This window comes from Oryx dammah, unplaced genomic scaffold (assembly GCF_014754425.2).
Source record: "Oryx dammah isolate SB20612 unplaced genomic scaffold, SCBI_Odam_1.1 HiC_scaffold_2, whole genome shotgun sequence".
Classification (NCBI taxonomy): domain Eukaryota; kingdom Metazoa; phylum Chordata; class Mammalia; order Artiodactyla; family Bovidae; genus Oryx; species Oryx dammah.
In genome coordinates this window covers 54,737,795-54,881,973 of record NW_024070186.1, presented here as the reverse complement: position 1 = coordinate 54,881,973, position 144,179 = coordinate 54,737,795, and the positions used below count along the sequence as shown (strand labels likewise).

At 34.7% G+C, this 144,179-nt stretch overlaps 1 protein-coding gene and 1 pseudogene across 1 annotated transcript; both read left to right on the top strand.

Moving 5' to 3' along the window:
- The first annotated feature begins 5,473 nt into the window (after positions 1 to 5,473).
- On the top strand, positions 5,474 to 6,015 carry LOC120869096 (annotated as a pseudogene).
- A 20,123-nt stretch (positions 6,016 to 26,138) lies between these two features.
- Positions 26,139 to 138,892, top strand: SI (sucrase-isomaltase). Its single transcript, XM_040248185.1, has 47 exons — positions 26,139 to 26,256; positions 27,506 to 27,600; positions 29,451 to 29,568; positions 29,858 to 29,967; positions 30,888 to 31,039; positions 32,200 to 32,371; positions 33,902 to 34,001; positions 35,110 to 35,222; positions 37,701 to 37,826; positions 40,471 to 40,602; positions 40,688 to 40,807; positions 42,666 to 42,779; positions 48,489 to 48,573; positions 54,811 to 54,928; positions 57,665 to 57,836; positions 61,122 to 61,238; positions 63,115 to 63,269; positions 64,215 to 64,299; positions 65,189 to 65,245; positions 65,968 to 66,092; positions 68,259 to 68,347; positions 71,547 to 71,596; positions 72,540 to 72,710; positions 80,482 to 80,637; positions 89,134 to 89,340; positions 91,138 to 91,292; positions 92,723 to 92,891; positions 96,253 to 96,349; positions 96,455 to 96,567; positions 96,656 to 96,781; positions 98,236 to 98,364; positions 99,106 to 99,216; positions 101,566 to 101,628; positions 103,187 to 103,303; positions 104,801 to 104,888; positions 105,849 to 105,987; positions 109,527 to 109,660; positions 110,568 to 110,602; positions 110,685 to 110,801; positions 115,728 to 115,876; positions 120,234 to 120,318; positions 120,401 to 120,457; positions 121,044 to 121,168; positions 124,502 to 124,590; positions 134,980 to 135,029; positions 135,421 to 135,588; positions 138,360 to 138,892. Exons 1-47 carry the CDS (start codon positions 26,139 to 26,141, stop codon positions 138,426 to 138,428), a joined length of 5,442 nt encoding a protein of 1,813 aa, XP_040104119.1. The 3' UTR covers positions 138,429 to 138,892.
- Positions 138,893 to 144,179: the final 5,287 nt, after the last annotated feature.

The window sequence follows — 144,179 nt, the reverse complement described above, 5'->3', positions numbered from 1 at the left end:
CTGTAGTTCACTATAGTGTACTATCTGGGCCTCCCCAGTGGCTCATTTGGTAAAGAATTTGCCTGCAATGCAGGGAGACCCAGGTTCAGCCCCTTGATGAGGAAGATCCCCTGGAGAAGAAAATGGCAACTCATTCCAGTATTCTTGCCTGGAAAATCCCATGGACAGAGGAACCTGTAGGGCTATAGTCCATGGGGTCACAAAGAGTCAGACATGACAGAACAACTAATGAATTAAAAAAAAGAAAAATAGTGTACTAAGACTTTTTCCTACTCTTATCTTTAATAATAATGTTCAATTATGTTTTTTTGTGTATCATTTAGGCTTTCAAACTTTTATTTTATTTTAGCAATTATGGGCATATGGCACAGTCATCTACTTCCTTTAGTTTTCTCTCTTTATTCAAATAAGTTTCTATAATTTGACATTGATTTCTGACTGATGTTTATGTATGTGAAAATATATCTTTTAGATAGAAAGGATGAAGTGTAACTCATCCTGATAAAATAAATTTACTAATTGAATGTGATGGTAGTGGGAAAAATGTCATAACCAAAGGAAACATTTAAACCACAAAACTATTTGATAGCCTTAAATTTAACTTTGGCATTGGATATGTTTTACATTGATGCTCTAAATATGAGTTCTTCAAGATAACCATTTGTATTAATTAGTGTACAGTTTATTAGCCAGATTGACTGTAACTTGTCAGGGTTCTACAGCCAGAATCATGTTTATTATATAGCATTTGTTGTACTGTTTTAATTTGAGAAAACAAATATTAAAATTATTTCAAATATTCCAAAACAAGTTGAATTTAAAGAATGTGAATTTAAAGAATTTGCTGTTAACCAAAGCTAAAGTATATTCAAGTTATTAATACTAATTTCCAGCCTGTGTTGTGCCATTTATGTTTAGTTATCCTGAAACTTACCTCCAAATCCTTCTCTCTCACAAATATCCAGTACAAAAATAAATCTTGCATATTTTAATTTTCAAATTATTTTGCTAAATAATATTTTTTTTCAAAGAGATAGAAAATATGTCATGAATTAATGATATGCTGTTTCAAGCTTTCACTGCTTTTAAGGCAGTTAAATGTTAATAAAAAACTCTGAAGTCAATATATTGTAAATCCCTAAAGTATGTAAGAATCTTCTTAGTTATATAATTAGAACTGTAATATTCATGCTAATCTAGAGCAATTTAAGAAAGTTTATGTGTGTCCTTATCTTTGTATATTGCTATCAAGGACATTTTGTTTGAAAATGTGCCCTACAATGTTATGAATTTGTTGTTGTTTAGTCACTAAGTTGTGTCTGACTCTTTTGTGAGCCCACGGACTGTATGTAGCTCACTAGACTCCTCTGTTATGGGATTTCCCCGGCAGCAATACTGGAGTGGGTTGCCATTGCCTCCTCCATGGGATCTGCCCAACCCAGGAATCAAGCCTGGGTTTCCTGCTTGGCAGGCAGATTCTTTACCAGTGAGCCACCTGGGTAGCCAATGTTGTGAATAGGTTAAAATTAATCAGAAAACAGATGTAGACTTTTCTGTCTGTCACTATCTTACATCTCTGAATAAATCATTTAAACTTTCTGAGCCTCATTGTTTTTACTGCCACCAGTAGGAGATAGATATTATCCTTCATATCAGTTGTGAAAATTAAGTGTAAATGGTTTAAGTCACTTTTCAAGGACCCAAAACAAAGAAATAACAAAGCAAACCCTTAGATTTAGGTTTGTAGCCTCAAAACCCTTGACTTGACTTACTAGGACTCACTGACTTTTATTAAAATAAGGTTTAAACAAAGATTAAAAGTCAGTATGCTTTATACAGAGTGAAGTGAGCCAGAAAGAAAAACACCAATACAGTATACTAACACATATATATGGAATTTAGGAAGATGGCAATGATGACCCTGTATGCAGGACAGCAAAAAAGACACAGATGTGTATAGCGGACTTTTGGACTCAGAGGGAGAGGGAGAGGGTGTGATGATATGGGAGAATGGCATTGAAACATGTATAATATCATGTAAGAATCGAAATGCCAGTCTATGTCTGATGCAGGATATGACACGCTTGGGGCTGATGCACGGGGATGACCCAGAGAGATGTTGTGGGGAGGGGGGTGGGAGGGGGGTTCATGTTTGGGAACACATGTGCACCTGTGGTGGATTCATGTCAATCTATGCCAAAACCAATACAGAATTGTAAAGTAAAAATTAAAAAAAAAAAAAAGTCAGTATGTCCTAGTAAGTCAAGTCAGAGGTTTTGAGGCTACTATGACACATTGATTTTTATAAAAATAAGGTTTTTTAATCTTTGCTTTATACTTGAGGTAAACTGAGACAAAGAGGTTCGAGTACTTACCCAAGATTATATGGTCAGGAAATGTCAAAGGTGAGACTTGTATTCAGAGCTACTAATTCTGATTCTAGTTCTTTCTTCTGGACCAAGCAGCCTTCCAAATGAATGCCTCATAAAGTTCAGCAGGAGTAAAAAGGAAAAGACTCTAGAAATGATACCTGGTATGTGCATATGGGAGGCTGTGTATAGTACATATATGTACCATATATAACATAAGTATAATATATATATGGTTTTAAGTAGAATGCTATTTTTTCAGATTGTAATATATGTTCATGCTGCATATTATGCACACTATTTTGATTCTTGCTTTTTCCCCTCTTATAAATCCTGACATATGAGTCTAATTTTAGAGAAAATGTGAAGTAAAATGCAACATATGGTTTTTCTCCAAATGACTACCCTCTTTTTCTAACATTGTTTATGAAATAATCTTTTATTTCTCCATAGATCTGAAGCAAATATTAAGGTCCAGAATTTTTTAACAGTATTTTATAAACTGTTTAAAGAGCTATCTGCCCTCTGTTAACCAAATTACTAAGCACATATCAGAGACATACTGTAATAATTTCTAAGCCTTTGAGTTACCTAAGAATCTGTAAGGTACTGATTTGACCATATTCAGTTATTGAGTTAAATGTTTATTTTAGCACAGTTTCCATAAGCAAGACTTAGGTAATGATTCAGGGTAAAGAGAAAGGGTAGTCAGCAAAGGGAAGAGCTGTCTATGAAAAATCTTGAATGCTACAGTTTTGAATATCACAATAGTACACTTTTGGTCATTTATTTGGAAGAATTAACCATCAAAGTAAATATTATAGCTGCTATTTGGTATCCATGGAAAATAAATGGAGAAACAATGTAAACAGTAACAGACTTTATTTTCTTGGGTTCCAAAATCACTGCAGATGGTGACTGCAGCCATGAAATTAAAAGACACTTGCTCCTTGGAAGAAAAGCTATGACCTAGACAGCATATTAAAGAGCAGAGACATTACTTTGCCACCAAAGTCTGTCTAGTCAAAGCTATGGTTTTTCCAGTAGTCATGTATGGATGTGAGAGTTGGACTATAAAGAAAGTTGAGAGCTGAAGAATTGATGTTTTTGAACTGTGGTGTTGGAGAAGACTCTTGAGAGTCCCTTGGACTGCAAGGAGATCCAACCAGTCCGTCCTAAAGGAAATCAGTCCTGAATATTCACTGGAAGGACTGATGTTGAAGTTGAAACTCCAATACTTGGGCTACCTGATGCAAATAACTGACTCATTGGAAAAGACCCTGATCCTGGGAAAGATTAAAGGCAGGAGGAGAAGGGGACGACAGAGGATGAGATGGTTGGATGCCATCACTGACTCAATAGAAATGAGTTTGAGCAAGCTCCAGGAGTTGGTGATGGACAGGGAAGCCTGGCGTGCTGCAGTCCATGGGGTCTACAAAAGTCAGACAGGACTGAGCGACTGAACTGAACTGAACTGATTTGGTATCACAGACTTATCTATATGTGGATTATTTTAGAATTTCTGGAGATGGTTAAGGAGTCTTAGATACACTTAAGATTGTACAGACGCCCCTGGACATGGAACAACTTTTATCTTTTATGTACATTTTTCATTATCTACTTAATTCAAAAAATTTTACCACCTTTCCACATTTCCAGTCTCCATGGTTAAGAGAAAAACAAAGTATCCTTGGCAAAGTGCCTCATTGGAAACTAGACACTGCTGCAAGACGTGATTCCTGCATGTACACTCTCACCATCAAGTTAATATCCTTATAAATAAAAATGACCTGATGAACTCTGGGAATTCACCCTGGTGATTCAGATAGTGCTGAGGGGCTTATTCATGACTATATTGGGCGTGAATTGTTATTTACTGTTTAAAATATATGATAGGCTAAACTCCATATATTTATGCTTTCATGTAAAGAACATGGCCTTTGGAGATAGAAATCTCTAGCTCTTTCATGGACTGTCATTGAACCTTGCTTTCCACACCTGTAACTCTAGAGCAGTGTTCATTTTTCAGAGGGAGGGGGTAAAATAAAATAATGAGATAAGAGTAGCAGAGTGTTTTATACCAAGGCTTAGCATATGTGAACTCCCTTCGTTTTCTCTTCTTTACTGGAAACTATTTTTATTTCATAATGCCAGCTGTTTTATCTTCAATTTGCTCCAATAACTCTTCCAAGATGTTATTATAATATTAAAGTGTTTATCTTTGAGGTCATTGTTAGTGGGAACTAGTTTTTAAATAGAAATTCTTTTTTCCTTAAGATCAACCTGAAATATTGGACACAACCTGAAATATTAAAAATATTTCAAGTAATGAATTTTATTTCAATCAGTAAATTATTTTTTATAAAATGCAGCCTAGATTTACATAACATTGTACATTTTCAGTTATTAAATGATTTTTATGATCATATTTCTCTGTTATGAATGCTATTTTTTTCCTGTTACATGACTTTTAGTCATTTTCCTTTGCAGATTTATCTTCTTTTGGTGATTTTTCAAAAATTCATTTTCTGTTATTGGCCTTGAAAGAGAAATGTAGGCTCATGACATTTCAAAAGCAATTCACTTGGGCTTGTTAGCACTAACTTGAATGTTGATGTTGTTGCTAGAGTAGGACAGATATTCTTCAAACAAATAACATGTACTCTCCCCGTTTATTGCATAAAGTGACCAACAGAATACTCAAAATATAATCTAATTTGATTTAATCTCAAACTCTTTATTTCTTGCTGATTGTAGGAAATAAATTTAGATGTTAACTACTAAAACAAAACTTATAAAATGAGATTATTTAAATTTATACCTCCATACATCCAGCTTTACTTTTTGTTTCTTTTCTTTCACTTGTTTGTGTCCTACAGCTGACCCTGAAACCAAGAAAATTATGATTTAAGGAAGTAAATACAATATTTTTGGATAATGGGTTTCCATTCTTGATTTCTGGAATTATACTTTAGGGACAAGAGGTAGTTCTGTGTGATTAAAAATCTGTCATTATAGCTGCAAGGGGAAGACCAGAGGCTGACACCAAAACACTTCAATTAGCTTTAGCAGAAGAGAAATGGAGAATCTATAGAACACTAAGGATGAATTCAGAAAGACCTGAGACCATGGGGAACTTGCCTGCTCGCTACACTGTTTTCCAAGGAGAGGTTGCTAAGTCACAGACTATGGAGCCTTTATCAAAATTCCAGGCTGTCGGAAGCAAGGTCCGGTTGGAACTCACATGTCATCCTATCGCGTGGATAAGCCCTTTGAGATAGATGTTGGAGACAGAGTGTGGATGAAGCTTACTGGCCGAGAGACAAAAAAATGATAGGATAAAATTATCCTTCTCCATGAAGGTTGTGAACTAAGGGACTGGGAAGGACCTTGATCCCAACAACATTATCATTGAGCAAGGAGAGAGGCGGAGGCGGTCCTTCCAGGATAACACTGGGCAGAAGATCACCCTTGAGGCTGTCCTGAACACTTTCTCCAAGAAGTGTTGCTGTAAAGGCCACTTTGCAAAGGATTGTTTCATGCAACCAGGTGGGACCAAGTATTCTCCTATGAGGAAGAGGAGAAGGAAAAGACAGAGTCAACAGAGTTTGAAAAGCCTGATCCCATGAGAAATTCTTCTAGAAAAAGAAAGGATAAAAGCAAACATAGAGACAGGAAGTCATCTGACTCTAACAACTCAGACTCTGAGATTGATACAGGCAAGAGGACAAGGCACACATCAAAGGACAGCAGGTCAGTAAAGAAGAAGACAAAGAAGAAGAAGCACAAGGAGTGAGTGGAGAGTAGAGGGGGTGGTTGAGAGAAGGAGCCAGGAGTCTGTGGCTTGAAGCCCTGGCTCCTAGAAAGACTCAGTAGTGAGAATATGGTCTCCCACCCTCTTCTCTCCCATGGGAGATGGCATTCCTCGCGCCATAGGCAAGTTGGGGAGTTAGGTATCAAAAGCATCTGCCCGAATGAGTTGATTCCTTATCACTCTTGGTCCCTTTGCAAGTGACCCCTGCAGCTCACCCATTCATTCACCCAATTTCATGCAGCAGGAGGTCTTATTATCCTTTCCAGCTGCCACTTCCAGAGCCAGATTCCTGTACGGAAGTCCAGGCTAGAGCCACAGGAACTGCTAAAGGGGTGAGTCTGGCTGTAGTTGAACAAAGTGATTGGCCCCTCCCTGTTGGCCTACCTACCCTGGCCTGATTGGTGTATGGTCTCTGCTACATCCAGCACACAGGCAGAGGGAGACTGGCAGTATGAGGGAGAACATGGTAAGAAGTGGTGCTCACTTTTTCCATTCCCCTAAAATGATTCATGGAAAAAGCAAGAGAGTTCCAGAAAAACATCTATTTCTGCTTTATTGACTATGCCAAAACCTTTGACTGTGTGGATCCCAATAAACTGTGGAAAATTCTGAAAGAGATGGGAATACCAGACCACCTGACCTGCCTCTTGAGAAATCTGTATGCAGCTCAGGAAGCAACAGTTAGAACTAGACATGGAACAACAGACTGGTTCCAAATAGGAAAAGGAGTACATCAAGGCTGTATATTGTCACCCTGCTTATTTAACTTCTAGGCAGAGTACATCATGAGAAATGCTGGGCTGGACAGAGCACAAGCTGGAATCAAGATTGCCGGGAGAAATATCAATAACCTCAGATATGCAGATGACACTACCCTTATGGAAGAAAGTGAAGAGGAACTAAAAAGCCTCTTGATGAAAGTGAAAGAGGAGAGTGAAAAAGTTGGCTTAAAACTCAACATTCAGAAAACTAAGATCATGGCATCTGGTCCCATCTATTTCATGGGAAATAGATGGGGAAACAGTGGAAACAGTGTCAGACTTTTTATTATTTTGGGCTCCAAAATCACTGCAGATGGTGACTGCAGCCATAAATTAAAAGATGCTTATTCCTTGGAAGGAAAGTTATGACCAACTTAGATAGCATATTCAAAAGCAGAGACATTACTTTGCCAACAAAGGTCTGTCTAGTCAAGGCTATGGTTTTTCCTGTGGTCATGTATGGATGTGAGAGTTGGACTGTGAAGAAAGCTGAGCACCAAAGAATTGATACTTTTGAACTGTGGTGTTGGAGAAGACTCCTGAGAGTCCCTTGGACTGCAAGGAGATCCAACCAGTCCATTCTGAAGGAGATCAGCCCTGGGATTTCTTTGGAAGGAATGATGCTAAAGCTGAAACTACAGTACTTTGGCCACCTCATGCGAAGAGTTGACTCATTGGAAAAGACTCTGATGCTGGGAGGGATTGGGGACAGGAGGAGAAGGGGACGACAGAGGATGAGATGGCTGGATGGCATCACTGACTCGATGGATGTGCGTCTGAGTGAACTCCGGGAGTTGGTGATGGACAGGGAGGCCTGACATGCTGTGATTCATGGGGTCGCAAAGAGTTGGACATGACTGAGCAACTGAACTGAACTAAAATGAAAATGATTCTGATATGTTAGAAGTGACAGCTGGTGGTCACAGCCAGGAAATCATTGTTTGCAGTTACTTAGCCTGTTGTGACATTCCGTCAGACCACTGAACCAGAAATCTCAAGCCAAAATCATTGGTTTACTTTGTATTTACTTCAGTGTCAGTTAATTGGTTCCATTTCAGATTTCTGTTTAAATTTCTAGTACTTTAAAGAAAAAAAACAAACTCTCATTATTTGGTCCATGTCAATAGATTTGACTGCTAATATCTCTCCTCAGTATAAGCTGTGCATGCAGTTCTTGTTTCTGTTATCCCAGTCATATCTGACTGATATCAATAGTCTTTCTAATCTATAAAATGCTCAAATAGTAATCCTCTTATTCAATGTCTGTTCCCTTTTGTACATTTCAGTTACTCTAACTGCAAAATTTAATGTAATTAGTAGACATAAGTGGGCATAACAGCAGTAGAATGATAGAACTGAGGTAAAGAAAAGGGGCTAGTGATCCAGAAAGTATATAGGCATCTTTATAAAGAACAGAGATATAAAAACAAACCCTCTTGTCTTGTTGGAGGACTGCTGAGACCCACAGAATGCCAGTAAGACTCTTGGATTCCACTCATAAAGAGCATATGTACACTGGCACCCCAGGAAGGGTAGAGAGAGGTCCCTGTCCAATCACACACCTTAGCTTAAGCCAAGTTAAAGCTCAGGCCCTGCTTACTCCACATCACAGCATGGCACTGTATCTAGGGTAGCCATAATTGGGGCAGAGACTCAACAGTGAACCACAGAGGTAATCCAATGGTAGGACAAAGACTAGGTGGGGTGGCAGACGGCATAGAGGATCCATGCTACCTCACTGAAATCCTCAGCCCATATATGCACCTGATGGTACAGGCAGGGCCTGGGTGCTGAATCCTGCGCTTCAGAGGACTGGGGTTGGCTGCACAGAAACAACCTGAAGTGGCTGGAGTGTGGTATGGTCCACAAGAGGTTAGATGGGGCATGGTGGGGAGGTGTACATGGAGGAAGCACAGCCCCATCACAGAAGCAAAGTGTCCTCACTAAGGCATGCGAGGAGGGAGGGCCAGGGCCCACCATAGCAGCCTCACTTTTGACATGCTTACAGTATAGCAGTCATGTACTGCCATTGAAATCCCACTATTAATGCACAAGCGAGGAAAGAGCTAGATCTACCATAGCCGCCTCTTTCTTGTTGCTGCCTCTACAAGCTCTGCCAGCAAGACAACAGGTACTCCAGTGGCTGGGACGGGTCCAGCCTCAGCATCTGTGGGCTCTGCGGGAACGTGCACACAGAAGCAGGGCCAGGGTCTGGGTTGCTTCCATTGCTCCCACAGCAGGTCCAGGTACTGTGTTCTGGGTTCCTGACTTCTTCAACGGATTGGCACCCAAGGATCCGTGCTGGCAGCTTTGTGAACACAGCAACCTGAGGGACCCCAGAGCAAATTGCCTGCATTACTGCAGTGGAGGTGGGGCCAGTGGCAGCGCCAACAACAGTGTACTTTGTGAGCGCAAACAATCAGCACCACAGAGAACACTCCCAAATGGACAGCTCTGGGAAAGAAATACTCAGAGGCTCCTCTGCTGGTGGGAGAGCTCCAGTCCCACCTATCTCACACTGCAGCTCAGAATGGATCTGAGGGCTGCTATGCTAACAACTAGGAGGCAGATCCTGACCCCTGATACCACGGTGATAACTACAGAGCAAAGAGAATTGCTCAGTATCCAGTTCAGTCTCTCAACACGAGTCACACCTGCTATCAACCACATAACAATCAGTACACATTGAGTAAAGACTGCAGTAGATAATCTTTTATCCTAAATTCAGGGAGTAAAGGAAACATAAGTAAAATGAAGAAGAAGAGGAAACACTCCCAATTAAAAGATCAAGATAATCCCCCTGAAAGAACAAACAATAGAAGGGGGATTTGGGGGAGAAGGGATACATGTATCAGTTCAGTTCAGTTCATTTGCTCAGTCCTGTCTGACTCTTTGCAACCCCATGAACCGCAGCACGCCAGGCCTCCCTGTCTATCATCAGCTGCCAGAGTTCACTCAGACTCACGTCCATCGAGTCCGTGATGCCATCCAGCCATCTTATCCTTGGTAGTCCCCTTCTTCTCCTGCCCCCAATCCCTCCCAGCATCAGGGTCTTTTTGAAGAGTCAACTCTTCACATGAGGTGGCCAAAGTATTGCAGTTTCAGTTTTAGCATCAGTCCTTCCAATGAACACCCAGGACTGATCTCCTTTAGAATGGACTGGTTGGATCTCCTTGCAGTCCAAGGGACTCTCAAGAGTCTTCTCCAACACCACAGTTCAAAAGCATCAATTCTTCAGCGCTCAGCTTTCTTCACAGTCCAACTCTCACATCCATACATGACCACAGGAAAAACCATAGCCTTGACTAGACAGACCTTTGTTGGCAAAGTAATGTCTCTGCTTTTGAATATGCTATCTAGGTTGGTCATAACTTTCCTTCCAAGGAATATGCATCTTTTAATTTCATGGCTGCAGTCACCATCTGCAGTGATTTTGGAGCCCAAAAAACTAAAGTCTGATACTGTTTCCACTGTTTCCCCATCTACTTGCCATGAAGTGATGGGACCAGATGCCATGATCTTTGTTTTCTGAATGTTGAGTTTTAAGCCAACTTTTTCACTCTCCTCTTTCACTTTCTTCAAGAGGCTCTTTAGTTCTTCTTCACTTTCTGCCATAAGGATGGTGTCATCTGCATATCTGAGGTTATTGATATTTCTCCTGGCAATCTTAATTCTAGCTTGTGCTTCATCCAGCCCAGCATTTCTCATGATGTACTCTGCCTAGAAGTTAAATAAAGCAGGGTGACAGTATACAGCCTTGACATACTCCTTTTCCTATTTGGAACCAGTCTGTTGTTCCATGTCCAGTTCTAACTGTTGCTTCCTGACCTGCATATAGGTTTCTCAAGAGGCAAGTCAGGTTATCTGGTATTCCCATCTCTTTCAAGATTTTCCGCAGTTTATTGTGATCCACACAGTCAAAGGCTTTGGCATAGTCAATAAACCTAGATGTTTATTTTGAAATTCTCTTGCTTTTTCCATGATCCAGCGGACGTTGGCAATTTGATCTCTGGTTCGTCTGCCTTTTCTAAAACCAGCTTGAACATATGGAAGTTCACAGTCCACGTATTGCCAAAGTCTGGCTTGGAAAATTTTGAGCATTACTTTACTAGCATGTGAGATGAGTACAATTGTGTGGTAGTTTGAGCATTCTTTGGCTTTGCTTTCTTTGGGATTGGAATGAATGCTGAGTTTTTCCAGTCCTGTGGCCACTACTGAGTTTTCCAAATTTGCAGCACTGAGTTTTCCAATTGAGTGCAGCACTTACACAGCGTCATCTTTCAGGATTTGAAATAGCTCAACTGGAATATCATCAACTCCACTAGCTTTGTTCATAGTGATGCTTTCTAAGGCCCACTTGACTTCACATTCCAGGATGTCTGACTCTACCTGAGTGATCACACCATTGTCATTATCTTGGTCGTGAAGATCTGTTTTTGTACAGTTCTTCTGTGTATTCTTGCTATCTCTTCTTAATATCTTCTGCTTCTGTTAGGTCCATGCCATTTCTGGCCTTTATCGAGCCCATCTTTGCATAAGATGCTCCCTTGGAATCTCTAATTTTCTTGAAGAGATCGCTAGTCTTTCCCTTTTTGTTGTTTTCCTCTATTTCTTTACATTGATTGCTGAGGAAGGCTTTCTTATTTCTCCTTGCTATTCTTTGGAACTCTACATTCAGATGCTTATATCTTTCCTTTTCTCCTTTGTTTTTCGCCTCTCTTCTTTTCACAGCTATTTGTAAGTCCTCCCCAGACAGTCATTTTGCTTTTTTGCACTTCTTTTCCATGGAGATGGTCTTGATCCCTGTCTCCTGTACAATGTCATGAACCTCATTCCATAGTTCATCAGGCACTCTATCTATCATCATCTATCTTAAACCTATTTCTCACTTCCACTGTATAATCATAAGGGATTTGATTTAGGTCATACCTGAATGGTCTAGTGGTTTTCCCTACTTTCTTGAATTTAAGTCTGAATCTGGCAATAAGGAGTTCATGACCTGAGCCACAGTCAGCTCCTGGTCTTGTTTTTGCTGACTGTATAGAGCTTCTCCATCTTTGGCTGCAAAGAATAGAATCAATCTGATTTCGGTGTTGACCATCTGGTGATGGCCATGTGTAGTCTTCTCTTGTGTTGTTGGAAAAGGGTGTTTGCTATGACCAGTGCGTTCTTGGAAAACTGTGTTAGCCTTTGCCCTGCTTTATTCCGTACTCCAAGGCCAAATTTGCCTGTTACTCCAGGTGTTTCTTGACCTCCTACTTTTGCATCCAGTCCCCTGTAATGAAAAGGACTCTTTTTTGGGTGTTAGTTCTTAAAGGTCTTGTACGTCTTCATAGAACCATTCAACTTCGGCTTCTTCAGTGTTACTGGTTGCAGCACAGACTTGGATTATTGTGATATTGAATAGTTTGCCTTGAAAATGAACAGAGATCATTCTGTCATTTTTGAGATTGCATCCAAGTACTGCATTTCAGACTCTTTTGTTGACCATGATGGCTACTCCATTTCTTCTAAGGGATTCCTGACCACAGTAGTAGATACAATGGTCATCTGAGTTAAATTCACCCATTCCAGTCCATTTTAGTTTGCTGATTCCTAGAATGTCGATGTTCCCTCTTGCCATCTCCTGTTTGAACACTTCCAACTTGCCTTGATTCATGGACCTAACATTCCAGGTTCCTATGCAATATTGCTTTTTGCAGCATCAGACCTTGTTTCTATCACCAGTCACATCCACTACTGAGTATTGTTTTTGCTTTGGCTCCATCACTCCATTCTTTCTGGAGTTATTTCTCCACTGATCTCTAGTAGCATATTGGGCCTCTACTGACCTGGGGAGTTCCTCTTTCAGTAATCTATCATTTTGCCTTTTCATACTGTTCATGAGGTTCTCAAGGCAAGAATACTGAAGTGGCTTGCCATTGCCTTCTCCAGTGGACCACATTCTGTCATACCTCTTTACCATGACCCGCCCATCTTGGGTGGCCCCACAGGGCCTTAGTTTCATTGAGTTAGACAAGGTTCTGGTCTATGTGATCAGATTGACTAGTTTTCTGTGATTATGGTTTCAGTGTGTCTGCCCTCTGATGCCCTCTCTCAACACCTACCATCTTACTTGGGTTTCTCTTACCTTGGATGTGGGGTATCTCTTCATGGCTGCTCCAGCAAAGCACAGCTGCTGCTCCTTACATTGGACGAGGGGTATCCCTTCATGGCCACTCCTCCTGACCTTGAACGTGGCTTAGCTCCTCTTGACCCTCCTACGCCGTGCAGCTGCCGCTCCTTGGATGTGGGGTTGTTCCTCCAGGCCACTGCCCCTGACCTCGGATGCATGCTGAGAGGAGCTATGCCACGTCTGACATCAGGGGTGGTGGCCGAGAGGATACATGTATATGCATAGCTAAATCTCTTCACTGTATACCTGAAACTGCCAGAACATTGTTAATCAGTTATATCTTAATGCAAAATTAAAAATTTAAAGTTTGAATAAAAGACAATCCTGACTCTTTATAACTTTCAAAAGAATAAAGAAACAGAACTCTTTAGTCTAATAGATACCAAGTTCAAAAAGGAAATAATGAAAATAAGGAAATAATTAATAAAGGCTATTGATAGAAATGAAAGTTACTATTGAACTAGAAATTATAAAGAGGAACCAACAAATGTTAGAAAACTCACTCACCAATTCAAAAGCTGAGCTAAACGCAGTGAATAGCAGACTGAATCATGCAGAAAAACAAATAAGTCACCTAAATGATAGAATAATGGAAATCACTCAATCAGAACAAGAGACAGAATGCCAAATTACAAAAAAAAGAAGAAAGAAAAGAAAGAAATGGAAGCAATGTAAGCTACTTATGAGATAATAGAAAGCACGCCAATCTACACATAATAGGAATCCTGGAAGGAAAAGAAAGAGAACAGGGGACTGAAAGTGTATTTGAAGAAATTATGAATGGAAACTTCCCAAAGCTAAAGAAGGCAACAGATATCTAGGTACAGGAAGCATTCAGGGTCCCAAACAGATATCTTATACCAGAACCAGACAAAGAAACTACCAAAAAAATCCCAGTCCAAAATCATTGATGAATATAGAAGCAAAAAATTATCAACAAGATATTAGCAAACCAAAGCCAGCAATACATAAAAATGATCATACATCATGACCAGGTTAGATTCATTCCAGTATCACAAGGATGGTTCATCATAGGCAAATCAATCAATGTGATACACCACATCAATAAAAGAAAAGACAAAAACCACATGATTATCTCAAGAGAAGAAGGAAAAGCATTTGATAAAATTCAACATCCATTCATGATGAAAGTGAAAGTGAAAGTCGCTCAGTCATCCCGGACTCTTTGTGATCCCAGGGACTATTCAATCCATGAAATTCTCTAAGCCAGAATACTGGAGTGAGTAGACTTTCCCTTCTCCAAGGGATCTTCCTAACTCAGGAATCAAACCAAGGCTCCTGCATTGCAGGTGTATTCTTTCTTTACCAGCTAAGCCATCAGGGAAGCCACCATTCATGATTTAAAAAGAAAAAAAGCCACTTAATGGAATGGGAACAGTGACAGACTATTTTGGGGGGCTCCAAAATCACTACAGATAGTGACTGCAGCCACAAAATTAAAAGATGCTTGCTCCTTGAAAGAAAAGTTATGCCCAACCTAGAGAGTATATTAAAAAAGCAGAGACGTTACTTTGCCAACAAAGATCCATCTAGTCAAAGGTATGGTTTTTCCTTAAACATCATGTATGGATGTGATAGGTGGACTATAAAGAAAGCTGAGCACTGAAGAACTGATGCTTTTGAACTGTGGTGTTGGAGAAGACTCTTAAGAGTCCCTTGGACTGCAAGGAGATCCAACCAGTCCATTCTAAAGGAAATCAGTCCTGGATATTCATTGGAAGGACTGATGTTGAATCTGAAACTCCAATACTTTGGCCACCTGATGTGAAAAACTGACTCATTCGAAAATACTCTGATGCTTGGAAAGATTGAGAATGGGAGGACAAAGGGATGACAGAGGATGAGATGGTTGGATGGCATCACCGACTCAATGGACATGAATTTGAGTAAACTCCGGAAGGTGGTGATGGACAGGGAGGCCTGGCATTCTGTAGTCCATGCAGTCGCAGAGTTGGACACAACTGAGCTACTGAACTGAACTGAATGTAAGTGGGTATAGAGGGAAAATATTTCAGCATAAGAAAAGTCATTTATTGTCCATCAACCCAGGAATTGATAAAGAAGATGTGGTACATATATACAGTGGGCTATTACTCAGCCATTAAAGAAGAATGAAATAATGCCATTTGCATCAACATGGATAGGCCAGGAGATTGTTATACTAAGTGAAGTAAGTCAGAGAAGGAGAAATATTGTATGATAGCCTTTACATGCATAAACTAAAAAGAAATATAAATGAACTTGTTTATAGAAACAGTCTCACAGACTTAGAGAACTAACTTATGGTTGCTAGGGGGAAAGGATAGGCAGAAGGGATAGATAGGGAGTTTTGGATCAGCATGTTCACATTGCTATACTTAAAATGGATAGCCAACAAGGTTGTGTAGCATAAGGAACTCTACTCAATGTTATGTGGCAGCCTGGATGAGAGGGGACTTTGTAGGAGAATGGATACATGTATACTTGTTACTGAGTCACTTTGCTGTCCACCTGAAACTATTACATTGTTAATCAGCTGTGCTCCAACACAAAATTAAAAGTTTAAAAAAAGGGGGGGACTTAAAAAATGGCCCACATTAAAAAGAATCTTTTAAAAAGAGCCTGTGAATAGGTACAAATATCCCTTGTCTTTGGCTTTCAGGTTTACTCTCATATGAGCCACATTCAACCTCTAGCAATTCAATACAAATTTTAGCTGAATTTTCCTTACTGGCTTGTGTGACGTTGGTGTCCATGTAATTCGGTTAAGCAAATGTGTTCTGTGTCTCCTTGCACTCTTCTAACTTCAATTCCAAGTTATTAATCTTACCTGTTACCACTGAATTCAAGAAAAGTTGTGGTTTTTCAGGTTAACTGATTTTTGTTGTTTTAAAATTGATATTATTATGATCTTTCCAGATTTCTATATTCCAGGCAGAAGTCCACATTCTGAAGTATAAATAAACTTTTTTTTGAGAAATCATATTGTTAAAATTGACCTGTCATAAAATAGAATTCCTTAGCAGCTCAGTGTTCATGGAAGAAGCTGATAAAGTATGTCTTGGTACAAGTTTTCAGTTTTGTGCTGGCAAACTTGTGGCTATCCAAAGCATTACATATTTTGAGTCATTTTCCTGTACTACTTGGGAAAGAGCAGAACAGTTAATCAGATATGTATATTATAGGTAACGTACAACACATGTATTTTTCTTGGATTAGAATTTCTGTTAATATAATTTAAGTAATGTAATGCAAACCTAAAATTAACCCCTACTATTAGTTTGAATTTATACTGTAGGTATAGATTCTCAGACATTCTGGGGGAAATAATTACAGTATTTGTATTGTAAGCTTGTTTTATATATTCTGAAAACATCAGAGAAGTTTGCTAATAATATAAATGTTTTAACTCTGGTTTGTTTTCTCTTTTTAATTAAACAATTTTCCTATTGTGTCATAAACAGTTTCATAACTTAAGACTTTTGTACCTAGTGCAAAGTCTCATATACTTTATGAGGCAGTGAGCATAGAAATGGGAGTACCATTCATCACTTTATTCTCCTTAGTGCAAAGCTGGCATATGGTAATGTATCAATGAATTAAATGGTCATAAAAATCTCAGAATTTAGTGAATGTAAGTATTAGAGCTGGGCAGAATTTCTTAGTTGAATGGTTGCTCATTGTCTTGGAAAACTTATGAGTTAAATGAGCTTTGAGTCTATATTTTCCTCCTAAAACTTACGTTTCATGAAACTATTTCTGATATGGGTGAATACTAAAATGAATATTGGAAAATATCTGATGTAATTTTAACTGAAAGTGTAAAAAGGTTACATCTTGGAGATGATCACTCATAGGGGCTACTTCATTACTTTCAAATAATTTATATTTAAATTTATTTAAAATTCCCTATTAGTAATTGCCAGCTAATAAATATTTTAATAAATATTACATTATGGGTGAAGAAATAAGAAACTGTTTAGTCCATGTGTCATTGAAAACTTACTGTCATTGTTGAAACCTCCACAGAATTAGACATAGAGTTCTAGGCAACTTTACTGATTATTCTTAATGTAGAAATTACTTCAGAAAGGTTTAGAAAGTTGGATTCTAAGAAGGCTTCAGTGTTCTTATTTTATTTGCCAAAGAAAAATGACTTTAAGTCTCTAGTAAATATTTATTTAAAGTGAGTAAATTTTTCAGTGCTAAGGGGATCAGATTCATCTTAGAACATCCTCTAGTCACTTTCTTTCTCTTTTTCTCTACTGTTATGAATGAAACTTCTATTTCAGGAATATATACATTAGTAGCCATTCGAAATAAATCATAGTCTGTTTTACTTAAATAAGAATGAATATTCCATCATCAAAAAGCACTTTTTCCTACCAAAGATTGCCTAGAATCAAAATATGGAAATACGATCAAAAAAGTTATTAATAAGTTGGAAACTTTAGGACAGTTTTCATAATACAAATACTATTTTGATATTTATATAGTTGCAATGATATTTGCCATAAATACAATAATAATTAGATTACTCTCAGACATTCATTTTTATTAGTTGTTCCAGTTTTATGTCAACTGCATAGACTGGTATTACACAGTTCAGTTCAGTTCAGTTCAGTTCAGTCGCTCAGTCGTGTCTGACTCTTTGCGACCCCATGAATCGCAGCATGCCAGGCCTCCCTGTCCATCACCTTCTCCCGGAGTTCACTCAGACTCACTTCCATCGAGTCCGTGATGCCATCCAGCCATCTCATCCTCGGTAGTCCCCTTCTCCTCCTGCCCCTAATCTCTCCCAGCATCAGAGTCTTTTCCAGTGAGTCAACTCTTCACATGAGGTGGCCAAAGTACTGGAGTTTCAGCTTTAGCATCATTCCTTCCAAAGAAATCCCAGGGCTGATCTCCTTCAGAATGGACTGGTTGGATCTCCTTGCAGTCCAAGGGACTCTCAGGAGTCTTCTCCAACACCACAGTTCAAAAGTATCAATTCTTTGGTGCTCAGCCTTCTTCACAGTCCAACTCTCACATCCATACATGACCACTGGAAAAACCATAGCCTTGACTAGACGGACCTTAGTCGGCAAAGTAATATCTCTGCTTTTGAATATACTATCTAGGTTGCTCATAACTTTTCTTCCAAGGAGAAAGCGTCTTTTAATTTCACAGACAAAATATATTTTACATCATATGATTGGAACTTAATAAATAATAATCCATCATGTCAATTTTTTCCAGTGATGATTGACATTTTTTTAAATTTATTTTTAATTTTTTTTGGCTACTCTGGATCTTTGTTGCTACGCATTGGCTTTCTCTTCTTGCGGTGAGTGGGGATACTCTTTGTTGTAGTGTGGAGCATTCTTATTAGGGTGGCCTCTCTTGTGTGTAGCACGGGCTCTACCTGTGTGGGTTTCAGTAGTTGCAGCACACTGGCTCAGTAGTTGCAGTTGTGGAATCTAGAGTTGTGGCACATGAGCTTAGTTGCTCCACATGTTGTGGAATCTTCCTGGACCAGGGATCGAACCCAAGTCCCCTGCATTGCAGGGCAGATTCTTATCCACTGTACCACCAGAAAAGTCCTAAATGACTTATTTTGCAAATTACCTTACTAGTTCTTCAAGAACTTATATTCAAATGACCCAGCCCTTCCCATCCAAATCACTCTTCACATTTCAAGAGTGCAAATTTGATAGAAATAAAATCTTTCCCCCCAAAATAGGAAAGCATGAGTAATAAAGTAATAATTAATTTTTATTTCAGTTTGGCAATCATTTGTAGTGATTCTGTTAGTCCCTTTAATATTTTATTATCTATTAGTTCTAGATATTTATGCATATGTATGCATATAGCTTCCTGATTTGGGAAAATACTTGACAAGCCACACAATTGAAGGCCAAAGGAGGTCACAGATAGTACACATAATCCAACTAGCAATCTTTTGATTTATAGTGGATATTCTTAACATTTTATCATTAGAATTTATAATTCAGTAGCCAATATCTATTCTTACCATATGTATTAGATGTGTATAAAGTGCTCTAATAAAGATGCTCAAATCTTCAGTGATTTAAAGCAGACAGATTATTTTTTTCCCATTTAACATTTTAGAAAAAATTTAATGATCCAGGGTAGATAGGTTCTTCTGGTCCACAAAGTGATCCAGGAGTTTAAATCTCTCCTAACTCCTTGTCTACTGGGGATACATGCTCAAAGTTGGCTTACAGGACCAATATATGTCTGGCTCATAGAAAGAATTAAATAGAGGATATGGGGGGAAGCAGGTTCTTCTTAAAAATATAATGTGAAAGTTGCATGCATGAATTCTGGTCTCATCTCACTATTAATATAATTTAGTTACATCATCAAAATTAACATCTAAGAGATTAGAAAATGTAGTCTGTAGATAGATATGTGTGTACTTTATTAAATTTAGGGGACTCTGCTTTAAAAGAAGAAAACAGAAAAAAGACAAACTGAAAAACTGACTCTGCTGCTGGTAAGACTGATAAACAGTGTTTTTAAGTAGGCCATATTGTTGCAAAAATTGACTTTTGAGTGTATTACCAGTGATGTTCCCCACCTCCATTTTATTCTTTCCACCTCTTGTACCAGGATTAAGATTCTTAATGACTGAATTCTCTTCACTTCTGGACATTATCCAATCTAGGCAGAGTTCCTCCCTCTTCTCTAATTTCTTTTTAATGGCCATTTAATATAAGTCCAGACTTCGCAGATGGTGCTAGTGGGAAAGAAACCACCTGCCAGCACAGGAGATTAAGAGACATGGGTTCAGTTCCCTGAAGGAGGGTAGCAATCCATTCAAGGATTCTGGCCTGGAGAATCCCATAGACAGAGAAGCCTAGTGGGTTAGAGTCCATAGGGTCGCAAAGAGTTGAACATGACTCAAGCAATTTAGTATGCACAATGTAAGTCCAGGTAACCTGTATATATATGTATATATTATATTGGGCCTTCCCAGTGGCTCAGTGGTAAAGAATCTACCTTCAATGCAGGAGCCACAGGAGACATAGGTTCAATCTCTGTGTCTAGAAGATTCCCTGGAGGAGGCCACTGGCAACCCACTCCAATATTCTTGCCTGGAGAATCCCATGGAGAGAGGAGTCTAGTGGGATACAGTCCATAGAGCTGCAAAGAGTCTGACACAACTGAAGCGACTTAGCACGGCATGGCATATATTATATTATATTATATCTTAATAAAAGTCAGTTAATATAAGTCCACTTAATGTAAGTCCCTTAATATAAGGCTTAATATAAGAATCTGCCTGTCAATGCAGGAGACCTGGGTTTAAACCCTGGGTCAATGGAATGAATAAGATTGAACATGCATGCACATACACAGTGTAAGTAGAAATTCTATAAACACTGCCAACTTTGTCTGAGACACCCTGCCCTTCCTTGTTTGAATGCAGTCATGTTACTGATGGTTTTTTGCTGGTGAACTTTGACAAGGGAGGACTGATATAGATATACAATTTACAGTCATTGCTATATCTTGCTCCATAAAATATGTGCAGTGTTGTGAATTAAGTGAAGAAGTCATTGTCCTTGCTAAGCGTGCTCAGTCTCACGTGGGCAATATAATCAAGCATGCTGTGCTGTGTGTGCTTAGTCGTGTCAGACTCCTGTGACCCCATAGACTGTAGCCTGCCAGGCTTCTCTGTCCATGTGATCCTCCAGGCAAAAATGCTAGAGTGGGTGGCATTTTCCTTCTCCAGGGGATTTTCCTGACCCAGGATCAAACCTGGGTCTTCTGCATTGCAGGCTGATTCTTTACTGACTAAACTAGGAGAGAAGCCCCAAGGAAGCAGGGCTTACTGCTATTCTTAGGGTAAGGATAGTGGTAATATATAAGCTAAAGCAGTACCGTAACACAATTGTAAAATACATTGTTATGAAGGGGAATAGGGAGACATTAACTAATGTTCTTGAGGACAACTGATACTAGAAAGATAGATAGAGTTTGCATTGAAGAAGGGCAATACAGATTCTGGACCAAATACGCACAGGTGTGAGAGTGAGAAAGTGGAAGAGCTTAACCGATAGTTATGGCAGGAGAGTGGGTTCACTGAGGATGTCAGATGAAATGGCAAATGCAAAACTTAGAGTGTAAATATAAACTTAAGAAGTTTAGATTTCTATCTCCAGGCAGTAGGTGCTATTGGAATACTGCGCTGGGATTAAAACAAGTTGCATTATTTTGCTGGGGAGTAGCAGATGAATACTTTAGGGAAAGAAAGAGAAAAGCAGACTAACTGGAGTCTGGAAGAGAAGTTAAGCCCCACCTGGGAAGCCCCATTCATTTGTATCTCTCTAAACATGTCTATCTATTTCTATCTACTTGTATATCTGTATTACAGTTTCACTGTCCAATCATTCATTGTTGTTTTATAGGAGCATGATTGACCTTTGTATATCAACCTTTTATCCTGTGATCTTGTTCCACTCACCTCTTGGTTCTAGAAGATTTAAGTTGATTTAATGAGATTTTCCACTTAAATAATTACATGCTTTGTGAATTGAGAGGAAATCACTTTAATCTTATTTCTATATCACTGCTATTTATGTACTAGAAATTCTCCTTTATATCTCCCAAGGTCTTAAGAGTAATCCATGTGTACACTTCTTTTACTGTTTCTGTTTAAACTCATATTCAGGATGCCTCAAGAAACTAGTTACTCTACTCTGTGTGACCACATTGTTTTAATATAAATTCCTTTGAAAATGTAGTGCCCTGACTACATGGAGAACTCATACTAACCATTTCAGAGTCAAATTGTACTCTGTGGTAGCAGAGCTGTAATAATGATAATGGACTATGTGAGCACATATAATTCTTATAATGACCCTATGGGTAAGTGTTTTTATTTCTAATTTGTAGATACAGAGACTGAGGCTTGAAGAAAATTAACAAATGTGCCCAGAGTTTCTCAGACATATGTGTTATAGCTGGTATGTGTATACAGGGTTCTTGTTTCAAGTCCTTTGCTCTTAAACATTATTTTAGCTTAAACCAATAGTGCAATAATTGATATCCTATATTTTTTCTGTATGAAAAGTTAAGTATTTATGCAATAATTTTTGATAATAAAATCAGTGCTATAAGTAATAAATAAAATGTTGATTTTATTTCTGTACTACTTATTTATATATCTATACTTTTACACTTCATTCTTAGGGATTTTGTTAGTTCTTTAACTTTAAGTTTAATAACAAGACACAGGAGATAACTTACTTAATCATTGCCTTTTATGAAATATTATCTGCCAATTGTCATTTCCTAGTGTTTTTCAAATCCTAGCTTACAAGTATGTTTCAACTTTCCAGTGAGAGTTTAAATTTTGCACAATGTATAAAACAGTAAATGAAACAGCATCTATATGGTAAAAGAAATATAATTTTGAAAAGGGAAATAAACACTATAAATAAGTACTTTTATGTTCTTAGGCTACTTCATAGCTTCCAGAAATCAAAGACTATCTGAGAGCACAATTATTAATTAACCTTGATTCCCAGAGAGAGATTTACACAGCAGTTTTCAGGGTTAAGTTTTTTTATGATTGCACATTGAACAGAAGTTTATTAAATACTGATAAGCTGGTGAGAGTGCAATAAAACTTTATGAGTAGCTCAGTTTATAGCTGAGCAGTTTTCCCTGATCATTACTTTGGCAGCCTTATTCAACTCTGGTACAGCAGAGCAGAAAGAACAGACTATGAAATAAGGTAAGTTTACCTATCATATTTCTTTGTTACATTTGAGTTTCCAAATAATTGTGTGTGTGTTCCTTTAATTCATGTTAGCAGTATTCCTGTCTATTTTCAATTGGTTAAAATAGCAATGATAACATATTTTCATTTTCCATATTAAATGTATAGCCCCTTGTACTAAAACAGGAAAAAACATTTCTAAAATGTTTCAAAGATAGAAGAATATTTTCTTTGCCCAGCTATTCATTAAAATTGTCAGACCCAAGTAGAATGATAGAAAGTTTAGCTGAATTGTTCTATATAGATGAAAATAAAGATAAAATATATTTTGAAATTTAGAGAAATACTGTAGGCATGTTAAATATATATTTAAGAAAAATATATGCAGAATGGAATGCTACACTTATAAAACACTTAAATCTTTTCTAGCAAATTTTTTTAAAAAACAGTCATTAGCGATCTTTAAAATTAGTAGTAAGTATTACTCATTTTGAAAATAAATATACAGAGAAAGGGCAGCAGTATATAATTTCTCCAAAAATATTTTGCTTAAAATTACTGCAATCCAAACTACAATTACTGTAATTACCACCTACAGCTTATGAACAACTTTAGTACTAATCATTTATAAGTACTCATATAAATAATTTAATTTGGTACATTTTTGTTCTGATTTATTTAAATTAAAGAGGGTTAGCTTCATGACAATATGCATTTTTTTTAATATTTCCCTTAACAAAAGAAAAGAACAATCATTTTTATTGGCTTCTTGATCTCAAAATGAAATTACTTTGTGTGAGAGTTAAACTTATTTCAAGTTAAACATTAAATTCATTTGTGTTGTTTCTCACATAACTTTGAGCAACTGGGATTCATTTTCTAAACAGCCTTTTAGATCATGTTGCTTTATTTAAATTTAGCTTACATTCATTCAAGTTCTGAAAATTACTGATGCAGTAAACAGCTTATATATCTATAATAGAAAATCATAAGCTAAAACTGAATGCTAATCTTTAAACTTTCAATCATAAGGTATAATTTTAAAATTGAGCTTAAACTAATTTGATGTTAGGATCTGAACTACTTTCATGATTCTTGCTATTAGGAATGTGACAGTACAATGGAGGAAATTAACACGTGCTTAAATAATTGCAATAGATATACTATATACTGTTGTAAAATGGAAAGAGAATAGATTTAACTCTGCTTCTGAAAGTTAGAAAACTTTCACAGATGACATAGTATTTGAACTGGGCGTAAATTGGAACTAGAAGAGCAGGTGTGGAAGAATTGAAGAAAGATTAAACAGCATGTAGTAAGACATGTTATCCAGAAAAAAATATTTCATTGTTGGAGATAAGGGTAAAATTCTGAAACTATTCTGGAAGTAGAATCAACAAGACTGTTGAGTGCTTTATTGTGGTAGAATGATATGGAAGAGAGAAAAAAAGTTTTTAGATCGAGACAACTCGGTATATGAATTGACATAGACAGAGGAGAAAGGGCGAGTATAAGAGTGCAAAAAGAAAAATTGATTTTATTTCTATTTATTTATTTATTTTTGATAATTGAGCTTCTTTATTTTATTCATTAATAAAATTTATATGCTGCTTACTAGGTGCCAAGCATTGTTTTAAGTACTTTATAAATATTAACTCATTTAATTATTATTATTTTTTTTACATTTCAATATAATTTTTTTTTTTTTTTTACTTTACAATACTGTATTGGTTTGCCAAACATCAACATTAATCCGCCACGGGTGTATATAAGTTCCCACTCCTGAACCCCCCTCCCACCTCCCTCCCCATACCATCCCTCTGCGTTATCCCCAGTGCACCAGCCCCAAGCATCCTGTATCCTGCATCGAACCTAGACTGGCGATTCGTTTCTTATATGATATTATGCATGTTTCAATGCCATTCTCCCAAATCATCCTGCCCTCTCCCTCTCCCATAGTGTCAAAAAGTCTGTTCTGTACATCTGCGTCTCTTTTGCTGTCTCGCATACAGGGTTATCGTTACCATCTTTCTAAATTCCATATATATGTGTTAGTATACTGTATTGGTGAAGTAAGCCAGAAAGAAAAACACCAAAAATTGATTTTAAAACCAGCAATTTATAAGAGCACTTACTGTGAAAATTCTCAATTTCTATCTAAATATATTCTATAGAATTAAAACATATAGCAATATAAAATATAGAAAAATCATGGAAGGTGAAAGACAAGGAGAGATAGATTATGATCAAAACTAAGTTAAACAAATAGGCTTTAAGATAATTACAAGAGAAGAGTTCTTCTCTACCTACATTTAGGCACCTCTGGACGGTAACTCAAATACATATCATCTGAAATAAATACATTTTTGATTTGAGAGTCTGGTATATTTTGCTATTTGAGAGTGGAATTTGGCGATCATGTAGTTTAAATGCTTTTTTAAAGCAACAACTCTTAAATGTATAGCACATATATATATGTGTGTGTATGTGTCCTGTATATATGTATTTTCTATACTTTATATTTGTATTCTTTTCTATGTTTATATTTATTTTATTTGCCCCATATTTATATTTATATACTTTTCCATACTTTTTACTTTTAACTTTGAAGCCACGCAGTCATGACTGACTCTTCGTGACCCCGTGGACGGTAGCCCACCAGGCTCCTCCGTCCATGGGATTCTCTAGTACTGGAATGGGTTGCCATTTCCTTCAGGAGATCTTTCCGACCCAGGGATTGAACCCAGGTCTCCCACATTGCAGGCAGACGCTTTAACCTCTGAGCCACCAGGGAAGCCCATATTTTTCCATAATATCCTTATAAGAAAGTAGTGCTGGAATTGCAGAGCAATAGTTATAGTAGGAAGAACTGGGTTTTTTGACTTTGAAAAAATAATATTTTCTCTAAGCCTGAAGTTCATAAAATAACAGTGTCTCCTTCATACAGTTGTGGAATTAAGGAACACAATATAAGTATTAGCTTTCCTTGACTTGAAAAATGCTCTAAAATGAGAGAGCAACTTATCCCTCTTGGAAATTTTTTTCCCTTTATATTTTCATTTCAGTGTACTACTATAATGTTCATTGCTAATTCTGTCTTTTTACTTGAAATTGCATGTATTGTTTACCCTTTTGCAAATGTGCATTATTTTAGATTGTAAACTGTTAGAGCTGTCTGGAGCTCTGCTTGCATTATGCTTAGTAGAAAAATATATGATTTTATGATAATTATGGTCATTTATTGTATATTCTACATTTCAAATGTATATTCTTTTTCTTTCTTTAGATGGCAAAGAAGAAATTTTCTGGATTAGAAATTACTCTGATTGTCCTCTTTGCTATAGTTACAATAATAGCTATTGCCCTTGTTGTTGTTTTAGCAACTAAGACACCTGCTGTTGAAGGTAAATAATATTGAAAATACTTATACATTATAGTGAGGTTGAGATAAAGTTTACTGTATAATAATTATGGATGTTGAGAAGTAATTTATAATCTATATGAGATCTATATGAGATGAAATACTATACTTGAAGAACGATCTCAGGTAAATTACAGTTACTCCAACTTTTTCTAGCCATTATATTACAGATGTTTCAATGAAGTGTCATTGCAATTAAGAAATCCATACGCTTTTGATATTAATGGCCTTGCTTCAGAACTAGCAAATAGGCAAAAGAAACAAAATATGAATAAACAGCACAGTAATCTTCTATAGTTACCAGGGAGGTTCTTCTAACTAGCGGGAAATCTCATTAGTCGTGTTTTGCTCTAGCTTTCATACACTTGCAAGCAGGGTTAGGAAATTTAAGGGGATAACCTCTTTGTCATAGACTTTTTTTTTTTTTTTCAAAGAGTGAGGTCATATGAGAGAAACAGAGAGTAGGTGAAACAGGCTTGAAGTATTTATCATTTTTCCTGAATATTTATATCCTAATTTAGAGTTGATGCATGCTACTTTCATCCACCTGATCTACTTTTTTTTTCTTCATCATTCTCTCCTGATTAAATCAGAAGTGGAAAATGTATTGCAAATTATCTTATACTCTAACAGTAGTTAGTGTTTTCTGCTGCCTCTTGTCTTGTTTTATCATCTTCTAGTAAACTGAAAGCTTGCTACATTATGAAGCAATCAAATTTACCTTCCCCATATCTGGTTGCTAGAAAGTCCCTCTTTAATATATAGAGTTGGGATTTTGCTTTTTTTGCTCTTCTCTTCTTTCTCTTCTGTTTAAGTATCTTCTTCCTCCTAACCTTTTTTTCTTCTCTAATTCTTGTCTCCTTCTTTGCATCCTCTCCCCATATATATTCCCCATACATATTTCTCCATCTTCTTTCTTCATCTCTAAAACGCAGTTTGTGAGTATGGTGCAGGAAACATTTTGCTTCCTTTTGAGTCTATCTTTTAAGACCTTCTGTGAATGTGCTTTGATTCTCTTAAGGAACAGTCAAAGGGCTTTATACAGGTTTAAATATTGTTTGGATCATTTCCTTTCGGTAATTAGGACTTGAATTTGTAGGGTTTTTAAAATTTTCATTATATATATATATATATATATATATTTGTGTGTACTTTCAATGTATTTGTTACTTGAAAATTTGAAAAGCAAATGTAAAACCATGTTTTGTTTTATTGACCTGTTTCTTTCTCAGAAATCAGTGATTCAACCCGAGGCACATGCCCAAGTGTATTGAACGATCCTATCAACCAGAGAATAAACTGCATTCCAGAACGATCTCCCACACAGGTCTGCAACCAAAGTCTTTTATATTTCTATGAGTAGATATATAGTATGATAATTATATTAAGATAATTATTGGATATATTCCATATTTTAAAAAAATATAGCCATTAATTAGGCTGCATTTCGTTTTATTTATGTATGAACAGATGAGAGATAATGGAAATTACTGTTTGCTTTTCTGTACTTCAATTCAAAATAGCAAGTTAATATTTTTCCATACTTAAAAAGCTATTGTTAAATTTACAATTCTTTATGAAATTCTATCCTCTCAAACTACTGCTTAAAAAGTGTGACCTTTGATAAATATAAAACTTTTAAGAAAGAATATCTACACTCTAATAGAGTGTAAAATAGAGTGTAACTATTTAAATAGTTTAAACAGTTTAAATTGTGATGATGACATTAACAAGAAGAATCTGTGGAAAATGAAGTAACATTGATTCTTGTAACTATTTTTTTTTTAATTTTTAAAACCATTTATTTTTTATTATTTGGGGAGAAGGAATTCAACTGGAGAAAATTAAGTGTAAATAAATGGATTCACTTAACTCTAAATTGACTCTTCCTTAGTCATTATAACTTGTATGGGATTAAGAGATCAGTGAGTGAAGGTGTGTATGTGTGTATTCCCATTTTGTGATGTTTATATCAAAAGTCACACACACTCCAGATTCTGTTAGGTAATGACCCTCCAAAATGCTCAGTTCCCATTGAACTATCATTTTTTATAACATGTATGCATGTGTATGTGTATGTGTATGTATGCCCAGTAGCTCAGTCGTGTCTGAGTCTTTGCAACTCCATGGACTGTAGCCTGCTAGGCTCCTCTATCCATGAGATTCTCTAGGCGAGAATACTGGAGTGGGTTTCCTTTTCCTCCTCTAGGGGATCTTCCCAACCCAGGACTGAACCTGAATCTCCTGTGGTTCCTGCATTTACAGGCAGATTCTTTACCATTAAGCCACCTGGGAAGCCCCTGTGTATATGTGTACCTAATGCTACTTTAATTTGATGTTAAAAATGGGAGAGAATTTAACATGTGTACCATTAACTGGTAAACATGGAGATTTAAAATTTTTTTTTCAAGGCAAATAGCCAAGAAAAAGGGCTCACAAGTATTCAAATTACAAAAATATGTTATACTATTAAACTTAAATATTAAATAGATTTTTTATTATACCAATGTTAACACACAGCATCACCATGTGACTCAAATTTTACTATAAACATATATAATTTTTCTTTCCCTTCATGTAACCTTTCCATATAGATCATAATATTGAGGAGAATTTATTATTTTACTTTATACATTAGATGTAATGGCAGCCTCTAGTTGCAACAGCTAGCATATGAACTAGTTTAAATAGTTTAAATCATATCAAACTAATAATTATCTGGAAATAAAGACCTTAAACATTTCACCTAGGCTTAAATTTAGTACCATCTCTTCTTTATAGCCTCACTTGCAACTTGATATATAATTGGTGCACAATAAATATTTTAGTTCTTCTGCACTGACTATATGGTAAAAGAACAGACTATAATTATTTATCTGGAGGGCAGGAATCTTGAAAATAACATGACCTTACAATAATGTATATTCATATGTAAATTTGATAAATCACAACTCAGAGCATCGATCACTGATGTAATTCAATTCATCAAATATTTACATTTCTTCAAAGTGAAAAGAACAAAAGAATAAATGATATTTTAGTACATTACATATTTGAAGAAATAAGTTTTTTAAAATATTCATTCAAACAATTATTGTAATGAGTGAATGTCTATAGAGACCAACATATATAATAACAGTACTAATCCTATGATTCCTTTAATAAATGTTTTATCAGACACTTTGTGCAGCTCGAGGTTGCTGCTGGAGGCCATGGAATGATTCTGTTATTCCTTGGTGCTTCTTCGTAAATAACCACGGCTATAATGCTGAGAAAGTAACATCAACAAATGCTGGTGAGAAGTGTTCTATCCGGGGTGATCCAACATATTTTAAGTTGAATAAAAAAAGTATATTTACATTTTTTCTTTGGAAAAATATCTTAAATCAAATAGGAACATGTACAAAAGAATGTTCAAATTTGGTATGTTAAGAACTTATTTTTTTCACAATTCTATCTTCCAAATTAAAAAAAGAAAAGGTGAGATCTACAATAAAATTAGAAAAATATAAAAATATTTAGTGTTTACTAATCATTATAAATAAAACCATAATTCATACAACTTTTTTTTTTTTTTCTTTAAGGACTTCAGGCCAAATTAAAAAGGAAAGCTTCACCTACACTCTTTGGAAATGACATTAACAGCGTTCTCCTCACAACTCAAAATCAGACACGCAATCGTGTGCGGTTCAAGGTTTGGTTTTTGATTTTCTAAAGAAAAGTTAATACTACAGAGCATGTTATGAATATACCCTCTAACCGACCAAGATATTTTCCCTCTTAATAAATGTCTATTCCAAAGAACTTATTGGACTAGTTACTCCACTTCTCTGAGCCTTCTACTCAGAAAGAACACAAGAACTATTTCCTCTGGCAGTAGTTTTTAAAGAATTTAATAGTATAGTCAGCGTAAAATATTTGATACAGTGTCCTGAGAAGAACTAATGCTCAATAAACTGTAGTAATTTTTGTTATTGAACTACAGACTGTGACAAAAGATTAGTTTAAATTTAATTTAAGGAAACTGTTAATTGTTCCATGTAAGTTTGACACACTCACTAGTTCTTTTTACTGGTGTCACTTCTAGTCATGATTTTAAAGAAACTAATTTCTGCTTTCTTTACCAAATTATTTGCGAGTATGGTCTTTTGGACTGGCAGTAAAAACAATATATCCTTTGTACAATAACTTTTAGCAACAATTTCAAAAAATTGTTTTTTTAAAACAAAATTCAAATTACTTTCAGGACTTGTTAGTGAGTGATCATCAAAATACTGCATGGATAATTGATAATTAAATTCACAAAAATCTATTTAAGAATCAATATTTAATAATAGTTTCAGGATTTTTTCTATTGGTCAATAAAAATTATATTTTATATAGTACCTTTATAATTAACTAATTCTATTAATTCCTTAAGAGTATTTACAATTTGTTTTTTGCATAGCCATTCAACAATGTAAGTTAAGTTTATGACTAGATTAATAACTCATCTATAAAATCATTAGATTTATTGTTTTATATTTGGAACTTGCATTTAATACCTAATTCAGAACTGAAAAATTCAGTAACAGTTTTGAATCAAATAATGCTAATTTTAAAATATCTTTGCAGATCACTGATCCAAATAATAGAAGATATGAAGTTCCTCATCAGTTTGTAAAAGAATTTAGTGGAACTGCAGCTTCTGATCCACTGTATAATGTGGAGGTTATACATGATCCATTTAGCATTAAAATTTCTAGGAAAAGCAATAATAAAATTTTGTAAGTAATTATCTTATATTTATGTAAGTTTAAATAATTGGTCAATTTTATTGTATTATCATAGAACCACAAAAGTATCATTTTCAGGGCATTTTCAGAAAGAATAAATTTCCTTCAAACGAGGATGGGCATACATGTTTTTAAATATTATAATATCAAAGAAGCTTTAATTTCTTATGGATGAAATGTACCAGAATATGAAGTATAGAATGGGCCAACCAAAGTTGAACTGAAGAGAGCCACTAATACAATTTTAGCCTTGCATATATTTTGCATACCTAAAAAACTTTATATGTCTTTTCCTTGTTATCTATCATATTCTCTTTCAATTGGTAGGATCAAATAGTTACTATTCAGAGAGGGACAAATTTCCATAGTATTAGAGGATTTTTCATTATGTGTATGAAATTAATTGAATAAATTTACACATAATAAATTTAAATAGCCATAGATAATAATTTAAACATTATGTGAATACCTTCATTATAAATGTATTTTGAGGGACATTTCTGGTAAAAAAGTTAGTAACTTTCAATATTGCTGCTCTTGAGTTTCCAAGAAAGGTTAATTGGATGATCAGGACTTGATCTCAGCAATTAATTTTCATAAATATATTTTAATAACTTGAAGTTGATTTTATGTTAAATCACAAAAGAAATGCTATTTGACATTTTGTATAATTTATATTTGATATATATAAAACATGAAACCTTTCTTTTTCAGGAAAAATGATTTTCAACTTAATTTTAATACATGTATAGAGGTATAGAAACCAGTATGGTACTATGTTTTAAAACTCTGTAGAAAGTCTGGGTTTGAAATTTGGTTCTGCTGCCTACCAGTTTGTCACCTTGAAAACATGAGTAAATTTATCCAAATTGTGCTGTTTGTGAAATGAAATTTATAATAGTGGTTGTGCTTCAGTATTGTAGTAAAGATAAAAGGAGAGAAATGCATGTGAAGATTCATATTGTTGATGATGAAGCAAATTGTGTCGATAAAATTAAGTTCTGGTTATGGTAAAATTCATGTGTTCATAAGAAGTAATCACAGCTAAAGACTGACCTATTTAAAATCAAATATTCTGGATGATAACATAGATCCATATTTAGTAGAGCATTTTATATATTTTTAGCTCTTTTATTTATTTCATGCTCTAGGTTTGATACCAGCATTGGTCCCCTGGTATACTCTGACCAGTATTTACAGATCTCAGCCAGACTTCCCAATGAATACATTTATGGTCTCGGGGAACATATTCATAAGAGATTTCGTCATGATTTATATTGGAAAACATGGCCAATTTTTACTCGGGATCAACTTCCTGGTGATGTAAGGAACTCTATTTCTTGTTATAAATAAAATAATTATATTTGACAGGAGATAATTCTAGCCTTTTTGTAACCATCATTTTTTGTTGTCAGTGATATATATTCCAGAAACTTCTTTAGTTTAAGGGTGAGGATTCATATCAAAGTCCTAAATTAACTAAATAAGTGAACAACAGATTTTATGAATATTTTAAAAGGTATTTCTAATTTATGAATGTTTTCCTTTGACTTTTCACTTTTATATTTTATCAATCACTTTTCAGTTACTCTTGTACTTACACTATCTAGGACTAGTTATTACATAAGAACACTTCCAAACACTTACCATGTTCAACATGGTTTTGTATACGTGCTGTCTGTCTATCTAGTGGACATCATGTCCACATCTATACCTACTTTTATCTCTTCCATAACTGATAATCTTTCTTAGGTTCACATATTTTCACAAGAAGTTAGTTTTTTATTATTTATACATATCATTGATAGCTCATTTGATCTCATCTCATAAGAAAATTTCCCAAACTCCTCTATGCAGAATTAATCTTTACTTTCTAATACTTTATTCATATTTTGTTATGATGCCATCAGTTATTATTTGTGTATATATATTTCTGAATTTCAAAAGTATGCAGTTTTTTATGACAAATACAATAGCGTTAAAAAACCTTTTAAAATTGATTCATGATTGCTTTGAGTCAAATGTTACTGATTTTTAAAATTCCAGTGCTACTGAAATGAATAAGTCAGTTGTTTTAAAGATCCTCATTTGGTACAAAAATATTAATAAATTTTGCTACTCATCAGCTCTCAACATCTATACTGAAAAAGTTATATGAAATGGACATCATCTTAGAATTCCTGGCAATACCTTGGGGCATACATGAGACATGATATATAAATATTCCATTACCCTATCACAGATAGCTTATTTTTAGTTGAAATACAGTTGATGAATGGCTTATTAAAACTCATTTAATTATCATAAAACATAAAAGAAAGTTAAATAATCTATTAATAGCATAACATATAGTTATATACTTATATCTTAATGGATTAAAAGCAAAATAAGTTCAATGCCTTTTGTGATACAGTGTTTCATATGGTATATAGTAGAAAAAATTATTATAGAATATAAGGAGTAAATTTGGAGAAGGCAATGGCAACCCACTCCAGTATTCTTGCCTGGAAAATCCCATGGACGGGGGAGGAGCCTGGTAGGCTGCAGTCCATGGGTCGCTAAGAGTCGGACACGACTGAGCGACTTCACTTTCACTTTTCACTTTCATGCATTGGAGAAGGAATTGGCAACCCACTCCAGTGTTCTTGCCTGGAGAATCCCAGGGACGGGGGAGCCTGGTGGGCTGCCATCTATGGGGTCGCATAGGGTCGGACATGACTCAAGCGACTTAGCAGTAGCAGTAGCAGCAGAAGTAAATTACAGAAAAAGATAGGAATACATAAAAGCCATTTAAGTATACTTTTTTATTTTAAATGTATTTTAAGTTTTAATTTTCAAATTTATGCCTTATAGAATAATAATAATTTATATGGCCATCAAACATTCTTCATGTGCATTGAGGATACTTCCGGAAAGTCATTTGGTGTTTTCTTAATGAACAGCAATGCAATGGGTAAGAGTAATTTATCTGATAATATGTTTAAATGAGACTTGAAATGTTTTAACTGCTTTATTTATTCCAATCATAGATATATTATAGCAGAGTAAACTTTGTTGTTAGTGATTTAGAATATGAAATTATTATAAGCAGGTTTTATAGTTAGTGAGGGCTTCCTTTGTGTCTCAGGTAAAGAATCTGCCTGCAATGCAAGAGACCTGAGTTTGATCCCTGAGTTGGGAAGATCCCCTGGAGAAGGGAATGGCTACCCACTCCAGTACCCTTTCCTGGAGAATTCCATGGACAGAGGAGCCTGAGATATGGATTTTTGTGTGTCTGTGCTTCTGTTTTGGGGGAAATATGCCATATTATGATATACAGGCTCTTCCTTTTCCCTCCGGAGCAACATCAAATGTATCCATGTAAATGACTATTCCCATTCCCATAGCCTTGATTGTTAAGATAAGTTCATATGCCCTGCAGATTAAAAAAAAAAAAAAAAAGTCTATATGGGGAGAAAAGAGAGAAGAATGAATCATATTTCAGTTTATTATACCTCAAGTAATGTAGAACCTTTTATTTTCTAATGTTGTGAATAATGTAATACCTATATTTGATAGATGAATCAGTGATAATTTTAAAAAAACTACAAAAATAATAATATTCCAGCAAGAGCAGTGCTCCATATGGTTATCCAGACAATTACTATGTTTAACAAGTAGAAAAATTAAAACCTTCATAGTTTTATTTTATAGAAACAACATGTGATATGATCTTTCACAAAATCTTCAATTAAAATAACTAATTGAGATGCAACTTCAAAAAGAAATATTTTTTATTGTAAAAGAACCGATCCTTTATTCCCTGCTAAGCAGTTTCTAGGAGAGCTTTTGCCAATATCTGTAAAAGGAATATCTGGAATAACCTATCATAAACCTCATATATGGTGGCATTCCACTTTTCTCCTGTATTCTTATCTTAAATATCATATTTTATCTTAATAATTAAAAAGGCTCTAAAATTATATGATTAACGTGAAGTACTTTAAGTAGACATTGCAATTATTTTCTTATTATGTACATCTTTACTATATACATATGCTTTTCCAATTTTTGTTTTGTAGAGATTTTCATCCAACCTACTCCAATCGTAACTTACCGAGTTATAGGTGGAATTCTGGACTTTTATATCTTTCTGGGAGACACACCAGAACAAGTGGTTCAACAGTATCAGGAGGTGTGTTGCAAGTCTATTTTAAAATTTTTTTCTACCATAACTTTCTTTCATCTAACATATTGAAATTATTTTAGCTTAGCTATTGGAGTCCCCTTAGCTGAATATATTTTTATACCTTACCATTTTTCAGATATGAGAAGATACTTTTTATTTTTGTTTTTATTGTACAATGACACCTAGGTATATTTAGATGTCTATATTTCTGATAACAAATTGTTTCTTGCTTCCAGGCAGCTGAGTTCAATATTTAACTTTCTTTGAGATGTTTAAAACAAAATGGGACATCTTATCTTCATTTGATAAGAATTCTGGAGGCAACTAAGTTACAAAAAGGGCTAGTGACACTTGCTGTTAACCTACAGTAGGTAAATCCTAGTAAAATTGGCTCTGACACTCAGATTTAGAAGGGCAGATTTTGAAAACATAGTCTGAAGTCTTACATCTTAAACATACTATCTAAACAACTTTCATTTACCTATTAAATAACATACTATTGTATGTGAACCCCGAAAGACTTTAGAAAGGTGAAGAACTCAGGACTTATTTTGAGCCTGATTCTAAATGTTTCTCCCATGTAAATTGTTAGCATATATAAATCTTGGTGTTATGAAAAATAAATAATTTTTGTAGACATAAAATTTAAAAATCATGCCTATTTTAAAAATCTTGTTTTATTAATAAATATTTTGACATACAATTCCCATATCCTAGAATAATCTCAAAAGAGAAGTAATTACTATAAAAAATTTAGTTATGATCTAAAACTCTGAACTAACAGTAGCTATAATTTTACCCAATTGAATAATTTATAAAATCTTTCAATTCCCAAATTGCTGTTCATAAATGTGAATTTCAGAAATGCACACAAAATTTACAGTCTCTATAATATGAAATCATATTTATTGTGTATGGTTGTCACACCATCAAAACAGGGGACAGCACATTTTTGAAAGAGTTTAAGATTTGATTTGTGAAATATTAGTTGGGATAGTTATCTATTACATTCTGAGTAAAGTCTGTGGTCAGCACTACCTGAACTTGAGTTATGTTTGACATGCCAATGCAGCATTCATGCATTAATAATATAGTTATCCACTTGCATACATCATTTTATGGGTAGACTGCAAAATCTTAAATTTAAATAAAAAATGATGTGTAGAATATAGCACTATTTATCAGTGCTGAATTTCAATGGGGGAACAAATTAGATAGAGAATAGGCAAAAGTAACTATTTTTTGTCTGAAGAAGAACAAACTATCCTTTCTGTACAAATTAACTCAATAGTGGTGCCAGGATGTCAGAATTGAAAACTTTAAAGCATTTGAATGACCAGATCATTTTATATGTTTTAAAGATTATATATATATATATATATATAAAGTATAATATGAATAGTACATAAATTAATATAATACATAGCAACACCTATTTTATATACTTTTATGAAAATAAATTATGTGATATGTATAACATATACACACAGAAATTTCAATCACATGTCTAAATCTTTAAAATTTTATGGAACATAATATGTTTATGAATAGTGTAAACATATTGAGTTTTGGCAGAGTTTTATTTGATACCAAGTTTTTTAAAAGATAAATTTAATGCTTAAATTGAAGAGAATACAATGACCCAACATTAGTATTTTAAAAAATGTTTAAATAGTAGTTTTTAGATGTACATGATGAAATCACAGTTCTTTCTCCTAAAATGTATACCTTAACAAGAGAAAAGCCATCATACCATATAAAGTTATTTGTTTTAATATAACCTAATACTTCATTTTTAGTGAAAAAAATAATATCAGTTGCACTTGTATATCCATGTGCAAAATCCTGTACTCTGTTGTTGTGATAAGACACTGGTGGTCTGTTGTGACTGTGCACTGGGCCTGCTTGTGCTACCAGAGAGTGGGAGGAGAAAGGCCCATTTGGTCCTTGGGGGAAGGAAGAAACCAAGGCCCTACATGTGACTATCAAAAGTACCTTATGAAATACTTTGTGGGGAGCCTTGTAGGTATATATTTTATTATTATTTTTGCAAATTAGGAGAGAAATAAGTGCCAAATATAACAAATAGGAATTGTATCATTCATTCATTTTGTTGCTACAGGAAATGGGGAGTGTGGTGGGATAGTTTTCTTGTTCTCTAATATCTTTAATGCTATCCTTTTATTCTTTTTTTAACTTTCCATGCACAGCAAAATACACTTTTATAAATGCTACTTTTTAAAGTGCTATCTTTCTGATGTTTTAACAGAAAATAAAAGATGAATGACTGAACATAAACTTGCTAAGTGTTTCATAACACAATTCTAAGAGAATATCCATTTTAGAATGTAGATACCACAAAATCTTTGTTTAAAATATGTAGTTAAATTCAAATTGGTACTAGAGATACAGCAATTAAAAGCATATTAATATTAGTTTCTAATGTTCATTATTGAAAGTAATTAAATATCCATTTACTTCTAGCTCATTGGACGACCAGCAATGCCAGCTTATTGGAATCTTGGATTCCAGCTGAGTCGCTGGAATTACAAGACACTTGATGTAGTGAAAGAAGTGGTAAAAAGAAATCGGGAAGCTGGCATACCATTTGTAAGTAGGATGAAGGGTTTGTGGGAATATATATAAAGTTAAACATTTTCACATTATAATAAATGCAGGACATTTTCAGGATTACCATATTTGCCAAATATGAGTTTAGTTCAGTTCAGACACTCAGTCGTGACCAACTCTTTGTGACCCCATGGACTGCAGAACGCCAAGCCTCCCTGCCCATCACCAACTCCTGGGGTTTATTCAAACTCATGTCCATTGAGTCAGTTATACCATCCAACCATGTCACCCTCTATTGTCTCCTTCTCCTGTCTTCCATCATCCGTAGCATCAGTTCAGTTCCGTTCAGTTCGTCACTCAGTCATGTCCAACTCTTTGCAACCCCGTGAATCGCAGCATGCCAGGCCTCCCTGTCCATCACCAACTCCCGGAGTTCACTCAGATTCACGTCCATCGAGTCAGTGATGCCACCCAGCCATCTCATCCTCTATCGTCCCTTTCTCCTCCTGCCCCCAATCCCTCCCAGCATCAGAGTCTTTTCCAATGAGTCAACTCTTCGCATGAGGTGGCCAAAGTACTGGAGTTTTAGCTTTAGCATCATTCCTTCCAAAGAAATCCCAGGGCTGATCTCCTTCAGAATGGACTGGTTGAATCTCTTTGCAGCCCAAGGGACTCTCAAGAGTATTCTCCAACACCACAGTTCAAAAGCATCAGTTCTTCAGTGCTCAGCCTTTTTCACAGTCCAACTCTCACATCCATACATGACTACTGGAAAAACCATAGCCTTGACTAGACAGACCTTTGTTGACAAAGTAATGTCTCTGCTTTTTAATAAGCTGTTTCAGTTGGTCATAACTTTTCTTCCAAGGAGCATGCATTTTTTAAATTCATGGCTGCAGTTACCATCTGAAGTGATTTGGAGCCCCCCAAAATAAAGTCTGTCACTGTTTTAAATGTTTCCCCATCTATTAAGTAATGGGACCAGATGCCATGATCTTAGTTTTTTGAATATTGAGTTTTAAACCACCTTGTTCACTCTCCTCTTTCACTTTCATCAAGAGGTCTTTGGTTCTTCTTCACTTTCCGACATAAGGGTGATATTATTTGCATATGTGAAGTTATTGATGTTTCTCCCAGTAATCTTGATTCCAGGTTTTGCTTCATCCAGTCCAGCATTTCTCATGATGTACTCTGCATATAAGTTAAATATGTAGGGTGACAATATACAACCTTGATCTACTTCTTTTCCTATTTGGAACCAGTCTGTTGTTCTCTGTCCAGTTCTAACTGTTGCTTCTTGACCCACATACAGATTTCTCAGGAGGCAGGTCAGGTGGTCTGGTATTCCCATCTCTTGAAGAATTTTCCAGTTTATTGTGATCCACACAGTCAAAGGCTTTGGCATAGTCAATAAAACAGAAATAGATATTTTTCTGGAACTCTCTTGCTTTTGAGATGTTCCAGAAGATGTTGACAATTTGATCTCTGATTCCCCTGCCTTTTCTAAATCCAGCTTGAACATCTGGAAGTTCACATTTCACATACTGTTGAAGCCTGGCTTGGAGAATTTTGAGTGTTATTTTACTACCGTGTGAGATGTGTGCAATAGTTCAGTAGTTTGAGCATTCTTTGGCATTGCCTTTCTTTGAGATAGGAATGAAAACTGACCTTTTCCAGTCTTGTGGCCACTGCTGAGTTTTCCAAATTTGCTGGCATATTGAGTGTAGCACTTTCACAGCATCATCTTTTAGGATTTGGAATAGCTCAACTGGAATTCCATCACCTCCACTAGCTTTGTTCATAGTGATGCTTGCTAATGCCCACTTGACTTTGCATTCTAGGAGAGTGTCCATGATTATCTGGGTTGTGAAGATCTTTTTTGTATAGTTCTTCTGTGTATTCTTGACACCTCTTCCTAATATCTTCTGCTTCAGTTAAGTCCATACCATTTCTGTCCTTTATTGTGCTCATCTTTGCAAGAAACATTCCCTTGGTATCCCTAATTTTCTTGAAGAGATGTCTAGCTTTTCCCATTCTATTGTTTTCCTCTATTTCTTTGCATTGATCACTGAGGTTTTCTTATCTCTCCTTGCTCTTCTTTGGAACTCTGCATTCAAATGGGTATATCTTTCCTTTTCTCCTTTGCCTTTTACTACTCTTCTTTTCATAGCTGTTTGCCAAATATAGATATAGGTTATTAAGCTGCTTATTAATGATGAAGTACAATTTATGTCCATAAACAATGCTCAGGTGTACCTGAATTTTGAGAACTGATCATGAGTTATACTAGAATAGAACACATGTTGAAGTATGAACAAAATTATATTGTTTTTTATATATACTTTTAGAGTTTGTATACTTTTAATGTAATAAAATTTTATGTATTTTATTTAATGTGAAGATTTTTTTTTTATACAATGAGCCCATATATGTACATACATACATACATGTGTTTATAACATAATACATACCGAGTGATCATCACTTAAACAAATGTGAATAATCATTAGACAAACTAGCTTTATTAGCCATATCATTGTGTCTTTAGTGAAATAAAAGAGATCTAAGTTTATTTACCTTTTAATCATTAAATTTATAATAGAAATTCTTTGGACTTTAGGGTTGATGTGATTAGAGGTTTCTTTCAGTACTGTTTATTGAAATATACTCTGCTAATTTTTAGGACACACAAATCACTGATATTGACTATATGGAAGACAAGAAAATCTTTACTTATGATCAAGTTGCATTTAACGGCCTCCCAGAATTTGTTCAAGATTTACATGCCTATGGGCAGAAATATGTCATCATCTTGGTAATAACTGAACATATATATTAATTTTTAGTAGTTACACATTTGAAAATTAATTGATTTTCTAGTTTCTTCTCTCTATTATTAGGACCCTGCAGTTTCCATAGAGAAACGTGTGAATGGGGCAGCATATGAATCCTATGATAGGGGAACTGCCCAAAAGGTGTGGGTAAATGAGTCAGATGGGACTACAGCAATTATTGGAGAGGTAAATTATGATATTCATTAAATTTGTGTTGCTTGGATTTTCTATTGTACGACAACAAGTGTTTCTGAGTGTGTGTATGTATGTGTGTGTCAGAGAATTTGCTTGCTTTCAAATCTGGATTTGCCATTTTAATTGCATAGAGGTTTTAGGGTAAATATTCCAATTATCTCTATAGCAGTTTTTGTAAGAGGGCAGATAATTTTCAATGATAAGCAATGAAATTAATTATACAAATATGATAAATACCTTGATTACAACAATTCTCATAATTTGATGTAAAATAATTGCATGTATAAATTGAGTACTTACATGTGGGATAATAAGATTTATGTTGTATATTTATGGTGTAATGATTTTATAATAAAATCATTAGATATCTATGATTATAGTTATTTTTAATACTTTACATTTGAAAAAAAGCCAATTTGAGATGGCTTTAATGTTTAAATTTCCTTTTCCAATTTTAACTTTCCTCATATCACGGAACTAATAAAGAGCAGTGTGAAGAAAATGCCTAGCTCCCAAAGGCATAATTTTTAATCAAGATAAATATCTTCTAGAGACAGATTTATAAGACATACCAACAACCATAATGTGTAGATACGTTGACCTGTTAATTCCAATTCTGTAGTTTAGTCAAGGCAAATGAAACAGGAGAAAATATTAACTTATAGAAATATATTTATTATGGCTTTATTTACAACAATAAAGACTAAATAAGACAATAAGACTAAATAAATTTATTTACAACAATAAAGACTATACTAACCATCACTTTTTATTTAATCACATTCACCAAAGTTAAAATTTCTGATGAAAATTTTCTTAATTATGAGCTCCATCAGGAAACAATATTCCTTCCCTAATGTCATTAATATCTTAAAAAATATATTTTGTTAAGACCTGTACCAGGGCTTCCCTGGTAGCTAAGTCAGTAAAGAATCTGGCTGCAAAGCAGGAGACTTGGGTTCAATCCCTGGGTCAGGAAGATCCTCTGGAAAAGGAAATGGTAACCCACTCCAGTATTCTTGCCTGGAGCATCCCATTGACAGAGGAGCCTGGAAGGCTACAGTCCATGGGGTTACAAGAGTCAGACGCGACTTAGCGTCTAAACCACTACCAAGACCTGTTCTATTGAATATGGACAGATCTCACACTAATATGCATAATTTGAATATTAAAGCAATATTATTTGTCCCAATACATCTGAAATTGAATTTATCTTGCTGAATGTCATTATTTTACATGGTAAGTAAAATAATATGAAGAAACATAAATCATAAAGAAGCATCTAGTGTTTAACAGCATGGAATATGAGAGTGCCTGGATATGTGATTGGATATGAGGTTCCTTCTATACTACTTATTAGCAAGTGACTTTGAAAAGCTCCTCTATTTATCACTTTTTTCATCAGCAAAATGGGTTTAATTATACTCCTTAATTCATCTATAAAGTGATGATAAAAATAGTACTTAGTTCCTAAAGTTCTAGTGAAGATTTAATGAAATAATAACTAAAAGCAGTTGAAGTAGTCCCCAAAACTTCATAACTGAGTGACTAAGCACACATACAAATATAAATAAACACACAAAGAACCTTTTAGCTTAAATTTTTTGAGAATATATGCCTTTGGAAATGCACTAATATAATTCATCTTATCAAAAAATTAATATGTCTGTACTTTCAAGTAGACCTAAGATTATTGTAAATATAGGTGGTGCAGGGATCACATATACCTAAAGAAGTACAATGTCATAACTTTAAAAAATTTTTTACTCTTCTTCTTCACTCAATCTGAATTTGCATTATTTATGTTTTATTTTACATTTGTATATATGGGAATACTTTGTTCTTCCAGGTATGGCCAGGATTAACAGTATACCCTGATTTCACAAATCCAAGTTGCATAGAATGGTGGGCAAATGAATGCTACCTTTTTCATCAACAAGTAAATTATGATGGACTTTGGATTGTAAGTAGTTATTTTAGACTTGTGATTTTGGACAATGAATGTATAATTATTTTTCCATAAAATAAATATAAGTTCAACAAGATGTACTTTATAATGTATTAAGCATAAAATAATGTTATAATTTTCCTAGAATATATAAATATCATACCTGACATATTCATGGGTCAGAAAATACAAACTAAAAACTATTAATTGAGATTTTTATCATCTAATAATATTCTTTATAGAATAAAGTTTATTTCTATAACTAAGAGGTTATATTTTTATGGCTAATAATTTAAGTTGAAAATATTTAACAAAATTTGTAGTGCAACTTTAAAAACTTTTACTAACAGATGCAGTAGTAGCAACATGGTCTTGAACAAGTTCTTATCCTTTAGAAACTTTCTTTTAATAAGTTATAAGTAGAACAAAACAATGTTGGCAATAAGTTAAGTGTTTTATCTCAAGACAGATGACAACAATAAACAGACAAAATTGTATGTTTACTGGTAAAGTTATTAAAGGAAAACACTAATGTTTAAAAGTTTCTTTGGATAAAATTTTTATATCTGTAGCTATTGATGCCTGCTGGTAGGTTTATGATTTAAAATAATAGTGATTATAGTCAATGATTTAGTGTCTTTTGTTTAAGATACTTGGCTTCCATGGTGGCTCAGTGGTAAAGACACTGGCTGCAATGCAGGAGACACAGGTCTGATTCCAGGGTTGGGAAGATTCCCTAGAGAAAGAAATGGCAACCCACTCCAGTGTTCTTGCCTGAATGGACAGAGGAGCCTGGCAGACTATAAAACTATAATAACATTTGGGGAATGAAATTACTTGGTAATCCAAGAACTCTGTATTTCAGGAAAAAAAAATCTAATAATTTTGGACGTAGAACATCAGCCATGTTTTACAAAGTTATTACAGCTGTACAAAATTTTGGAAGGAGAAATAATAGATATCTGAAGATAGCTAAATTTTTTGACCTTTGAGGTCACAGCGTCTCCACTTTCCTGAAATTTTTGCTATTAATTCAGTCATTATTAAATTATTCATCTAATCATTTATTTACCCAATCAATTACAGGTGTTTATTTTTCACCATCATGAAAACATGGAGTTGACTAAAAGATTAGCATAACCTTCAGAATTCTTATGATGATAACAGAATGAAGATGGAAAGGCATTTAGTTATTTGACAGAAAATTAGTGAGACTGTAATGATGATATCTAGCTGCTGGGATTTTATTTTCATGATTTACTTTCTGTCTTTTTAATAAATTTTCAAATTATCAGATGCTCCACACAAACAGTTAAGTGAGATAACTACAATTTCACCCCAAAACTCATAAGACATATTGTCATCTAGCAATCCTCTCTTTTGTCTTTTTCCCAGTTAAATTTCCATTTATCCTCAGTGAATACTCCATTTTACTAACAGCTCTTATCTATAGAGAGGATCTCTCTTTTTCCTTTATAGAGATAATGGAAGACTATGACATGAACTGTTTCCACTTCCCACCCCAACCCATCAAAAGCCAGCATCCCTCCTCTTTTTCTTCATTTTCAGTTGATGAAGTGGCTCTTACTCCAGTCAGTATCAGTCCTCCCATGTGGATTTTTCTTTCTCTTCTGTGAAGTTTGCCTCCTATATTTTTAAATCTCTTTTGCTAATGATATTTCAGTTTATTCTATTTAAGTCTTCCTTATGATGAAGAAAAAAGCTGGGTAGGGAATTCTTGACCATACTTGTCACCATCAATCCTACCTCATTTCTTTATTTCCTTTTTTAGCAACAATTCTTGATAGAATCAACAACACTCAGTGCTGGTAGAAATGACCAAAAGAAAAAAAAACAAAAAAAAAAAAACAAACAAAAAAAAAGCAATCTTCTCTTGAGTTTTGTTTTCAATTCTAGCTCCAATTTCAATTGCTTTATTTAAATTAGAAGTGCCTTCTTGCCTTCTTGCCTTTCTTTTCCTTTCTTTGTTTCCTTTTTTCCTCTCCCTCTCTCTCTTCCTTCCTTTCTTCCTTCCTTCCTTTCTTTCTTTTTATTGCATATGAAATAATTTGAGTTCATTGCATTAGAGTTACAAGTATAAATGACATTTAGCCATAATGGAAGAGAATTTGACTATGCTATAAAGAGAAAATACTCCAGTTCCCAAGTCTATTGAAGACTGAAATACTTGATTCATATCCAAAGAGAAGAAAGGATGGGCAGAAGAGCATCTGAGCAAATCACAGTAGTTATAACACTAACACAGAAGCATTTTGACTAATTAAAAAAAAAAAAAAACCCAAAACACAACATGATAACCAGTATGATTTCAAAGCTCATTAAATGTCACCAAATTCATATTTACTCTGTTATGCTGAGTTGCTTCAGTCTTGTCCAACTCTTTGCAACCCTATGGACTGTACTCTTCCAAGCTCCTCTGTCCATAGACTTCTCCAGGCAAGACTAATGGAGTGGGTTGCCAAACCCTCCTCCAGAGGTTCCTCCCAACCCAGAGATCAAACCCAGATTTCTTAAGTCTCCTGCATTGACAGGCAGGTTCTTTACTCTTAGCACCACCATACATTTGGTTTATGTGGATATTCTGTTTCTAGCTCTTACCTAAATAAACTGCCAAATTCTAGTGCTAGTTGTTTCTCTACTTTTTTCATTTTATTCAAATTATTTTTTCTGACAATGAATATATAGTAAAGGAGTATTATTTAACTCATGAAAAATTATTTTCATGTCAAATTTTAAAATATTTGTATAATTTTATAATTTGGTAGATTTTTATTTTGATTCAATGCTAATGCTTTTTAATAAGTGTTAAAATCACTTCAAAAAATGTTATGAGCTTAATTGAAGCAGAAAAATAGATTTTTTGCATATAAGAATATATTACAGTTGAATTATCTTTTCTGTATCATTCTTAAGATAATATCATAATATTTTTAGAAATAAGAGTCAACTGCATTTGGTACAATTAAGATTAAAACTGTAATTTTAAAATAAAAGTCAATATTTTTAAAATTCAAAGAACATTTCCATTTTTTTATGAAAAAATAAGCATATTTTCATAATCACATTGTTATTACGGTTTTATTCTTTAAAATCTGAACAACTGAGTTTTCCCATAAAGAAGTCTAATAATTTAATATATAGTGTTGGGAAACTTAAAATTCATCAAGAAAATATATCCAGAGATGTTCAATGTATCCCAAATAACTGAAGGCTTAATTGGATATGTTCTCTCAACATTTCATAAGATTCTTAGAAAAAGTCGATTATTTGAATTTCTTTGAAAATAAGGGCATTTTCATTTAGATTTCTGGAGAAGGAAATGGCAACCCACTCCAGTACTCTTGCCTGGGAAATCCCATGATAGGCTAAAGTCCATGGGGTCACAAAGAGTCAGACATGACTGAGCAATTTCACTTCATTTAGATTTAATTTAAACGTACAGTTATGTAATGTCACCAAATTATTATAAAATTTTCAATGAACTTTATAAAGTACCCGTAAAAATGCCATTGCCAATTTCTACAAATAGTCATTACTAGGCTTGAGATGATTTTAATGATACCTGAAAATCTGTAGGAATAAATCTCACTATCAATTCATTGAGTTCTCTGCCTCAAAACTTACAAAACTTTCAATCTGACTCTAATGTTGAAATGCTAATCAAATTCACTTTTTACATGACATTATATAAATGTAACATCACTTAAATGATTTGAATATGTTAGAGAAAAGTATTTTCAGAATTCTGAAAGAACAAAATTACAAAATACATTGAAAGAAATACAAATCAATTCCTTCAAATTATGAGTAGTGAGTTTAGCTTATTAATAATATAATCTTTCCAAATAGATAAGACATTTTAATTAAAAATAATAAAATATCAAATGCTATCCATTTATTGTAGAATATAGTTAAAATCATGTAAATGATCAAATTTATCTTGTTATTTTGTTATTATACTATATTTATTAAATTATTTTATTTACTCTTAAATTGAATAAGATAAAGTATATTTTGAGTGAATGATGAAATTATTTTGCAAGTTTGCAAATACACAGTTCAAGTAGAATAACATTAAAATCAGAGTTAAATGTGTGCTCTTGCATTTCTTCAGTGATATTATATACAAGTTAGTAAAATATTTTAGAAAAAGACTTAAAATTTAAAATAATACAACTCAGTTCCATTTATGAATTTCAGTACTTGATGCTATGTTTAAATTTAATTCAATTTGTGCAATCAAGAAAAAAAAATATGTTTATCTAAAATTATTGCCTGTTCAACTATAGTATCTCTTTGTATTAATTTTACTGGACATATGACAGCAAAATTGAATATATTAGGTAAATTTCAGTTAAAAAAAACAATGTATGCTTTAGAACAACTATTTAATTGTTTTTCTTTGTGGCTCTTAAGAAAACAAAAATGTGTATCAAAATGAGAAATTATATCTTCTCCCTGAATGCCCTTAATTTCTTGCATTAATTCCATCTGACATCATGTGGATTGAAGAAGGGAAGAGTAATGAAGAGAATATGCTTCCTCTCAGGAAAACCAGATTAACAAAGAATTGATTGAGTTTGATACCTTTGTGAAAGCAGAAACAAAATATTGTAGAGATGAGGGAAATAAGACGCAAAAATATATAGAAGTTTGGTGTATTAACAGAGAAAGAGAAAGACACACATTTCTTGAGCATGTTATAAATGATTTTATATGAATTATCTTTTTTAGTCCAAAGATTTTACTCAACTGTTTGTGGACATAAAACTAGTAAGTAGGAAGAAAATATTGAGGCCTCAGTTTACAAAGCAAGAAAATCCATAGACACAATACCCCACAGCTCTGACTCCAAAAGATATCTAAATCACCGGTTTTTATAATGTGGTCCAGCAGCCCTAGGGTTCCCTGAAACTCTTCCAGGGATTCAATAATGTCATAGCCATTTTTATTAGAATGCTAAAATGCTATTCACCTTTTTTGTATTCTCACTCTCTCATGAAAATGTAGGAGTTGTGTTAGTCACTCAGTAGTGTCTGACTCTTTGCAACCCCATGGACTGTAGCCCATCAGGCTCCTCTGTCCATGGGATTTTCCAGGCAAGACTACTGAAGTGGGTTGCCATTCCCTTCTCCAGGGTATCTTCCTGGCCCAGGAATTGAACCCAGGTCTCCTCCATTGCAGGCAGACTTTTTACCAACTGAGCTATGAAGGAAGCCCATTCTAACACCATACATAAACATAAATGCAAAAATGGATTAAAGACATAAATGTAAGACCAGAAACTATAAAACTCTTAGAGGAAAACATAGGCAGAACATTTATTTTAAAAGACAGTTGCTTAATACATTTACTCTAATATGATTAATGCTTTATATGTATTTTAAACAAAGTAAATCAAATATATTTTGGTTGTTATATAATCCTTTAATTCCATCAAGACACCGCTGTTATCTGGTATATACATTTATGCAAACACAAGTAATATTTTTTCTCACTATAATAACTTGTTCATACTAGAAGTAGAATCAAGTAGTGAGAATAGTTAAACAAGCTTGTTTGTAGGTTGGTAGGTTATATTTGTCTTCTGGGAGAAGAATGTCATGGTCGCACTTGATAAAATATTTACAAATAAATAGACCTTATGCAAATATGATTTACAACTATTTAAAATCTGTTGTTTTATATCTTAAATCCATTCAGGACATGAATGAAGTTTCCAGCTTTGTTCAAGGTTCAAAGAAAGGATGCAGTGCAAACAACCTGAATTACCCACCTTTTACTCCTGGTAAATTTCATTTATTTTCTACAGTTAATTGAGAAAAACTATATTTATTTACTGGTAAATTCAAGCATATCTTTCTAAATTACAGATGTTGACATAATTTTGAGACCCTGAAATAACTGTGGTGTTTATTTTTGTCCAAAATATTTATGCCTAAGTAAAGAGGCACATTTTTAAATTTTGGTGTAGAGTATTTTGTCTTTACCACTGATGAATTGCTTATGATTAAATGATAAATGAAAGAAACAAAATTTGTTTGAAATCATAATTTAAGTGATAACGTTTTTTTCCTTGAACACTATGCTGTAATTCTGTGTCTTTATGCAGTTCAGTCAGTCACTTAATCGCATCCTACTCTTTGCAATTGCATGGATTACAGCACACCAGGCCTCCCTGTTCATCACCAACTCCCTGCGTTTACTCATACTCATATCCACTGAGCCAGTCATGCCATCGAAACATCTATTAATCTTCCGTTGTCCCCTTCTCCTCCTGCCTTCAATCTTTTCCATTGAAGCGTATGGGTCTTTTCAAATGAGTCAGTTCTTTGCATCAGGTGGCCAAAGTATTGGAGTTTCAACTTCAACATCAGTTCTTCCAATGAATATTCAGGACTAATTTCCTTTAGGATGGACAGGTTGGATCTTCTTGCAGTCCAAGGGACTCTCAAGAGTCTTCTCCAACACTACAGTTCAAAAGCATCAATTCTTTGGCACGTAGCTTTCTTTATAGTCCAATTCTCACACCCGTGCATGACTACTGGAAAAACAATAGCTTTGACTAGACGGACCTTTGTTGACAAAATAATGTCTCTGCATTTTACTAAGCTGTCTCGGTTGGTCATAACTTTTCTTACAAGGAGTAAGTGTCTTTTAATTTCATGGCTGCAGTCACCATCTGCAGTGATATTGGAGCCCCCCAAAATAAAGTCTGTCACTGTTTCAACTGTTTCCCCATCTATTTGTCATTAAGTAATGGGACCAGATGCCATGATCTTCCCTGGTGGCTCAGAAGTTAAAGTGTCTGCCTGCAATGCGGGAGACCTGGATTCAATCCCTGGCCTGGGCAGATCCCTTGGAGAAGGAAATGGCAACCCATTCCAGTATTCTTGCCTGGAGAATCCCATGGATGGAGGAGCCTGGTGGGCTAAAGTCCATGGGGTCGCAAAGAGTAAGATTCGACAGAGTGACTTCACTTTCACTTTCACTTAAATGTGACCAGATGCCATGATTTTAGTTTTTTGAATATTGAGTTTTAAGCCAACTTTTTCACTCTCATCTTTCACTTTTCTCAAGAGTTCTTTCATCTTTAGTTCACCTTCATCTTTAGTTCTTCCTCGCTTTCTGCCATGAGGGTGATGTCACCTGTATATGTGAATTTATTGATATTTCTCCCAGAAATCTTGATCCCAGCTTTTGTTTATTCCAGTCCAGCATTTCTCATGGTGTACTCTGCATATAAGTTAAATATGTAGGGTGACAATATACAACCTTGATCTACTTCTTTTCCTATTTGGAACCAGTCTGTTGTTCCATGTCCCGTTCTAACTGTTGCTTCCTGACCTGCATACAGATTTCTCAGGAGACAGCTCAGGTAGTCTGGTATTCCCATCTCTTGAAAAATTTTCCACAGTTTATTATGATCCACACATCAAAGGCTTTGGCATAGTCAATAAAGCAGAAATATATATTTTTCTGGAACTCTCTTGCTTTTGAGATGTTCCAGAAGATGTTGACAATGTGATCTCTGATTCCCCTGCTTTTTCTATATCCAGCTTGAACATCTGGAAGTTCACATTTCACATACTGTTGAAGCCTGGCTTGGAGAATTTTGAGTATTATTTTACTACCGTGTGAGATGAGTATAATCGTTCAGTAGTTTGAGCATTCTTTGGCATTACCTTTCTTTGGGATAGGAATGAAAACTGACCTTTTCCAGTCTACTGGCCACTGCTGAGTTTTCCAAATTTGCTGGCATATTGAGTGTAGCACTTTCACAGCATCATCTTTTAGGATTTGGAGTAGCTCAACTGGAATTCCATCACCTCCACTAGCTTTGTTCATAGTGATGCTTGCTAATGCCCACTTGACTTTGCATTCTAGGAGAGTGTCCATGATTATCTGGGTTGTGAAGATCTTTTTTGTATAGTTCTTCTGTGTATTCTTGACACCTCTTCCTAATATCTTCTGCTTCTGCTGGTCCATACCATTTCTGTCCTTTATTGTGCCCATCTTTGCATGAAACATACCCTTGGTATCTCTAATTTTCTTGAAGAGTACTCTAGTTTTTCCCATTCTAATGTTTTCCTCTATTTCTTTGCATTGATCACTGAAGAAGGTTTTCTATTTCTCCTTGCTCTTCTTTGGAACACTACTGTCAAATGGGTATGTCTTTCTTTTTCTCCTTTGACATCATTCAGTTCGGTTCAGTCGCTCAGTCATGTCTGACTCTTTGTGACCCCATGAATTGCAGCACGCCAGGCCTCCCTGTCCATCACCAACTCCCGGAGTTCACTCAGACTCACGTCCATCAAGTCAGTGATGCCATCCAGCCATCTCATACTCTGTCGTCCCCTTCTCCTCCTGCCCCCAATCCCTCCCAGCATCAGGGTCTTTTTGAAGAGTCAACTCTTCGCATGAGGTGACCAAAGTATTGGAGTTTCAGCTTTAACATCATTCCTTCCAAAGAAATCCTAGGGCTCATCTCCTTCAGAATGGACTGGTTAGATCTTCTTGCAGTCCAAGGGACTCTCAAGAGTCTTCTCCAACACCACGTTTCAAAAGCATCAATTCTTTGGTGCTCAGCCTTCTTCACAGTCCAACTCTCACATCCATACTAGACTACTGGAAAAACCATAGCCTTGACTAGACACACCTTAGTTGGCAAAGTAATATCTGCTTTTGAATATGCTATCTAAGTTGGTCATAACTTTTCTTCCAATGAGTAAGTGTCTTTTAATTTCATGGCTGAAGTCACCATCTGCAGTGATTTTGGAGCCCAATAAAATAAAGTCTGACACTGTTTCCCCATCTATTTCCCATGAAGTGATGGGACCAGATGCCATGATCTTTGATTTCTGAATGTTGAACTTTAAGCCAAATTTCTCAATCTCCTCTTTCACTTTCATCAAGAGGCTTTTTAGTTCCTCTTCACTTTCTGCAATAAAGGTGGTGTCATCTGCATATCTGAGGTTTTTGATATTTCTCCCGGCAATCTTGAGTCCAGCTTGTGTTTCTTCCAGTCCAGCAGTTCTCATGATATACTCTGCATAGAAGTTAAATAAGCAGGGTGACAATATAGAGCCTTGATGGACTCCTTTTCCTATTTGGAACCAGTCTGTTGTTCCATGTCCTGTTCTAACTGTTGCTTCCTGACCTGCATACAGGTTTCTTGAGAGGCAGGTCAGGTGGTCTTGTATTCCCATCTCTTTCAAAATTTTCCACAGTTTATTGTGATCCACACAGTCAAAGGCTTTGGCATAATCGATAAAGCAGAAATAGATATTTTTCTAGAACTCTCTTGCTTTTTCCATGATCCAGTGGATGTTGGCAATTTGATCTCTGGTTCCTCTGCCTTTTCGAAAACCAGCTTGAACATCAGGAAGCTCACAGTTCATGTATTGCTGAAGCCTGGCTTGGAGAATTTTGAGCATTACTTTACTAGCATGTGAGATGAGTGCAATTGTGCGGTAGTTTGAGCATTCTTTAGCATTGCCTTTCTTTGGGATTGGAATGAAAACTGACCTTTCCCAGTCCTGTGGCCACTGCTGAGTTTTCTAAATTTGCTGGCATATTGAGTGTAGCACTTTCACAGCATCATCTTTCAGGATTTCAAATAGCTCCACTGGAATTCCATCACCTCCACTAGCTTTGTTCGTAGTGATGCTTTCTAAGGCCCACTTGACTTCACATTCCAGGATGTCTGGCTCTAGATGAGTGATCACACCATCGTGATTATCCAGGTTGTGAAAATCTTTTTTGTACAGTTCTTCTGTGTATTCTTGCCACCTCTTAATATCTTCTGCTTCTGTTACGTCCATTCCATTTCTGTCCTTTATTGAGCCCATCTTTGCATGAAATTTTCCCTTGTTATCTCTAATTTTCTTGAAGAGATCTCTAGTCTTTCCCATTCTGTTCTTTTCCTCTATTTCTTTGCATTGGTTGCTGAAGAAGGTTTTCTTATCTCTCCTTGCTATTCTTTGAAACTCTGCATTCAGATGCTTATATCTTTCCTTTTCTTTTTTTTTTTTTCCCTCTTCTTTTCATAGCTATTTGTAAGTCCTCTCCAGACAGCCATTTTGCTTTTTTGCATTTCTTTTCCATGAGAATGGTCATGATCTTTATCTCCTGTACAATGTCACGGGCCTCATATCATAGTTCATCAAGCACTCTATCTATCAGATCTAGTCTTTTAAATCTATTTCTCACTTCCACTGTATAATCATAAGGGATTTGATTTACATCATACCTGAATGGTCTAGCGGCTTTCCGTACTTTCTTCAATTTATGTCTGAATTTGGTAATAAGGAGTTCATGATCTGAGCCACAGTTAGTTCCTGGTCTTGTTTTTGTTGACTGTATGGAGCTTCTACATCTTTGGCTGCAGAGAATAGAATCAATCTGATTTCGGTGTTGACCATCTGGTGATGTCCATGTGTAGAGTTTTCTCTTGTGTTGTTGGAAGAGGGTGTTTGCTATGACCAGTGCATTTTCTTGGCAAAACTCTATTAGTCTTTGCCCTGCTTCATTCTGTACCCCAAGGCCAAATTTGCCTGTTACTCCAGGTGTTTCTTGACTTCCTACTTTTGCATTCCAGTCCCCTATAATGAAAAGGACATCTTTTTTGGGTGTTAGTTCTAAAAGGTCTTGGAGGTCTTAGAACCGTTCAGCTTCTTCAGCGTTACTGGTTGGGGCATAGACTTGGATTACCGTGATAGTGAATGGTTTGCCTTGGAGACGAACAGAGATCATTCTGTCGTTTTTGATTTCATCCAAGTACTCCATTTCGGACTCTTTTGTTGACCATGATGGCTACTCCATTTCTTCTGAGGGATTCCTGCCCGCAGTAGTAGATATAATGGTCATCTGAGTTAAATTCACCCATTCCAGTCCATTTTAGTTCGCTGATTCCTAGAATGTCGACGTTCACCCTTGCCATCTCTTGTTTGACCACTTCCAATTTGCCTTGGTTCAAGGACCTGACATTCCAGGTTCCTATGCAATATTGCTCATTACAGCATTAGATCTTGCTTCTATCACTAGTCACATCCACAGCTGGATATTGCTTTTGCTTTGGCTCCATCCGTTCATTCTTTCTGGAGTTATTTCTCCACTGACCTCCAGAGCATATCGGGCACCTACTGACCTGAGGAGTTCCTCTTTCAGTGTCCTATCATTTTGCCTTTTCATACTGTTATCGGGTTCTCAAGGCAAGAATACTGAAGTGGTTTGCCGTTCCCTTCTCCAGTGGACCACATTCTGTCAGACCTCTCCGCCATGTCGCTAATATGAATAGTTGGGCTTCCCTTGGGAGTTGGTGGTAAATCATCCGCCTGGAAATACAGGAGGCACAGATTCAATCCCTGCATTGGAAAGATCCCCTGGAGAAGGAAATAGCAATTCCAGTGAACAGAGAATCCTGGTAGGCTACACTCCATGGAGTTTCAAAAGAGTTAGACATGACTTAGTGACTAAACAACAGCAATAACAAATGTGAATAACTTCTCACCTATTTTAAAAAGCACATTTTCACCATTAAAACTGGTAAAAAATTTAATGTAAAGACAAATAAGTGCTCTTAGGGAAATAGATTTTGATAAGGATATCTGAAGAAAGACAATAAAAACTGAAAAGCAGAGATTTAAATGATTTGCTGTTGTGTAACAAGTCAACATGTTGGAATTAGGTTATATTTTAAAAAAATTATTCAATTTTCAAATCGGAATATAATTATATGATTTACAATACAGATGTATATATTTCTATATACATAAACTCTATTTTTTCCATGAATTTATTTATTATTGAAGCTAAGAAACATAATATGTATCACTTTAAGTGCAAATGTAATGGTCAGTTAATGAGAATAAAGGGTAGAGACCCAATTGGAATTTAGCATAAAGTGATGTCTTTAATTATTTTCTAATTATATATAGTATTACATAGCACATCACTTAAGAATTATGAAACTTAAAATGGCAAAATGTTTCTTACCTAATTATTTCTTATATTTTTTTCTAAGATATTCTTGACAAACTCATGTATTCCAAAACAATTTGCATGGATGCCATGCAATACTGGGGGAAACAGTATGATGTACACAGCCTCTATGGATATAGTATGTCTATAGCCACAGAGAAGTAAGTACAATTTCACTCAGACAACTCTCTAAATTTATTGTCTAGAAATATATTTGGTAATTTACATAGACTGGATAATAACAACTGTAGGAAAGCAAAGAAAGATAATATTTTCATTGTGAAAAATTAGGATATAAAAGCATCACCTCTTTTATTAAATATTCACATATTTAAAACAATTATCAAGAATTAAATGATATATGTACTTAACTGTGATACTTTAATTCATCGACTAAAATTATCCTTCTAAATTTTGATTCAGCTTGGTGTCACTGAACATGTGTTCTAAACGTGAATCTCATAACTGGCCTAAGACAATGGTGCTATTTGGACAAGTCACTTTTTTTTTTTTTAAAGTTCAGTTCAGTTCAGTCACTCAGTCATATTCGACTCTTTGTGACCCCATGGATAGCAGCATGCCGGGCCTCCCTGTCCATCACCAACTCCCGGAGTTCACTCAGACTCACGTCCATCAAGTCAGTGATGCCATCCAGGCATCTCATACTCTGTCGTCCCCTTTTTGTCCTGCCCCCAACCCCTCCCAGCATCAGAGTCTTTTCCAATGAGTCAACTCTTCACATGAGGTGGCCAAAGTATTGGAGTTTCAGCTTTAGCATCATTCCTCCAAAGAACACCCAGGATTGATCTCCTTTAGAATGGATTGGTTGGACCTCCTTGCAGTCCAAGAGTCACAAGAGTCTTCTCGAACACTACAGTTCAAAAGCATCAATTCTTCAGCACTCAGCTTTCTTCACAGTCCAAATATCACACCCATACATGAACATTGGAAAAACCATAGCCTTGACTAGACGGACCTTTGTTGGCAAAGTAATGTCTCTGCTTTTGAATATGCTATATAGGTTGGTCATAACTTTCCTTCCAAGGAGTAAGTGTCTTTTAATTTCATGGCTGCAATCACCATCTGCAGTGATTTTGGAACCCAGAAAAATAAAGTCTGACACTGTTTCCACTCTCTCCCCATCTATTTCCCATGAAGTGATGGGACCGGATGCCATGATCTTCGTTTTCTGAATGTTGAGCTTTAAGCCAACTTTTACACTCTCCTCTTTCACTTTCATCAAGAGGCTTTTTAGTTCCTCTTCACTTAAAGAGTGTTTCATTTAAAATGTGGTTTTGTACGTAGCATCACTAATAAAATGGGTTTGCTTGTGTGTAAAAATGTAGCATGATACAAAGCAAAGAAGGAGATAATCATATATTGATTGCTTACTATTTTTCAAGCATTGTATAAGGACCTATAATGCAATAGTAAGTAAAAAAACAAATTCTGGATCAATAAATTTTAAATTTTCTCATAATTAAGCAACTGTGATCAAGTTTTAATTCTAAAGCATATTTGGTCCCAAAGCATACTAGGATATCAAAATTGTATATGCTATCTTCATAGTATTTACTTCACTTCAATCTATATATCATAGAGTATAAGTAAATAAATTCTAGAAATAAAGAACATTATAGTTCATATAAAGGTAATTTTAAAAAAGTACCTCAGAATAGTATTATATTTTTATTAAGGTAATCTACAAACAAAATTTTATTACCTTTTTTCTGATTATTTTCCAATTATGAAAAAATTTGTCAACAATATTTGGGTACTAATAGAGGTGAGATGAATAATGCTAGTATTGTGGAGATGAAATTCTAAAAACAAAATAAAATGCTTTTCAAGCATATAAATTTTACACAAACATTGCTAGATAATATTTGAAAATATAGACATTAATGTATGATCAGGCAAAATCACTGCAGATGGTGATTGTAGCCATGAAATTAAAAGATGCTTACTCCTTGGAAGGAAAGTTATGACCAACCTAGATAGCATATTCAAAAGCAGAGACATTACTTTGCCAACAAAGGTCCATCTAGTCAAGGCTATGGTTCTTCCAGTGGTCATGTATGCATGTGAGATTTGGAATATGAAGAAAGCTGATTGCCGAAGAATTGATGTTTTTGAACTGTGGTGTTGGAGAAGACTCTTGAGAGTCCCTTGGACTCCAAGGAGATCCAACCAGTCCATTCTAGGGGAGATCAGTCCTGGGTATTCATTGGAAAGAATGATGTTAAAGCTAAAACTCCAATACTTTGGCCACCTCATGCGAAGAGGTGACTCAATGGAAAAGACTCTGATGCTGGGAGGGATTGAGGGCAGGAGAAGGGGACGACAGAGTATGGGATGGCTGGATGGCATCACCGACTCGATGGACATGAGTTTGAGTGAACTCTGGGAGTTGGTGATGGACAGGGAGGCCTGGTGTGCTTTGATTCATGGGGTCACAAAGATTTGGACATGACTGAGTGACTGAACGAACTGAACTGAGCATCACTGAATCACAAATAAAGTGTTTGGGGTTCAAGTTTGGACTACTGTATTTTAAATTATAAAGAGATTTTTCAATGTATTTAAATCACATATTTCAAAAACAAATATTGATTTGTTTTCTGGGTACAGAATACTCATGTTTAATTTGGTAAAGAAAATTATTCAAAGTCTAAATCATTTCTAGAATTTGTTTTTCTATGTTTGATCTGAATGTGTTTTACTAAGTACATATTAATATGTAATGCAAAATTAATATAAAATATTGATTAAATAGTTGTAACTATTATAGCTTGGTTCTAAAAACTAATATATGTCTTGAATTTAAGATTTTAGAATTTATCATATCAATATTATTTTAAAATAGATGTTATTTATTAATTTGATTTTGTTTTTAGAGCTATAGAAAAAGTTCTTCCTAATAAAAGAAGCTTTATTCTCACCCGATCAACTTTTGCTGGATCTGGAAGCCATTCTGCACATTGGTTAGGAGACAATACTGCTTCTTGGGAACAAATGGAATGGTCTATTACAGGAATGCTGGAGTTTGGTTTGTTTGGAATACCTTTGGTAAGTAGTTTTATAATATTGTTTATAAACACTGTAATTACAAATGTTGTAGTATTGTCATCTTAATGATTTTCAGTTAAATGATTGAAGGTATATGACAGAAAATTTCAATTTCTATTCCTGGAGAATTTATGAGAAAAATAAGATTGTGGATGGTGTCTATAACATTAGAGTGTAAAGAGAGAATGAACAAAATTCAGTCAAATCATACTAATTCCTAAAACAAAAGTCAATATAAACAAAGCACAGAAAAATCTTATATAATAAATACAAAAGCACCAGAGAAAATCATAGGGAAAAATCCAAATTGGCATTGTAAAAAAGTAAATATCAAAAGTCTAGATATATTCAAATTTCTCTAGATTTTCATTTTAGGTTAAAAAGATAATAAAGCTGTTTCTTCTATTTAAAAGATAAAAGATGACAGAAATGTTTCAAATTTTTTAAGCAGAGAAAATTATATAGGCTATTCCAAATGTAAGAAACCAGGTAAGTCTCTAAATCACGCAAAAAAAGAAAAAAAAAAAGTACTATGCAGTGTTGATTTTCAACAGTAAGAAGTATCATTACATAACAAAATAAATATGAAATATTTATAAAATTATAGTGATTCATTTATTCTTTCGTATGTATCGAACAAAATGAAAACCAGAAGCAAACCAAAACAAAACAAAAAAGCTACCACACACACACACACATACACACACACACACACACACACACCATCTTGAATTTGGAAAGTAAAGTAAACACATTACCAATTGATTCACCAAAATAAACTGAATGGAAATGAGGGAGAGAAACCGTAGAATTGAATGTAAACAATTGTACTTCATTTCAGAAATTTGGGACATCAGACAAATTGGTATTTAGAAGAAAATTTTTAGCTTTAAATGCTTAGATTATAAACAGAAGTTTTAAACATTAATTAGTGAAGTATATGAATTACAAAAAAGAAAAACAATAAATCTAAACATATAGGTAATGAAAATAAGAGATGAATGCAATGAAAGCAATGTCTCTAGAGAAACAAATGTCAAAATAAAAAGGTGACTCTGAAATTTTGAACAAAATAGACCAATATATGGCAAGTTTTGTCCAAAAAAAAGAAAAAATAAGCAATATTACAATGTATTCCAAGATAAGGTGTTATGTATAGTATAGCAACTAACTAATAAGCAATAACTAGGAGTAAATATTCAAGCTAAGTGTGGGACTTTTTTAGAGAAATTGTAGTAACTTAGTAAATTAAAGATACACCATGTTCGTGGATAAGAAGTCTCACAGAAATATGCTTTCTCCCAAAACTGTTATCTAAATTCAGTGATATTATATTTTAAGCTATAAAGAGAATTTGAAGAACATATAAAGTTATTCTAAACTTCATGTGGAAGACAATACACTTTAAAGACAGAAAAGAGCACATGGATTTTGCCCTATCAGCTAAAATAGTGATATAATGCAATGATACTTAACTGAGTAATCGAATAAGTTAATATTTCAAAATAGGACATGGGTCCATACATTAATAGAAATTTGTTTAATGGTAGCACTATCACTGTAGCTCAGTGAATAAAGTATCAGCCATTCATATGGACAACTGATTATCCATTTAAAATATAAAGTAAAATGACTCTCTGTCTCAAACCATACACAACCTATGTGTGAAAAGTATACTTTCAGCATCATAGAAGAAAATATAAGTGAGTAACTTTATGATGTAAAGTTAAGAGTTGAATTTCTTAAACAGAGCACAGAGGCACAACTAATAAAGAAACAATTTGGTTACAAAATTAAAATTTCTGTTCATCTAATGTCTATTTTAAAAATTAAAATAAAATGTTTCCTACTACTGGAAAATTATATTTTCAATTCATATAAGTAATAAATGATTAATATTTAATTTAAAGAACCTACTATAAATCTATAAAAGGTAAAAACAGTAGAAAAGTCAGCAAAGGATATATCAAGCAATTCTATAGAAAGAGAAATACATATGAAATTTAAAAAATGTGAAAAAATTCTCAACTTTCCTAGTAATCAGAGATGTGCAAGTAAAAACTTTGGTGAAATGCATTTAATATATATAGGAGATAAAAATTAAAAGCCTGAAAATATCAGAAATCAGCAAGAAAATGAAGCAAGTGGGAACATTCCTGTACTGTGACTGTACTTATTATAAATAGTTACTGTTGGGGTCCTTTAATGGACCAGAACTTGGCAGTCCGTAGTTAACAATAAGAAAGTGAAAGAGAGAGAGAGAGAGAAAGAAAAAGACACGGGGACCCAAGCTCTGATGGAGCAAAGGTGCTTTATTAGCAGAAATGCAGGCTTATATATCTTTAGTAAGATGATTACTCAGCTGTTACACAGGATGAAATTTTATCAATAGCCACAATATGGATAGTCTAACACATACAAGATCCCTGACACTGAAAAGAGTTACTGCATGTCTCATCCTATGACCTCAGTCCTGAGAACTGTGTGCAGCTCTACTCATTCTCAGATAAGGAACAGAGAATCCTTGAGAAATAGAAAACAGTATGCAGGAATCCTCCTGTTAAATATTCCCTGACAAGATACAACTAGTTTTGATTTTAAAATAAGCTTTTCCAATAATTCAGGAATGTAGTCTTATATACATATATATTCACAAAGAAGCTTATATACACACTTCATACAATCATATTTTATAGTGATGGGATCCCATACAATAGAGAACTGCAGCCTTATTAACCTAATTGAATCTCACAAAAATAATTCTTTGAGAATAAAAGGGAAACGCAGTGTAACACATACATGTCATTTATGTAAAGGTAGTAAGAATGCAAAATAGTATTATATATTGTTTATAGATACATATATACCACTTACAAAAACAAAGAAATACTTGTAAACATTAAATACTAATAGTAAATTAAGTATAGTCATTTTTTTCTGAAGAGTTCTTGAGGGACAAAAAGTACAATTATATGTGATCATACATCTGGCAATATTTTTACTCTTTCACTCCTACAGCAATATAAATAGGGAAAGTCAAATCACAGATGGTGAGTTTTGGATTAAGAAGCCACACATTTTAATAACTCAGTTTCAGCTTTATACATTGAATTAGAGGCAAGTGTGTGGCAAAAATCCAAAATCAACTAGACCAAGGAGGAGTAGTAAGAAGACAGTAAAACAAAGACTATAAGTTGGTACAGATTAATCAGTTGCATAAATGTGATGCCCTGGGCAAATTTGAGAATCTTTACAATATAAATAATAGATATATATGTTATTTAGGTTGGAGCAGATATTTGTGGGTTTGTGGCTGAGACCACAGAAGAGCTTTGCAGAAGGTGGATGCAACTTGGAGCTTTTTATCCATATGCCAGAAACCATAACGCTGATGGATATCAGGTGAATGCCTCTTGTTCTCTATGTTTCAAAATAAAACATAATCCTATTTTTAGCAATGTACTTAATTGTATATATGTAGAGATCTGGTCTGAAAGTTTGTGGTATAATTCGCAAAGAAGAGTTGGAACTCTTCACAAGGTCTGTATTTTGTATATAAAAATATGATCAAATAAGGAAATCATGACAGTATTGCAGAAATATTTTAAGCCTAACATATACACATGTGTAAAATTACAATATTTTAAGTTAATGACAAAGCTTTTTGAGTCTGAATTCTTACATTCTAATAATAAGTTCCAGGTAACTTTTCTTTCATAAAAATAGAATATATTCTCAAGGATTTATAATTTTTCTTTTATTAAAGATATACAAGAAATTAAAGACACTTGCAAAGTAGTTTGGGTCCATAATTTTTCTTTAATAAGTAAAAATTGTAATGACAGGTGGGGAAAAAATTAAAACTAACACTTTGTAAACATGCATCTGAACTGGTGGGAGGTTAATCTACAAACCCTGAGCTATGGGCTTTCATAAGCATATTTCTTAGAGGGAATGAGAAAATTAGGTGAAAGCATTAAGTCAATTAAGTGCAAACTGGTTAAGAAATTATTCACTGTAAACACAATGGGGCTTAATTCTCTTTGAGAAGAAAGACAGCCACTCAGAGCTGCGCCTGGAAGGAAGCATGACAATACAGAAGTAAAAGGTATAAACTGGATAGTTGTTATTTCCTAATCCACCTAAGTGATGCTTCAATAAATTTGTGTTCTTGGGAGATCCTCATGTGAATTAAATTATACTTGTGTTCATGTATGTCCTCCAAAAAACAGATGCCAAGACAGAGTTAGAAACGTTAGCAATTTATTGATGAAATACTTGTGGTGGATAAAGGAGAAGAAGAAAGTGGAGAGAGCCTTCAGATCACAATTCAGACCTAAATCTGATGCAGATGAAGGCAAAGAAGGAGGTTTGATAAACAGTTATATTCTACAGCCCAGTTCAAATGAAATTTTGGCTCATCCAATAGGGAGTCCTCAAGGCAAAGCTGACCACTGGGAAAGACCTGTATCTCATGGCATAGGTCCTGTATATCCCACCAAGCTCATTGATTTCCAGGGAGCAGCCAAAGGAAACTGTGGCTTTGGCGTAAATGTGATGGTGTATCCAGGGAGGCAGTAGCTGGTTTCAGGAAATCTAAGCAGGTTTGCTTACATCATTACAGCTTGGCTGAGTCAACTAAGCTAGCTTGGGCTCGGCAAGAAGGCTGTCCTTCTTGCTGGTTGCAAGCCTACAGACTGACCAGATGGCTTTGTTCTTTGTGTCCCTTGATTTCCAGACTGAGCTTATTGTTCTAATAGCAGTGACAAGGTGCAAGGCAGCAAATCCTTTGGCAATCCAAGCACGTTTCAAGCCCTTACTTGCAAGTGTCACATGTCCTAAGATTACATTGGTCAGAGTATATCATGTAGCTGAGCACAAAGTCAAATAGTGGGGAAATACATTCCACTGTTAGAGGTAGATACTAATAAGATTTATATAACAGAAATTGTGGGTACAAGGAGGCATGAAAATTGGGACCAATAATTCAATCTACCACAAATAATAGAAATGAAGAATACTTTGTTAAAATATGTTTTATCTTCTCCAAGAATGTGTATTCAAAAGGGAAATGTCTGCTTTAAAATAAAGTTTAATTAATATATATATCCAAATGAAAAACTAAAAACTAGAAATGATGAAATAGGAGTCATCTCAACTATCTATCAGCATGGTAAAAAATACACATTTTGGTTTTCAAAAATAGATCAAATGCTTATGTTTTAATTTTTATTCATATTTTAAATTTCTTATTTCAATTTCTCTGTTTATCCCACAGCATCAGGATCCAGCATTTTTTGGACCGGATTCTCTTTTGGTTAATTCATCAAAACACTATTTGAATATTCGCTATGCCTTGTTACCTTTCCTTTATACTCTATTTTATAAAGCCCATATGTTTGGAGAAACAGTAGCAAGGCCTTTTCTTCATGAGTGAGTACCATGTTCAAGAATTTCAGTATTTCAAATTATATTCAGACAAATCATGTGGGTTTCTGATGCTTTTCTTGACATTTATGTAAACTATTTGGTGAAATGTGAAATGATAGTAGTAAATATAATTAATTTGGTGAAATGGACAAGTTCAATCTAGAAATGTGATAACTGTATAGAACTTAAAAGGAAAGAAATATGGTAGAATATATTGGAGTAAGTATGTCAGTAAGTAATATTAAATGTAGAATATTAAAACACATTAAATATTACATGTATTAAATATCATTTAATATCATTTATTAAATAAACATTAAATATCATTAAATAAATAAGCAAATATTAACAGCATAATCATGTATATTGTGAAAATTATCTAAATATAAATCACATATAGTATAGTTGTAAAACAATGAATTGTGCTTGTCTTTGTATTTCTTGACCAAAACAAGGTCGTTCCTCAAGAAATGACTAAAGATCCTTTCAAGTCCAAGTCAAATTGAAGTTTATAAGTAAAAAGTATAAAAAGGAGGAAAGTAGAATATGAAGGATTTCTGATAGTTCATGAACCTATTTTACAGGAAAAAATGAATTAAACAGAATGGTTGTTTATTATACTTTTTATTTTTATAGTTATTTATCATATATGATAGATTATTTTTTGAGTCTCAAATGAAGTAATTTCCTCTCTTCCACCTTTCTTTACTTTCTCCTTTCCTTTCTGTTTCTTTTTCTTGAGTGTCAGGTGTACTATAAGGCTGCATTAATAATTATAGATTCAAAATTACATATTAAGTCAGTTTTGACTTTATAAAGTCAATTTTACATATCAAGCAAAATTAAAGACAATGATTATTCCCAGGGAATAACTTAAAATATAATAAATTGAAGTATTTGGATTAACATTTTTTATCTTTATGTTGTAAACACTGTCATTGTTCCTAGGTTTTATGAGGATACTAATAGCTGGATTGAGGATACTCAGTTCTTATGGGGCCCCTCATTACTTATAACCCCTGTATTGAAACAGGTAGGATACAATTTTAATAAATTTTAAAGGGAATTTTGTGTAATCAAATCCACACTAAATTACAAAACATCTGGGTAATAAATGTTACTCAGTAGAATGGTTCAAACTGATGTGTTTAATTAAATTCTAAAACATAGAAGAAATTCTGAAAAGTTAAGTATATTATGTAGATTTATGCTTTTCAAGTATATAATATGTACTGGGGAGAAGAAATTGTGTACAATTAGTATTCTTCCACAAAAGAAAGCTTTATTTATGAAACATATCAAATCTTATAATAGTAACAAATAACTGTCATTCATGTCATAGACATTGAAATTTTGCTATACTGTAAATAAAGGAGAACTTGAAAGCCAATAGATCATATGAAAATGTTGAAAAAATTGTGGAATGAAATATGTGGATTTTGCCTATTACTTAAAAGTTGGTATGTCATGGAAATATATAGAAATGAATGTGTTCACACTCACATTTACCATGCAGATGATAAATGATACAAATATATGCATTCATTTTTTTAGTTGCCACTTAAATTTATTTCACCTTTGCTTGTGGAATATTGTGTATTATGAAAGTATCTAAAACTATTAAAATAGCCTTTTGTTATATATAGAAAATATTGTAGTGTAACATACAAAGGAAGCTTTTCACTTCACTATGAAAATCTGACAACATTTGATGTGACTCTCTTCTGTTACATATTGAAGTAAAATATATGTCTCTACATACAAATTATTGTTGTTTAGTTGCTAAGTTGTTTCTGACTCTTTGCAACCCCGTGGAATCTATAGCCCACCAGGCTTCTCTGTCCATGGGATTTTTCAGGCAAGAATATTAGAATGGGTTGCCATTTCCTTTTCCACATACAAATTATCTTGCTTTATTTTAGGGTGCAGAAATAGTGAGTGCATACATCCCTGATGCTACTTGGTATGACTTTGAAACTGTAAGTAAACCTAACATAATAATAGATCAAAAGTATATATTGTCCAACAGCTATACTTGGGAACTTAACAATATTTCTGTTATTATTCTAAAAAATAACAATTTCAGATTTTAATAGTGCATAAAAGTCTGCACAGGTATACATTTTCTTACATGTGAGCAGGTATATGTCCCATTGCACATGATTAATATGAAGTATATTCTTCAGTGTAGAGAGTTATCCATCTTCAATTGTGGAAATAAAAGGTCAAGAGTAACTTTAAGAAGAATTGGTAACTTATTTTAATAGTTTTCCTATTTTACATATTCTTCCAGAAAAATTGTGTATTTTAAAGGGAAGTATTTTGCAATGTGCTTATATTTGCTAAGCAGACCCTTTATATTTTATAAGAAAGTTTTTTTTTTAATCCTTTCAAGAGACCTGGTTAACTTTAACCAAAAACAAAGAATAAAAATAGGACTAATTAAGAATATTGTTAATTATTGTAGAAAGGAAATTGATTTCTCTATGGTGATTTTTTTTTAACTGTATTTTAGCTGAATTTCTTCAGTAAACTGAAGAAGTTTCTTGAAAAGTTAGAAAACATGTTACTATTCACTAAAATGACATGAATGGATCATAATAAGAATTATTTCTCTGTGTAGATTCTATGTGTAATTCTTGTGAAATGGGGTTAAAGTCATTACAATATTGAAAAAATCGTTTTATTTTCCAAATATTAGGGTGTAAAAAGGCCATGGAGAAAACAACGTGTTGATATGCAGCTTCCAGGAGACAAAATAGGATTACATCTTAGAGGTGGTTACATTATCCCCTTTCAGGAACCTGCTGTAACTACAACAGCAAGGTAAAATTAAAAGGCATTAATTGAAATCTGAACTATAATATAATATTTAATGTTTCACATATTTATTAAAAATCAATGACTCATATTTAATGCAAAGGATTCTTACATATAACTATCATAGTTATAAAAAGAAGAAAGAATCAAATTATGTATTAATATATTACAACAAACTTCTTAATTAAAAAAATGAGCATAATTAGATTAGAACTTTATCTCCTGTGTCAAAACTGCACTGACTTATTTCTGTAAAGAATATATATAATTAAAATTAATTGCTGATTATTACTAAATAATGAAGTATTAAATGTTATATAATTGATTAAAGTGTCAGTTGTTACCTGTTTGGATTGTCAGTACATACATGTCAAAATGATTGTTTTCCAGGTAAAATGTTTAAAGTCAATAAATGAGGTAGATATTTCTGTATAGGTAAAGAATGATATAGAAATTAAGTTGTTCAGTAAGAATACATTTTAGAACTATTTCGAAAAAAGGAGAAACTTGAAAATTCTGGTACTTCATCTTGTAAATTCATTCTGGGTATATGGACAGAATGTGTCATATTGCATCTACACATTTCCCCATGTTCTACAACACCTCAGTAGATAGTCAGTCTATGTTCTTTACCCTGCTGTATTTTCTTCATAGCATTAAGAATATATGGAATTATATTTTTACTTGTTCTTGTATGTAGCATGTCTGTTCTCCTCAACTATATACTCCATGAAGGCAGGGACGCGACTTTTCACCATTTTAGTTCACATACCAATCAGTTCAGTTCAGTCGCTCAGTCGTGTCCGCAACTGTTTGCAATCCCATGAATCGCAGCACGCCAGGCCTCCCTGTCCATCACCAACTCCCGGAGTTCACTCAGACTCACGTCCATCGAGTCCGTGATGCCATCCAGCCATCTCATCCTCTGTCGTCCCTTTCTCCTCCTGCCCGCAATCCCTCCCAGCATCAAAGTCTTTTCCAATGAGTCAACTCTTCACATGAGGTGGCCAAAGTATTGGAGTTTCAGCTTTAGCATCATTCCTTCCAAAGAAATCCCAGGGCTGATCTCCTTCAGAATGGACTGGTTGGATCTCCTTGCAGTCCAAGGGACTCTCAAGAGTCTTCTCCAATACCACAGTTCAAAAGCATCAATTCTTCGGCGCTCACATACCAATAGTGTCACCCAATTATGGAATGAAAGTGAAGAAAGTGAAAGTTGCTCAGTCCTGTCCGACTCTTTGTGACCCCATGGACTATACAGTCCATGGAATTTTCTAGGCCAGAATACTGGAGTGGGTAGCCTTGGGGGATCTTCCCGACCCAGGAATCAAACCGGGGTCTCCTGCATTGCAAGCAGATTCTTTACCAACTGAGCTATCAGGGAAGCCCTACTATGGGATAAGCTCTTTCCCTAGATATTTGTTGAAGGAACAAATTTATGAGTGAATGAATTAAACTAGTTAGTCATGTAATTAGGTTTGTTTCCTAGAATTATTTTCATATTGTCAATGTTTCATGATTATGTTCTTAAAATCATTAGGTATACTCTAGAGATGTATCAAATAAGAGAAACATACACGCTGATGGGTGCATGCTGGAAAGAATATATTCTGTATAGAGCAGTTACTTGGACTATACAGCCTCATTTTAAGTTTAGAAACCAATAGTAATGTACAACTAAAAAAATATTAACCACATTTCATTTCACATGGTATAATTAGCTTCATTTGTATGATTATTAGAGATTCTACTTGGCATTTAAAAGTTTATTTTATAGTTTTTTTTTTTATCATTTTGTAACCTTGATACATTGCAATGCAGGGTTAATATATTTGTGGCAAATACATGTTGAATATGGTATTTCATAAGATATATTTAATTTTATTGTTTGAATTGAAATATTATTTTACTGTTTCAATTTTAATGGTGGCGCCTTAGCCTCCAAGAAGTTCCATACTATATTTATTGTGTTTATTTCTTTCATTTATTTTCCAAGTATATAAATTATTTTTCTCATTGAAAAATTAATAAATATAGACATGAATTTTATTAATACCAATGTTCTCGTGCAGAAATCCTACAAATCCTTTTGTTGAAATTGATTTATTTATAGGATATTTCACTATTATAAATTTATTTTTAATCACAAATACACCCAAACTTACTTAACAGCCGAAAGAACCCTCTAGGACTTATAGTTGCATTAAATGATAATAACACAGCAAAAGGAGACTTTTTCTGGGATGATGGAGAAACTAAAGGTAAGTTTCAAAGTGATATGCTTTAAAATGTTTTTTTTGATGATGGGAAGTTTTGCTTTTATTATGAAATTACATTCATTTAAAAATGTCACAAGTTTTTATTTTTAATTTCTGTTTTATTATCTATCTTAAGAGTTTAAGTAACTTTATGTAACAGCATTGCTATTTAAATTATGTATATTTAATTACAACATTTAGTTTTCTCTCTTGGTTTATTGTAAAAATCTTTGACAAGTGTAGATACCTTTATTTATTAGATTATTGAATAAAAATTAAAATAGTTAATAAGTTCACAGATGTGTAAATTGCATCTTATTTTCAACTATCTTAGGTGATTATAGTGGTTAAAACTAAAGTTTTATTACTGTAAAAGAAAACCAACATTAAAGTTTATTCAATGTAGGAAGGAGGGATAAATTGGTAATTTGAGATTAACAAATACACAATACTATATATAAAATATATAAACAACAAGGACCTAGTATATAGCACAACAAACTATATTCAGTATCTTTTAATGAACTGTAATGGAAAAGAATCCAAAAAAGAAATATACATATATATATACATATATGTGTATATGTTTAACTGAATCACTTTACCTGAAGTGTTGTAAATTAACTATACTTCAATAAAAATATTTAGTTACTGTCAAATTATTTAAGGATTTTACCATATAAATGTCATCATTTATTTGAATTATTAAATATCTTCTAATTAATTAGCCCAAAAGTTGAGAATTCAGTACACCAAGGGAATAAAAATAGAATCATTTTTTCTAACATTAAATTATGCTATAGAAAATTAATCTGTTTGGATTTACTTAGTCAATTACAACCACTCTTATAAATTTAAGGTGTTTTAATCTCATTTTTTAATAGAGGGCTCTTAGATATGTTTTATATATATGTGTACCCTGGTGGCTCAGATGGTAAAGCGTTTGCCTATAACGTGGGAGACCTGGGTCCCATCCCTGGGTCGGGAAGATCCTTTGGAGAAGGAAATGGCGACCCACTCTAGTATTCTTGCCTGGAAAATCCTATGGACAGAGGAGCCTGGTAGGCTACAGTCCATGGGGTTGCAAAGAGTTGGACACCACTGAGCGACTAAATAGCTCACTACTTCTCCGATGTTTTATAGTATATGGCCTGCCTGGGTGCTCAGTCATATCCAACTCTTTTGCAACCCCATGGCTCTAGCCCATGAGGCTCCTCTGTCCATTGGATTTTTGAGGCAAGAATACTGAGTTGCCATTTCCTCGGCCAAAGGATCTTCCCAACCCAGGGACTGAACCTGCATCTCTTGTGTCTCCTGCATTAGCAGGCAGATTCTTTACCACTGAGCCACCTGGGAAGCCCATTATAGTATATGAAGCATCCAATATCTCTAACTTAACTCGAAGAAATAGTCTATGTATTGGTGTATTCTCTTATAATTTGAAAAATATGGAATCTTTGAAAAAATTGTGGTTTTTTTTGAAGTCTTACCTGCCTGTGAATATGTAAATTACCACAGTATATCTGCTCCACTAAATGCATTGTCTTCCACTTGTCAGTTGATGGTAACTTCACCTCTACAGGATACCAGCAACTTTACAGTTCACTCTTATCTAGGAATCTCTTTTGGTTCCATCTTGATCTAAGAATCTTATCAACTCCACCATTGTTATCATCACTACTTTTCATTCTAATTACTGAGATAGCTCCCTAATCGTCTATAAATCGATTGCTCTTGTCAGCTGCCTCTTTTTACATTCTCTTTACCCATTGGCAGATAGAGTAAGCCCTTTAGAAAATGATTCAAATTATCTCTTTCTGCTCACCTCTTTGCTCAAAACCTTCTAACAATTCACCATTACATTCAGGAGCCACAGTCTTTACCAACATCCAGAGCACTCACTATGTCCTGTAGATTTTACACACACACACATGCACACATGCACTCTCACACAAATTGTTCCTTACTGCTCTCCATTTTTCATTCTACTTCAGCACACCAGAATTTTCTTTCTTACTCAATGTGTTAGATTTTAAGCATACTAAGGTGAGCTCTGACCTGAGTATAGATTCCAAACACTTATTACATAGAAATTCAGTAAGAGTGGACTTCAGCAGAAACATTAATAAACTATTCATAATCATCAGGTAAAGAATTTTGTTGAGACAATACCTCTATTGGTAGCATCTGAGATTTGATCTTAAGTTTATTCTTATTTCTCAAATTATTTGTTTCCAAGTTCATTACTTTTTTCCTACTTGCAAAAATTTACTTATGGCTGATTCATGTTGAGGTTTGACAGAAAACAGCAAAATTCTGTAGAGCAATTATCCTTCAAAAAATAAATTAATTAAAAACTATATTGATAATTTACTTCATATAGGATGGTTAAATATATGGAGTTATTTTTTAATCAGTCATCTAATATGATGACTATACACTTAAATGTGTTGAAAAGTTAAAATCAGAACTTTCTGAATAATCAGTCAAATATATAAATAGCAAAATAACCTTCAATTCAGATTCTTATTTTAATTTTATTCCCTAGGATTAAAATTTTAAGTAAATTAATGTTACTCAAAGTAGTCTATATAAATCCTAGGATTCTCTTTGTATTTTCCACTCTATTTTCTCCCAAATATTTTAGTTATAATCTATAGTTTCCTGTTAAAGAAACATGTTGATAAAAATGCTATGTTTCATATATGATGCAGAAAATAATTATTTTCTTCCATTTTTCTCATTCAAGTGTACATAAATCTTTAATATATCTCCACATTCAGTCCTTCAGATAATGAAAAAAACAAATTGAAAGATGCAAAACAATATTGTGGTGTCCCACGTCTTCCCAAGATAAACTTCTTGTTACACAGTTTATTAGAGAGAGATAAAATATCATTCAAAACAATAGTTATAATTATATATATTTTACTACAAGTTTGCATTCTCTGAATTTCTAGAACTATTTTAGTGGTCTGAAAAATCAAACTGGGCAAAGATGCATTTATTAACTTTACTTCGTGGGAAAATAAACTACCAAAGTTATTTTATTTAAAGATAATTAAGAAGTTTAATGAAAATAATTTAATTTGCTTAATAAATAATACTTATTTTTTAAAAATGTCCTGTGTTGTCTAACTGTAATAATAAAATAAAAATATGATATTATTTTGATCTGATAACTTATTTTCCCTCATTACAGATACCATCCAAAAGGGAAACTACATTTTATATACATTTTCAGTTTCTAATGTAAGCATTCTCCTTGGACACATAGTTAAATATAATAGCTTGTTAATGTCTAGATTGTGCCTTTTCTTGGAAAGATGCATTTCTCTATAAAAATCAATAGAAAGACATGGAATAAATTATTTAATTTAAATTATTAAATTGTATATGAATTACCTTAAATTTTTATGTTTCAATATAATAGTATATTCCAATATAATAGATGAGTTTCTGATGATGAAGTTTATACACAAAATCATAAGACTTTTTGAAGCACTATGTCTTGTTTAAGCAGATCTTAGGAAAATAATTTCAGCATATTTGACAATGTTTTAATATACCAATCATAGCAGTGACTGTCATGGATTTAGGGTGAAAATGAAAATGCTTTGCACAAGGTTAAATTTTGAGTAATTAGTAGCAATGCTTCTAGTAGAAGTTAGATTTCTTCATATATTCTTTTTTGGTAAAGCTAAGTTATTCTTCACCAACATTAGGCCTAGAATGAGAAGGGATATGCACGATTTGCATCACGCATATTTTATCTCTGAAAATAATTTTATGGAATATATACAAAAAAATTTAAAGTGTCACTAATAAGTATATTTATATAGGGTACTTGAATGTGAAGAGCCGTTGAGAATGTAAGGATAGATGATTGGTTATTTTCTTATTATATATATAATTAAATACTAAATTATTAATGATATCAGTGTAAATGAATTCTAAATCATGTGAGATTCAAAATATTTTCTTAGAATTTTATCTAATTCTTATGCCCTTTGGTTCAGAGTTTTTCACTTAGCAATTTTCATAAAAATGTGTGTTGTTAATTGTCTTTAGTAAATAGACTATAATTTATATATATTTAGACTATAAGATTTAATCCACTTGTTATAAATACACTTGTATTGTTATTTCTGATTTGTATCCAGTGACCATCTACTTGATATATATATTTTTTCAGAAAAAGCTAGATATCACATGTATGCATTCATCATACCCAGAAGGAACTGCTTTAGCATTTGAGACTATAAAAGTCCTTGGGTTGATAGACACTGTTACAGTAGTTTCAGTGATAGAAGACAATCAACCACTGAGAGCTCACTACAATTTCAGTTATGATGCTTCCAACCAGGTAAATACAATCTCTTAAAATATTTTAGTGTCATATTCTGTCATTTTTAACATATAATCATTCAGGCTCATGGTTTTGTGATTTTTTTTTAATTCATTACATTTCTAGTTTTATTTTCCTTTTGCTGGCAATATCCCCTTTTAGGTCATTTCAATTTATATTGAGATATCAACCATAAGGTAAATTCATACTACTCCCTCTCTATTCAATTTTTTCTTGGATATCACTTATCTCTGCCTTCCTAATATTTTTTTTTTAATTCCATTTCTCTAATTTACCTACTGCATACAATAAAAATAGTAATTTTTTAACTTCTCATTTAAGACTCCTTAAGTTATTGATTGAATTCATTTCTTCAGTTTTTCCCACTTCTCCTTTCATGAGTGCTCTTTGTCCTCAACATATCTTGTATCAATATTCTTTTTCAAATTTTTGTTAACACTCTTCCCTTCTAGTGGTCCCTTTCTTATCCTCATTCTTTACTCCTTTGACAAATGTACTAGAGAGGGTAAAGAAGAAGCAGAACTGGGTTCAATTCTAGCCCTGCAGTTTGTTCATTTAAACCATAGATTAACATCTCAGCTTCCTCATATGTAAAATGAAATATTTAATCATAATGTTGCTTAACTATATTAGATAAAATAATTTAAAACATAGAAGTGATTTTTATTGGCATTTACTTTCCTACCATTTCTATAATCTTAATTATTAGTAATGTTAGCATAAATTCTAAATTAAGATATAGAATATGATTTTGGAGTGCTTTTGTCTGGCTTCTAAGCCCTCTAGCCCAGAGTTTTCCATGTAGGAATTTCCATAAAATATGTATTGGTTAATTTTTTTTTTATTTAGTAAATGTACTATAAAATATATATTCTTGTGACTATATGAACTCATCAATATAAATTAAACAATGCAGACTTATTGAAAATTTTATGAGTCTAGTAAAGATTGTATGGGGGCACAATACAAAATCATTTTATTATATGGTTTTTACAATTCCAGTTCATATTTATTTCTAGCTTTATGCCAATGTAGAGATTTATGAGGGTTTGGTGACTCAGCAGTAAAGAATACCCCTGCCAGTGCAGGGAAGAAGGGTTTGATTCTTGGGTTGAGAAGTTTCCCTGCGGAAGGAAATGGTAACCCACTCTAGTATTCTTCCCTGGGAAATCCCATGGATAGAAGAGCCAGGCAAGCTATAGCCCATGGAGTCACAAAAGGGTCGGACATTATTTAGCAATTAAACAACAACAAAGATTTACAAAGACACGTGGAGGTACATCTTTCTAATTCTTCTGAGCTTGGACTAATCTTTGTATGACTTTTTATTTCTAAATTAGAGCTATGAAGGATAAAAAAAGAAACTGTACAGATGAAATTGTGATAAATTTTGTCACTGTCATAAACAATAACCAAACAAAAAATTGAAATATTGTAACAATGAAAATACATTCATTGGGTTCTCAAGGCAAGATGTTGAAATGGTTTGCCATTCCTTTTTCCAGTGCACCATATTTTGTCAGAACATTGTACAGGAGGCAGTGATCAAAACCATCCCCAATAAAAAGAAATTCAAAAAGGCAAAATGGTTGTCTGAGGAGGTCTTACAAATAGCTGAAAGAAGTGAAAGGCAAAGAAGAAAAGCATTTCATGCAAAGATGGGCACAATAAAGGACAGAAATGGTATGGAGGTAACAGAGCAGAAGAGATTAAGAAAAGGTGGCAAGAATACACAGAAGAACAATACGAAAAAGTTCTTAATGACCTAGATAAGATCAATGGTGTGTTCATCCATCTGGAGCCAAACATCCTGGAGTGGGAAGTCAAATGGGCCTTAGGAAGCATCACTAGGAACAAAGCTAGAGGAGGTGATGAAATTCCAGCTGATCTATTTCAAATCTTAAAAGATAATGCTATGAAAGTCTTGCACTCAATATGCCAGAAAATTTGGAAAACTCAGCAGTGGCCACAGGACTGGAAAATGTCAGTTATCATTCCAATCCAGAAGAAGGGTAATGGCAAAGAATGTTCAAACTACAATCCTCCATGCTGCACTTCAACAGCACATGACCACAGAATTACCAGATGTACAGACTGGATTTAGAAAAGGCAGAAGAATCAGAGATCAAATTGCCAACACCCATTGGATCAAGGAAAAAGCAAGAGAATTCTAGAAAAATATCTACTTTTGCTTCATTCACTACAGTAAAGCCTTTGTGTGGATCACAAGCTGTGGGAAATTCTTCAAGAGATGGGAATACCAGACCATCTTACCTGCCTCCTGAGAAATCTGTATGCAGGTCAAGAAGCAGCTGTTAGAATCAAACTCAAACAACAGACTGATTCAAAATGTGGAAAGAAGTGCATCAAGGTTGTATATTGTCACCCTGCTTATATGAAGAGTACATCATGTGAAATGCCAAGTTGGATGAATCACAAGCTGGAATCAAGATTTAAAAAAGAAATATCAATAAAGATATGCAGTTGACACCACCCTTATGGCAGAAAGAGAAGAACTAAAGAGCTTCTTAATGAAGATGAAAGAGGAGAATGAAAAAGTTGGCTTAAAACTCAACATTCAAAAAACTAGTATCATGGCATCTGGTCCTGTCACTTCAAGGCTTATAGATGGAGAAACAATGGAAACAGTGACAGACTTTATTTTCTTGGCTCCAAAATCGTGCTGACAGTGACTACAGCCATGAAATCAAAGATGCTTGCTGCTTGGAAGAAAAGCTATGACAAAGCTAGACAGCATATTAAGAAGCAAAGACATTACTTTGCCAACAAAAGTCTATGGAGTCAAAGCTATTATTTTTCCAGTAGTCATGTATGGATGTGAGAGTTGAGTCATAAAGAAAACTGAGTGTTGAAGAATTGTTGTTTTTGAACTGTGGTGTTGGAGAGTCCTTTGGACTGCAAGGAGATCCAACCAGTCAATCCTAGAGGCAATCAACCCTGAATATTCATTGGAAGGACGGGTGCTCAATCTGAACTTCCAGTACATTGGCTACTTGATGCAAAGAGCTGACTCATTAGAAAAGACCTTATGCTGGGAAAGATAAAAGGCAGGAGAAGGGGATGACAAGGAATGAGATAGTTGGTGGCTTACAGACTCAAAGGACATGAGTGTGAGCAAGCTCCAGGAGATGGTGAAGGACAGGAAAGTCTGGTGTGCAGTAGTCCATGGGGTCCATAAGACTGGGACATGAGTGAACGACTGAACAGCAACAACAACAACAATGAAAATAATAGTGTATGGAATATTTGGAGTATACAGTGTACACGCCAATACACTATTATATATATATATATATATGTATCAGTTCAGTTCAGTTCAGTCACTCAGTCGTGTCCAACTCTTTGCGGCCCTATGAGTCGCAGCATGCCAGGCCTCCGTGTCCATCACCAACTCCCGGAGTTCACTCAAACTCACGTCCATTGAGTCGGTGATTCCATCCAGCCATCTCATCTTCTGTTGCCCCCTTTTCCTCCTGCTCCCAATCCCTCCCAGCATCAGAGTCTTTTCCGGTGACACAACTCTTCCCGTGAGGTGGCCAAACTACTGGAATTTCAGCTTTAGCATCATATATTCCAGAGTTCACCCAGGGCTGATCTCCTTTAGGATACTGAAAGGGGAAAGGGTCAGTAGGTGCCCAATATAATACTGGAGATCATTGGAGAAATAACTCCAGAGAGAATGAAGGCATGGAGCCAAAGCAAAAACAATACCCAGCTGTGGATGTGGCTGGTGATAGAAACAATGTCAGGTCCATGAATCAAGGCAAATTGGAAGTGGTCAAACAGGAGATGGCAAGAGTGAACGTCAACATTCTAGAAATCAGCAAACTTAAATGGACTGGAATAGGTTAATTTAACTCAGATGACCATTATATTTACTACTGGAGGCAGGAATCCCTTAGAAGAAATGGAGTAGCCATCATGGTCCACAAAAGAGTCTGAAATGCAGTACTTGGATGAAATCTCAAAAGCGACAGAATGATCTCTGTTCATTTCCAAGGCAAACCATTCAATATTACGGTAATCCAAGCCTATGCCCTAACCAGTAATGCTGAAGAAGCTGAAGTTGAATGGTTCTGTGAAGACCTACAAGACCTTTTAGAAATAACACCCCCAAAAGATGTCCTTTTCATTATAGGGGACTGGAATGCAAAAGTTGGAAGTAAAGAAACACCTGGAGTAACAGGCAAATTTGGCCTTGGAATGCGGAATGAAGCAGGCCAAAGGCTAATAGAGTTTTGCCACGAGAACACATTGGTCATAGCAAACACCATCTTCCAACAACACAAGAGAAGACTACACATGGACATCACCAGATGGTCAACACTGAAATCAGATTGATTATATTCTTTGAAGCCAAAGATGGAAAAGCTCTATACAGTCAGCAAAAACAAGACCAGGAGCTGACTGTGGCTCATGTCATGAACTCCTTATTGCCAATTCAGACTTAAATTGAAGAAAGTGGGGAAAACCACTAGACAACTCAGGCATGACCTAAATCAAATCCCTTATGATTATACAGTGGAAGTGAGAAATAGATTTAAGGGACTGGATCTGATAGACAGAGTGCCTGATGAACTATGGACGGAGGTTTGTGACATTGTACAGGAGACAGGGAGCAAGACCACCCCCCAGAAAAAAAATGAAAAAAGCAAAGTGGCTGTCTGAGGAGGCCTTACAAATAGCTGTGAAAAGAAGAGAAGTGAAAAGCAAAGGAGAAAAGGAAAGATATAAGCATCTAAATGCAGAGTTTCAAAGAATAGCAAGGAGAGATAGGAAAGTCTTCCTCAGCAATCAATGCAAAGAAATAGAGGAAAAGAACAGAATGGGAAAGACTAGGGAATCTCTTCAAGAAAATTAGAGATACCAAGGGAACATTTCATGCAAAGATGGGCTTGATAAAGGACAGAAATGGTATGGACCTAACAGAAGCAGAAGATATTAAGAAGAGGTGGCAAGAATACACAGAACTGTACAAAAAAGAGCTTCATGACCCATATAATCACGATGGTGTGATCACTCACCTAGAGCCAGACATCCTGGAATGTGAAGTCAAGTGGGCCTTAGAAAGTACCACTACAAACAAAGCTAGTGGAAGTGATGGAATTCCAGTTGAGCTATTTCAAATCCTGAAAGATGATGCTGTGAAAGTGCTGCACTCAAAATGCCAGCAAATTTGGAAAACTCAGCAGTGGCCACAGGACAAGAAAAGGTCAGTTTTCATTCCAATTCCAAAGAAAGGCAATTGACAAAGAATGCTCAAACTACCACACAATTGCACTCATCTCACATGCTAGTAAAGTAATGCTCAAAATTCTCCAAGCCAGGCTTCAGCAATACATGAACCGTGAACTTCCTGATGTTCAAGATGGTTTTAGAAAAGGTAGAGGAACCAGAAATCAAATTTCCAACATCCTCTGGATCATCAAAAAAGAAAGAGAGTTCCAGAAAAACTTCTATTTCTGCTTTACTGACTATGCCAAACCCTTTGACTGTGTGGACCACAATAAAGTGTGGAAAATTCTGAAAGAGATGGGAATACCAGACCACCTGACCTGCCTCTTGAGAAATCTGTATGCAGGACAGGAAGCAACTGTTAGAACCGGACATGGAACAACAGACTATTTCCAAATATGAAAAGGAGTACATCAAGGTTGTATATTGTCACCCTGCTTATTTAACTTATATGCAGAGTACATCATGAGAAATGCTGGGCTGGTAGAAGCACAAGCTGAAATCAAGATTGCCAGGAGAAATATCAATAACCTCAGATATATAGATGACGCCACCCTTATGGCAGAAAGTGAAGAGGAACTAAAAGGCCTCTTGATGAAAGTAAAAGTGGAGAGTGAAAAGGTTGGCTTAAAGCTCAACTTTCAGAGGACTAAGATCATGGCTTCTGGTCCCATCACTTCATGGTAGATAGATGGGAAAACAGTGGAAACAGTGTCAGACTTTATATTTTTGGGCTCCAAAATCACTGCAGATGTTGATTGCAGCCATGAAATTAAAAGATGCTTACTCCTTGGAAGGAAAGTTATGACCAACCTAGATAGCATATTGAAAAGCAGTGATATTACTTTGCCAACCAAGTTCTGTCTAGTTAAGGCTATGGTTTTTCCAGTGGTCATGTATAGATGTGAGAGTTAGACTGTGAAGAAAGCTGAGCACTGAAGAATTGATGCTTTTGAACTGTAGTGTTGGAGAAAACTCTTGAGAGTCTCTTGGACTGCAAGGAGATTCAACCAGTCCATCCTAAAGGAGATCCATCCTGGGTGTTCATTGGAAAGACTGATGCTGAAGCTGAAACTCCATTACTTTAGCCACCTCATGCAGAGTTGACTCATTTGAAAAGACTCTGATGCTGGCAGAGACTGGGGGCAGGAAGAGAAGGGGACAACAGAGTATGAGATGGCTGGATTGCATCATCAACTCGATGGACATGAGTTTGAGTGAACTCCAGGAGTTGGTGATGGACAGGGAGGCCTGGAGTGCTGTGATTCATGGGCTCCCAAAGAGTCGGACATGACAGAGTGACTGAACTTAACTGAACTGATGCATTATGTATACATATGTATATGTTGTGCATCCTTATTTGATATGTTGTGTCCAACTCCTTGCTACCAAATGGACCATAGCCCATCAGGCTCCTCTGTCTATGGAGATTCTCCAGGCCAGAATACTGGAATTGGTTGCCATGCCCTCCTCCAAAGGATCTTCCCAACTGAAGGTTTCAACTCCAAGTCTCCTGCATTGCAGGTGGATTTTTTACTGAGCCATCAGGAAAGCCCATACATATATTGTGTATATGCATATATGTGTGTGTATGCCTACTAAGTCGCTTCAGTCATGTCCAACTCTTTGAGAACCTATCAACTGTAACCCTCCAGGCTCCTCTCTCCATGGGATTCTCCAGGCAAGAATACTGGAGTGGGTTTCTTTATCCTCCTCCAGGGGATCTTCCCTACCCAGGGCTCAAACCCACATCTCTTATGTCTTCTGAATTGGCAGTCAGTTTCTTAATCAGAAGCACACCTAGAAAGCTCATATATCTATCTATCTATCTATCCCTATATATTATTATGTTTGTATATATATGTGTGTGTGTATACACTTCATACACTATTATATATATACAGATATATATATATACACACACACACACACAAAAAAAAAACCCACTATCCTCTCATTTTTTTCTTTTTGTGTATTGCCATATTATTTCCTAATTTGTACCTCAAATATTGTTAGCAGTGGATTTGATTCGGGAAGCCTCCAAATCAAGCACAGTGTCAACTTTGTCTTCATTGAAGAACTTAATATTTATTTCATACCTAATATTCAAAGCCCTGTGCCCCAAGCATTGTATGTGTTTTAAATTTCACATATTATTTATCTGTTAATCTTATTTTACAGAGGCAGGAAATTGAAGCTAAAACAAGATAGGTGTTTCCTCAGACTCATGAACACTTACTGGCAGAATTGAGAAGTAAACTCATGTCTGGATTTAAAGATGTTTTTCATCAGTATTCTGTAATTTCTTATAGTTTTCCTGTCTTGAGGTTCTAGCTTTTCCAGTGGCATGACATGTTTTCTCTTATCTATTCTTTTGTTTTAATATTGCATTAAAATTATTAAGATTTGATTTGAAGAATTGCTGATGGGTTGCTGCATTTTATAAATGTTAACTATTTTTAAATTATCCAATGGTCAGAAATACTCTTCACTATTTTCTTTGTCTTCAAAGATTCTACTAATTTACAATCTGACATTTAACCTTGGAGGAAACTTTACTGTTCGATGGGACCAAACTTTCTTGGAAGTTGAAAAGTTTACTTGTTATCCAGATTCAGACACTGCAACTAAAGAACGCTGTGAAGAACGTGGCTGCTTATGGCAAACGGTAATAAGATTTTTAATTATTCATGAATGGATTTCACATAAGCATTTCAATGTAAACTGTACAGATTAAAATTTTAATTCTACAGCATATAAACTAAATTCATCTAGAGAAGCATTTGGAATTTGAAATTAAACTTCTAATAGGTAATTTATCTTAATTAATTCTCCAAAGACATGGTTTAGTACTGCTATGCTAAATGTATGTGTAAATTGCTCTCCAGGTACTTTAGAAATAGTGTAACTTTATTTAATAAAATAGAATTATATTTGTTGCAAACTGTTAGATGTTGGTTGTGACTAACTAGCTTAATTCAGTAAGGTATTTTGCCAGTAGGGAGGAGTCTTTCAAAAGCATTGTCTCAAGTTATCAAAACTTCTGTAATTGATTGATGGGTTGTAACTGGTCCATTAAGAGGTGAAAACTTCTGCCAGTATTTCTGGTCAAACCTTCGAGAACAATGATGGTCACTAAAAGCAGATTTTACAGAAGGGTATATGAGAAGAGTACCCTCATGTGCTTATTTTATTTTATGAATTCTGAGCTTTTGGTTACATCATTGGGATTTTTTGGGAAAAAAAAAAACACATTTATTTCAAGTTCAGTTCAATAACTCAGTCATATCTGACTCTTTGGGACCCCATGAACCACAGCACCCTAGGCCTCCCTGTCCATCACCAACTCCCGGAGTTTACCCAAACTCATGTCCATTGAGTCGGTGATGCCATCTAACCAACTCATCCTCTGTCATCCCCTTCTCCTTCTGCCTTCAATCTTTCCCAACATCACGGTCTTTTCAAATGAGTCAGTTCTTCTCATCAGGTGGCAAAAATATTGGAGTTACAGCTTCAACATCAGTCCTTCCAATGAACACCCAGGACTGATTTCATTAGGATGGACTAGTTGGATCTCCTTGCAGTCCAAGGGACTCTCAACAGTCTTTTCCAACACCACAGTTCAAAAGCATCAATTCTTTGGCACTCAGCTTTCTTTATAGTCCAACTCTCACATCCATACATGACTCCTGGGAAAATAGCCTTGACTAGATGGAGCTTTGTTGACAAAGTAATGTCTCTGCTTTTTAATATGCTGTCTAGGTTGGTCATGACTTTCCTTCCAAAGAGTAAGGGTCTTTTAATTTCATGGCTGCAGTCTCCATCTGCAGTGATTTTGGAGCCCCCCAAAATAAAGTCTGACACTGTTTCCACTGTTTCCCCATCTATCTGCCATTAAGTGATGGGACCAGAGGCTATGATTTTAGTTTTCTGAACGTTGAGTTGTAAGCCAACTTTTCCAGTCTCCTCCTTCACTTTCATCAAGAGACTCTTTAGTTCTTTACTTTCTGCCATAAGGGTGGTGTCATCTGCATATCTGAGGTTATTGATATTTCTCCCGGCAATCTTGATTCCAGCTTGTGCTTTGTCCAGCCCAGCTTTTCTCGTGATGTACTCTCCATATAAGTTAAAAAAGCAGGGTGACAATATACAGCCTTGATGTACTCCTTTTCCTATTTGGAACCAGTCTGTTGTTCCATGTCCAGTTCTAACTGTTGCTTCTTGACCTGCATACAGGTTTCTCAAGAGGCAGGTCAGGTGGTCTGGTATTCCCATCTCTTTCAGAATTTTTCACAGTTTATTGTGATCCACACAGTCAAAGGCTTTGACACAGTCAATAAAGCAGAAATAGATGCTTTTCTGGAACTCTCTTGCTTTTTCAATGATCGAGTGAATGTTGGTAATTTGATCTCTGGTTCCTCCTCCTTTTCTAAAACCAGCTTGAAAATCTGGAAGTTCACAGTTCATGTACTGCTGAAGCCTGGCTTGGAGAATTTTCAGCACTTTACTAGTGTGTGAGTTGAATGCAATTGTGCAGTAATTTGAGCATTCTTTGGCATTGCCTTTCTTTGGGATTGGAATGAAAACTGACCTTTTCCATTCCTGCAGCTACTGCTGAGTTTTCCAAATTTCATGTTACCAACAAATTAAATGCATGTCTTTTTACACTGAGAAGAGTCTAGACACATCTGCTAGCAACTTCCCAGAAATATCTTTACTTATGTGAGGAATACCTGCCCCAAAAGAATGGCCCTCATTCTTCTTCATTGCTTGGTAAAATTGCATAATCTTTAACATTAGGAAAGTTTCAAAAGAACTGAAGAAAACAAGTGAGAAGGAGAAAAGATTCTGAAATAAGTAAAAACAAATATTGAAGTATCATTACAGTTTGCCTACAGTATCTTCTTTTTACTTCATTCAAATCCATACCCATCCTCCATTGAGTTCAGTGCATGGTTACTTCTGTTATCAAAATGAATCTAAAGGATGGTACTAAAGCTCCAATAACTTCTAATAAGAAAGTGTGAAAAATTTATTCTTCCCATTACTATTACTCTTCATATTCAAAACCTTATAAATTTTTAAGTCAAATAAGTGGAGCTTTAACATTAGAAATTTATCAAATATAATTTAGAAAATTAATGTTTCTTCAGACCATACTGTTTATTCTTTGATTCACTTAATAAATATTTGAGAGCTACTATGTTCTAGACACTGTTCTAGGAGAACAAAATAATGAAACTCTCTTTTCTGTTAGAGATTATATTTCAGTGTGGAAAAACAAACAGTTAACTTAAAAAGTTGTTTTAGGGACTTTCCTGGTGGTCCAGTCATTACGACATTGTCTTCCAGTGCTGGGGCTGTGGGTTCAATTCCTCTTCAGGGAGTTAAGATCCCACATGCCCTGCAGCCAAAAAACAAAGCATAAAACAGAAAAAAAATATTGTAACAAATTCAATAGACTAAAAATGGTCCACATAAAAAACTATTTTAAAAACTTAAAAAATAAAAATTGTGTTCTATGTTAGATAATTATTACAGAGAATGAAAAGCAGAAAAGGAAAAGGGAGGATGTGGGATGCCAGTGGTGTAACTATAATTAGTGCACACAAAAGGTTTCTTTGAGAAGGTGGCATTTGTTAAAAGAGACAAAGGAAAGAAAGGAAGGAATAATATTCCAGAAAGAAAATAAATCAGTCTGAATTGAACCTGAAGTAAAAATGTACCTGGTAGAATCTACAAACAGCAAGGAGGCCATCATGTCTGAAACAGAATGAGTGGAAGGAAGAACAGCAAGAGATAAAATTACAGACATATGAAAACAGATAATGTAGTTCCGTTACTCAGACCACTTTTAGTAATAAGATTTCTACTCTGAGATCGAATTCTAGAGAGTTTTGAACAGACAAATAAGTAGATTAAATTTCCATGTTAATGGAACTATAATGGTTTCTGTGTTGAGAACAGACTGTGAAAAAACTAAGACAGGGAGACCAGGAAAGAGGTTACTGCAGTAAAGAAAGTAAAATGTTGGTAGATTGAGCCAAAGTGGTAATGGTAGAATTAGTAATAAGTGTTTGACTTTGTGGGGAGCTTCCCAGGTGTCTTACTGGTAAAGAATCCATCTGCCAGTGCAAGAGACCCAGGAGAATCAGGTTCAATCGCTGAGTCAGGAAGATCCCCTGGAGGAGAAAATGGCAGCCCACTCCAGTATTCTCGCTTAGTAAATCCCGTGGAAATTGGAACTAGGCGGGCTACAGTCCATGGGGTCACAAAGAGTCAGACACAGCTTAGTGACTAAACACACACACGATTGACTTTTGTCCATATTTTTAACCTAAAGCTAGAAAATGTTGTTCTTTGATTGGATATGGGATATGAGAGAAAAGAAGAGTAAAATGACTTCAAGTTTTTGGTGTAAACAGCTGAGAAAAAGAGAAAGTATTTAGTCACACACTGTCAAAACTATGGGGAAACAAACAAGGAGAGGAAGAGTTTTGTTTTGGAAAAATTAAAATTAAGACTTTCAATATAAATCAAAGTGAAGCTTTCCAATTGTGAGATTTAAACTAATGAACACAGAAGAACTATACAAAAGAGATCTCACAACCTGGATAATTGCGATGGTGTGATCAGTCACCTGGAGCCAGATATCTTGGAATGTGAAGTCAAATGGGCTTTAGGAAGCATCATTATGAACAAAGCTAGTGGAGGTAATGGAATTCCAGTTGAGCTATTTCAAATCCTAAAAGATGATTCTGTGAAACTGCTGCACTCAATATGCCAGCAAATCTGGAAAATTCAGCACTGGGCAGAGGACTGGAAAAGGTAAGTTTTCATTCCAGTCTCAAAGAAAGGAAGAAAGGCAATGCCAAAGAACATTCAAACTACTGCACAATTGCCCTCATCTCACATGCTAGCAAAGTAATTCTCAAAATTCTCAAAGACAGGCTTCAACAGTACGTGAACTGTGAACTTCCATGTGTTCAAGCTGGATTTAGAGATGGCTGAGGAACCAGAGATCAATTTGCCAACATCCTTTGGATCATAGAAAAAGTAAGAGAGTTCCATAAAAACATCTACTTCTGCTTTATTGATTATTTCAAAGCCTTTGACTGAGTGGATCACAACAAACTATATCTTCTTCCTGAGAAATCTGTATGCAGATCAAGAAGCAACAGTTAGAACAAGACATGGAACAACAGACTGGTTCCAAACTGGGAAAGGAGTACATCAAGGCTGTATATTGTCACCCTGCTCATTTAACTTATATGCAAAGTACATCATGTGAAATGCTAGGCTGGATGAAGCACAAGCTGGAAACAAGATTGCCTGGAGAAATATCAATAACCTCAGATATGCAGATGACACCACCCTTATGGCAGAAAGTGAAGAGGAACTAAAGAGCCTCCTGATGAAAGTGAAAGAGGAGAGTGAAAAAGTTGGCTTAAAGCTCAACATTCAAAAAGCTAAGATCATGGCTTCCAGTCCCATCACTCCATGGCAAATAGATGGGGAAACAGTGGAAACAGTGGCAGACTTTATTTTATTGAGCTCCAAAATCGCTACAGATGCCTAGTGAAGCCATGAAATTAAAAGATGTTTGCTCCTTAAAAGAAAAGCTGTGACCAACCTAGACATCATATTAAAAAGCGAGACATTTCCTTGCTGACAAACATCCATCTAGTCAAGGCTATGATTTTCCAGTAGTCATGTATGAATGTGAGAGTTGGACTGTAAAGAAAGCTGAGCAGCAAAGAATTGATGTTTTTGAACTGTGGTGTTGGAGAAGACTCTTGAGAGTCCCTTGGACTGCAAAGAGATCCAACCAGTCCATCCTAAGGGAAATCAGTCCTAAATATTCATTGGAAGGACTGATGCTGAAACTGAAACTCCGATACTTTGGTTACCTGATGTGAAGAACTGACTAATTGGAAAAGACCCTGATTTGGGGAAAGATTGAAGGCAGAAGGAGAAGGGGACAGCAGAGGATGAGATGGTTGGATGGCATCACCAACTCGATGGACATGAGTTTGAGCATGCTCTGGGAGTTGGTGACAGACAGGAAAGCCTGGGGCACTGCAGTCCACGGGGTTGCAAAGAGTCAGACACGACTGAGTGACTGAACTGAACTGAAACTAATGAAACTGAAAATTTTACATCATTGGTAAGCTATAAAATGTAGAGTCAGTATATATATGTATCTATCTATCTATATAATATATAGTTTTTAAAGTTATGTGATACAATGACATCATCAAAGGAAGGAGCTTGAAAAGGGGAAAGTTCAAAAACTAAAATTCTGAATCATCCAACACTTTGACTCAGTGAAATGATAAAGAATCAGTTAAGAGACTGAAAATAAATTGTAAATGAATTTGATTGAAAGCAATCTAATTGTTGTTCTTGTCAGCCAAGCAAACAAGGCATTTCAAGACAGAGAAAATTTCAATTGTACAAGTTATGCTTATAAATTAGTAAGATAAGAACTGGAAAGTGGCATGGATTTGGCATCATGGAAGTCTTTGGTAACTATTACAAGAGAAATACTGATAGAGTTCTGGGAATAAAAGCCTCATCAGAGTGAGAATGAGATTCCATTAACACTGAAGTCACAACTTAGATATAGAGAATATGGTGAGCTTTTTGTATTTGGCCATAAGGAAAGCATAAAAAAATAGAGCAGTAATTGGAGAAATTAATGAGGCAACAGTTTCTTTAAAATGCATGCATGCTAAGTCACCTCAGTCATATCTGACTCTTTGCAACCCCATGGACTGTAGCCTACCAGGCTCCTCAGTCCATGGGATTCTCCAGGCAAAAGTATTGGAGTGGGTTGCCATTTTCTTCTCTAGGATATCCTCCCAACCCAGGGACTGAACCTGCATCTCTTGAGTCTCCTGCATTGGCAGGTGCAATGTTTACAACTAGCACCACAAGATGGGAAAAGTCAAATCAGTTTATGCCATTGGGAATAACTTGTAATGAGTGGAATGTTAGTAATACAGGACAAAAAGTTGAGAATTGCAGGAGAAATGTCTTTTCTGGTAAAGAGGCATCGGACTGGGTGCACAAATGAAATGGTTCTCCTTATATAGAATCACAGGCAGAACATATTTTGTAACAGGAAGTAAGAGGTGGCTAGGTAGTTGTCCTGTTTTATTCTGATATTTCTTCTGATTGCTTTCCTTTTCATACTGAAATAATAAGGAAAATCATTAGGAGATGATGAGAATAGGGAGGATTTTCATGAAGACAAAAGGAAAATGTAATCCAGGGCAGTGTGATAGTGAATGAACTAGGCAAATATAGCGTGGTTGTGTCTTTTGGACCCACTCTAACTTTCATGATTATGTAAAGGGAGAGCAATCTGCATGATTGCCACCATTTTTCAAGCCACATTCAGAAAAAGGATTTAGGCATTGAGATTTAGAAAGTGAACGTGTTAGTCACTCCGTTGTGCCAGGCTCCTCTGTCCCTGGAATTCTCCAAGCAAGAATACTGGGGTGGGTAGCCAATCCCTTCTCCATGGGATCTTCCTGACCCAAGGATCTCCTCAGTTCAATTCAGTTCAGCTACTCACTTGTGTCCAACTCTATGCCACTCCATGGACTCCAGCATGCCAGACTTCCCTGTCCATCACCAACTCTTGGAGCTTACTGAAACTCATGTCCAACAAGTCGGTGATGCTATCCAACCATCTCATTGTCTGTTGTTCCCTTCTCCTCCAGCCTTCAATCTTTCCCCAAATCAGGGTCTTTTCCAATTAGTCACTTCTTTGCTTCAGGTGGCCAAAGTATTGGAGTTTCAACTTCAGAATCAGTCCTTCCAATGAATATTTAGGATGGACTGGTTGGATCTCCTTGCAGTCCAAGGGACTCTCAAGAGTCTTCTCCAACACCACAGTTCAATAGCATCAATTTTTTGGTGTTCAGCTTTCTTTATAATCCAACTCTCACATCCATACATGACTATTGGAAAAACCATAGCCTTGACTAGATGGACCTTTGTTGGCAAAGTAATGTCTCTTCTTTTTAATACGCTGTCTAGGTTGGTCACAGCTTTTCTTCCAAGGAGCAAGCATCTTTTAATTTCATGGCTGTAGTCACCATCTGCAGTGATTTGGGAATCCAAGAAAATAAAGTCTGCCACTGTTTCTACAGTTTCCCCATCTATTTGCCATGAAGTGATGGGACTGGATGTCATGATCTTAGTTTTTTGAATGTTGAGCTTTAAGCCAGTTTTTTTTTACTCTCCTCTTTCACTTTCATTAAGAGGCTCTTTAGTTCTTCATTTTCTGCCATAAGGGTGATGTCATCTGCATATCTGAGGTTATTGATGTTTTTCCCGGCAATCTTCATTCCAGCTGGTGCTTCATCCAGCCTGGCATTTTACATGATGTATTCTATATATAGGTTAAATAAGCAGGGTGACAATATACAGCCTTGATGTACTTCTTTCCTGATTTGGAACCAGTCATGTCCAGTTCTAACTGTTGCTTCTTGACCTGCATACAGATGTCTCAGGAGACAGGTTAGATGTTCTGGTATTCCCATCTCTTTAAGTATTTTCAACGATTTGTTGTGATCCACACAGTCCAAGGCTTTGGTGTAGTCAATAAAGCAGAAATAGATGTTTTTCTGGAACTCTGGTGCTTCTCTGATGATCCAACGGATGTTCGCAATTTAATCTCTGTTTCCTCCTAAATTGTGAAATTTCTGTGTCTTGTCTTTTATAATTGAAGATTACTGGCAAGGTTTGTGGTAGAATGTCCATCAGTTTGGGTCTAGTTGATGTCTTCTTAGGATGGTGGCTCATGTGGAAAAGGGTCTGCCTGCAATGCAGAATACCTGGGTTCAATCCCTGGGTTGGAAAGATCCCCCTGGAGAGGGAATGGCTATCCTGATAGATAATGTTGCCTGATAGATATTTTGTGTTATGATTGCACTTTCATTTTAGTATTAAATAATTTGTAAATTATTTAATGTATTTTATTATACTAAATAATATAAATTTTAATTAATATTTAATGTAAACTATTTGCATATTTTTAATGTAAAAATTGTATAAGTCATACTTGTGGTTAACATGTCTACTCTGGTTTTCTTTAGCTAAACATTATAATTCTTACAATTTCTGAAATGAACATGTATTGTGTTTTTAGGCTCAGTTAGGATCCAAAGCACCTGAGTGTTACTTTCCTAAAGAAGACAACTCTTATTTAGTCCACTCAACTCAGTACTCATCAATGGGTATAACAGCTGACCTCCAGCTGAATACTGCAAATCCTCGAATAAAGCTACCTTCTGATTCCATCTCATCTCTTCGTGTGGAGGTGAAATATCACAAAGATGATATGTTGCAGTTTAAGGTATGTTTATTATAAACTATCACAATGCATGATTCATCTCTCAGGAAAAATTTTAAATAGATTATGTGCTTGGGTTTTTCATGTAATATTAAGGATTATTAATCGAATTGCTGATCTTTTGATTCTATAAAGCTGTCTTTGTCTTTCTACAGAGCCCATAGCTAGATGTACAATAAGTAAAACTTTCTGTTTTTGCTAGCTTTTTGAATAATTAATTGATAAATCATTTAGTTGGACTCTGTTGGTTGTTCCATTCAAGTAAACAAAATAGGACAAAACAAACACAATAAAATCCTTATTGTTTCCATTCTTTTTAAACAGTGATCTGAAGTTTATGGCCAATATAGTAAGAAATACAAAAGAAATAATTTCTTTCAATAGTTATACTTAAGCAGTTATCTTTTACTTAAGAGCACTGAAAGTGAAGTGAAAGTCGCTCAGTCCTGTCCAACTCTTTGTGACCCCATGGACTATACAGTCCAAGGAATTCTCCAGGCCAGAATACTGGAGTGGGTAGCCTTTCCCTTCTCCAAGTGATCTTCCTAACCCTGGGATCAAACCCAGATCTCCCACATTGCAGGCGGATTCTTTACCAGCTGAGCCACAAAGGAAGAGCATTGAAGAACTCCATTAAGAAAATTATTAGAAATGGTACTACATATATGACAAGTGGAAAGCAATTTCAACCCACACATATGCAGGCATTTAACTGAAGAAATACAATCTGGAATAAAATATTAAAATACTTAACAGCTTTTATTTTTTTAATATAAATTTATTTATTTTAATTGGAGGCTAATAAAAATGAAAGAAATTAAAGAAAAATACAAAAAATGAGAAAACTGTGTTTATCCTCTACAGCAAGAAAATAAATGGCAATTTTAGAAAAAAAGTGTTTTCTTGTTTAACAAAGAATAGTATTAGAGTACATATTTTAATGAGAATGTTCACTAATATACTAATTTTGGAAAATAGTTTACCAATAGATATCAAGGATCATACAAATTGTAATATATTCTGGCCTAATATTATCACTTGTAAGTAATATACTAAGTAAAGATGTGAATGAAGATAAATTAGCATTAATATTCATTGTAAAATCATACATAAGGCAAAAATATTGAGGCAACTGTGTCTAACCATGAGTGGTAAGTAATTTTGTGTATCCATGTAAGTGACTATCTAGCTCTGAAAGTTCTCTTCTTTAAGAGTTCTTAATGTATGGAAAAATGAATTACAAAACATTAAAACAGGTAAAATACAGTACATAATTTAAATCATTATATATCTATATATGTTTATGGAATTTGACATAGATATATGGGCCATGGATACAAAATTAGGGATTATGTAAATAAGAATTTAAATGTTCTTGTTTGAGGCATTATTTAAATTATTTAATAATATGTACCTAAATATATTGGGCTTCCTTGATAATTCAGCTGGTAAAGAATCCGACCTGCAGTACAGGAGACAACAGTTTGATTCCTGGGTAATGAAGTTCCCCTGGAGACAGGATAGGCTACCCACTCCAGTATTCTCGGGTTTCCCTTGTGGCTCAGATGGTAAACAATCTGCCTACAATGTGGGAGACCCGGGTTCTTGGGTTGGAAAGATCATGGCAGCCCACTCTAGTATTCTTGCTTGGAAAATCCCCATGGACAGAGGAGCCTGGCAGGCAATAGTCCATGAGGTCGCAAAGAATCAGACACAGCTGAGGGACTAAGCACAGCACAACACCTAATATGTCACCATTAAGAACTAAACATATCTCTTTTCATTATTTCTCTATAATAGATTTATGATGCCCAGAATAAGAGATATGAAGTTCCAGTACCATTGAACATTCCAACTACACCAACAAGTACTTATGAAACTAGACTTTATGATGTTGAAATCAAGGAAAATCCTTTTGGCATTCAAATTCGAAGAAGAAGCACAAGAAGAGTTATGTAAGTGATTGAATTACTTGATATGAAGGATATTTTCATTTTAGCTTAGGTGGCAAAGTTGGATGATTATTTTCACAGCCTTCACTGTGCTACTGTGTCAGAACATCAAAAGTGGTTTTAAAGGTATTAAATAATTGGCTTATTTTAATATTCAAAAACAAAAGTTATCAGGCTGTTAACAATTGGTCTAAGATTTTATTGACACTTGGATGTGATGAATTTTGTTATTAAATATCAGACCCATTCTTCTATTCAAGCTGAGAGCAAAAATAAAAACTCATGTTGAAAAGCCTGATGAGTGTTGTCAAAATAAGTATCTATACATGTATTTAGAAATATGTCAATATTTTATTAGAATGATTGAAATTGGAGTTGTTTAGTTCTGGATTTTGATCAAGTTAATACTGTCTCTGTCAGGAACTGATGAAAGGAAGTTTAGATATGTACATATGGACATGATTTTTATATTCAATGAATAAATTCAATTTTTAAAATATTTCCTTTATTTTAGTGAAAAGTTCTACAAAGTATACTCCTATGTATTTTCTATTACAAAATACTTCTATGTAATTTAAACTTGCCCTATATTCTTTACATGATGTTGTCAGGATGTTTTCAGGTATTGTCAGTATGGATACAAATAATGAAGAAAAACATGTTATATTGTTTCAAAATGTTGAAGAGTTTCATTCCAAATGTTAAAAAGCTAAATGATTTTGTGGAAAATCCCTGCTACAGAGACATTATTTATTGTTATTCAGGAAGCATTATTCTTTAGCAAATACTTTTTCAAAATCATTAATATAAAAATATGAATATGTTCCAAATTCTTTGTAATAATGTTTTCTTCTTCTGCCAACTTTCTTTTCCTCTTCTTTTATCTTCTTATTGCAAATGACATTCTCTGTAACACATTTCTTCTGGAGTTCTTCGTAAACACGTTTTTACAAATATAAATTAAAAGATGAAAATGATTGGGTATAGTAATAGAGTTTGCAATTAAAATATACATTATGTGTTATTTATTTTGATATTGATTTCTTTTTATTCTATATGTAGTAAAAGTTTGCTGATTCTCTCAAGAGAACAGGAAAATGAAGGACTTTCAATTCTTAGGACATATATTACTTCTAGGTCATATATTATTTATAGATTTATATTGATTTTATTTTAAAAAGTGATATATATCTAAAGATACACATATAGCCATAATAAGATTATGAATTTGTGAAACATATTTTGATATTTGCTATGTTAGCCAAAAAAGTGTTGGAATAATTATCTATTTCCATCTATATCTGGGTATGATAAACCCTATATAGGGAAAAATACTACTGATTTTCACATCACCTAAGAAAGAATTACCATTATTATTTGTGATCCTATTTGTATGCATATATAGGAATAAAACTGTTTTCTTTTGTTTTCAGTTGGGATTCTTGCCTTCCTGGTTTTGCTTTTAACAACCAGTTCATTCAGATATCTACACGCCTGCCTTCAGAATATGTGTATGGTTTTGGGGAAATGGAACACACGACATTTAGGCATGACCTGAACTGGCATACTTGGGGAATGTTCACCAGAGACCAACCCCCTGGTGTAAGTACCAGTATTTGACTACCATAAGTGGCAACTAAGACACAGCCATCTCCTTGTCAGCCTGTATTTCAATATTGAAACAAAGAAAGGGACTAGAAATCATGACAGTTGCTGGAGTGTTTTTCTGAAAAACAAACAAAAAGTCACAATAAAGTACAGGTGAAAGTAAATGACTGATCAGATAACATCACTGACTACAGTGAGAAGTGAGGTCATGACCCAATTGCTTACTCTCAACTGCATAGAAAGAACATTCAGATTCAATATTCCCTGCCAAATCCATGTTTACTTTCAGCTTTTAGAAAATAACTGGCTAAGGTTTTCCTTGAGATTTTCTTTTTTACTCCTTAGATGAAGATTGGATTCTCACTTTTTCCTTTGTTACCGTAAGCTGCAGTTTTACATTTTTATGAGGTTATACTGTTAGTTACAAGTTTAGGAAATATTTTTATATGCTCATGACACTTTCCCCAAAGTTTTGTCTTATTAATGGTATATATTTCATGAGAATTTAATATATTTCTCACAATTAGTATTAACTATAATTACTCTAAATATATCATAGAAAAGTACATTTTAATAAAAATACTAATTCATTTGCATTTTCCATATGTCATGTGTACTTAAAGGATATATTCAGAATGATATTATAAATGTGTATACTATTATAACCACTTCTTATTGTAAAGTACTCATACAATTTTTATTTGTATCACAATAGTTCAAACTTATAAACACTGTTTTTCATTTATTCCAGCTTGAAAGACCATGTTTACCAAAGTTTACCTCTTTAAAACCCTTCAGGGACTTCCCTTGTGGTACAGTGGTTAAAACTCCGTGCTCCCCCTGCAGGAAGCACAAGTTTGATCCTTGGTTGGGGAATCAAAAAACAAACAAAAAGTGATCTAGTTTCATTCTTTTACAAGTGGTTGACCAGTTTTCCCAGCACCACTTGTTAAAGAGATTGTCTTTACTCCATTGTATATTCTTGCCTCCTTTGGCAAAGATAAGGTGTCCATATGTGTGTGGATTTATCTCTGGGCTTTCTATTTTATTCCATTGATCTATATTTCTGTCTTTGTGCCAATACCATACTGTCTTGATGACTGTGGCTTTGTAGTAGAGCCTGAAGTCAGGCAAGTTGATTCCTCCAGTTCCATTCTTCTTTCTCAAGATTGCTTTGGCTATTCGAGGTTTTTTGTATTTCCATACAAATCTTGAAATTATTTGTTCTAGTTCTGTGAAAAATATCGCTGGTAGCTTGATAGGGATTGCATTGAATTTGTAAATTGCTTTGGGTAGTATACTCATTTTGACTATATTGATTCTTCTGATCCATGAACATGGTATATTTCTCCATCTATTAGTAATGGATTAAAGACCTAAATGTAAGACCAGAAACTATAAAACTCCTAGAGGAGAACAGAGGCAAAACACTCTCTGACATAAACCACAGCAGGATCCTCTATGATCCACCTTCCAGAGTTCTGGAAATAAAAGCAAAAATAAACAAATGGGACCTAATTAAAATTAAAAGCTTCTGCACAACAAAGGAAAATATAAGTAAAGTGAAAAGACATCCTTCCCAATGGGAGAAAATAATAGCAAATGAAGCAACTGACAAACAACTCATCTCAAAAATATACAAGCAACTCCTGCAGCTCAATTCCAGAAAAATAAATGACCCAATCAAAAAATGGGCCAAAGAACTAAATAGACATTTCTCTAATGAAGACATATGGATGGCTAACAAACACATGAAAAGATGCTCAACATCACTCGTTATTAGAGAAATGCAAATCAAAACCACAATGAGGTACCACTTCATACCAGTCAGAATGTCTGCAATCCAAAAATCTGCAAGCAATAAATGCTGGAGAGGGTGTGGAGAGAAGGGAACCCTCCTACACTGTTGGTGGGAATGCAAACTAGTACAGCCACTATGGAGAAAAGTGTGAAGATTCCTTAAAAAATTGCAAATAGAACTGCCTTATGACCCAGCAATCCCACTGCTGGGCATACACACTGAGGAAACCAGAATTGAAAGAGACACATGTACCCCAATGTTCATCACAGCACTGTTTATAATAGCCAGGACATGGAAACAACCTAGATGTCCATCAGCAGATGAATGGATAAGAAAGCAGTGGTACATATACACAATGGAGTATTACTCAGCCGTTAAAAAGAATACATTTGAATCCGTTCTGATGAGATGGATGAAACTGGAGCTGATTATACAGAGTGAAGTAAGCCAGAAAGAAAAACACCAATACAGTGTACTAACACATATATATGGAATTTAGAAAGATGGCAATGATGACCCTGTATGCAGGACAGCAAAAAAGACACAGATGTGTATAGCAGACTTTTGGACTCAGAGGGAGAGGGAGAGGGTGAGATGATTTGGGAGAATGGCATTGAAACATGTATAATATCATGTAAGAATTGAATTGCCAGTCTATGTCCGATGCAGGATATGGCACGCTTGGGGCTGACCCAGAGAGATGTTGTGGGGAGGGGGGTGGGAGGGGGTTCATGTTTGGGAACGCATGTACACCTGTGGTGGATTCATGTCAGTGTATGGCAAAACCAATACAGAATTGTAAAGTAAAATAAAAAATAAATAAATAAAAAAGAAAACAAACAAACAAAAAAACAAACACCCTTCAACATTAAGTATTGGCGCTATTAGGTTTATATAACCTTGATCCTAAATATATAAATTTTCTGTCACATGCTACTCAGTTACTAGGATTCATTGTGGGTCAATGACATTAATTCGATTAGGGACCATCAACTTATAAGTTTGTAATCTTGACATTGCATGACTCTGCATATAGATTTCCCATTCTGAAAAAAAACAAAAGATGATGCTGAAAATGAAATTAAATGCTTAGTAGATGAAAAATATATTAATTTAAAATATTATCATAAGTTATTATAGAAACTTAGATATCCCATTAAGTCCTTGAGATTGAGTACTTTGATCACTTTAATCTTTAATAAAACATTCTATTATTGAAAAAAAGTACTAATTCATAAATAAATTAAGATACATAATCTATGGAAAGAAACACAACTATTCTAAAACCAGTGGTTTCTTTACATAACTTAATTTGGCAGTATTTGTGAGTGTTACACATTTGTACATTCATTCTCATACTCTAATGCACTAATGGTTTGAATAATAAATAAATTTTTTAAAAAATGTGTTTGTTTTAATTCAGTCATAGTTTGGGTGTGCAATGAAGGAATATATAAATTCCTAGGTTCAATCATATAATTTAAATATTACATTGACAAAAATTTGCATGCTATTATTATTTAAATATACATATGTTTATTTTTTCAATTTTAGTACAAACTTAATTCCTATGGATTTCATCCCTATTACATGGCTCTGGAAGATGAGAACAATGCTCATGGAGTTCTCTTACTTAACAGCAATGCAATGGGTAAAACAATTGTTTTTTAATTTAAATTAAAAAATCATATTTTATGTGACTCAAATAAAATAATGACTTATATAGATAAAATGTAATATTATTTTGGATTTCCAGATGTTACATTTCAGCCAATGCCTGCTCTGACATATCGCATGATTGGAGGAATCTTGGACTTTTATATGTTTTTGGGCCCATCTCCAGAAGTCACAACAAAGCAATACCATGAAGTATGACTGTGCATTTTAAAAAGAGATAACATTTTCTTTATAATATAAAGTATTTATCTTAGTTCACCAAGAATTTTTTTTTTCAAAGGTAATCGGCCAACCAGTCATGCCACCTTATTGGGCTTTGGGATTCCAGTTATGTCGTTATGGGTACAGAAATACTTCACAAGTTGAAGAAGTATATAATGACATGGTGGCTGCTCGGATCCCCTATGTATGTATATCAATTTTTAAAACAGTGTTAAATATGTCATCTATAAAAGCAGAATGAAATAAACACACACTTTAAAATTATTTAAACCTTTGATAAAAAGCAATGCTTAGTTTGTTATTAGCACAAAATGAATTAGATATCAGATTATACTGATTGTTTTTAGCAGAGGGCTAAAGAAAGGGCTAATACCATTATTTTTCCTTCTTTCTCATCAGTCTTATGACTGTGAGTTGTGCTAAACAAGTCACTATGCACTTGCTTTTCTCTTAGAAACTCTGTCTCATAGGTAGTCAAACACATTTATTGTCTTCTTTTAAATGAGAGTAAAAATCCAGGGAACTTATTTCATCAACTGATATGAAAAGTTACAGAAAATTTGAGGTGAAACAATGATTTTTGCCATGGAATTGATGACAGTTGTTGTACAGAATCAGTAGGCTTGCAGAATATCCTCTTCCCTCAATGTGTGGGAAAATAATATTTTTAAGTATCCAGAAATAATCAGTTCCTGTGATTTTTATTTTTTAGCAAGATTAAGAAAATCTCAGGTATCTTCCTGGTAATGTTTAAAAATTGAAATCTAGAATGCATGTATATAAAAACTCATTCTAAGAAGAATAAGTAGGGTATCATTTATAAGACTTCAAGACATACAGTAGAATCCAACATATGGTTCCCAAATACATTATTATAGGGAAATTAATTGTATAGGTTAATGATGTAGTGATATGAAAGTGAAAAAAATATATTGAAGAAGATTTTTTCATTATTAGTTCTGTTATCCATATTTTTTGTAATATCTAGCAAAAGAAATTGCCTTTAATAGAAAATAATTTTTAAAGTAATTTAGGCCTAAAGATTTAATAATATAATGAAAGCATTTATTCATATAAATATATTTGTAAATATCTACTGGTAAACAATATTTTGCTTATTTAAGCTTAGGCTATTATTTTGAAAATGACTGATGGATGATAAAAGAATAACTTTAAATAATTGATGAATTTATTAATAATTTATTCTCCTTTATAATTTTATAATTATTGAAATTAACCCATATTTGCTTTTGTTTCCAGAAATAGAGCAATACTTATTTCTGTTTACTGTGCAAAATTCCAAGTTATCATTTAATACAATTTCATGACCTCATAAGTCCTTTACTCTTGTGTCTTATTTCTTTTGGGAATTATAAAACAAAAGATAGTGATTTGAAAGGATTTTTACTTCTAAATCAGAATTACTGTTTAATGAGCTTTTAACAAAACATAGCATTTATATGAACTTGTTCTTAGAATATTTTGCATCTATACATGCTCTTTTTATTTCTTGAATATTGCACTACTCAATTCTCAAGCATTGAAACTTTCATACTACTATTACTTTTATAAACATGATAGAATGTGATGAACTCACTCTGCTGATTCTTACCACACTAAAATTCTCATATTTTTCAGGATGTTCAGTACACAGATATTGATTACATGGAAAGGCAATTAGACTTTACAATTGATGATGAATTCCGTGACCTTCCTCAGTTTGTTAACAAAATAAGAAGTGAGGGAATGAAATACATTATTATCCTGGTCAGTATTTATATTTTATCTTCTATCTGGGCCTTATTATCTTAGTTTTGTTCAGACTTCTCTTCTTAATGAGGGAGGAAAAGGTGTTTCAAAATATGAAGTATGTAAGTTTGAATTCTACTCCCAAATCTGAAGCTTTCTTCCTTTAACACTTCATTTACATGGGCAGCCACAAGGCTACCTTCATTCTTGGGTTTATCCTTTTAGAGACCTAAGACTAAATAAAGCTGGGAGTCAAAGACAGGCTGTTTCTTAATAATCACCCAAGCTACAAACTGACCTCAGTTTATAGACACTATCACAAAGAGATAATGGATTTTTCTATTCCTGTAAGATTCTCATATCATTCTCTGGGACTGCTTCTTACTCTTGTCATGTTTAAAAATTTGCTTCGAGTTGGTGATTCAATGGGGAGATTATTTCATCAATATATTACCAAAAGCAAGCTAGGCAGTCAGAAATCCCACTGGGGAAATAAAAGCAAAACAAAAACACTAGTAATTTTGCTTGTAATCATAGCTAACACATTTTCAAAAGTTCTTAAATTTTCCTTCTAGAAAATTTAAAAGACAATCAAGCTAGAACACAAAAATTTATACCATCAATCCATCTGTCAGTCTATGTGATAATACAATACAATGATAATTTGATAATGCAAACTTGTAATATTTCATAACAGCTACCCAGGTGGCTATACTTCTATATCATAGACACCTGTTTTGTATTTCATTTTCATTTTAGGATCCAGCAATTTCAGGAAATGAAACGAAGCCTTACCCTGCCTTTGAAAGAGGACAAGAGAAAGATGTCTTTGTCAAATGGCCTAACACGAATGATATTTGTTGGGCAAAGGTATTGCATTGATAGCTTGAAATAAAATGTGTAAAAGTGCTATTTCATTGAAAGCTTCTACCTAATTAAGCAACTGTTAAGGCATATTCAGAAGAAGAGATACAGTGATTTCAGTTCAGTTCAGTTCAATTCAGTCGCTCAGTCCTGTCTGACTCTTTGCAACCCCATGAACTGCAGCACGCGAGGCCTCCCTGTCCATCACGAACTCCTGGAGTTCACTCAGACTCACAACCATCGAGTTGGTGATGCCATCCAGCCATCTCATCCTCATCCATCTCATCATCTCATCCTCATCGTCGTCCCCTTCTCCTCCTGCCCCCTTCTCCTCCTGCCCCCAATCCCTCCCAGCATCAGCGTCTTTTCCAATGAGTCAACTCTTTACATGAGGTGGCCAAAGTACTGGAGTTTCAGCTTTAGCATCATTCCTTCCAAAGAACACCCAGGACCAATCTCCTTTAGAATGGACTGGTTGGATCTCCTTGCAGTCCAAGGGACTCTCAAGAGTCTTCTCCAACACCACAGTTCAAAAGCATCTATTCTTTGGTGCTCAGCTTTCTTCACAGTCCAACTCTTACATCCAAGAGCACTGAAAAAACCATAGCCTCGACTAGACGGACCTTTGTTGGCAAAGTAATGTCTCTGCTTTTGAATATGCTATCTAGGTTGGTCATAACTTTCCTTCCAAGGAGTAAGTGTCTTTTAATTTCATGGTTGCAGTTACCATCAATAGATACTCCATGAGTTCAATCCAAACTATTAGAAACAAAGAATTCATACATCATATGTCCAAACACTATTTGTTTCATCTTTAATGTGTTTTTTTTTTATTGTATTTATTGGTACCTTTGTGTTTTATTATAAAATTGCCACTAAATAAGATGGTCATTCATTATTCTATACTCCAAAAGTCATTTAATATTTGTAATTCTCTTTAAAACATCTTGTATAATTATAAAAGCTATTGTTATATTCCTTACTTGAACAGAGAAAATAGTTCATTGTATTTCATTTAGACAATAATATTCAGGTCTGAGTATATTAATACATTATAGAAAACATCCTCCTTTGGCTTGTACATAAAGAATAAAGATGCTCAATACTCTATAAAAGCCTAAATGGGAAAAGAATTTCAGAAACAATAGACACATGTATATGTATAACATAATTACTGTATACCTGAACTAACACAATATTGTTAATCAATTATACTCTAATATAGAATACATTTTTTTAAAGAATAAAAAAAATCCACTAGTCACAATTAGAATGAAAATAATTTCCATAGTGGGAGATGTAATTAAATGCAATGTGCAAGTCTATTTGGATCTTAGACCAAAAATATTAACATTAGTGATAAAAGTGAAATTTGAACATGGCCAATAGTTTGTAATATTCTATTAATGTTAACTTCTTGGTTTTGATAATTGTACAGTGGTTATAAATATATTACTATTAAGAGAAGCATGGTGAAGAGTATAGAAAAACACTAGGTATATTGTTTGTGACTTTTCTGTAAGTCTGAAAGTATTTCAAAATAAAAAGATAAAAGTAAAATAGAAAAAATTCTGCAGTAAAAGGTGAAAAATCACAATGTTTTAAGAAACATGAAAGTATAGAATATTGATTATTAAAAGGGATTATTTCCCTCCTACTTTCTTCTAATTCTATATTTTTGTACATTTTCTCATTTTACTACCTTTTAAGCACTATTCTCTATCAGCAACTAATCTCTTATATGTAATTACCCTTCTGCGGATTCTACTTTCTACAACATAAATTTAAATCCCAGAGCTTTTGGCATGATTGAATTTGAGTCCTGTTTTGTGTTTGTGATTGGAATAGAAGAAACACTGGTAGGCTAAGAGACAGTGACTGGAGTAGGAATATGGTGGAGAGAAGGATTTTAGTACTACTGTGAAAACCAAGAGGATTATTTGCCTCAGTATGGCATCATCCAACTCAGATATTCAATTCCTTTCATATAAAAATATATATTTTTTGTTTTTCAAATGTTATCCTGGAGTAAATGTAGAAACAATTTTAATATATCACATTAAATTAAATTTGATGTGTGTGATTCAAATTAATTGTTGACTAGACAATTTGGTTGCATGCATTGTTTTCAAAATTACTACCTACACTAAGGTTGGATTTTTTTATTTGTCATATTAAAGAGAAGATTAATATGGAAAATGGAAAGCGTTTGCAAGTGATACATATGCCAAAATACAAACTTGAAGGAATTATTTTTTATTATTTGCTTATAAAACTTTCTTATACTTTATTTACAAAAGTCATACCACACTGAATTTATTTTGAGCCGGTTTCTCATTTCTTCTCTTTTTGTAGGTTTGGCCAGATTTGCCTAATGTGACAATAGATGAAAGTCTAAGTGAAGATGAAGCTGTTAATGTAAGTTTCATACTGATTAATTACAGAGCTAAAAGAAATTCAGCACTTAGATTTAATAATTAGAGATTTCACTGTTCTGCATGTGAATATCCAGTTTCTCCAGCACCATTTGCTAAAGAGACTATACTTTCCTCATTGCATACCCTTGCACTCTTGTCAAAGATCAGTTAACTATACATATGTGGATGATTTCTGGGCTCTTTAACTGTGCCATTGGCCTATATGTTTATTTTTATGCCAAGACCACGCTTTTCACTACTGTAGCTTTGGAATATATCTTGAAGTCAGGAAACGTAATGCCTTCAGCTTTTTTCTACTTACTCAAGATTATTATGATTAAGGAAATATTCAAGGTGTTTCCTAAAGAGTATGATATTAGCTATCGGGATATAATATATAGTCTTCATCATGTTAAGGTAATTTCTTTCTATTCCTAGTTTGTTGAGAGTTTATTGTTTTTTGTTTTTATCATGAAACAGTGTTGAATTTTATCAAATACATTTTCTGCATTGTTTATTGATATGCTTATGCTTGGTTATTCAGTCGTGTCTGACTCTGAGACCCTTTGGATCATAGCCCATCATGCCCCTCTGTCCTTGGGATTTTTCAAGAATCCTGGAATTGGTTGTCACTTCTTTTTCCAGGAGATCTTCCTGACCCAGGGATCAAACCTGCGTCTCCTGTGGCTCCTGCATTACAGGCGGATACTTTACCCACTGAGCCACTGGGGAAGCACTGTTATTGATATGACCATGTGATTTTTATCATTTATTCTGATATGCTGTATCACAGTAATTGATTTTTGTGTGTAATATAATCCTTGCCTTACAGGGAAAAAATCCCACTTATTCATGGTGTATGAGCCTTTTGGGCTTCCCTGGTGGCTCAGAGGTTAAAGCATCTGCCTCTAATACGGGAGACCTGGGTTCGATCCCTGGGTCGGGAAGATCCCCTGGAGAAGGAAATGGCAACCCACTCCAGTATTCTTGCCTGGAGAATCCCATGGACGGAGGAGCCTGGTGGCCTACAGTCCACGGGTCGCAAAGAGTCAGACACGACTGAGCGACTTAACTTAACTTATGAGCCTTTTGATGTGTTGTTGAATGTGTTTTGCTAATAGTTTGGTTGAGGATGCTTGTGTATCTACTCATCAGATATTGTTTGTGTGAAACTAGGAATGTCCATTTCTTCTAGGTTATCCAGTCTGTTGTACAATTATTTATCATGGCCTCTTATCATCCTTTCTATTTCTGTGACATCAGTTGCAATTCTCATCTTCCATATTTGATTTTATTTAACTTTCTCTTTTTTCTTAGTCTAGCTAACAGTTTGTAAGTTATATATATGCTGTCTATGAGAAACTCAGTTTAGATTTAAGGACACACATAGACTTGGTTGTTGGAGGAAGATCATGGATATTATTTCATTAGAGTTGAGATCAAGTTGCCTTTACTATCACTTGTTGTCAACTTGTGAATCTGATAGATAAATGTCTTACTGAAATATAAGGTTTCTCTTAACGACTTTCTACATGTTTGTCTAATTTTTGTTTTTACAGGCTTCCAGAGCTCATGCAGCTTTTCCAGATTTCTTCAGGAATTCTACAGCAGAGTGGTGGGCAAGGGAAATTATAGATTTTTATAATAATCAGATGAAGTTTGATGGATTGTGGATTGTAAGTAAACTTTAAGAAATTTATATTTTAAGTTATTTATTGTGTACTGATTATGCAAAAATTGTACTAAATTCTAATAATCTTAGCAAAGTATTCTTTATGAAAATATCTCACTCATTTTTTTCTGTAGAACTTTCTTATGCAAATAACTGATAAAATGCAGTTTGAACAATTCAATTTAAGTATTTGGCTGCTTTTTCCTGAATATTAAAATTGAATTTCAATTTTACCAAGAAACCAAAGTAGTCTCTTTAATGATTTATAAGTGCTTATAAATATTAATTTTATTTTCATTCAATGTAGGAATAAATCTCACACTCAACTGTCAGTCTTTGGTTTAAGAAGTCATAGTCCCTTACAGATGTAGCAAAATCATCCTTTAAATAATATTCTAATTTTATGTGTAACATTAAAGTGTTAATATAAGAGTTTTAGTAATAAAATTTTGAGAAAACATAGAATGAATTTACTATATCACAAGCAAACATTTAATACATGAGATTTTACATAATTCTCTAGATTTTTATTTATTTATTTATTTTAATTTATTTTTTATTTTACTTTACAATTCTGTATTGGTTTTGCCATACATTGACATTTGGAGGTGAATTTATCTGCTGATTTTTCAGTATGTCTGCATTAATTTACTTACTTTTTTAATTAAAAAAAATATAGAGGTGATATTATGTACAAGGCTTGAGAATATAAAAGTGTATGTATTTTTTAAATTAACAGAAATACAGTTTTATTTTATTTATAAAGTTGTGCACTAAAAGGGATTTTATTAAATAATCCCCAAGAATTATATCTTGTTCCAGGAAAAATAACCTTTTTATGCTAAAGGAATCACCTTTAAATGTGTTTGTTAGTTTCTTCTGTCGTGTCCAAATCTTTACAACCCCATGGACTATAACCCACCATGCTCCTCTGTCCGTGGGATTCTCCAGGCAAGAGTAGTGGAGTGGGTTGCCATTTCCTCCTCACCTTTAACTGTCAACTAATTTATATATTTATATGATGGCCCCTTTATATGTGGCTACCAAGATTCTAAAATGTGTATTCAATAAAGACTTTTTGAAGTTTTCTGTATTTGTAAACTATATCTTGCAGTTTTAAAAACCACAAGCCATTGTTCAAAAATAAAAATTATACAAAGTTCCAAGGCAGAAGTGGAGGGAAAAACATGGGGGAATATACACTATTATAATTTAGTTTTATGTCTAGAAACACAGAAAACAATTCACTTTCACATGTAGGTTTTATCTACAGAGAAAAATAGGATATTTTATATTTTAAAAAAGGAGACATGAACTGTAAAATGTTAAGAAATATTGAGCTAAATTCTTTAGTATTGTTGAGATTGTCTTATATTTTTTATTTTTAAAAAAGTGTTGTTATTTGGATATGCTATTTCAATGTATTGAGTTTTTGAATTAGTTCTTTTAAGAAGATATGCCCTAAATTTGTTTTTTGTTTACTTTTCTTTCTCTCTTTAAGGATATGAATGAACCATCAAGTTTTGTAAATGGAACAACTACTAATCAATGCAGAAATACAGAGCTAAATTATCCACCTTATTTCCCAGGTACAATATTGCTGTTATACCTTTGATGTTATCATGTTATTATCATTTATTTATCAGGTTTATATACTTTATGATCTAGAGAATAGGATTCACATTCCCAATTTTCACTACCCATTTGCACACTGGACCACACCTCAGCTCATTATCAATATCATCTAGATCATCTAACATTACTTTGAGGGAAAAAAAAAAAGTCAAGAAACATGATTTACCTATATGAATATATTTCTAAATTTGATTACTTTGATTTTCTTATGAATCTTCCCAGATTTGAGAATCCTCAATATTGTTTGAATAAAAATCTTTAAATCTTTTATAAAGTTTTTTTTTTTTTTTTAAGTTTTTCTTTACTAGGGAAAAAGTGAAAGAATGCTAACAGCACTTCCTTGGTTGTCCAGACCTAGGAGAGAAAAGAACAGTCTTTTGGCATTCCTCCACATACTCCTACATAGGCATTAAATTGCATAAATGGTTAACATCTAAAGTGATGGAAAAGCTCTGATAATTTTAATCTGAAACTGAGAAAAAATTGGATCAAGAAATAGTGCTGTTGTAGCATTTGCCTGGCTCTTTATCCCAGGGCTTTATGTTAGCAAATGGAGTCTTTTTTAAAAAAATCTATTTAATCAGTATTTCTTATCTAAATGCATAAAATATAGTAGATTTTAAGGAGTACATTTTTCATGATTTTATGAATTCATATTAGTTATTAACATTTTTGTTACTAAATAGAGTAAAATTTTGCCCATATTTTCCAGTCACAATTGTAATTGCAATCCCTTACAATTGCAGACGAGTTTTTAATTTAAAATTAGCATAAACAAAGTGCACAATTGGTTAAAAAGTACTCTTTTCAAACAGAGATTAATGTTTTACCAAAATAGCTTATGAGTACAGGTTACAATTTTCAATATAGATGATTTTATAACATATTAATGTTTTTTCATTGATTTTCCCCAGAACTCACAAAAAGAACTGATGGATTACATTTCAGAACCATGTGTATGGAAACAGAGCAGATTCTTAGTGATGGATCATCTGTTTTGCATTATGATGTTCACAATCTATATGGATGGTCACAGCTGAAACCTACTTATGAGTAAGCAATTTTCATAATCATCCTTTCTATTATTTGTTAGATATTAATGTTCCTACTTTGAGTCCTTTGCGGCTGATCTTACCTTACTTGATCATTCAAAGCACTAAGGATAGTTTTTTTTTTTTCTCTCTCTCTCTCTGTATATTTATTTTAAATTTTCATCCTGTTCCCAAAGGACCCTGAATTATTATATTTTATTCCCAAGCATGTACTCAGCTCATAGGAGCATAATGCCTCAGGAATAGTAAGAGCTCAAAGAATAATTTTTAATGAATATGTGTAAAAAAATATAGTTTGATATCATTAATTAAGCATAAATGCTAGGCTAAATCTGCTATTTAAATCTATTATTAGCAAATAAGAAACTATGTAATTGACTTTGAGCTTCTCAAACTTTAATACTCCATACATGTGCTCAGTCATGTTTGCCTCTTTGCCACCCCATGGATTATAGCCTGCCAGGCTCGTCTGTCCACGGAATTTTCCAGGCAAGTATACTGGAGTGGGTTGCCATTCCCAACCCAGGGATTGAACCCATGTCTCTTGAACTGGCAGGTGGATTTTTTATCACCACAACATCTGGGAAGTCCACTAATAACTCTATTAAACAAATTCTTATATGAAGCTAATAATGATGGAACATAGTCTAGTCTTTAAATATCAAGTCTTTATTAACATTGTGCAACAGATTTTTCTGCAATGATAGAAATGTTTTATAATTCTGGATTGTTCAATATGGTAGCTACCAGCCATATATGATTGTTGAACAATATGGCTAGTGTAACTCAGAAAAAGAATTTTAAATTTTATTTAATTTTCATAAATTTAAATTAATACCATGTGGATTATGGTCACCATATTACACAGTGCAACTCTAGATTATTGGCTCTTAACTACACATTGTAATCCACTGGATATTTTTTAAATTTTATTTTATATTGGAGTGTAGTTTATTAATAATGTTGTGTTATTTGTAGGCATATGGTAAAGTGATTCAGTTATACATATATATATGTATATATATGTATAGGTACCTATATATATACATATATGTATATGTACTTATGTATACATATACATATATATATGTATATATATTCCTTTTCAAATTATTTTCCCATTTAGGTTAATATAGAATATTAAGTAGAGTTCCCTGTTCTATAAAGTAGGCCTTTGTTGGTCATCTATTTTAAATATAGTACAAAATTAGAGATTTTTGTACTATATAAATTCTGGTTTTAATTAATCTGAATTGCAGCCTAAGAATCTGAACTTTTTAAAATTCCCTAGGTGGTTGTAATGAGCATCCGGGATTGAAAACCAGTACTCTAGTAGATGACTAAAGTTGATAAAAGAATGAAAAGCATTTTGCAGTAAAGGGTATGGGTAATATTTCCTCATTTAGTGAAACACACATCTTATTTCCAGGACCAAACTCTTTTCAACCTAGAATTGGTGAATTATCTAAGATATTATTACATGAATGATTGACTATAGATTTGTTCACGAAATCTCAATGTAAGGGCATTCAGAAAAACTAGTAGATGTATTTCTTAAGAGTAACGCTTTTTTATTGAGACAAATGCTTCTTCAGTTAACCCTCTGAAACATAATATGGAGCACAATTATCCTTCCTTAACCTCACTTTATCATAAAACTATAGATATTAAGAATAACAGAAATATTGAGAGGTGACTGGTGAACCCATTAGCAAAACTTATATAACTTGAGAAGAAAGTATGTACTTTAAGGGTAATGAAAAGAATTTTTTTTTTTTTCAAAGAGGACAATAAATTGAATTTCTGGAGCACATTACAGAATCTAGCATGGTTCCTGACACATTGAGCAATGTTTAGTACATCTAAGTGAACCAATTTTATCTTACCACAGCTATTAAAATTGTATAAATAAATTCAGGGAAAAATTAGGTAAATCTCTAGATAGTTGATATGTTGTTATATGATATGTTATAAGTTATTTGGGGATGTTAAAATCCATTTTCAGTTCTTGAATAGCATTATGAGGAAGACATCGGTACAGTTTTCCAAAGAACATCCATTTAATGTTAATTTTATTCTTGTACATAAAATCTTTCAGTAAAACTTTAATCATATTTGTTGTTTAAATTAAAAGATTAATAAGTTTTAAATGTTGAGTTAAATAACTCAATTTATGCATAGCCATAGACTTTTTATATCTTTTAAATACTTTCTTACTATTCAATTTTTTCAGTTATATGAGAATAAAATTGTTGAACTCTCAGATATTATGGAGATAGTCATTATAGATTTAAAGATCTTGCAAATGTAAAAGGATGCTATAAATAAATTACATTTAAACAAATGATGGACAGTAAGACTTTTTAACATTGGAAAAAACTGAAACAAAGAAAAGCATAATATTTTTCTTCAAGTTATTCAGACGGTACCATTTTCAGTTTCAATATTTCAGTTTCAATAATCCTGTTTCCTATAAGTTTGAGATATTCATTAATTCAAAAATTAATTATATGCCAAGCACTATATTAGGTATAAGGAGTACAAAGAAGATTAAGGCATTCCTTAAACCTCCAGAGTCTCAAGGTCTCATTGAAGAAGTTTTATGTATAAAGAAATCAGTACAAACACTGTGATCCATCTTTAACAAGGAAATGATTACATACAGTTGATAACATGCCTGTAGGTTACAAATCTGCCTAATTAAGAATTTGAAATATTTTTCCAATATAGTTCTATAGTCCCTATTCATATACAATTTATTTTGAATAATAAAATAAAAACAATTATTTTTATAACTAATACAATAGTGAATTTTTAAATTTTTGGTACATTTATAATAGATACAGATAATATATTGCATTATTCTTAACACTAGCATATGTTTTAAATAAATAATAAAGTCAATAAACTTGTTCTTCAAAGGCTGAAAAGAGAGGAAAAGAAAAATATATAATCTAATTTTAAAAACCATTCTCTTGAGATCTGTCTTTGGACAGATTCTATCCTTAAAATAGAATAACCATTTCTATTTTTTTTTTTAAGACCTAGAGAAGCCTTTCTGTCTTTAAACTATGCTCTAAAACAGGGAGTATTATAGCAAAGATTCTCTGCAAAGTGATATGGAGATTAATTGTTGACAAGTTATAAATAAGAAGAGTTGAAGCAGTAATAGGGCCTAAACTTTATTAAGAGAACATGTTTAAGTAGGATGAAATAAGTTCATTCAAAAGCTCACAATATAATTAGTTGAGTTGATAATATCAATAGTTGGCTTGTATTCACTGGTCAAATAGCAAAAGGGCCACTTAGGCATGTTGCTCTGCTAAATGTTGGAACGGAAAAAGATGTTTTCCACGTTTGTGAGGATTTTATAGTATAATGAGAGAAGATTCACTTGTAAAGAGCTAGCTATAGCAAGAGACAGCATAGACACCATAAATAAAATACTTTTTTGTTTAAGGAAGTGGTCCTATGTAGAAATATATGAAGAAAATATCTCATATATTATAAGAACTCATAGTTCCTCTCCATCTATATTAGTGCATTGCAAAAGGCAACTGGCAAAAGAGGAATTATTATTTCTCGTTCCACATATCCCTCTGCTGGACGATGGTCAGGACACTGGTTTGGAGACAACTATGCAACATGGGACAATTTGGAAAAATCTATCATCGGTATGTGAGAGTCACCATCTTTCTCATTATTCTTTTGAAGTTTGTATTAGCTATTCACTGTTGCTAGTTCATATAATTTATAAGTCCTTTGAATATGCTTTTGGCACCATGTTCTCTGACAAATAACATAATGAAAAAACAATGGGCCAGAGAGCAGGATTTAGCTTATTTTGAGAAAATAATTTTGTCCCTTTTGGTCTCAGTTTCCTTTTGTGAAAGGGCAGAAACTGGAAAAGATTACATATAGAACTAAGAAAAGAAATGGATAGAAATTCTAGAGTCTAGGGAATAAGAATATCTTGTAGATGCTAAAGTATGAAACATCTCAAACAAATTTTGAAAGTTTTCTGACTATTTTTGGATAAAGAGTAAATAAAATATTATTTTGTTAAAGGGATTATTTTTCAGTTTCAGATATAGACTTAAAAATTCTTTATGTTTATGTTAGGATTCAAGGAAAACAATCAATGTTTAGAAATATTCCTTTAAAAGAAGAGCTGGAAATTCACATACATTCTATTCCATGAAAATGATCACTCCTCAGGGGATTTTATCTAATAAGGATAATTCAGTTTGTTTCAAGTGATAAGATCTAAATAATTACAGAAACAGCCTTTTATTTTAATAATAAAACCAAGGAAGCCATTAACATGTTCTTATACTATAATTTATTCATAACAGCTTTGTGATCTAAATATGTCATCTTGAAAGAGTCAAGGAGTCTTATTTTTATAAATGTCATTAATACTATAAAGTAAAAAAATACATACATTTTATAGGAAGAAAAAAAGTGTATTAATAATGTGAAAATCTGTTTTATTGAATTAGAGGTCAGTATTAGAAAAAATAATAGAAAACAGCAAATATCAAAATATTGATTTCTGCAATTTTCTTTTCTAATTTTTAGGTATGATGGAATTTAGTCTCTTTGGAATGTCGTATGTAAGTAGCTCTATTCCTCTTCATCACTTGTGAATATTAAAAAGCATACTATTAACATTCATTAAATATCACTGTATTTTAGACTGGAGCAGATATCTGTGGCTTCTTCAACAATTCAGAATATCAGCTCTGTGCCCGCTGGATGCAACTTGGAGCATTTTATCCATATGCAAGAAATCACAACAGTGCATTTACTAGAGTATGTAATTACTGCATTTACTCTCATTCCTTTGTCCCACTAACCTTAAGCATCTTTGACTAGAATTTACCCTTCCTGGCTGATTTCCAGATGAATGCTTTGAATCTCTTCACATTTACTGAGGACATCTGAGCGCATCTGTTTAAGAATTTCCTAATTTGGGTTTTCTTTATACTTTGGGGTTTAAGACTTGGTTGGCTGGCATACGTACTGCTGTTCTATATAATTTTGGAGAAGCCAGGGCAAAAACTGCTTCTGGAAATCCTTACAAACCTGGAAAGAACAATTTAAAAAAAATTGACTTCAAACTAAATAATTAGAAAAAGTCATTTAAAATACCAGTATCAATGTGTGAAATGGGCAAATTTAAACAGCAAACATTTTAAAGATGAATTGAGAAGAAATAAAAGGAAAAGGGAATCATGAGAACAAATTTATATGTGGTGGCACTATATACTTTATATATACTTTACTAAAATGGAAGAACTTTTTGAGTGAGGTGGTTGGTGGCATTAGTGGTAAAGAACTTGCCTGCCAGTTCAGGAGACATAGGAAACGTGGATTCAGTCCTTGGGCTGGAAGATCGCCTGGAGGAGGATGGCAACCCACTCTAGTATTCTTGCCTGAAGAATCCCATGGACAAAGGAACCTGGAGGGCTATATGTTCCATAGGGTTGCAAAGAGCTGGGCACGATTGAAGTGACTTAGCACACAGCTCATAGAAAAGTATAAACAATTGAAGACAGTATCCAACTAAGTGTTATATCTTGTGATATTCATTTTTGGTGAAAAATTATAGAAAAAAGATAAATTATCAAAATGCATCTCATGGAAGAATTGTAGATGGAGCTGGTCTTTTAAGGATGCACTCTAGCCATAATAACTGAAAGGCAGAATTCATCATGTGTTATGAATTCTTCATGTCACCTCTGGGAAATTTTAGTCAGAATAGAAGGAAAAATTTGTAATACAAAATGAAAATATATACAAGGTTAAAGGCAGTATGGGGCCACATTTTGGGAGAATTTGTAATTCTTTGTAATAATTTGTAATAAGTTGGGCAATAGAGAAGTTGATAAGATAGGAATATTTTAACAGGAGAACATTATATCAATAATGCAGTTCAGAAAGCTATATTATTGGGCGAGTGAGGCTTGATGGAATAAAATCCTAAACAGGGATTCTTTAATAATTCTTTAATTTTTCTTTCATTCAAGAGGAATTTATTGGAAATTTATTATTTAATAATTTATAAAGTCCCTGCACTTTATGATTTATATAATATATATCTGAAAGATAGAAATAATAGACAATTTTATATACATATATATAATATATATATAGAACAGCAAGTCCAAATAAGTCATATGAGGGAAAACTTGGGTAAGCTAAAATTATAAAGAGTTATGTGGAATAGTAGTGGTGAAAGTGGACACCCTTGTCTTGTTCCTGACTTAAGGGGAAATGCTTTCAATTTTTCACCATTGAGGATAATGTTTGCTGTGGGTTTGTCATATATAGCTTTTATTATATTGAGGTATGTTCCTTCTATTCCTGCTTTCTGGAGAGTTTTTATCATAAATGGATGTTGAATTTTGTCAAAGGCCTTCTCTGCATCTATTGAGATAATCATATGGTTTTTATTTTTCAATTTGTTAATGTGGTGAATTACATTGATTGATTTGCGGATGTTGAAGAATCCTTGCATCCCTGGGATAAAGCCCACTTGGTCATGGTGTATGATCTTTTTAATGTGTTGTTGGATTCTGATTGCTAGAATTTTGTTGAGGATTTTTGCATCTATGTTCATCAGTGATATTGGCCTGTAGTTTTCCTTTTTTGTAGTATCTTTGTCAGGTTTTGGTATTAGGGTGATGGTGGCCTCATAGAATGAGTTTGGAAGTTTCCCTTCCTCTGCGATTTTCTGGAAGAGTTTGAGTAGGATAGGTGTTAACTCTTCTCGAAATTTTTGGTAGAATTCAGCTGTGAAGCCGTCTGGACCTGGGCTTTTGTTTGCTGGAAGATTTCTGATTACAGTTTCAATTTCCATGCTTGTGATGGGTCTGTTAAGATTGTCTATTTCTTCCTGGTTTAGTTTTGGAAAATTGTATTTTTCTAAGAATTTGTCCATTTCTTCCAGGTTGTCCATTTTATTGGCATATAATTGCTGATAGTAGTCTCTTATGATCCTTTGTATTTCTGTGTTGTCTGTTGTGATCTCTCCATTTTCATTTCTAATTTTATTGATTTGATTTTTCTCTCTTTGCTTCTTGATGAGTCTGGCTAATGGTCTGTCAATTTTATTTATCCTTTCAAAGAACCAGCTTTTGGCTTTGTTGATTTTTGCTATGGTCTCTTTTGTTTCTTTTGCATTTATTTCTGCCCTAATTTTTAAGATTTCTTTCCTTCTGCTAACTCTGGGGTTCTCTAATTCTTCCTTTTCTAGTTGCTTTAGGTGTAGAGTTAGGTTATTTATTTGACTTTTTTCTTGTTTCTTGAGGTATGCCTGTATTGCTATGAACTTTCCTCTTAGCACTGCTTTTATAGTGTCCCACAGGTTTTGGGTTGTTGTGTTTTCATTTTCATTAGTTTCTATGCATATTTTGATTTCTTTTTTGATTTCTTCTGTGATTTGTTGGTTATTCAGAAGCGTGTTGTTCAGCCTCCATATGTTGGAATTTTTAATAGGTTTCCTCCTGTAATTGAGATCTAATCTTAGTGCATTATGGTCAGAAAAGATGCTTGGAATGATTTCGATTTTTTTGAATTTATCAAGGTTATATTTATGGCCCAGGATGTGATCTATCCTTGAGAAGGTTCCATGAGCACTTGAGAAAAAGGTGAAATTCATTGCTTTGGGGTGAAATTGGAATACATATATATATATGGAATTTAGGAAGATGGCAATGATGACCCTGTGTGCAGGACAGCAAAAAAGACACAGATGTGTATAGCGGACTTTTGGACTCAGAGGGAGAGGGAGAGGGTGTGATGATTTGGGAGAATGGCATTGAAACATGTATAATATCATGTAAGAATCGAAATGCCAATCTATGTCTGATGCAGGATATGACACACTTGGGGCTGACGTGCGGGGATGACCCAGAGAGATGTTGTGGGGAGGGGGGTGGGAGGGGGGCTCATGTTTGGGAACGCATGTACACCTGTGGTGGATTCATGTCAATCTATGCCAAAACCAATACAGAATTGTAAAGTAAAAATTAAAAATAAATAAATTAATTAAAAAAAAATAAAAAAATAAAAAAAAATAAAAAAATAAATAAATAAATAAAAGTGCCTGAACTAGGAAAAAAATAAAAAAATAAAAAAATAAATCAGAAGAGAGAATTAGGGAATATTTGGACTGCTAGCAATGTTCTCTTTCAAGAGCTGTATAGTAAAAGTAATTACATGACTAAAAAAAAAAAAAAGAGTTATGTGGGCTCTGTTTTAGAAGGGGTGCTCAGGGAAGTCCTCTTGGATAAAGTGACATTAGCATTAGAGCAGAGACTTGAGTTGGGGAAACAAACAAATTTAAACATATGGGGATGAATTTCAAGTCAGGGGAACAAGTGAAAGACCACAAGGTGGGAATGTGGTTGGAGTTTTGAAGACTGTGCAATTGGAGAGGGAAAGACTGATGAAGTATTTCTGAATGAAAATGTGAAGAACAGAAGTCTCAAGTTTAGGAGGTAGTATAATTGAATTTAGGAATGTATGGTTTAGGATTAAATGCTTATTTTCAGCATGTAAAAACTGAAATAATGTCAACAAAGTCAGTATGCAACAGATATGGTCTTTGCCTCTTCTAACTTGACTTGGAAACTGGTAACAGTAGGAGAAGACATAGCTTAATAGTGATTGGATCATTGTACTTTCAAGGTTTTGCCTATTTCAATTCTACATGTACCAATTTAACAATTGGTCACCATTCAAACGTTTTTACTGCTGGAATCTAGGAAAGTTGGAATCTTCATAGATAGGATACCACTCTAAAAACTCTGTTCCTGTTGATAATCACAAAAAACACTGAAAGTGTTGTCCCCTGGAGTCATGCGGCAGTCTTGTTTGTTCCCTTGATATAAAGTAGAATGTAAGATAGTAATCAATTTCCCTATTATTTTTTAACCAGTAAGTGCAATAACATTGTTTGAGTGCGTGCATGGGTTGTGCAACCCCATGGACTATAGCCCACCAGGCAATTTTCCAATCAAGAATACTCAAGTGGGTTGCCATTTCCTCCTCCAGGGTATCCTCCTGACCCAGGGATTGAACCAGCCTCTCTTGAGTCTTCTGCATTGGCAGGCAGATTCTTTACCACTGAGCCACCAGGGAAGCCCACAATAACATTATTTAGAAGTTTTTAACTTTCCAGTATCAATTTTAGGCTTTTTACCTGGAGAGTGATTCCAGAGCAGATTTGGTGGGCATGTTCTTTTTTGTTATGCAATATTAATTTGATCCTCTCCTCTTCCTATACTATTATTTCTTCAGTACCATAGTTTATTCATTTCTCATGAGATCACAGTGTGCAGGGTTACTGTGATGGACTTTGCATCTCTCTTTATTTCAATCCACTTTTGTATAGCATTCTGTTTCTCCCCTAGATTTTTCATCCTATAGTGAGTATCACCACAGTTGACAAGGATATTTGTCACCTATTCAAATATGAACTGCTCTTTAAGTAGGTTCACCTACATGAAATCATGTATGGGCTTAATTTGCATTTTATTAGAGTGTTAATATTATGCTCTGTCTTTCCATCATATGAGATAGAAATATTAGTCCAGAAGAATTTTGTGAAGAATGTATGTAGCATATGATGGTTATTTAAATTATTCCATGATTTTTATCCTTCAAATATGTATTTGAAAACTATGATTTAACCAAGGACAAGAGCTTATATTTCATTTTGCTTTGTTTCAGAGACAAGATCCTGCTTCCTGGAATGAAACTTTTTCTGCAATGTCAAGGGACATTCTAAATATTAGATACACTTTGTTGCCCTACTTCTATACACAGATGCATGAAATTCATGCTCATGGTGGCACTGTTATCCGACCCCTTTTGCATGAGTAAGTTCATATTATCTTTTTCCTACCGCAAAGAAATTAGCTATTCTTTGTTTTAGTCAATAATCAGTGTAAAATGGGCTTTCCCTGGTGACTCAGCTGGTAAAGAATCCGCCTGCAATGTGGGAGACTGGATTTAACCCCTGGGTTGGGAAGATCCCCTGGACAAGGGAATGGCTATCCACTGCAGTATTCTGGACTGGGGAGTTCCATGGAGTGTGTAGTCCATGGGATTGCAAAGAGTCAGCGTGACTGAGCAACCTTGACTTTCACTTTCCAATTTACTTTCACTTCGATATAAAATATTTTAAACTAAAACATTTTTTGTTGTTGTTTTAGTGTACATTTTGGATTAATAAGCATTTACATGAGGAAATCTGCTAAAAAGCAGTCTAATATATGCCATTAAAAATGAAGTACATTAACCAGTTTTTAAAAAGTAATAATTTTTAGAAATAACTACTACATACCAGGTACTGTTTTAGATTACTTATAGACCTTATTACAGTGTGTATTTTTGAGAATTCTTGCAAATAAGTAATATTATCTCTATATTATAATTTATTTAACTGAAAGTGAAGTTGCTCAGTCGTGTCCTACTCTTTGCGACCCCATGGACTGTAGCCTACCAGGCTCCTCCCTCCATGGGATTCTCCAGGCAAGAGTACTGGAGTGGGTTGCCATTTCCATCTCCAGGGGTTCTTCCTGACGCAGGGATCGAACCCTGGTCTCCTGCATTCCAGGCAGACACTTTAACCTCTGAGCCACCCCTGGGTCGGGAAGATTCCCTGGAAAAGGAAATGATAACCCCCTCCAGGATTCTTACCTGGAGAATCCCATGGATGAAGGAGCCTGGTGTCCATGGGGGTCACAAGGAGTCAGACACGACTGAGCGGCTTCACTTTCACTTTCACTTATTTAACTGAAGTTTACTGCAATTCAATTAATGTACCACATACAAATGCCTGACTGAAGAAACCATCCTAACTCTCCCATTCTCTGTAGAAAATTTTTTTGGATTTACTCTTTAAATCTCAAACTGATACATGACCAAATCTTGAAATCTAATTCTATGAATATAGTTGCAAAAATGTTAACATGTTCTGTTTTTAGTGCAAATACATTTCTTATGGATGTTACACAAAGTAAAAAAACAAACACGTATACAAACCAAAAAAATTGAAATAATCATGATATACTTAACTTCTTGTGTGCCCTGTATTATCAGAATAATTGAATGAGGTGATTTGTTAGATTTCACTATTCATAAACCAGTAAGAAAATACACAGAGAATATTTACTCAAATTAAGCAGTTCAGTTCAGTTTAGTCACACAGTCGTGAGCTTATCTTGGCGACCCCATGATTCGCAGCAGGCTAGGTCTCCCTGTCCATCACCAACTCCTGGAGTTCACTCAGATTCACGTCCATCGAGTCAGTGATGTCATCCAGCTATTTCATCCTCTGTCGTCCCCTTCTCCTCCTGTCCCCAATCCCTCCCACCATCAGAGTCTTTTCCAATGAGTCAACTCTTCCATGAGGTGGCCAAGTACTAGAGTTTCAGCTTTAGCATCAGTCCTTCCAATGAACACCCAAGACTGATTTCCTTCAGAATGGACTGGTTGGATCTCCTTGCAGTCCAAAGGATTCTCAAGAGTCTTCTCCAACACCACAGTTCAAAAGCATCAATTAATCGGCACTCAGCTTTCTTTACAGTCCAACTCTCACATCCATACAAGAGCACTGAAAAAACCATAGCCTTGACTAGATGGACCTTTGTTGGCAAAGTAATGTCTCTGCTTTTTAATATGCTATCTAGGTTGGTCATAACTTTCCTTCCAAGGAGTAAGCATCTTTTAATTTCATTGATGCAATCACCATCTGCCTTGATTTTGGAGTAGTTTCCAAGATAAAATTACCAAAATAATAAGTTGATTAATACGCCTCCTATTCTAATAATAAGATAAAAAGTCAAACTTTCTTTAAAAAAAGAAAAAGAACCTCCTAGATTTAAGTTATTCTCTAGTAATTTATTATTTCTGGTAACATATTATTAATTTCTTGCCTCTTTTATTTCTAGATTTCTCCTCTTTGTGTTCTCCCTATTAACTTTTGAGAATAGCTAGACTATTAACTCTGGTCTGAATCCCCCAATCTTGTTATTAGCTATGCAGACTGTTGTCCTACTGACAACTCACAATTCACAATTCAGTGAGCTTAATTGACATAGGATAAGCAAACTCTTTTTAAAGTTACCAAATTAAAAAGTTCCTATAGCACACATTTGTTCAGTTCCGTTCAATCACTCAGTCATGTCCGACTCGTTGCGACCCCATGAATTTCAGCATGCCAGGCCTCCCTGTCCATCACCAACTCCCGGAGTTCATTCAAACTCACATCCATCAAGTCGGTGATGCCATCCAGCCATCTCATCCTCTGTCATCCCCTTCTCTTCCTGCCCCCAATCCCTCCCAGCATCAGGGTCTTTTTCAATGAGTCAACTCTTCGCATCAGGTGACCAAAATATTGGAGTTTCAGGTCTAGCATCCATCCTTCCAATGAGCACCCAGGACGGATCTCCTTTAGGATTGACTGGTTGGATCTCCTTGCAGTCCAAGGGACTCTCAAGAGTCTTCTCCAATACCACACTTCAAAAGCATCAATTCTTCGGCGCTCAGCTTTCTTCACAGTCCAACTCTCACATCCATACATGGCTATTGGAAAAACCCTAGCCTTGACTAGATGGACCTTTGTTGGCAAAGTAATGTCTCTGCTTTTCAATATGCCATCTAGGTTGGTCATAACTTTTCTTCCAAGGAGTAAACGTCTTTTAATTTCTTGGCTGCAGTCATCATCTGCAGTGATTTTGAGCCCCCAAAAATAAAGTCTGCCACTGTTTCCACTGTTTCCCCATCTATTTCTCATGAAGTGATGGGGCCAGATGCCATGATCTTCGTTTTCTGAATGTTGAGCTTTAGGCCAAATTTTTCACTCTCCTCTTTCACTTTCATCAAGAGGCTTTTTAGTTCCTTTTCAGTTTCTGCCATAAGGGTGGTGTCATCTGCATATTTGAGGTTATTGATATTTCTCCTGGCAATCTTGATTCCAGCCTGTGCTTCCTCCAGCCCAGTGTTTTCATGATATACTCTGCATATAAGTTAAAAAAGCAGGGTGACAATATACAGCCTTGACGTACTCCTTTTCCTATTTGGACTGGAACAACCAGTCTGTTGTTCCATATACAGTTCTAACTGTTGCTTCCTAACCTGCATACAGGTTTCTCAAGAGGTAGGTCAGGTTGTCTTGTATTCCCATCTCTTTCAGAATTTTCCACAGTATTGTGATCCACACAGTTCAAGGCTTTGGCATAGTCAACAAAGCAGAAATAGATGTTTTCCTGTAATTTTCTTGCTTTTTCTATGATCCAGTGGATGTTGGCAATTTGACCACTGGTTCCTCTGCCTTTTCTAAAACCAACTTGAACATCTGGAAGTTCATGGTTCACATATTGCTGAAGCCTGGCTTGGAGAATTTTAAGCATTACTTTACTAGTGTTGAGATGAGTGCAATTGTGTGGTAGTTTGAACATTCTTTGACATTACCTTTCTTTGGTATTAGAATGAAAATTGACCTTTTCCAGTCCTGTGGCCACTGCTAAGTTTTTAAAATTTGCTGGCATATTGAGTGTGGCACTTTCATAGCCTCACACTTTTCTTCCAGAGTGTTTGTATCTTTGCTTCCTGTTTTTTTGATCTTCTATTTGGCAAAGTTAATATTTGAACTTATGTATTGGTGATGGACAAGGAGGCCTGGCGTGCTGTGATTCATGGGGTGGCAAAGAGTTGGACATGACTGAGTGACTGAACTGAACTGACTGAACTGAACTGAGGTTCACTTCAAAGGAGATTTCTCACTCAGTTGCTGTTACATGTCCATTGCAACTCTGCATTTTGTCAGAAGGTTTAGTCACGCTCTAGATTTACTCATAATATATTGTACCACTGCATATTGAATTTTGGGGCTTCCCTGGTGGCTCAGCTTATAAAGAATCTGCCTGCAATGTCAGAGACCTGGGTTCAATCCCTGGGTTGGGAAGATCCCCTGGAGAAGGCAACAGCTACGTACTCCAGTATTCTGGCCTGGAGAATTCCATGGACTGTATTGGGTCACAAGGAGTTGGACATGACTGAATGACTTTCACATATTGAATTCCAAGTGATGAAATTGTTTTTGATCTTTTATAGTTTGATTTGCATGTCTATCCACAAAAGTCCATACTTCAAATATGTTTTTAATAATTATTTTATTGTATTTAGAAGAGATAAATTTATTTGATTTAACTTTGTATATATTTTGTCCAGGTTTTTAAATGAAAAACCAACCTGGGATATATTCAAACAGTTTCTGTGGGGTCCAGCATTTATGGTTACCCCTGTATTGGAACCTGTAAGTCCCATCTAATATTTTTGTTCACAAAAGAATATTCTTTGTTTTATATGTTTTTAATGACTATATTTTTAAATTCCAGTATGTTGACACTGTAGAAGGCTATGTCCCTAATGCTCGGTGGTTTGATTACCATACAGTAAGTAATTAAGGAATTTTGGGGGATTGACAAAATAGAAATGGGTAACAAATTGATTATAGCATTTTTATGAATGACATACTTGTTTTCCTTTCTACTTAGAAAAAGTAAGATGTTTCTTGCTAATTAACAAACAGTGAGAGAGTTAATTTATTGTGCCATAGATTGTTATATAGTCATGGATTTATTTTACTAAATAAATGTCAAAATTGTACATTGTGCATGAAAAGGTCATTACCTTTTATTAAGTATGCAAGATGATTGTTAAAAGTAATGCATTCCTTCCAAGAATGATATATGTGACAAGTCAGGAATAACTTTTGTGACCCATCAAACACCCATGTATTTTCTGCATGTGCATACTACAAAAAATAGTGGTAAATTAATTTACAAGCTATAAATAACCTAAGGAATAAAGTGGTTTATCATTTAACCAACATAACTTCCTAAATAAATGTGTGTGGTTTTATTATTTTTTAATTAAAAATTATATTATTTGATTCTATAAATGTGCCCCCTTAAGTACCAGTGTTGCTGATGATTCTCTTATTGCTTTTGTTCTTTCTTGCAACTGTCTCATTTCCAGGGCAAAGATATTGGTGTCAGAGAAACATTTCATACGTTTGCAGCTCCTTTATATGAAATCAACCTACATGTCCGTGGTGGTTACATCCTACCATGTCAAGAGCCTGCTAACAACACATTTTACAGGTAAGTGAAGTGTAAGTCTTGAGAGTCCCTTGAACTGCAAGTCAATCAAACCAGTTAATTCTAAAGGAAATTGAGCCTGTATATTCATTGGAAGGACTGTTGCTGAAGCCCCTTTTTGGCCCTGCATACAAAGAGCTTACTCATTAGAAAAGACCCTGATACTGGGAAAGATTGAAGACAAATGGAGAAGGGGGCAGCAGAGGATAAGATGATTAGAGAGTATCACCAACTAAATGGACATGAAATTGAGCAACACCAGGGAGATAGTGGAGGACAGAGGAGCCTGTCAGCTACAGTTGTAAAGAGTTGGACACAATTTAGCAACTGATCAACAGCAACAAAAACAAAGTGTTTACAGAACTCAGATTAGATTTTCAGATACATAATGCTAGAATTGTCAAGAACCAGGAAAGGTCTGAGATTTTATCCTACTTCCAAGCTTACAGGTTAGCCTGCCACAGTTTCACAACTACTGTGTCTGAGACAAAGGTCTTACTCATGGCATAGCAAGAAATATGAGCTTCATGTTTCCTTCAGTTTCACTTGACCCCCAAGTCCCATGTGGGTGAGTGACATCAAGTGACCCAGGTGGATACTGTCTATGCAGGAGGTTTGTGTCACAGTGAAGGAATGCCAAGTTTGGGGAAACTCAACCTTTTATAGTAGACTTTGAGTAAATCATGCATATTTGCTTTGAAGGGAGAAAAATTGTCAGTGCTTAAATAATGTAGAAACTTGACTCATGGAAAATTGATTTCCAACATGATAGGAATGTTTCACAGACCAAAAAAACAACTGAAATTTAATGTCTTCTGTATAAACATGCAAAGGTATTGATAACATGCAAAGTTCTTGTATTTTAAATGGCTGCCTCACCTAAGACTCATTACTTTTTCTGAGTCTGATATGTGGAAAGAAGTATTATTTTATTCATTAAAGTATATTTTTAAAATGAACTTTTCTATGAACTTTAAGCAAACAATGCTCAGAAGACTTCTCTTTCCTTCTGTCTTTTCCAGTCCCCCTTTTATTCCTCCATCAGTACTATGACACATTCCCTGATTCACATTAGTTTATGAAAGTAGATATCCATTGACAATATCACTACTCTCTCAAACTGCTAAGTCCTCTGTTGTCCATAGAAGAACCAGACCTGTTTTTATCAATCTTGTCCCATTTTACAATGAAAGGTAATTCAGATTTTCTATCCATTACCATTTATAACTGAACATCTTCTAAGACTGCTTATGTGACATCTCCCTCTTGTTCAATGATGTGTCATATCTACCAGGGGTTGTGAGTCCATTCTGTCTCCTATGACTGATGTAAGAATGAATCTCTGATACCAATCACAGAATCTATTTCCACTGTTAAACTCCTGGCTTAGATATTCAGATTCTAGAGGACTCAGTTCTGTTTCTCTTCTCATCTCCTACTGTACCTCCTCTCATGGTGATCCATGTGCTGACAGCCCCAGCTGACATGAATAGGTTATGAGGAGCCTGGAAGGCTGCAGTCCATGGGGTCCCTAAGAGTCGGACACGACTGAGCGACTTCACTTTCACTTTCCACTTTCATGCACTGGAGAAGGAAATGGCAACCCTCTCCAGTGTTCTTGCTTGGAGAATCCCAGGGACAGGGGAGTCTGGTGGTCTGCTGTCTATGGGGTCGCACAGAGTCGGACATGACTGAAGCAACTTAGCAGCAGCAGCAGCAAAGCCATCCAGATCCATCTCTATCAACACCTTATCTTGTGCTGTGGATAGTCGCTCAGTTGTGTCTGACTCTTTGCAACCTCATGAACTGTAGCTGGCTAGGCTCCTCTGTCCATGGGGATTCTCAGGCAAGAATACTGGAGTGGGTTGCCATGCCCTGCTCCAGTACTCCTCCAATACTTTATATTGATATCATTAAAGAGGACAAAAATGATTGCACCTGAGAAGTGAGAGTCTTGTGAAGGAGACCAGTTATAAGTTGTGCCTTGAAGAATCTTTATGTTATTAAAGAGGACTAGAGAGGCCATTCTGTGTGTGTGTGTGTGTGTATAGATGGGTAAAGTAAATAATATATTTAGGTATACAGTTAACCTTTGAACAACATGGGTTTGAATTACATGAGTCCACTTATATGTGGACATTTTTCAATAGTAAATAGTACAGTACTACTCAGTCCATGATTGGCTGAATCTGTGGGTGCAGAGGAACTGTGGTTACTTGGATGTATGTTGTTCAAGGGTAAACTGAACTTTCATTCTATACAGGGTAGAATGAAAGTTGTGAAGCTTCTCTTAATCTCATTTTAAGTATGTTGGGAAATTATGTTAAACCAGATTTTCATGTTGCTAATAAGATCTACTTATCTTTTAATTCAGTGACTGTGAACTGAAATACACATATACATACTTGCTAAAACATGCTAAAATCTTTACATGGAAAATATAAAGTTGCTATGGAGATTTGAACTCTAGATATTTTGGATATTTTAGGTGACTTCCATAGCCGTACAGCCTTTAACATTTGTGATCAGAAAAGGCAGATAGCTAAGCATAATTAATCCTTCCATGGCAGTATAAGGCTGTCAAACCAAGTGATTTGTATACTGAATATGGAAGCAGATATTTAATTCAGAAATAAGCATATTGTAGGCAGAAGATGGTAAGTATTGCTCAATCCAAAGAGAGGATTTGCAATTTTCTACTAGCTACTCTTCATATTTTTATTAACAGCTGCCAATGATAATTAAGTTATTTATATATGGAAATATGAGGATAACTTATGTCATAAGGGTTAAAACATGCTACTGAAATAGCTTTATATTTAATGGTCAATCATAGAATTATCATAGAAAGTGTAAATAAATAACCTTAACATGGTTTTAATTATAAATGAGGTCACTTCTGATTTTCTATAGTAGGTGAATCCTTGATATCAAAGATATGCATGATACTTTCTATTAAATATGAAGGATTTTGTGGTTTATATACTTTCCATTCTTGTTAGTCACTCAGTTGTGTCTGACTCTCTGTGATCCCATGGACTATATCCCACCAGACTCCTCTCTCCATGGAATGCTTCAGGCAAGGATATTGGAGTAGGTAGCCATTCCCTTTTTCAGAGGATCTTTCCAGGCCAGGGATTGAATCTAGATCTTCTGCATTACAGGCAGATTCTTCACTATCTGAACCAGCAGAGAAGCCAGGAAAATCCTTTTATTTTCTTTTACTAAAACAATTTGTATTCTCCTTAATTGATATTCTTATTTGTGTTCTTTGGACACATACAATAAAACACTTGATACTCTTTAAAAGTTCATAAAATTATATTCTTTTTACAGCCGACAGAATTACATGAAGCTCATTGTTGCTGCAGATGATAATCAGATGGCACAAGGATCTCTGTTTTGGGATGATGGAGAGACTATTGGTAAGTGTTCCATTTAGGAGTGTCAGGGGAGTGTCCTTGGTTCTGTCTCGCCACAGCAAATATTTGAAGCAATGGACAGACCAGTGTTACAGCTTGGTGATACAGCTCAGTTTAATTTGGCAAGCAAAGGAAAAAACATCCTTGAAGCATGAGGGTGGGCCGATCCAAAAGAAGTGAACAGAAGAGAAAAGAAGCCAGAAACTCCTCTTTTTATATATTTTTTTCTCCTCCCCCTGAACCTGCCCTGTGTAAATTGGGCTAGCCAGGAGGGCTGTTTGCTTCACCTGAAGTTCTTACTCTGGTCCTCAGACCGTCCTTTGTTCTATTTTTGCAGGCTTTTTCTTTGTCTTTTAGCCACTGCTATTTTTTGCACTCCCTTTTTCCTATTCTAACTGCCTAAAATTCCCCTCTCAAGAGATGGGAGGTGCAGTTCTTTAGGAATAGAGGCCTCCATCGAGGTCTGTCTGGCTACTTCCTGCTAAGGATAGTGAGGGGTATTGGGCCTCCCCCTCTTGCTAATCTCAAGCCTCAGAGTCCTTATAGTGGTGTCCATCTAAGGGTGAGTGATATTTCCCTTGGTCCAGTGTAGTTTTATATATCCTTGTTGAACTGGCACTGCATGTTGTAGCTTATTGACCTGGGCAGAGACAAAAAAATGTGTTACACAATTGATAATACATGGAGCAATCATAAGCAGCATCAATATTGTGATAATAGGGATTAGTAGGGGCATTAGCTAGTTCCAGATCCTCCATTGCCAGAAGAAGGATCCACAAAGAGAGATTATAGCCACACTGAAAACTCTCCAGCTCATTCTCTGAGCTCCTGTAGGATTTGAATGTTTTGTTTTTCTTGAGGACTGTGAGACTTCCTTAAACTTTAGCTGGAGGTATTTACCCAGAAAAAACATATCTCATCCAAGATGGCTCAAGTCCCTCCTTGTTCAGGGATCAGGAGATCTATCTCTTGTCTATTTTGGAGTACAACCCTTGCCAAGCTGTGTTGGCTTTCTAGAGCTATCCTGAGAAATGTTATCCCCAGAAACTTAATTTTTGGCTGTTCATTAGAATGACACTCATTTGTAGTCCTGAATAGGTATCTGAGATCTTTCAGGGGCTCACAGGTATACTGAGTGTCCTCTTCAGTTTTCTTCCATGGCTTGACTTGTGACTAGTGAATCCAGGAGTCGTATCCTGTTAACTTGACTGCTGTAGGGGTAGAAAGTATTACAGGGAAGGGGCCCTTCCCTGTGGGCTGGAGCTGAGCTTTTGGGGACCCATCTTTCCAGATTGTTCTTAGGACTTGAGTCCTTAGAGCATATAGTGGTGGTTCTTTAGAATGTTTTGGGTCCTAGTTGACACCCCACAGGTGTATATCTTGTTGGAATGCCCAGTGGCCATGGTATGAGACCGGAGGGTCTGAGCCTCTGGATCTAGGAAGAAGTCATTGACATAAACAAATGGTCTCTCATATAGCATCTCATAAGGACTAAGACCAACCTCTTCCTTAGAGGCAATATGGATGTGAAGGAGAGCTATTGGTAAAGCCTCCTTCCATCCCAGGGAGGTCACCTGGGTTATCTTTTTAATCGCTGATTTTAATAATTGTTTGGTTCTTTCTACTTTTCCTGAAGACCGAGGCCTCCAGGCACAATGGGTATAAGAAGTAACGCTTAATGCTTTAGAGACCTTGGATGACCTTAGAAGAAAATGATGTCCCATTGTCACTTTGTAATGATCTGGGCAGGCCAAATCTCAGAATGATTTCATAGAGCAGTTTTTTTTTTTTTTTTTACCACCTCCTCAGCTTTCTCAGTCTGGGTGGGAAAGCCTTCAGTCCTTCCTGTGAATGTATCTATCATGACTTATAGGTATTTATACCCTTAAGAAACTGGCATCTGGTTGAAGTCCTTCTCCCAGTCCTCTCTTGGGTAGGTACCACATTGTTGGGCAGACTGGGCCAGCTAGTGTCTTCGGGCACCTTAGGCATTGTTTAACTGGTAAGTGGGACAAAAGGAGAACACTTGCCCTCTAGTTGTTTGGAAGCCTGTTTCTCTGAAGGACCTTTCTAGTAATCTTTGGAGGGCCTTTTCCCCTAAATGAGTGGTGGCATGTAACTAGTTAACCAACTTCCATTGAAGGTTCCCAGGCAGAAAAATGAGTCCTTCCTTTTGGAACCACCCTCATATGATCTTTTTGAAAGTCTTCACTCTTAGCTTTAAGAGTCTCACCTTCAGTTTATGAAGGAGTTTCTGGCAAATTAGTCTGTGGATCTAAGGTGGCAATCCCTATTAGGTCATTGTTCTGTAATGCTGCTCTCTTAGCTGCCTGATCAGCTGCTTGGTTCCCTTGTACCACTTCTGTGCTCTCTTTACAGTGGGAGACTGAAACCTCAATGAGCAGATGGACTGCCTTCAAGAGCCTAAGGATTTTATCACCATATTTGATTGGGGAACCTCGGGTGCTCAAATGCCCTCTTTCTTTCCAAATAGCAGTGTGTATGTAGCACCACAAAGGCATACTTGGAGTCAGTGTAAATGGCTACTCTTTTTCCTTTTCTCAGCCCTAAAGCTCAAGTCAGGGCTATGAGCTCAGCTAATAGAGCTGAAGTAACTGGTGGCAAACAGTTAGCACCTATGGTCTCAAAACTGAAAGGTACTGCATATCCAGTTCTTTTTCCATCCAAGACAAAGCTGCTTCCATCAGTGTACATGATTTCCTCAGGATTGGTCAGAAGGTTTTCTGGCAATCCCTTTTGGGTTTTGTCCAGTGGTCCAAGGTTTCTAGGCAAGAGTGAAAGGGAAGAGAGCCCTCAAGGGTAAGGAGGAGGGTAGCTGGGTTAAGAACCTCACAAGGGGATATAATCAGGCCTGGATTTTCCATCAGCAATGTTTGATATCTGAGGATCCTTTGATCAGACATCCATAAATGGCCTCTCGCATTCAGGAGTTGTTTCACTTGGAGACTGGTAAAAATAGTTACTTTGCCCTCAAAAGATTGTTTTAAAGCATCTTCTATCAGGATTCCAATAGCTGCAAGACTTAAAAGTCAGGGAAAGTCGGTGATGCCATCAAGCCATCTGATCCTCTGTCGTCCACTTCTCTTCCTGGCCCCAATCCCTCCCATCATCAGGGTCTTTATCAATGAGTCAACTCTTCGCATGAAATGGCTAAAGTACTGGAGTTTCAGCTTTAGCATCAGTCTTTCCAAAGAACACCCAGGGCCGATCTCCTTCACAATGGACTGGTTGGATTTCGTTGCAGTCCAAGGGACTCTCAAGAGTCTTCTCCAACACCACAGTTCAAAAACATCAATTCTTCGGCACTCAGTTTTCTTCACAGTCCAACTCTCACATATGACCATTGGAAAAACCATAGCCTTGACTAGATGGACCTTAGTCGGCAAAGTAATATCTCTGCTTTTTAAAATGCTATCTATATTGGTCATAGCTTTCCTTCCAAGGAAAAGCATCTTTTAATTTCATGGCTGCAATCACCATCTACAGTGATTTTGGAGCCCCCAAAAATAAAGTCTGACACTGTTTCCACTGTTTCTCCATCTATTTTCCATGAAGTGATGGGACCAGATGCCATGATCTTCATTTTCTGAATGTTGAGCTTTAATTCAACTTTTTCACTCTCCTCTTTCACTCTCACCAACAGGCTTTTTAGTTCCTCTTCACTTTCTTCCATAAGAGTGGTGTCATCTGCATATCTGAGGTTATTAATATATTTCCCAGCAATCTTGATTTCAGCTTGTGCTTCTTCCAGCCCAGCATTTCTCATGATGTACTCTGCATATAAATTAAATAAGCAGAGTGACTGTAAATAAGTACAGCCTTAACTTATTCCTTTTCTTATTTGGAACCAGTCTGTTGTTCTATGTCCAGTTCTAACTGCTGCTTCCATACCTGCATATAGGTTTCCCAAGAGGCAGGTCAGGTGGTCTGACATTCCCATCTCTTTCAGAATTTTCCACAGTTTATTGTGATCCACACAGTCAAAGGCTTTGGCATAGTCAATAAACCAGAAATAGATGTTTTTCTGGAACTCTCTTGCTTTTTCAATGATCCAGCAGATGTTGGCAATTTGACCCCTGGTTCCTCTTCCTTTTCTGAAACCGGCTTGAACATCTGGAAGTTCACGGTTCATGCATTGCTGAAGCCTGGCTTGGAGAATTTTGAGCATTACTTTACTAGCATGTGAGATGAGTGCAATTGTGTGGAAGTTTAAGTATTCTTTGTCAATGCCTTTCTGTGGGATTGGAATGAAAACTGACCTTTTCCAGGCCTGTGGCCACTGCTGAGTTTTCCAAATTTGCTGGCATTTTGAGTGCAGCACTTTCACAGCATCATCTTTCAGGATTTGAAATAGCTCAACTGGAATTCTATCACCTCCACTAGCTTTGTTTGTAGTGATGCTTTCTAAGGCCCACTTGACTTCACATTCCAGGATGTCTGGCTCTAGGTGAGTGATCACACCATCATGATTATCTGCGTCATGAAGATATTTTTTTGTACAGTTCTTCTGTGTATTCTTGCCACCTCTTCTTAATATCTTCTGTTTTCCTTAGGTCCATACCATTTCTGTCCTTTATCAAGCCCATCTTTGCATGAAATATTCCCTTGGTATCTCTAATTTTCTCAAAGAGATCTCTAGTCTTTCCCATTCTGTTGTTTTCCTCTATTTCTATTTCTCCTTGCTATTCTTTGGAACTCTGCATTCAGATGCTTATATCTTTCCTTTTCTCCTTTGCTTTTTGCTTCTCTTCTTTTCACAGTTAATTGTAAGGCCTCCCCCGACAGCCATTTTACTTTTTTTAATTTCTTTTCCATGAGGATGGTCTTGATCCCTGTCTCCTATAGAATGTCATGAACCTCCATCCATACTTCATCAGGCACTCTATGAGATCTAGTCTCTTAAATCTATTTCTCACTTCCACTGTGTAATCGTAAGGGATTTGATTTAGGTCATACCTGAATGGTCTAGTGGTTTTCCCTACTTTCTTCAATTCAAGTCTGAATTTGGCAATAAGGAGTTCATGATCCAAGCCACAGTCAGCTCCTGTCTTTTTTTGTTGTTGTTGATTGTATAGAGCTTCTCCATCTTTGGCTGCAAAGAATATAATCAATCTGATTTCAGTGTTGACTATCTGGTGATATCTATGTGTAGAGTCTTCTCTTGTGTTGTTGGAAGAGGGTGTTTGCTATGACCAGTGTATTTTCTTGGCAAAACTCTTAGTCTTTGCCCTGCTTCATTCCGTACTCCAAGGCCAAATTTGCCTGTTACTCCAGGTGTTTCTTGACTTCCTACTTTTGCATTCCAGTCTCCTATAATGAAAAGGACATCTTTTTTTGGGTGTTAGTTCTGAAAGGTCTTGTAGGTCTTCATAGAACTATTCAACTTCAGCTTCTTCAGTGTTACTGAATGGGGCATAGGCTTGGATTACCGTGATATTGAATGGTTTGCCTTGGAGACGAACAGAGATGATTCTGTCGTTTTTGAGATTACATCCAAGCACTGCATTTTGGACTCTTTTATTGACCATGATAGCTACTCCACTACCCCATAAGGAGAAAATATTTGCCTTACTCTTCCCCACCCCCACCCACTATATGTGCCTCATCCAATTAACAAATGACCCACAAGACCCCTATCCAAATCATTGTACCATGGGTATAAAAGTGGACTAAGGACCCTTGTTCAACGTTGATTCTTCCTTGAGCTGGCCCACTCTTCTAACAATGTTTCCCACTCTAATAAATGTTATTCTCCTCTCATTCTGCCTCATATCTGGAAATTCTTTTCCAACTCACACCCAGACCACAACATTAAGATTTTGTTAGCCGTATGTCTCCCCAGCCATAGGATCGAGGACATCCTACCTTAACCCCTTAACAGAGTCTTTTGAAATCTGAGACTGAGCCATATGAGCTTTCTGCCAAGTTTGTTTTTGCTGTTCTGGTTTCCAGCACACTGGGCTTCCTGTCAGTTCCTCTGTGCTGCATTTTCTTTGTGTTCAGCTTCCACCATGGGAGCTTTCACCAAGTTAGGCTTCTGCTATGCTTGATCTCTGCCTCACGGGGGCCAGGCTGACATTGTTTCAGCCAGGTTAAATCTGAGAAACAGCACCAGAGATGTCAGGGGAGTGTGTAATTTCCTCGGTTCTGTCTTACCACAGCAACAATCTGAAGCGATAGATGGACCAGTGTTACAGCTCAGTATTATGTCAGTTACAGCTCAGTTTTATTTGCCAAGCAAAGGAAAATACATCCTCAAAGTATGAGGGCAGATGTGAGGACAGGCCCACCCAAAAGAAGCAAAGAGAAGAGAAGCCAGAGGCTCAATTTTGGCTCCTCTTTTTTTGTGTTTTTTTTCTCCTGCCCCTGAGCCTGCCCTATGTAAATTGTGCTAGCTAGGAGGGCTGTTTGTTTCACCTGAGGTTCTCACTCCCGTCCTCAGACCTTCCTTTGACCTATTTTTGTGGGCTTTTTCCTTTCTTTGTCTTTTAGCCATTGCTATTTTTGACTCCTTTTTCCTACTCTAACTACTTAACAGGAGATTAAATATAACTGATAACATACATATTATCTCACATTTTTTTTTTTGGTTACCTATTATTGTGCTTTGGAAGCTGAGTAAAAAAAAAAAGGCCAATAATGTTATTGAGAGCTAAAATAGTTTAATAAATAGTTGAGTCAACTTAAAAATAGACTTACAAATATTTAAAGACGTTCTTCTTATCCTAAATATATGTAATCCCTATGATCAACGTCTAGATAACAAAGAGGTTTGTGTGAACAGGGATGGTATATTGATCATCTTTGTATTCCCAGAAGTTAGCCAGTTCTGTTTGCATAATAGACATTCAGTGTGTGTGAGGTCAGCTGAGTTGAAAAGCCATGTTCCTATGTGCACATATTGATGCATAAAGATGCCTTTAAAACATGAGATAGTTCAGAAACAAATTTAAACTTAGTCTGTGTGCTTTATGGCTATAGATTTTGCTTTTTTTCTGTTTTTTATTTTTTAATGTTGTACAGTTTTTTTACATGAAAAGTTTAAGGGATTTAAATTTAAATCTTTGTTTACTCCATGGCTATCCCTCAAAATCGGACTGAACTGCTAAACTTTTAGCAATGTGTGCTCTGCTTCTTGAGTAGTTTGTAAAGAATGGATATTCTAAGGCCATCCAAATTCCATTAAGTAAACGAGAGGCCCAGAGATATGTCTTTGAGTCAAGTGCCCACAGGTTATTATTTCACTGTTAAATAAACACTGTTAGAGGATTAGCAGTGTCAGCTCCCTTAGATGGGGATCTAGCATTCTCTTGACATGGCTCTTAGTCATAGCAACTAACATCTGTGTGGAGCTGTAGGACGGTTTACTACAATTTAAAAACATTATCCATAGATGAGAGATTTTTCATTAATAGCAAAGACATCTTTCTTTCATCTTTTCAGGTTAATTATAGTTAGTATTCTACAACCATAAGAAATAGGAATCTGTTAGTAAGTAATCTATATCAGAAAGTGATATAAGAATCATATGGTAATAAGCAAGCCTCAAAATAAATAAATAAGCTTTTCCTAGTATTTTGTGAATTAGAAAGTAACTCAACTTCTATTAGTTAAATAAAATCCTATGTTTTGAGAGCCCTGAAGTTCATTAACACATTAACTGAGGTTCTACAAAGTTTACAGCCTTTCTTCCTCACTAGAAGGCACTTTGAGTTTGCTTACAATTCTCCAAGGGTGTAAAGTTGAGTTATGCATAATTTGCACACTTCTCTTGGGATATTTGAATCTCACTCTCTAGCAAATTTAGTTAATTCATTTTAGCTCTAGGGAGACAAAGCTTTTCTTAGTTTTTTTTTTTTTTTTTTTTTTAAATACAGCTCTTTCTATCAAGCTAAGATATAGATGAAAGAACTTGGTAAAACCTTTACTCTGTTGAAGTTTCATGGCAGATATTTATTTTGTTATATCACTGAAAAGTGAGCAGAATTCATATATTTCTCTATGTTCTCTTTATGCAAACATACAAAGTTGTTCTGACCCATTATATCTACTAGTTTGGTTATATTTCACAATCTCAGTATATTTGTTATAAGTAACTATAAAGGTTTCATCAAATCCTTTGAAATTTCTTAAGTGAATAACAACAACAATACATAGCAAATGCTTGGAATCTTTAGATTTATTAGATCAGAATCTCTGAAGAAATTTTCTCTTACAACAAGCTTGTCAACCTATCCAATAAACTAGATATCTAAATAAAATTTTCTTTTAAGTACATTTAAATTATAAGGAATACTATTGAAACTGTAAAAATGTGTTTGGGGAGGCTCCAATTCTTTATGTTTCAGAGCAGAAAGAATTAAGCAAGAGGATCCTTAATAAGATGCAAGAATAGGACTCTTGTGAGGTTTATAAGAAGGTGGGCAAGAGGGTGTTGCGCTGAGAACTTAGTGGGCTACTGTTTATAATCAAAGAAGAGGTAGAGAGGAAGAAAATACCACCTTCTTCCTCATTCTTGAGTAGACATCAAGCTTCCAACATCAGCTCCTCCTCCACGTCAGGCAAGGGAGGGAGTTTTCTTGTCCCTACATGGTCAAATGGGGACTGTCATGGCACAATGCAAATGAGCAAAAAGGGGGTAACATACTAAAATATAGTAGATTATCTCAGGTTTCAGTATAATGTCATCTTTTCCTTATATTTTTGTTTTTAGAGTGTGCAGAAAAGCTTGTCCTAGGAATCATTAACTTACTGATCTTACTGAGCAGGGTGTGGGTTTCACTCCACTACTGTTTTATTCTTTTGGGTCGTGTCTCATGCTTGCATTGTATGGTTTTGTTGCTAAGCAAGCCTGCTTGATTTTGTAGTTAAGCAAACCTACTTTCCTGAGTGATCATTAGCTTACAGGATTTTTTTTTTTTTAACTTAAAACTCCCTAGTAGAATTAATTATTTAATCATCTATCTGGTCCCTTTCCTCTACTCCAATCACTTTTATTTGTAGACATGTATTTTGCTCAAAAAACAAACAAAAAAAGATAAAGCAAAATAAACTTATTTTGAAATGTGGGTATATTAAGTAAATTTTGATGGTTCTAGCTAATAAGATTGTAGTTTATTAAAATATTAATTTGTCCTACTCATCTTAGTGAAATAGACATATGTCTACCTTAAAGTAAGATCATATGTGGTATCTTTCTCTTATTCATTAAAAACAAAAAAAACTGTTATATACTCTTAATAGCTGTCACTTTTGCTTTCTTTTATTTCATAGATCTGTACTTAAAAATTGCTCTTAAAAACTTGTTATACTATGTATTTTAAAATCAGTTTAATTTTTTTGCCTCAAAATGTGTTATTAAAATCATATATGAATTAATCTATTTATAGACAAAAAAGTTTACAGAGAATATAATTTAATCTTAGTAGAAACAAAATTATTCTCAAATTAAGCATTTTATTTTTTAGAGAATTAATGAATATAATGCTGGCATGTGTAATGGAAGAAGGAATTAAAATTTGTTACTTTTTCAATGTTATCCTAATACTTGTTTTCATCATGCCTTTGACTCTACTTTTGCTTTTCTGTCTTACACGTTTGTTTGGTTTTACATATGAACACAATCATAGAAATCAGAGAAAACTGGAATTAAGTTCAGACTTGATATTAATTAGTTGTTTCACTTTGAGCTATTTATTTAATTTCTCTGGGACTCATTTCTCTCTTCTATACAGTAGGAAAAATAATAATACATCTCTTACAGCATAGTGATAAAGTACTTAGAATTTGACAGATACTGAATAAATTTTAGATCTAAGATTACATTTTTAATTGATTTTCAGTATGGCAAGATTATACCTAATTTAAGTGATGAATATAAAGCCTATGTTTTATCCGTTTCATTTCAATTGTCCTGTTAATAATCTCTAACAATGAATATTTTTCTCAAATGACCCTAGGATAAGTTGCCATCATATTCTTTTTCCTTTATATTGTTATTCTCAGCCATCAAGATGGCCGGGAAATGTCGATGATTAACACACTTAATTCTGTTTATTCTTATACTTCTTCCACCCTCCTAGAGAAGTGTTTAGACCTGTGTCTCCTCTACAGTTACTTTCCCACACACAAACACACACACATCAATCTACCCATCCATGTAGGACTCTGTCTACACGGATACATGACTTATTCTTCATATTTCAGTGATCCTTAGACTGTGTTGAATAAGATACATAAACTTAGACAGAATTAAATATACATTGATGGTATTTGATATCCTTTATACTATGAAAGAAAAGCAAAATATGCTAATATTTACTACAATTATTTTTTGGAAATATAAATACATCACTCTTTTTTCCCCTATAGACACCTATGAAAGAGACCTATATTCCTTGGTACAATTTAACTTAAATAAGGTATGTATTCATTACAGATCATTTATATGCAATTGTGTTAAATAATATTTGAAGTTTTATGCCATGTTTTGTATTTACATACTATATATGTTATATAATATACCTCTTTTCAAATATATGAATTTACCACTTCCCTGGTGGCTCAGTGGTAAAGAATGCAGGAGACATGGTTCAATACCTGGGTTGGGAAGATTCCCCTGGAGGAGGACATGGCAACCCACTCCAGTATTCTTGCCTGGGAAATCACATGGACAGAGGAGCTTGGCAGGCTAAAGTCCATAAGGTCGCAAAGACTCAGACATGACTTACCAACTAAACAACAACAACCAAAGATTTAATTGCTCTTGCTAGATGAAAGGTTCAAATGATTTCTTTTTCTTTGTCTTCATAGACCATCTTGACAAGCACTATACTGAAAAATGGTTACATAAACAGAAATGAAATGAGACTTGGATATATCCACATATGGGGGAAAGAAAAGATGCGTGTTAGTGAGGTTACTCTCACACATAACGGAAATAAAGAGTCTGTTAATTTTACTGAAGACCCAAAGCTGGAGGTAATTGACAGAAGAAAATGTTTCTTTTTAAAACGAACTATTCAAAATATCTATGTGAACCTCTTACATTTATTAGATCTAAAAAAAAAAAAAAAACCTATTACTGTACTTATTTTCATTAAACTTTCATACCTATTTCTATCTTATCATCCTTGGTAACTTGTCATATAAATCAACCTAATGGAATCTATTTTATAATTGTTCTGACATAATCAAAGCAAAATTAACATTACATCTCTAAATTATTTTCATCCCTTTATGGTAAAGTGCCTCAAAACCTAATACTTTTCTAAAACAAAATGCTCACATTTGAACATTTAATATGTCTTGGATGAATTATACTTGAAAGCCCTTTCAAAATGAATAGAATTATCTATTAACATCTATGAATAATATGGCATACAATACAAGGATATGATTTAAACATTAAATAGGGACTCAAGATTCTTATGTTAAAGTCCCTTTGCTGCTAGTAATGAGCTTTTTACTTTGAGTAAATAATTTCAGTGCTTCTTTTTCTTTCCTACTAAATAAGAATATGCAAGTAAACAATCTCTTAAACGCTTTCTCATCCTAAATTCTACAAAAATAGATTTTAAAGAACATTATTTTAGAATCCATGAACTGTTTTGTTTGATCCAAGTTCAAGGCTACATCTAAACTGTTAAAACTTTGAGTGTGTGTACACATACCTGTTTTGTGTTTAAAGCTGAATGAAAACAACTGGCTTTTTAATCAACTGACCACTTCAGTGAACATAACTTACAAAACAGCTAGTTGTTTGGCTGACCACAACTGAAAAAGAAAATAATTGTGTCTTGGACACAATTTTAGGTTTTCATAAATTTTATAAGATGTGAGAGTTGAATAGCACCCAAAGTCATTTCATCCTGCTGAAATTTAGCATCTATCCTATTATTACTTCTATTCTATAAGCAATCAGAATTTCCCCTTTCATATATATCTGAATCTTAATTACTACTTTGACATTAAATTTCTTTAAACTCTATCAAGTTTAAGAAATTAGAGTTTTATGTATTTTGTGTCCATCTGTGGTAGAATAAAAGTTGATAATTTAGCACCTCACACCCATTTTTTTCTTCTTAAATTTTTACTGGTTTATAAAATTCTAAAGTATGGGAATCAGTGATTTAGTCCAGTAGTCTTATATGACAGTCTAGGAAACTGAGCTTAAAAGGGAAAATTAATTTCCCAAGAATAAACAGTCAATGATTATCCATCATAATCAGAAATCAGCTTTTTTTTTAATAACCCAGTTTTCAGTGAAATTAAAGAATGGTGGTTTCCCTTATTTATTTTCTTGTTCTTTGTTTACTATGACAATGGTGAAAAATAAAGCTCACAACTTTTACTGTAAAACTAAATAGTCAGTTAAGCAATTCAAGTAAGATATTTTAACATATCAAGTATTGTTTCAAGTTAATTTTGACCAAATAGTTGGCATTTAAAAAAAATCACTATTTATAAAGAAAAGTTCATTCCATTGATTTCAAACATTCACAAAGAATTTTAAGTATTAAGAGTAATTTTTTAATATTTTATAATCTCAATGATTCTAAAAGAAGATGTTAACTTTACCAAAAATTGGAGCTATCCCTTCTAAGTACATTTAAATAAAACAAATATTTATGAACACCTTCTGTTTTCTAAAGTTTTATAGATATATGGAAAAAGAAGGAGTGATCAATTTCTTTCTCTAACTTAGTGACCCTTGCCCATGGGTATGGGAATTACATATAAAAGATGATTTAATTGCTGTATCAGTGCAATTTTTAAAATATTTACCTAGCACAATTACACCTAGTTGCCACCTATGCAGCTATTAAGAGCTATTAGATGCATGGGTTGTTCTTCATGTTTGATGTAAAAGAATTTTGTTAGGTTTTTTTATAAGATGGATCAGTTTCAAATCTTCCTGTTAGATACTAAGAACATTATTTACCTGTTATGTTTTAAACTCTTCTACTATAAAGAGTGGGAAATTCTAAGGTGCTTTAATAAAGAATAAATTGTATAATGTCCCTACATGCATACTTGGTATTTGGTTAGCAGTAAAGGAATGCTCATTTTCTCCTTCTCTTACATATTTGATGATTTAATCCACCTTTCTGAGCTAAAGGCACTGAGAGTCATGTGTGTGTATCAGAGCAATGGAAGTCTAGTGAGTTCATTATATTACAGATGATTATTTAAGTACAGCTGCTTCATTAGTCACCCCCCTATTTAGTCCCTATATGGTCTGATAAAGATTCTCTCCAGTGAAAGAAAGTAACATACATGTAATGAAATCATTGGCAATAAATTCAGCATAAAGCCCTTTGAGACTGATGCAAAAGAAAGCATACTACTAAAATCTAAATTCTGTATGTAGATGACTGGATAATATTTGAGGGCAGAAAGCATAGAGGTATATGTAATGCAACTATAATCTAGTATTTAAGTCATAGAGAAAGAGAAAAGTTGTAGAAATAAGAATAACTGGTAAATAGTCTCAGTTTCTGATTGTGTTTTGACAGCTATTCACCCTCTTTGAGACTTAGTTTCATCATCTGTATAATGGGTGGGTTGGCTGGAAGTACTACTGAAATGGTTGCAAACTCTCTGATGTAAAAATTCACCAAAATGGGAAAATAAAACAAGCTATAATGTGTTTACTTATAGAGCATTTATTTATGGAATTAGTTTTTGTTGAAAAAAAACCCCACAGTTCTGATTAAACAATTAATTACCTTTTTTTTTTCTTTTTTAAGATATTAGATATTGATCTAACAGGGAATAATGTTACTCTAGATGAACCAATAGAAGTCAACTGGTCATGAAGATCACCATCAGTCCAAATTGTCAAAGAGAAATTAACATCTGGATTTAAGTTTCACCACCACCATACTTATAGTTTACCTTCTTCACTTGTTTCTTGTATTGTGTAAAATATGATTTTAATAACATCTATCTAAAGTTATTGCAGAGTGTTCATCAATATTAATACTATTATATAATATTAACATGGCCTAGATTCAATTTTTAAATATATTTAGTAGAATTTAATGTTTCTAGTTGCTTTTACTATCAGCTGACTGTAATCTAATTACTAAATACATGTGTGTGTAACTAACATATAATTAAAACAGGAGATTTTTAAATTAAGCAAAAATTTTGTAATTTTATATGACATTTTCTTCAATGTTTAGTAGATTTAAGTTACATACCACCAATTGTCATCAGATTTAATTATTTCTTATTCTGTACATTTAATTAGAAAGCAAAAAATAAACTGTATAACAATATAAGTAATGTATATTTTTCTTTATTTTCCAAAAGGAAATTTTCTTAGTTTGGGTTCCTGTAAGAATTTACCATAGATTGTGTGGCTTAAACAATAAAAATGTATTTCTCACAGTTTTGGGAAGTTTGAGATCAAGGCACGAGCAGATTTTGTGTCTGGTGAGGGCCCTCTTTCTGCTTTGCAGACAGCCAGTTTCTCCTTGTGTCCCCACATAGCAGAAAGCAAAGAAAAAGGACCTGAGCTCTCAGCATCTCTTCTTATAGGACACTATTTCCATTAATGAGGGCTCCACCCACATGACTGTATATGTCTCAAAAGTGTCATCTCCAGATACCAACTTGTCAGAAATTAGGGGTTCAACATATGAATTTGGGGGAGGGGGACACAAGTTTCAGGCCAAGTAGAAATCCGGATTTCTTCCTCTAGCTTTCCTTTATGGATAGGAGAAAAAATCATTACTATCTATTTATTTAATTAGCTGAATAAATTACCTTAGCTCGTTCATTCTGGTTGAATGACACTCTAAGTCATGATTTAAAATAATATTCATTGGTATTTTTTAACACTTAGGTTTCTTTGAATCTACTCAACCAACGAATATTCTGGAACAATATAATTTTTCCTAATTAAAAAAATTTTGAATGTTGTTATAATTGAAATATTTAAGAGAATTCATAACTCAGAATAGCTCAGTCACATGCTCAGTTGTGCCTAACTCTTTGCCACCCCTGGATGGTGGCCCACCAGGCTCCTCTGTCCATGGAATTTTTCAGTCAATAATAGAATGGGTTGCCATTTCCTACTCCAGGAGATCTTCCCAACTCAGGGATTGAATCCACATCTCTTGTGTCTCCTGCATTGGCAGGTGGATTCTTTACCACTGAGCCACCAAGGAAGCCCCCATGTTACACTTGATCTTAGCCAAAAGGCTCAGAATACAAGGATGCCATAATGATAATGATGGCTATAATTCAAAACACAAGAAACAGGTGTTGGAGAGGATGTTGATTAAAGGAAACTTTGATAGACTGTTGGTTGGTGGGGGATAAATTAGAAAAAAGTACATACATACAATTTTGAATAAATGTAAAGAAAGTGGTTTTTTATCACATAGATTTGAGAAAGTCATTCTAGATGAGAAGAAATACAAGATTAAGGGAGGAGCAAGCTAACTGGTACCAAGATCTCTGCAGGGAACAAAATATACTTATATACTTAGTCTAACTGAAGTTAATATTTTTATTAACTTACATCAAAAGTATGAGAGCAACTGCACATTACATACAGAGGAGTCTCCCTGGGAGATCTTCTGGTTCAACTATGTAGGCAATGTTGCGACATCTTTTGAGCAGTTGAAAGATTGCAGAGGAGATTGTGATGTTTTTATCTTTTGTCATTACAAATTTTTATGAATACAAGTTTCAAATTGATACAGTTTGCATAAATTAGGGGAAATGAAATATTATGTTACTATCCTATATATGTTTTACTTTTCCAGATAGCAACTCTTAGACTCCAGAGCTTGAACGTAGTCTCAAGCTAATCAAAAAACAAATCTCACATTCTCTCTTGAGAGCATGTATTGTATCTTATGGTTACTGAGTACTACAGATTGTGGTTGTTCAAAAGAAATCTTTTTCTCTTCTCAAAATTTAAATATTTCTCTTGTTATAATTTATTTAAATTAAATTGTTGGAGAAATTATTTGAAGTTTATTCTTTTATAAAATTCCTTTTCTTCTGCTTCTTGTCTATTTGTATAGCGCCTTGTTATATTTTTATGTCTTTCAGTAATTCTGGACACTATCTGAATAGCTGGATGTAAATTTTTATCTTTTTAAACTTGACATATCATATAGGACTTGAAGTTATCAGCCATTTGATCAAATAGCTATTTCCTTTATTACCCAGGTCTTCCACATTTTGTTCCTGATGTATGTTACTGCCATATCTGACTAAGCTTTTTCTCTTATATGTATTTTATTTCTTAATGTCATTTTAGTAAACATTTTAAAGGTCTTTGATACAATTTTGTGTTTACTATGGACATGAAAATTGCTTCACTTTTTAAATAATACTAATAATATGTAGTGACCAGATGTCATTTTATTTTAAAATGAGATTACAATGAAGAGGTTAATTGGAAAAAAACCAAATCTATTACTTTATTTTAGTCCTTTTATCACTGTGGACTTTATAACATCATCAACTAGTTTTTAATTTCTCAACACTGAGTTTGGGAAAAAAATTATAGCTCATGTAGGTGAAATCCTTACTTGAAACATCTGATATATTATGATATAATATTCAAAGAAGTCACAGTGTATGAATTGAGAAAAATAAATATCTAGAAGTACAATAAGATTAAATAGCATTGAATCAAAACATTTACTCTTAAATTTCATCTGATGTGATAGTTTAAATGTGAGTTATTATCAATACAAAGATGTTATAGTAAGATAAATTTTAAGAATTTGGAAGTAAGATGTCTCTAAAAACAACATGCAATGGTTCAGAGCAGAAATATGTAAATTAACTTTAGAGGCATTCCATATCCCTCAAAGGCTCCCTACATCCTTTTTCCTTCACAGGTATTTACTCCTCTACCTCCTACTCATTCTCTGGGCCATTTCAGCTTCACAGTCAGTAAATGACCAGATCCTTCTACTGCTCAGAATATTCCCTCAGCACATTTTGCTATCCTTAGTGGAAGCTTGACTTCCCCCTTGGCACTGCTTCTCTAGTGCTTTATTGCTTCAGCCTTCAGCAATCTGAACCTCCAGGCCAGATCTCCATGTGGGCTTCACACCTGTGTATGCAACTCTTTTCAGTAGTTCTTCGGACATCTCACAAGCAGCGCAAAGGTGAACTTTTCATATCTAAATTCACGATCTTCCCCAACTTTGCAACTCCACTTTAATTGCCAAACTAGCACTTCATCCACTCCTTTTCACTTCAGAAAATGGCCTCACCATTCACCCAGTATTTCATACCAAAATTAGGAGGTCATCTTTGACAGTGATTTCTTCTTTATATCCCAGAACTAATATGTCCCCAAATTCTGTAGATTTTAGGTCCTAAATTTTTCTTTCAACTCTTTATCTCCCTAGCTCCTGACATAGTACAAGTCATTTTTATGGCTCATCTGGAATGCCATAATAGCCCATTAATTACTCTATCTTCCTCAGTTTCCTCAATTATTGCCCCTCCCCCCATTCTCATTACAAAAGCCAACATGTTTAATAAAAACAACTACAATTACATTGCCATCACACTTACTCATCAATGGCTTCCCTTTTCTCTTAGGGTGGAAATAAAGCCGTCGCATGAGCCTTCCTGATATGGTATAGTTCTGGTTCTCCATACTCACCTGGTGTCATATTATCCTTCACTTTCCCTGTTTCAATTATACTTATCTTCTTTGTGTTTCTAGAAATGCTATGCTTCTTCCAACTTGAGACATTTGAACATATTCTTCCATGGGACCCTCCCCCTACACACACACCATGGGGCATGGCATGCAGTATCTCCACGGAGTAAGAAATGACAACCCACTCGAGTATTCATACCACTAAAAATTCCATGGACAGAGGAGTTTTGCAAGCTATAGTCTATGAGGACACAAAGAGTCGGACACGACTGAGGGACAACATGGGTGGGCATGCAATATTTCAGTTCCCTGGCCAGAGAACAAACCCAAGCCCCCTACAGTAGAGTCTTAACCACTGGACCACCAGGGAAGTCCCTCTATGGGCACGTATTGTTTTCTATGTGTAATAGTACATCTGATTCCCTCACTTCCTTTAGGTGCTTGATAGTGGTTGCCTTCTCAATGAGGTCATCCCTGACCACACTGTTTTACTCCCTACCCACTTTCAACCGTTCGTTTTTAGCACTTTTTACCATAAAACACACTATAATGTTTATTTGTGTATTTGTCTACCTGCTTGTCTACCTGCCCCCAGAATGTGAGCTCTTTGATACCCAATTCCTAGAAAAGCACATGCCAATGAATAGATAATAAATATTTTTGGAGAAATTAATTCACCTTCTTTAACTTTCCTGACAACACAACATTTATATAATTGTCTCTATTTTTTTTAATGAGGAATCTGACTGTTAAGGTCAGCCAGAATGAAAGTGGCAGAACGGTGATTTGAATCTCAGCTATTTTGGCTGCAAGGTATTCTGGTTTGATACTCTCGCATGCATTTGCTTGAATTAGGAGTGGCAGAAAAGAAGGTGTTTCCTCCAAAAGAATGGTTACTATTTTCCATAGATTCATTATTTCTATTTTAACTGATGTTTATTAGGAGGAAACAGCAATCAGGATTATTTACTTTGGCACTAATGGGTTTCTGCATGTAATTAGACATATCTGTGGTAAAATTTAGCCGACCCAAGGAGCATTCTCACCCTCTGAAACATCAAAACACAGAAAACATTTGCATTTGACATGCTGAAAATATGGATATTTCCTTTTTCAGTTCAACACATTCTAATAGGTGTAAATTTATTTTTTTTTTTTTTTTTTTTTTTTTGTGTGTTTTTTTTTTGTAAATTGATTTAAAACAGAACTCAGAAATGTGTTTTATCTCTTCAAATACTGTTAATTTTTTAAATAGATATTTTCTTAACAGAAACACAAATTTCCTTGATAGGAACAACGTTATGAAATGAAAACTTTGGAAACTGCCTTTTATATACAATATTTACAATATTGAAGTTCTGACAAAATACTGCCACAGCTATCATCACAGCAATTACCATAGCAAATACATTTTTTTGGGGGGGAGGGACTTGGCATATTTGCTCAAAGACCATAGTAATCAGATAGAGGAAAACAATAGAATGAGAAAGACTAGAGATCTCTTCAAGAAAATTAGAGATACCAAGGGAACATTTCATTCAAAGATGAGCTCAATAAAGGACAAAAATAGTATGGACCTAATAGAAGCAGAAGATATTAACAAGAGGTGGCAAGAATTCACCAAAGAACTGTACAAAAAAGAGCTTCATGACCCAGATAATCATGATGGTGTGATCACTCACCTAGAGCCAGACATCCTGGAATGTGAAGTCAAGTGGACCTTAGGAAGCATCACTACAAACAAAGCTAGTGGAAGTGATAGAATACCAGTTGAGCTATTTCAAATTCTGAAAGATGATGCTGTGAAAGTGCTGCACTGAATATGCCAGCAAATTTGGAAAACTCAGCAGTGGCCACAGGACTGGAAAAGGTCAGTTTTCATACCAATCCCAAAGAAAGACAATGCCAAAGAATGCTC

What these genes read in the sequence shown, in the direction of transcription:
- SI (XM_040248185.1), top strand. Translation starts at nt 26,139, where the DNA reads ATGGCAAAGAAGAAATTTTCTGGATTAGAAATTACTCTGATTGTCCTC. An exon ending in TGGCTGCTCGGATCCCCTAT is followed by an intron (nt 96,782 to 98,235) that starts GTATGTATATCA and finishes CATATTTTTCAG; the next exon opens with GATGTTCAGTACACAGATAT. An exon ending in TTACCCCTGTATTGGAACCT is followed by an intron (nt 120,319 to 120,400) that starts GTAAGTCCCATC and finishes TTTAAATTCCAG; the next exon opens with TATGTTGACACTGTAGAAGG.